The sequence below is a fragment of the Channa argus genome, chromosome 18, assembly GCF_033026475.1.
Source record: "Channa argus isolate prfri chromosome 18, Channa argus male v1.0, whole genome shotgun sequence".
NCBI lineage: Eukaryota > Metazoa > Chordata > Actinopteri > Anabantiformes > Channidae > Channa > Channa argus.
In genome coordinates this window covers 19,398,080-19,542,258 of record NC_090214.1, presented here as the reverse complement: position 1 = coordinate 19,542,258, position 144,179 = coordinate 19,398,080, and the positions used below count along the sequence as shown (strand labels likewise).

General features: G+C 38.8%; 5 protein-coding genes and 1 long non-coding RNA gene across 12 annotated transcripts; 2 read left to right on the top strand and 4 right to left on the bottom strand.

Annotated features, from left to right (window-relative positions):
* The first annotated feature begins 12,625 nt into the window (after nucleotides 1-12,625).
* Nucleotides 12,626-33,116, top strand: st8sia3 (ST8 alpha-N-acetyl-neuraminide alpha-2,8-sialyltransferase 3). Of its 2 annotated transcripts, XM_067485221.1 has the most exons (5): nucleotides 12,626-13,557; nucleotides 17,826-17,855; nucleotides 20,452-20,571; nucleotides 23,054-23,611; nucleotides 27,741-33,116. In XM_067485221.1, exons 1-5 carry the CDS (start codon nucleotides 13,307-13,309, stop codon nucleotides 28,021-28,023), a joined length of 1,242 nt encoding a protein of 413 aa, XP_067341322.1. In that variant the 5' UTR covers nucleotides 12,626-13,306; the 3' UTR covers nucleotides 28,024-33,116. The 2 variants fall into 2 exon arrangements, with proteins under 2 accessions (XP_067341322.1, XP_067341323.1); XM_067485222.1 differs by lacking the exon at nucleotides 17,826-17,855 and having other exon boundaries at nucleotides 12,663-13,557; nucleotides 27,741-33,115.
* Nucleotides 33,117-35,897: 2,781 nt separating this feature from the next.
* Nucleotides 35,898-38,114, bottom strand: LOC137104269 (uncharacterized). Its single transcript, XR_010911654.1, has 3 exons — nucleotides 37,891-38,114; nucleotides 36,763-36,877; nucleotides 35,898-36,297 (listed from the first exon to the last, which is right to left on the bottom strand). It is a non-coding gene; the product is annotated as an uncharacterized lncRNA (long non-coding RNA).
* A 6,633-nt stretch (nucleotides 38,115-44,747) lies between these two features.
* onecut2 (one cut homeobox 2) lies at nucleotides 44,748-97,225 on the top strand. Of its 4 annotated transcripts, XM_067485220.1 has the most exons (3): nucleotides 44,751-46,667; nucleotides 68,116-68,225; nucleotides 73,467-73,606. In XM_067485220.1, the coding sequence occupies exons 1-2, from the start codon at nucleotides 45,431-45,433 to the stop codon at nucleotides 68,199-68,201; spliced, it is 1,323 nt and encodes a 440-aa protein (XP_067341321.1). In that variant the 5' UTR covers nucleotides 44,751-45,430; the 3' UTR covers nucleotides 68,202-68,225; nucleotides 73,467-73,606. The 4 variants fall into 4 exon arrangements, with proteins under 4 accessions (XP_067341320.1, XP_067341319.1, XP_067341321.1 ...); XM_067485219.1 differs by lacking the exons at nucleotides 68,116-68,225; nucleotides 73,467-73,606 and adding an exon at nucleotides 96,896-97,225 and having other exon boundaries at nucleotides 44,748-46,667; XM_067485218.1 differs by lacking the exons at nucleotides 68,116-68,225; nucleotides 73,467-73,606 and adding an exon at nucleotides 96,893-97,225 and having other exon boundaries at nucleotides 44,749-46,667.
* fech (ferrochelatase) lies at nucleotides 92,537-112,913 on the bottom strand. 2 transcript variants are annotated; one of them, XM_067485224.1, is made up of 11 exons: nucleotides 112,624-112,913; nucleotides 111,450-111,704; nucleotides 110,270-110,360; nucleotides 109,579-109,698; nucleotides 106,707-106,855; nucleotides 106,031-106,165; nucleotides 105,234-105,340; nucleotides 103,837-103,944; nucleotides 99,364-99,528; nucleotides 97,565-97,624; nucleotides 92,537-96,032 (listed from the first exon to the last, which is right to left on the bottom strand). In XM_067485224.1, exons 2-11 carry the CDS (start codon nucleotides 111,487-111,489, stop codon nucleotides 95,883-95,885), a joined length of 1,125 nt encoding a protein of 374 aa, XP_067341325.1. In that variant the 5' UTR covers nucleotides 111,490-111,704; nucleotides 112,624-112,913; the 3' UTR covers nucleotides 92,537-95,882. The 2 variants fall into 2 exon arrangements, with proteins under 2 accessions (XP_067341325.1, XP_067341324.1); XM_067485223.1 differs by lacking the exon at nucleotides 112,624-112,913 and adding an exon at nucleotides 104,826-104,924 and having other exon boundaries at nucleotides 111,450-111,695.
* A 1,699-nt stretch (nucleotides 112,914-114,612) lies between these two features.
* On the bottom strand, nucleotides 114,613-127,746 carry nars1 (asparaginyl-tRNA synthetase 1). 2 transcript variants are annotated; one of them, XM_067484408.1, is made up of 15 exons: nucleotides 127,587-127,746; nucleotides 124,712-124,794; nucleotides 124,223-124,288; nucleotides 123,848-123,940; nucleotides 123,604-123,693; nucleotides 122,576-122,654; nucleotides 122,322-122,392; nucleotides 121,881-121,967; nucleotides 121,311-121,532; nucleotides 120,848-121,047; nucleotides 120,156-120,291; nucleotides 119,911-120,024; nucleotides 117,890-118,021; nucleotides 116,708-116,839; nucleotides 114,613-115,406 (listed from the first exon to the last, which is right to left on the bottom strand). In XM_067484408.1, the coding sequence occupies exons 1-15, from the start codon at nucleotides 127,627-127,629 to the stop codon at nucleotides 115,275-115,277; spliced, it is 1,680 nt and encodes a 559-aa protein (XP_067340509.1). In that variant the 5' UTR covers nucleotides 127,630-127,746; the 3' UTR covers nucleotides 114,613-115,274. The 2 variants fall into 2 exon arrangements, with proteins under 2 accessions (XP_067340509.1, XP_067340508.1); XM_067484407.1 differs by lacking the exon at nucleotides 127,587-127,746 and adding an exon at nucleotides 126,194-126,365.
* A 4,286-nt stretch (nucleotides 127,747-132,032) lies between these two features.
* Nucleotides 132,033-140,300, bottom strand: LOC137104050 (uncharacterized). Its single transcript, XM_067484856.1, has 3 exons — nucleotides 138,080-140,300; nucleotides 135,285-136,964; nucleotides 132,033-134,166 (listed from the first exon to the last, which is right to left on the bottom strand). The coding sequence occupies exons 1-3, from the start codon at nucleotides 139,759-139,761 to the stop codon at nucleotides 132,522-132,524; spliced, it is 5,007 nt and encodes a 1,668-aa protein (XP_067340957.1). The 5' UTR covers nucleotides 139,762-140,300; the 3' UTR covers nucleotides 132,033-132,521.
* Nucleotides 140,301-144,179: the final 3,879 nt, after the last annotated feature.

Below are 144,179 nucleotides of genomic sequence, written 5' to 3'. Positions count from 1 at the left end.
ACTTTTATAATGTCGCTTTAAATGTGTCCGATCATTCACATATTAGTAGACAAAACTGGGTTTTAACAAAACAGTCAGTTGCTTCCAGTGCCAGGGACCAAAACGTCAGTCACCAGAGGGAGTGCTGCACTTTCGGAGTAATGCTGAAACTGGACCTCAAAGTGTAAAAAAATATAAGAAAATATCAACAATTGGCCATTGTTCAAAAAGAGACAGCGGTAGCGGTAATCGCTCTGTACACAGTCAAGATATCAGTGTTTAATTTGAGAAAGGACAAAGCAGCTAGACAAGAGTGTATGTGATACACTCTTAACTTAAACAGTGCCACAGAGACACAGTAAATAATTAAACAGCTCAGCCTGAGAGTTCGGGCAGCAAAGGGGTGGGTGAGTTAATATTTGGAAATAAATTGTAATTTTTAGAGATCATTTCTTTTTAAATATGAGTAATATGTTTGTCTTTCAATAGCCCTTTGGTCCACAGTTTCTGATGTCATGAAAGTGTAGTAATGGCTGGCCTTTTTGTACATGTATCATTGTTGAACCAAATTAGAAATAAAAAGTGTTACCTGATCTGCAATAGCTAATTTTCTGTTCCGTACACCACCGCATTATGCTCTTTTATTAATGCAACAGTGTTCAACTTAACCTGACCCTTCCATGAGACTTCCATGAGAATCAGTCCTCTCTGCTCTGCCCAGTCCTCCCTCTCCCTGCTCTGATACAGCTTTTCTTTGCTTCTTGCAATCCTCCACAGCTGTTCAAATCAAAGGTTATCAAATTACAATCATTAAGAATGCTAATAAACTTACCAACCAAGCAGAAAGTGTTGCTTTTCTCTCATTGGTCAGTAGGGTGAGCCTCACTTAAAATGCTTTTAGAAGTGATTAGTGTTGTTGAAAGAGTCTGTGTCATCAAAGGCTTCAACTGCACCTGTTGGAGCAAATTACCTAGGTGAATGTTGTTACACACTGTAACTTTAAACAAGAGCAAACGCATCATTCAGCTTTTTTACCATAATGGTCATCAAATAAAGGCATGATGCCATTAGGTCAGGAGGTGTTTATCATGGTGTAAGCCTGAGGCTGCCAGGTTTTCCTCAGTGCAACATCAGCTTTCACCCTTCAAGATGTTCTCTTGAGTCAGGTTTCTTCAACTTCACAGTTTCACTTGTGAAAAGCTCAGCTGCTGACTTTTAGGTGTTCGGGTACAGAAAGGATGTAGATTTCCTTTTGTAGGAGCCAGGAGTGGAGCCAGAGAGGGGGCCTGGGGGGAGGCCTTTGGTGAGAAGCTGCTGTAAAAACTTCTACAACAAGAAAACCCACCCACATTTAAGGCTGACATAAATCACGTTATAATACTTTTTATAATACTTTTTTTTTACTTTGTCACATTAGAATTCTGTACTTAATGCAGGGATGCAGATTATCCCTGCAAGGGATGGACACCCAGCTTTACCTTCCAAGCCGTTACTATGACTATTTGGAGTTATACGGAGAAGACTTACATATTTAGCATTTCTTACTGACTAATAAAGCACTTAAATATTAATACAAATTGTATTGGGTCTAAAGAAGTTTTTCAATTTGAGTTTAAAAACCTTTAAAACATGTTTGCCCCAGTCTGGGCACCCCAGCTTCCTAGATCTGCTAAACATGTCCATCCTCATTTTGTACTTATATTGAGTCTTAACTAACCTCACTGTGAGGAAGTTTTTTTGTAGGATTGATTGATTTCTAGTACTTCTAAAGATGTACAAAGCACTGCTGACTGGTTACTTGGTATCTAACCTTTAGCTTTCTACAATCATAGAAATACAGCAATACATTTAGATGGTTAATGTTTTTTTAATGGTTAAGGTGAGAAGAAGCATTGATATATTTGTAATTTATTGTTTTTTTATTATGTGATTAAAAGTTGGGCAATAGCAAGCAGGGAAGCATTTGTTTTTAAAAAAGCTCTAGTTCAAATCAGATGCAATTCAAAGCGCGTACATGTGATTTGTTTTGCTGACAGTTCGATTTGGTTTGTAAATTAGCTTTAGTTCTATAGTAACATGCAAAGCAGCTGTGATTGGAGTCTTCTTACTGAAAACGTTAATGTCAGTTTTAATGTACTCGGGCTTGAAGTTTGGACTATTCTTCATGTTTTGTATGATTGAACGATGGCAATCTGTGCCTTACGACGCCCTTTTCTGTAAGACCATCTGCTCCTGAGGACAGATATGAGAAGGCTGGCAGGCAGCTTCTGTACTGCTTTCACATTAATGACAGTCATTACTGACTGTTGGACCACTGTATTTAAGGCAGTAAAATTATTGGTTGTGGCTTGTCACATTTTACAGATTTCATCTCATGGGGTAAAATCATCCTAACGGATCAGATCAATGGCAGCTCATGTAAGGACAGATCAATGCTGAGACAGACTGATCAGTGCAACTGGTGAATTCTGATGTCTGGGAGCCTCAAGTTAAATGAAGTAGACAGACAGAGAAAGGTAAGAAAGGAGGGGGACAAAGGAAGAGAGGGGTGTTATCTACAACTCTGCTACCTCCACTGGAACTGCAAATGTCGTTACTTACTTTGTTGTATTTTGTTTGTAAGGGAACTACTTTATGATAAATGATCCGTGATACATTTAAAATGTAATGTGCCATTTATTATTACAATTTAATGTTGTATTGGTAGATGTAGCTCTACCAATAGAGTTCACACGAAGTCGTGTGAACCCTGTCTAGAAAACAACCTAGTAATACCAAGTAATATCAGTGCTCCAAAGGTGTGTACAGCCTCTAAAATAAGCTTCATACTGATATTGAAAAATACTTTATATGCTTATAAAGCCATCTTTGGATGAACCTGTTTGTCTCTTAGTTATTATATCTAAATGTAAAAATATTTTTGTGTGGTATATCTGGCCCACACTTGGTGCTTTCATCTGGCCTATGTATTATGTGGAATGATGATACTTGGCCAGTTTGCTCTACTTTGCCAGATCTGGACCACACATGGGCCACAGTATGGCAGAAATTAATCCTGAACAAAACCAAATAAAAAACCTAATGACAATTTCATGTGGCTGAGGTGACCTAACTATTGTCATGTAGTATTTAAACCCACAAAAGGTTTTAAAGAGACAACTGGGGTGAACGGACGTGTCAAAAAACACAGGAATATACCATTGAGAACTGGAGTTTGAGAACAGCTATTGCTGCTGTTTTGCTGCTATTACAGTGGTGAATCATTGCCTGTAGCCAAAGTTTGTTCACCATGCGCAATGTCAATGTTAAAAACAAGTATATAGTATTTACATGACCTACAATACTTCTCTTACAGCTGCTACAGATGATACAAATTTTGTTCTTCGTAATAAATAATTAACATCAATATTGTGGCAAAGAATAAATAAACATAAGTTTGTGATGTTCTGCTCGGTGACAGCTGTAAAATTTAATAAATACAAAAAATTATTTTTTACCTCAACACCCAACTTTCCTTCTTTTTCCTCCTCTGCTGCATTCTCCTCCTCTCTGTTACACACTGATACTCTGTAACGGTGCTCTCTAATGAATGAGTGTGTGTGTGTGTGTGTGTGTGTGTGTGTGTGTGTGTGTGGGTGAGTGATTGATGCTGGACAGCTCTGGTCACGCACGTGGTGAAATTGATTGGCCGTAGCGACTCCTGCAATCAGTGGGCAGTGACCACCAACTTACTCCCCCACCCATCCCCCACCCCTTTTGTCCTCCTCCTCCTCCCCTTCCTTCCTTTTTTCGCCCCCCTAACCAACCTCTCATCTCTTTCTCTATCCTCCTCTTTCACCTTTACCCCCTTCACTGCTCCACACCATGTCGGTTAGCTGTGTTGCCTGGCAACAGCTGCTCTCTCCTGGCTAAGCATCATGGATGTGTGAGCGGAGAAAGAGGAGAAAAAAGATGACCAATAGTGGGAAAGAAGCGAGAGGGGACAGGATAAGAAGGAAAATGGACTGCGTGAGAAGAAAAAAGAAACAGGGAAAAATTAAAACAGTACAGAGAGTGAAAAATTAAAAAATGGAATGACAGGGAAGGAGAGAATAAAACTTTGCAAAAGAAGGCAAAACAATGTGTGACAAAAGACAAAAATAAAGAAAAATCTGGGAAGACTAGAAATGATGAAGCGATGGAGGGATTAATGAGAAGCAGAAGGAGAGAGATTGGAGAGTATGTTGGGCCGTGCAGAAACCATCTCCTCTCACCTAATACTCCCATTTATCTTTTTTCTGCTCTGAAATAGACAGAAATTGACCTTTCGGCCTTTGCACATGTGGAGCTACTGGACACAGACAGGAACATGTGGAGATCAGAGTTTTGCCAGTGGACTCAAACCAGAGCCACAACAAGGGAGAGTTCAACAGCAGAACCTGACAGCATCTGCAGCTACTGTACAGAGTCGCCAGTCTGAGAAAGCATCTTAATTTGCAGCCCAAACGATCACAGCTGTGTGTAGTTGTACGTAACACATGAAGTTTGCTCTACTTGACCGTTTCATCTGAGGTTAGAAGTCGAAAGTTAGAGGATATTGAAGCCTTTTAGGTCTGCTTGAGGTTCCCTCCCTCTTGCCCAATGACAACTTGGATAGGCTCCAGCCCCCCCATGACCCAAACTGGATAAGCAGTGACAGATAATGGATGGTGTCAAATGCAGCACTAAGATTTACTTTAAAAGTATTGTTTAAAGACAATGTACAGTCCCTAACAAAAGTATTCCTACCCCTTGAAATCTGCCACATTTTGTCACGTTACAACCATAAACAGAAATGTATTTTATTGGGATTTTATGTGACCTGCACAAAGTGGCACATCATTGTGAAGTGAAAGGGAAATGATAAATGGTTTTCAATGTTTTTTACAAATAAATATAAGTATGATTTGCATTTATATCAAACCCCTTTACTCTGAGGTTTGTGCCAGAACTTAGGTTTTTCATTCCTTTGGTCAGATTTAGTTTGTTCTTGTGTATTTTTATTCTTTCATCTTCTGTTTGTACGTGTCCCCACAGTTCTCCTCCCCCCCCAGCTGAGGCTGAGTGTGGCACAACTGCAAACCTACCAAAACATGGCCGTCCACCTAACCTGACATTAGAGAGCATTAATCATAGAAGCAACCAAGAGGCCCATGGTAACTCTGGAGGAGCCGCAGAGATCCACAGCTCAGGTGGGAGAATCTCCCCACAGGACAACTATTAGTCGAGTACTCCACAAATCTGGCCTTTATAGAAGAGTGGCAAGAAGCAAGCCATAGTTGAAAGAAAGACATAAGAAGTCCTCACAAGCCATGTTGGGGACACATAGAAGGTGCTCTGGTTACATGAGAGCATAATTTAACCTTTTGGCCTAAATGCAAAACTCTATGTGCAGCTGAATCCTAACACTGCACATAACCTTGAACACACCATCCCCACTGTGAAACATGGTGGTGGCAGCATCATGTTGTGGGGATGCTTTTATTCAGCAGAGTTGATGGGAAGATGGAGGGAGCCAAGTACATGGCGATCTTAGAAGAAAACCTGTTAGAGTCTGCAAAAGACTTGAGGCTGGGATGGAGGTTCACCTTCCAACAGGACAACAACCATAAACCTACAACCAGAGCTACAATGAAATGGTTTAGATCAAAGCATATTCATGTGTTAGAATGATCCAGTGAAATTCCAGACCTAAATCCAGATGAGAATCTGTAGCAAGACTTAAACTGCTGTTCACAGATGCTCTCAATCCAATCTGACTGAGCTTGAGCTATTTTGAAAAGAAGAATGGGCAAAAATGTCCCTCTCTAGATGTGCAAAACTGGTAGAGACATACTCCAAAAGACTTGCAGCAGTAATTGCTGCGAAAGGATGTTTTACAAAGTATTGAGTCAGGGGGACTGAATACAAATGCACCTCACACTATTCAGATATTTATTTGAAAAAAAATTTGAAAACCATTTATCATTTTCCTTTCACTTCACAATTATGTACCGCTTTGTATCCATCACATAAAATCCCAACAAAATACATTTACATTTGTGGTTGTAACATGACTGTAGATGCGATCTTACTCGAATCTGATGGTCCAAGAAGTTCTTCACTCCGGAGATCGTGGTATGAAGAACATTAAACTTCTTCTTCTTTTCCTTTCAGCTGTTCCCTTTCAGGAGTCGCCACAGCAAATCATCTGCCTCCATCTAACCCTGTCCTCTGCATCCTCTTCTCTCACATCAACTAACTTCATGTCCTCTCTCACTACATCCATAAATCTCCTCTTGGGTCTTCCTCTAGATCTCCTGCCTGGCAGCTCCAACCTCAGCATCCTTCTACCGATATATTCACAGTTTCTCCTCTGAACATGTCCAAACCACCTCAATCTGGCTTCTCTGACTTTATCTCCAACATCTAACATGAGCTGTCCCTCTGATGTCCTCATTCCTGATCCTGTCCATCCTTGTCACTCCCAAAGAGAACCTCAACATTTTAAGCTCTGCTACCTCCAGCTCTGCCTCCTGTCTTTTCCTCAGTGCCAATGTCTCTAAGCCGAACAACATCTCTGGTCTCACCACCGTCTTGAACATCTTTCCTTTCATTCTTGCTGATACTCTTTTATCACACAACACACCTGACACTTTTCTCCACCCGTTTCAACCTGCTTGCACTCGCCAGAGCAGACCTCCACTTCTCTAGATTTTCTTTCACCTGCTCCCTGCTCTCACTACAAATCACATTGTCATCTGCAAACATCATAGTCCATGGAGATTCCTGTCTGACCTCATCTGTCAGTCTGTCCATCACCAGAGCAAACAAGAAGGGGCTCAGAGCCGATCCTTGATGCAGACTCACCTCCACCTTGAACTCCTCTGTCACACCTACAGCTCACCTCACCTCGGTCTTACAGCTCTCATACATGTCCTGCACCACTCTAACATACTTCTCTGCCACTCCAGACGTCCTCATACAATACCACAGCTCCTCTCTCTGCACCCTGTCATACACTTTCTCTAAATCTACGAAGACACAATGCAACTCCCAACATTCAAAGTCCTTACTGTCAGTCCTACATTCTTAGCTTTCCTCTTCTCTCTCTGCCTACGAACACACCTTCCTCCTCTCCTTCTTCGACCAAACGTAGTACAATTTCCACTGGCACCCTGTAGGTCAACAGCACCGTTGGCGATCGTTGTTAACCCGGGCCCCGACCGATCCGTTATGGAAGTCAAATTCAGTGTAGAAGACATGATTTGCATGTTTGATTTGGAATGTGTTTTATGCCAGATGCCCTTCCTGACACAACCTTATGCATTTAACCAGACTTGGGACTGGCACAAGAAGACACTGGCTTGTGTCCCCTTGCGATTGCATTGTATGACGAACATTGAACATTTATTGTACTTGCTTCTCAACTTGCCGATGACGGATGACGTTTCTGAAAGTAGAGCTAAACCCGTTTCCCAAAGTATGGCTGAACCCACAGAACTCAGTAAGAAACCGTGTGCCTCCACAGCTAAACACTGAACCTTTCGCTTCTACCTTGTTGTGGTCCCCACCACCTTGTAGTCAGTTCCTCTGTTCCAGTTATGTGTCACATTTGCTCCCTTCAGTAGCTGAGCTGAACTGCATCTCTTGTAAAAAACGCTTGCTATGCATTGTTCCATTGACCACTGGACAAATAAATTAAAAGGTAAACCACAAAGGCAACTATCAAAGCTATATGGCATCACTAACGACATCATCAGTACACATAAACATAACACAACACACAATACAGTACAGTTCACAATACACAATACATATTACATAAGCAAAAAATAAAAATTAAAAAATAAACAGAGGAAACCCAGATTGATTTTTTACAGGGAAAATAAAAGAGTCTTTAGCACCAATGAGTATCCCAAGAGATACAGTGTGTTTCATCTGGTCACATTCTAAATTTGTGACTATGTTCCAGCTAATGGGAAAAGTCTGTGACACCATTAAGTACCAAAAAAAAAAAAAACAACCCTATGTGGTATTTAGTTTTACATTGCTTTCACATGTGTTGTCTTAAATTTTTCTGTATCTTATATTAAATGTTAAAAATGTGTCTTGTCAAAATATGAAGTGTTATTTACACAATAAATAACAAAAAAGGCATTTTTTTTTGTATTATGGCAGGTGAATTATTAACATTTTGTAAGTATCTACGTCATTTTCATAGACACAACTTAGTTTAAGCTTATGGTGAAAGACAAGAACACGAGAGAAAACTAAACAAACCTTTCACCTTTGGCCAATTCATGGTAGGTTAAAGTCCAGTGGTAATGGATCTTGTTATGAGCTTTTGTTTCAGTGTGTACAAACAATCTATTTTGCAGTGTGTGTGTGTGTGTGTGTGTGACAGAGAGAGAGAGAGAGAGAGAGTATCTGAGTGTCTGTACATGGAGTGCAGTAATTTCATGCTCTTTTGGCTCAGGCGGAGCTACAGCCTCTGATCGTCCACCCTCCTCACTGTTCTAATGACTATTGATTATTAATTGATTCTTTTATGAGATATGAGCTCCTCTAGTTGGTTTCATTTCACAGAGTTCACATGAAAATCTGATCAGCCTGATTCATAAGTTCACTCTGGTGTTATTGAAGTGCTCAGTGGACTGCTGCAGCTGAGCCAGAACTAAAGAAAACACAAACTAATTATTTCTTTGATTAAAAAAAAAATAAAAATCATTCTGGCATCTGTCCATCCCATTCATCAGTCTCTTTTTTTATTTTCATTTCATCTTTTACCTGCTATCAGCATCTCCTTACCAAGTGCCCCTGAGCAGGGCACTGCCATTATAACTGGCCAAGGCCCAGTTTCAGTTGGTTTCACTGCATGGATAAATATTGATGCCAGCAGTGTAAGAAATCATTAATCTTTGGAAAAAAAAAACAACACAGAAATGATGAAGGCCATTATTTTAAATCCTGTTCTTAGTTTTGCCCCCAAAATGCTTGATGGGTCGGACTCCCCTTATTCTGAATCAGCAGCTTCTACTTTCTTCCCTCCACCTTTAAAAATGCAGTTCAGCCTGTTATGTGTTTCATGTAGCAGTCAGATCCAACAGTTAATCCATCTCTGCAGACATGCCATAATATGACAATAGTGATATCTAGGTTGGCAGACCGATTGTTTAAAATAGTGATGGCAAGTGAATCTTCTATTCTGAAGAATAGAAAATCACAGTGGCCTGTTTTATCTTTCGGAAGCTGATACCCCAATATCTTAATCCTGGATCTGTCCTCATCTCCTCCCTCCATCCTCTCCTCTCCGTATCATTTTACTTCTTGTCTATCTGTTACACTCATATGTCCCGACCTCATTCACTTTCTTTTGTTCACTCTCTTGTTCTATTTCCTCAGCTCTATTTGTTTTTTAATCTCTCCTAATCTATTTTCCTCCAAAGATCATTTCCTCACCATCACTACTATATATTAGTCAAAGAAAAGACATCAGCTAATACAGAAACTATGACTGTGTACCTAGGCTCTGCTGTCCATCCACGTGTGCTTTATTTCTTTAAAAAATGCTTATTAATATATATTCGCGGTAGTGATAATGCTTTTTGCTAAATGTATTTGTTGTCCCAGTTTCATTTGTAGGAGACACTTTTCTTTTCCACGAGTGCCCTGATCACACTCATACCTTGAAGCTGCCCAGTACAACTGCAGTTCTTTTTTTCATCAACTCGAAACGCTGTGGAGATAAACTGACTTGGAAGAATACTGCTGCTGTGTGTGTGTGTGTGTGTGTGTGTGTCGGTTTGTGGTAACAAGAGCAACGTGATTGATTTGAAGCCTTAGGATCTTAATCTGTGTGTCTGTCAGCCTTTACAAGGCCTTTAGACCTCTGTCTGTGTCTGCATGGCTGTGTGTTAGGTTGAGGCTTTAAGACTAGTAGAAAGGTCACTAAATGCCAGCAGCCATGGCAGCCTGTCTGATATCTGTTTGTGTTTTATTGAAAAAATGTGAAAGAACTGTATCAAATGATCAAATTTAAGACAATGTGTATTTCTCTGTTGCTGACTGGAGCAACTTTAATCCCATAGGCGCCCTAACAACAAATTCACAATTAAAGCGGGAGTGCAGCTTCAGTGCTGGGATAAATTTTTGATCATAAGCTAAGATTTGAATTTGAACTATACCTGAAAGGTTAGGCTCCTAAAACAACAGGTCAAGTGCTCATGTGTCAAGTGCCCACCACTGTATGACATTGACCTTGTGTCTTCTCTCGTCCGTAGTTTATCCCTCTCTGTCTCCCTCTCTCTGTCCCTTTCTGCAGGTGTCCACAGCATGGGAGCTGTGTGTTTTCCAGTTTGCAGCTACTGGTCCTACCAACATGCCCAGTGTTTTGTTGTTGCTCTTTGTTGCTCTTTTCTTTTCTCTCTCCACTGTTGCCAGGGCTTGCTCAAAGGGGATTTGTTTGACTTTATTCTGTAAAGTGCCTTGAGATGACTCATAAATAAAGTTGAATTGAAGTCCTTATATGCGCCATCAGAAAATAATGAGGTGTTTCATTTGCAGAGGAGTTACTGAGATGATTAAACACAGGGACAGCGCAGAAGCAACTAGTGGTGGAAAGTAACAAAACATTTGTCAGATACAGATATGTATCTGTATTTTACTGAAGCAGATTTAATTATGGTTACTTTGACTTTATTACAGTCAAGACCAAATATCTCTACTTTTAAATTACCTACATTTCTAATCAAGTTTGTGTTACACATTACAATCAAATTACTTTACATATAATTAAACACTTTTTCCCTTTTTTAGGAAAATTAATCACTAATAAGACAAGAATCCCTTCACTAAACCACAGGTATACAATGAATCCAGAAAGAATTCACAGCACTTTTTCAAAATTCATTATTTGTACTTACAAATCTATAAACAATACTCCACAATGACAACATGAAAGAAGTTTGTTTGAACTCTTTGCAAATTTACAAACAAAAAAAAGTATTCATGGCCTTTGCTTAATACTTTGTTGAAGCAACTTTAGCACCAATTACAGCCTAAAGTCTTTTTGAGTATGATGCTATTTTTGGGCAGTTTCTCCAATTTTTCTTTGCAGTACCTCTCAAATTCCATTAGATCATTTTCAGATCTCTCCAGAGACATTCAATCAGGTTCAAGTCTCGGCTCTGGCTAGGCCACTGAAGGACATTCACAGAATTGTCCCGTAGCCACTCCTTCGTTATCTTGGCTGTGTGCTTAGGGTCGTTGTCCTGTTGAAAGATGAACTGTTGCCCCAGTCTGAGGTCCAGAGCGCTCTGGAACAGATTTTTATCAAAGATGTCTGTACATTGCTGCATTCATCTTTCCCTCCATCCTGACTAGTCTCCCAATTCCTGCTGCTAAAAACATCCCCACAGCATGATGCTGCCACCACCAAGCTTTACTGTAGGGATGGTATTGGCCAGGTGGTGAGCGGTGCCTGGTTTCCTCCAGACATGATAGTGTGTGACCTTATATAAACACGTATATGCTTTTCCAAATCATGGCTAATCAGCTGAATTACCCACAGGTAGACTCCAATCAAGTTGTAGAAAACACCTTAAAGATGATCAGTGGAAACAAGATGCACCAGAGCTTGATTTTGAGTGTCATAATACTTGTACATGTATGTACTTATGTACATATGATTTTTTTTTGTTTTTCTTTTTTAATAAATTTGCAAAGATTTAAAACAAACTTCTTTCATGTTGTCATTATGGGGTACTGTTTGTAGAACTTTGAGGAAAATAATGAATTTGATTCAGTTTGGAATAAGGCAGTTTGGAATAATATGTTGAAAAAGTTTAGCTCTGTGAATAGTTTCTGGATGCACTGTAGTGTCATTCCCTCCTTTTTTAACAGACTGATGTGACATATTAGCAGTGCTACACAGGAAGTTTACTTCTGCCTGCCAGAATAAATCCCAGTGATTTGAAGTTAAAATGTAGCTTTAAATGAGGTCATTGAATGTGGTGTGGACAGCAGGGTGGTGGAGTAGTTAGCTAGAAGGCTGCGCAGTCCAAAGACCCTGAGAAAGACTGGAGACCTGTCCAGGGTGCATCTTGCCTCTCACCTTATGACAGCTGTGATAGGCTCCAGCCCCCATGACCCTACACAGAATACAGTAAGTGGTTACAGATAATGGATGGATGTCCTTCAAATCACAATTTAAGCCATCGATTGAATAATTAGACGACTACCTTGAAATACTTTTGCTGGACCATAACTTTGCCTCCATTACGTTCCAGACTGAGATACAACTGCTGCATGAACTGCCATTAAATTTGATGCCCACATTAATGTCCTCATTAAGATAAATGATAATAACTTTTGTAACGCTGGACTTTTTGTCGTACTCCATCAGATCAAATTTTTGATTTGTTTTTTTAGCCCAAATGACCAAAGACATTTTCAAGAATTCATTTGGCCAGATGCTTTTATCACTGACATGACATATAGTCTCAGCAATAATTCATGTTTTGTGATGAAGGCTACTGTAATTGTGCATATAATAACACTGAGAGTGTGACAAAATGCTGACTAATGACTCTGACTCTGTTTCTAGGGTTAGGGACCAAAAGTAAAAAGTTCCAGATGCTAACTTTGAAATATTTCTTCGTATAAAAGACATTTTCAAGCTTTTTATACTCAAAATCAGGTGTGTTGAAATATTTCCCGTAGCCTTTAATGAGCTTACAGAGTGGCACTGAAGTGTGAGCAGAGGGCACGCTGTCTTTCTGCATCCGTGCCTCCATCAGGGCGCAGCTCCACCTCGGATGCTGCCTCTGTTTATCTGATAACCACGATACCAGAGCTGCGTCTCCTTAAAGCGATGCTCCGGTAATTAATTAAACAACGATGAGAGGAGGAGAAGAGACGTTCCTGGGATGCAGATAAAAAGAATCGCCGCCTCATTTTTACTGCTCCGAGGTTAGGAAAGCGGCTGTAATCTGATTCTGTGTACCTGCAGGGAAACCTCCAAGACCTCCACCCCCCCCCCCCTCACTCATAGGCTGTCAACGCGTCACGCTTGTTCTTCCGGCATCTTGTTGCGGAAGCTGCCTCGCTATCATTGTACCTCGTATTTAGGTTATAAGATCGATTGCTCCACGTATGGATTCTGTAGCCTTCATCACGTTTGTTAAAAGCGTCGATAAATCCGCGGCCCGTCGCATTTCTGCGCTCCTGTTTGCCGCCCGTGCGGTGCCGCTGACGCGCCGCCGCCCAGTCAGTCGATGAAACCCGCTGTGAGGTAAACGCCACAGTCTCCGCTTTCGCTCTGCCGCTCATGCGGTGCGCCTGGGTACTCGCTGCTTCCTCCTGGCCGGCCAGTAGTCCTCTGATGCGGGGGGGCTGCATCCCGCAGAGAGGCAGGATGGTTCGTATCGCCAGTGCGCTGGGGCTTATCATGTTCAGCGTTGCACTGCTTATTCTATCGCTCATCAGCTACGTATCGATAAAAAAGGACTTCCTGCTCAGCACCCCCAGATATGGACCAAACGGAGGACCCAGGATGTACATGTTCCACGCAGGGTTTCGGTGAGTCCAGGCCAGGCTATTGAGCTGAGATTCAAATGCTCCCTGTTTGTTTGAATCAGATCAGCTAAATGCGTGGGTTTTATTTCATATTCATTTCAGGTGGAGCTAAATATCCTGACTGGCAAAAAAAAAAAAAAAAAAAACCCAAACTGTTACTGTTGAACTAGACATATCGGAACAGAATGTGTTTTTCAGCTCCTTCTTCAGTAACCACTCAGTGATGATAACAGTCATAACACCCATTTCAGATAGACTCCATGCTACAGTCGATCATCTGTGAGTTTGTGCTCACTATATGGAGCCATAAGACATTTTGTGCTATGACATATCTTTATAAGTTGCTCCGTAGGATTTTGCACTGTCCTGATTGGACTCAGATTAAGGCCTCAGTGAGGCCTGACAGCAAACTGTGTAGCTACGGTCACATGCATTATTCTCAGACCAGTCAATCACAGTAAAAACAGTTTGTTTGGTTTTCACACCGTACCTAACTAAAGCGCACATTCTCATTACTTATGCTTACATGGCCAAAAGTGGGGATCATGGTGGTGGGGTCGTTAGCGCATCCACCTCCCACCTCTAAAAGGTCCTCGATTACTTGGTGACTCTAATTGCCTGCAGGTGTGAATGTGAGTGTAAATAGTTGTCTGTCTCTCTGTGATGGCCATGAGATAGACTGTAGACCTGTCCAGGGTGGACCCCGCCTCTCACTCAATGACAGGTGGGATAAGGCCCCAGCTCCCCACATCTCTGAACAGGATAAGGTAAAAGAGAATGGATGGATGGTCAAACGTACTAGCCAGCACAAAGCCAGTTCCCTAAAGAAATGAGTTTTTCCAGTTTTTTACAGTGTGGAAAAGCTTCACTGGTCCACACAGAGCCCAGACCATCACCTTGGGATAAACTGTAATGCTGACTGTGAGCCTGGGCTTTGAATCTAACAATCAGGTTGGACTACACTAATGCTGTGGACCAAGTACCTGAAGCCAAGTTCCAGTGTCCGTAAGAAAGCCTTCCAGCATGCGGACGCTCTTATAGAAACACATTAATCCCCATGGTTTTAGAATGAGATGCTCTTCTAACATGAATAGCTAGTAGATTAATATGGTAAATACCAATAAACAGCTTTAATTTAAAAAAAACCTAATCGCAGTCCAGCAATTCGTACCTGGTTACAGAAATGACAAAGTACTTGAACTTTGACTTTCCTGTATACAGTAAGTGGTTTGGTGTTTGATGTTTGTAGACACAAGCTTTGGACAGACATTAAACGTATTTGAATCTTTTCACGTAAAATAGAACTGCTAACCGTGAATTTGTGAGAAACTACTACTTAACAACTTTGACATATTGCTTTCTTTTGAAGAGTAAATTGGGATGAATGGCACCAGTTTTCCGGCTTTAAAAAGGTTAAAAAATACAAAAACACAACCATATCCTCTAAAGTTTATGGAAAGTTATCGAGCTGAGAGTCAAATGCTCCTTTTTTGTTAGAATCCGATTAGTTAAATGTGTGGATTTTATTTCATAGACGGTTTCATTTTTTTTAAAGGAATTGATATAAAAAATGCAAAGACAGAAGGGTGTGGAGGCACAGGATTAATAAGACTCTGTAATCAAGGTACACAGTGCATAGACCAATGTAACTTCAGTGCATTCTCTGGACAGAACAATCTGATGCACTTGTAAATACCCCTAAAGCTGGACCTGGCAGCTATTTTAACACCAGAGTGATGTGGGAAAGTGGTGGCATCTGGGGAGCGCTGTGTAGCTACATTGTATAATAATTTAACCACTATATTAAAACATTAACAAAATTTTGCGGAACAGCTAATAGCTTATATTAATTGTTGATCAATAGCAAAATCGCAATTTTATTACACAAACTTTGGAGCGTCAGGCATTAGATGTGATCTACGGGGGTCGAGAGAGTAATTTGCATTGGAACAGATTTAGTTTTCCTCAGAAATTAGTGTTATTACTCAGTATTATGAGAAAAATAGGTTGTCATCTCAAGATAACACAATAACTATCCCATTAATTATCCCAAAATCAGCATCCATTGCCATTCTCAGCTAAACAAGAAGATATTTGTACAGTGGAGTGCATATTGTGTGTAAAATTAGTACTAGCAACTTATCCCCACCCATAAAGAGACCGAAGAGACAGGTTAAAATTAGGTTAATGTTCTCATGTTGAATAACTCTGGCTGCTTTTTGTTAAATTAAAAGACAGCTTTCCCCTAATAATCGTGTCTAAATTTGGTACATATCAGTGTATCTATGTGTATCAGCCTAAGGAAAACAGGGCATCTGTCACCTAATCTCACAGCTGTGAACTAGTTCACTCAAAGCACTTCTGTCCCTCCTTCAGTCACTTTACTGCCAAGTAAATTCTTAATGTGAAGTATTGTGTTGGAAACAGTTTAAACAATTCATAAAAAAGTTATCATTCAAGTAGCTTTTATATACTGTATAATCTAAATGAGTGAGGGGGAATTTCCATCCATCGATTAAACTGCTTATTCTGTTAAAGGTTGTGGGCTGGAAATAGTTTTTATGAATAAATTGCGCAGAGAAAAATGTATTTTGAGTTTAAAATAGATGTACTTTGGGATAATGCATGTATCATTTACATTATTCTGCAAGAATGTATATATATATATATATACTTTAAACCTGTGTCCTTGTTTTAGGTCTGTACTAATCTTAAGCAGGTTCTGAGTGTGCAGTGTGTCCACAGTGGACAAGTGACAAGCTCTTTCTACTCTATTGTAGCTTTTGTAAGAAATTCAGTATAATGCACATTTCCACATTAATTCCATCAGTACAGTCAAAACATATCATCACACCACTGTTCTCAGTTTCTCTTCTAATTTGATAACTACTTTTTATTCTTCTTTGCCGTTCTTTTGACCTGTGTTGAGCTACTGCAAGTGAAATGTAGCACGTCCTTCAAACGTTTCTGGTGCCATTTGTGTCACCAGGAAACCTTTCATTTGAAACATGCAGAAAATCTTAGCTTGTGATGGTGGCAAAAGTGGAAGCATATAGAATTACAGGTGACGCTATTTGTGTTGAGAAGAGATTATATTTTTTATCCTCTGTGAAGCTGCAGTGACATCCCAACGTCATAGTTGAATTGATATGTACCACTATCACCAAACGATGCATTTCATAGTTAGTTTAAACACTTTCTCCAAAGGAAGTACATTAGGATACAGTGGATTTCATATCTCATCTTTCAGTTCAACAGCAGATGACCAATTATCTTCAGATGTTTACAGAAAGCCTCAAGAGCTCCTTTTGCTCCATCTGATTCTAATTCAAACAGCAGAGTTCTCACTACTTTTTTAACAGGCTTTCATGGTGCCACTGCAGTACAGCCCAATGGAAAATCATTCTGTAAATCTTGGCTGTCCAACATGTTCTGTTATGTCCAGATTGTGATGCTAAAATAGGGTTGGTCTGATGGAGGTTCTGGAGGCCAGCGAGCCGTCCTTGGCTCTGATTTACAGCACGACAGCCGCATACATTTTCCTTCTGCCTGTAATCATTTTCCCCCCTCGCTTGCTGTCACTGCAGGCCAAGGTTATGCTCAGAGTGAGTTAGATGAGAAGGAGAGCAGCATTTTGAAGAGAAAACACTCTACTAGTGAACAAATCTATAAAAGTTTCCCGCTGTGTTGTTGTAGGTGGAAAATTTATCATCAAGTATATGGTGATTCCGGAAAACTTTTGGTTTTCATCTGTGTGAAGTGTAGCCATTGGATGTCAAAGCTCCATCTAATAGTTTTTCACCAATCGTGAAAAATTAAACAGAGGCTATACCAGATGGGGATCTACTAATTTTTTTTTACGAATGAGGCAATATTTATCTTGAAGTTTAGTTTATGCTTAAGCGAATTTCCTCGGCTTTACAAAATGTGGCAGGGCATTTTCATGCCCCTTGCAAATTAGACACCTGTTGCACATGCACAGCCTTCATTGAAGATTCTGGTTTGGACCTTTTGACTTTTCATTTTAGTCTGAATCTGAATAACAGGTGTGAAAGGTGCCTTAGACCCCAGTCCAGACCATAGAAGCAGCATTTGATTCACTATAAACAAATAGTGCACAGTAAGTATTTCATATGCCTTTCGTCCTTGCATGCTGGTCTTCACGAAGTCTATTTTTGGTATTTTTTACAGTCACTTAAATGTCATATTAGCTGATGAAGATGCAAATGAGTGAGTTTATTTTTTGTTTTTGTGTCACATCCTCAATGCAGCGAGAGGCCGCCTATCAAACCTGACCTGAGGTGAATGCTTGAATGCGAATGCTTGGTTAATTACAAATACAACTACAATTCCAAAAAAGTTGGGAAAATGTGAAAACGTAAATATAAACAGAATGCAATGATTTGCAAATCTCATCAACACATATTTTATTCACAATAGGACGTAAACAACATGCCAGATCTTGAAAGTGACAAATTTTACCAATTCATGGAATTCATCTCCTTTTGAATTTGATGGCAGCAGCACATCTCATAAAAGTTGAAACAGGGGCAACAAAAAGCTGGAAAAGTAATTTCCACAAATAATAACAAATGGAGGAGCATCTGACAACTATTTAGGTTAATTGGCAACAGGTCAGTAATATGACTGGGTATAAAAGGAGCATTTCTGAGAGACAGAGGCTATCAAATGTAAAGATGGGCAGAAGTTCACCAATCTGTGACAAACTGTGTTAAAACATTGTGGAACAATTTCAGAAAAAAATGTTTCTTTGAAGAACCCACCATCTACACTATATAATGTCATCAAAAGATTCAGAGAATCAGGAGAAATTTCAAAAGACAAGGCCACAAGTCAAAACTGGACAGCACAGGTATGATTCTGTACCGGACATCACTGCATGGGCTCAGGAACACTTCCAGAAATCACTGTTAACACAGTTCACTGTGCAATCCACAAATGTAAGTTAAAGCTGTATCATGCAGAGAAGAAGCCATATGTGAACATGATCCAGAAACACCACCGTGTTCTCTAGGCCTAATCTCATTTAAAATGGTCTGAGGCAAAAAACGTTTGTGTTCAGATTAATCCAAATTAAGCAGCAGCTTGAGCAGCTTAAATTTGTGGAAAGGCACCATCAATGCTGAAAAGTACATAGAGCTTTTAGAGCAACATATGCTCCCATCCAGACAACGTCTCTTTCAGGAAAGACCTTGCATATTTCAGCAAGACAATGCTAAACCACATACTGCATCCATCACAACAGCATGGCTTCACAGGAGAAGAGTCTGGATGATGAACTGGCTTGTTTGCAGTCCAGACCTTTCACCAATAGAAAATTTGGCATCATAAAACACAAAATCCGGCAACAAAGGTCCAGGACTGTTAAGCAGCTAGAATCCTGCATCAGACAACAATGGGACAAAATTACTCTCATAAAACTCCAGCAACTGGTCCCCTCACTTCCCAGACATTTACAGAGTTGTTAAAAGAAGAGGGGATGTTACATAATGGTAAACATCAACCCTTTTCCAAATTTTTTGAGATGTGTTTCTGCCATCAAATTCAAAATGAGCTTATATTTTCCATGAAATGTTACAATTTCTCATTTTCAAAATATGATATGTTATGAAAAAAAATATGGATGGATGAGATTTGCAAATTATTGCATTCTGTTTTTATTTTTTGGAATTGGGGTTGTACAAGGATGTGCTAAGATTTCTTTATTCACTATTTAGTTTTATACTGCACATTGTTACCGATGGAGACCCTATAGCCCAAGACCTTTTCAGATGCTGCATGCTGTCACTGCACCAAACAACCCAACGGATGAGCTATAACATGTCAGGCTAGGCAACCAAGCTGCCTCCAATCTTTGTCGTAAGATTGGCCCAACATGTGCTGGACATTGGTTTTGATGCAAAATCCAAACATAAAGAACTGGTTGAAAAGTGAATACATGGGTAATGTACTGGTAAAATATTTGCTTGGAATTCTCACTCGCGAGGATTTTCATTGAAAGGAAATAAGGTTGAGGCTTCTTGCACTGCAAAAATGTGTTCATCGTAACAAGCACTCTGACTTCATGTTCAATATGAGAATGAAAAAACTCCACAAAAAATAAAAAATCAAATTTCACAACGCCCTGAAATGTAAACAAGGCATCATTTTAAGATATAAACAAACCTATAAATAAAACAGATGAAGGCCAAAGGTCTCAACATACCTACTTTCACATTAACAGAGTAACTTGCTAAGATGATCAGAATTGCTGCAACAGTCTGGCCTTATTTCCCACTGTGCACAGAAATGATTTATTCTTACACTAAATTAGATTTATACATAGAAAAGAGGCTGAAATTCTGCATTTACACTGAGCTGACAGTGTAAATGAAACTGTTGAAACTGAATGGCTCCTCGAACACTTGCACACTTCTTTCAGCTTTGTTTGCAGGCACCAAAGCTTGGCAAAGAGGGTGGCACTGTAATCATTAATTCTCTGCAGAGCCCAAATGAATCTCTGATCATTTCATTGCTACAACGCAGTTTGACATGTCAAGAAACATGAGCAACCAGTGTAGTTATTATCCAGTATCCCCACAGAAAATCTCTGTTGATCATTTTTAATACTTTCTTGTTATTTTGAGACAAGGTGAGAACTATTGTACGACTGTTACTTAGGATGTTAAGATGCCTCACCTTGATATTATATATCATATTAAGCTGATTGTCTCATTGTTCTTGTTCCAAAATATTCTTAATGGTTTTTCAAAGCTGCTAAAGGAGAATGTTTCTCCTTTTTTTTTTTTACATTTTAAAGTGCATGTGAATGAGACTTTCTTCTAACACAGGAAGCCAACGGTTAATCTCCATGTTTCCTCTTCCTCTTGTGTTTAGCTCCCAGCTGGCAATGAAGTTTTTGGATCCAGCTTTCACTTCTCTGACCAATGTGCTAAGTGAAGACCTGCAGAACTCCTCTAAATGGATGTACAACAGCACAGCTTTTGTTCAGCAAAGGTAGGTCTCTCTCTCTCTCTCTCTCTCTCTCTCTCTCTCTCTCTCTCTCTCTCTCTCTCTCTCTCTCTCTCTCTCTCTCTCACAGACACACACTCACTCTCACATACTCTCTCTCTCTCACACACACACACACTCCCTCTCACATACTCTCTCTCTCTCACACACACACTCATACACTCACTCACTCACACACACACTCACTCACTCTCTCACACACACACACTCTCTCACACACACACACACTCACTCACTTACACACTCACTCTCTCTCTCACACACACACACTCTCTCTCACTCTCTCTAACACACTCTCTCTCCCTCACACTCACTCACTCATTCACTCACTCACTCACTCTCTCACACACACACACACTCACTCACTCACTCTCTCACACACACACACTCACACACTCACTCATTCTCTCTCACACACACACACACACTCTCTCTCTCTCACACACACTCACTATCTCACTCACCCACACACTCTCTCTCTCTCACACACACACTCACTATCTCACTCACTCACAAACTCTCTCTATATCATGTTTTTTCCCCATTTACTTTTAAAAACAATCTAAAGTTTAGAAATACAAATCTAAGCTGTAGATAAAGTCTAGTTCGGTTATCCCTGAGTCCTGAAAGATTTTTTTTTGCGGAAAGGTTTATTATCAGTGTAGACGGCTAGTTTTGGGTTATTCAATTAGAATTTGCCTATTGAATCCAAATGTCTGAGAAGAATCTCAGTCATTAAGGTTATGGTTGTCGCAAAGGTGTTATTTAGTGGGTTTAGGATACTAAATATGAAACCCTTTCCAATTTCATCATTCAACATTTTTATAGTGAGTCATTTTACTTATAAGTGAATAAAATAAAAAGGGTAAATTGAAACTTTTTATAATATATAATAAAATCTGAATAAATTGAGTTTGAGTTTGAATAAATTCAGATTGTTACACAAAAACAATTATATTAAAATTGAGTCTTCATCATTGCGATTCCACCCCAGGTATTGTAACGGAACTCTGTAGTTGCAGACACTATACCATAGACTGACATGATGGATCTAAATCTAAATGGTAAGTCAATGGGTGGAGCAGCAGGATCAAATCTCAGCCTCCCCAAAATGAGACAGTAAGTGCTGGTTCCCCGGGTGCCCCCCCCCCCCATGGCAGAGGGATGTGTTAAATGTGTAGGAAGAATTTCATTGTGACATGTATGTACAATATGTATACGTGCTCACACACAATAAATATTCTTACATTTTTTAATTCTAACTGAACAGACTAACACACTGGGGATCATCAACTTATAACAGCTGATCAGACAATTAAGAAACACAGGGATAACTGAAAAACGAATACAACAAATAACCCACCTCACTTAGTCTACTCAATGGGGATTAGCAGCATCCACAGTCGTAACCGAAACAAATCCATGTTAATAAAACTTAGCAAGAACTCAAACTAGGCTTGACTGTACATACATTAACTAAATGTGCACACTACAAATAGATAGTGGTGGAGAGACTGAAACTTTCTGAAACACTGAGTCAATATGAAGCCGCTGTGTTAAAAATGGTTCAGCAACACAGTTAAAATGGCAACATCTGCTGCCATATCATTGGTATTGCATGTAAATGAGCAACATAAACGATGAAACAGTTAATCGCAATACAAGATGCTTTTATGCTGCTTTTTTAAAATTTTGTTTAATAAAGTCTCTATCATGAAATCTGATCACTTTTAAATAGACTGCAAATCTGAATGAGCACTATAAGAAGTATATTTAATGTTCAAACATTTTTTTTGTATGAGTGTCATGTGATGAAGCCAGGCTTTGGAATATCTTGTTGTAATACTAGGGTTTCCAACATTCAGTTCATCTGTGTGGTAGCAGGTACGGCCATCACATTGCAGAACACCAAAAAACCGCACCACATTGGCAAAGAACGCCCACTACCCATTAGCATTTCAGCAGAGCGACACAGACACACCAACACACAAATACAAATGTCAGAGCAGCGCGGGCCACTTGCGTATTAAATGGCATAGGCTCTGCGTAGATTCAGTGCAGAACCATAATTCAGTCTTTATTTGGACTAGTTTGAAATCAAGCCGAGATACTGTAGGTATCACGTCAGCGGAGGTGAGTCCAAGGGAAGTCTCGAGTACTTTGTCTTACAGCAGACAACTGTACATCATGTTCATAATTTAACAAAATGTGTCAAATTCAATCGTATATTTATATGCATCTAGTCATTGAAGCTGTGAAATAAGCTTGAATCCACCGATTGGCAACATTACAACTTCCACCCACACCTTAAAGACCGTCTTCGTGGCTCAGTACAAACTTTTTTACTCTTTATTATATTTACAAAAATGCTTTTGTAAATTTGTTGCCATAGACTTTTTGGTTGTTTAGTTGGCCTTGGAGCTTACAGTTAGGACACAGTAACAAACTAAATCTTTTCATCTTGCAGAAACGAGATCACACAGTACATTGACATCCCCCACAACTTCACGCTAACTCGGAACTCAGTCCGTATTGGACAGCTGATGCATTACGACTATTCCAGCCACAAGTACGTGTTCTCCATAGGTGAGAACTTTCGTTCACTCCTCCCTGAGGTTTCTCCAATCCTTAACAAACATTACAATGTCTGTGCTGTGGTTGGCAACAGTGGCATTCTCACCGGCTCCCGCTGCGGACCTCAGATTGACAAGTTTGACTTCGTCTTCCGGTGCAACTTTGCGCCAACTGAGATCTTTAAGAAGGATGTTGGGCGGCAGACCAACCTGACAACGTTCAACCCCAGTATCCTGGAAAAATACTACAATAATTTACTGACTGTGCAAGACAGGAACAACTTCTTTCTAAGCTTGAAGAAACTGGATGGCGCCATCCTTTGGATCCCAGCATTTTTCTTCCACACATCCGCCACAGTGACGAGAACGTTGGTAGATTTCTTCGTGGAGCACCAAGGTCAGCTGAAGGTCCAGCTGGCCTGGCCTGGAAACATCATGCAGTACATCAACAAGTAAGATACATCAGACAATCACAGTACATGCAGAATACATCATCATTATGCAGTACAGTACATCAACAATTAGTAACAGACAGTTACGCCCACCCCCATCAACTGACCTGTGGTTTCTTTCTGGATATTGACATCTAATCAGTTTTTACTCTCATGTCTCTATTTTGTATTCCTTATCCTAACTGTCTCGATTCTGGTGCCATGTGACTACATCATATGCAAAGTTTGCAGACACGTCAACAAACTTATCTAATCTCCAACCCTAGACCTTAACCCTGTGAGCTTGGCTAGAACGAATTAGGTTTCCTTCCAACTTGATTGTTTGCAAAGCCTTCTTCACACAATGAATGCTTTCATGATTAAATATAACACTGGTTTTATTCTATATGTTCTTGTTGTCAGTAAATTCTGTAAAAAGATTAAAATTGTAGATTGTTAATTTTAAAAAGCTGACATTTTTAGGAAACAAGATGTATCACATGCAGCCTTACTCATTCTTCAATAGTGGAGTGGGTGTTAAATACTATGGGGACCAGCACCTCAGGGGCCTTCATCAAAATGATGCAGTCTTGTGTGGAGAAAAGGTGGATCTGGTTCAACTTTTGCTGCAGTGCAACTCACCATTATGTCAAAGCCCAGCATTGACCAGTCACATGCATGCAAGTGCAAGCAGAGTTTTGCAACTACCATATTTCTGCTTTTAAAAAAGGCAGATATTTAAACACATACTTTGTGCTTCCAACTGGAAGCCTTATTGTAGTTGGCGTTGTTATAGAGATGGTATCCATACTTCCACATTTTGTCACATCACAAATGTAAATGTATTTTATTGGGATTTTATGTGATGGATCAACACAAAGTGGCACATAATTGTGAAGTGAAAGGAAAATAATAACTGGTTTTCAAAATGTTTTATAAAATAAATATCTGAAAAGTGTGATTTGCATTTGTAATCAGCACCACTAACTAAAATCTAGTGGAACCAATTGTCCAAAAGTCCCCTAATTAGTTATGTTAATTAATTGTCCACCTTTGTAACAGACTCCACCTGTGTGTAAGTTAATCTTAATCTTTGAAGTTCTCATAGGTTTGTTAGAGAACATTAGTGAACAAACAGAATCATGAAGTCAAAGAAATGCATCTGACAAGTAAGTGATACAGTTGTGGAGTAGTTGAAACTAGGTTTAGGTTATGAAAACATATTCCAAGCTTTGAACATCTCATGGAGCACTGTACAATCTATCATCAGCAAATGGAAAGAGTGTAGCACAACTGCAAACCTACCAAGACATGGCCGTCCACCTAAACTGACTGATTGACTGACTGACTGATTAATCAGAGAAGACACCAAGAGGCTTATGGTAACTCTGGAGGGCCTGCAGAGATCCACAGCTTGGGCTGGAGAATCTGTCCACAGGACAACTATTAGTCGCGAACTCGAAAAATCTGAACTTAACACTGTTTGAAAGAAAGACATAAGAAATCCCCACAAGCCATGAGGGGGACACAGCAAACCTGTGGAAGAAGGCACTCTGATGAGACCAAATGTGAACTATTTTTGGCTAAATGCAAAATGCTGTGTGTCGCTGAAACCTAACACTGAACCCTGAACACACCATCCCCACTGTGAAACATGGAGGTGGCAGCAGCATGTTGTGGGGATGCTTTTCTTCAGCAGGGACAGGGAAGCTGGTCAGAGTTGATGGGAAGATGGAGGGAGCCAAGTACAGGGCCATCTTAGAAGAAAACCTGTTAGAGTCTGCAAAAGAGTTGAGGCTGGGGTGGAGGTTCACCTTCCAACAGGACAACAACCATAAACCTACAACCAGAGCTACAATGAAATGGTTTAGATCAAAGCATATTCATGTGTTAGAATGATCCAGTGAAATTCCAGACCTAAATCCAGATGAGAATCTGTAGCAAGACTTAAACTGCTGTTCACAGACTCTTTAAATCCAATCTGACTGAGCTTGAGCTATTTTGCAAAGAAGAATGGGCAAAAAAATTTCTCTCTAGATGTGCAAAGCTGGTAGAGACATACTCCAAAAGACTTGCAGCTGTAATTGCAGCAAAAGGTGGTTTCGAATTATTTTGGATATTTTAAAATATTTTTAAAAACCATTTATCATTTTCCGTTCACTTCATAATTATGTGAAATAATATTGTGAATTATGTATTGGTCCATCACATTAAAATCCTAATAAAATACATTTACATTTGTGGTTATAATGTGACAAAATGTGGACAATTTCAAGGGCTGTAAATACTTTTGCATGGCACTATATATACAGTCTTTAGACACACACACACACACGCAAACACACACACACACACAATACTAACTGGTAATATCCGTATTCGTTTTGTTTTTGTTATTCTGATGATATGTAAATAAAATATGACGTGATAAAAATTAAATGATTTTCACCATTTTAACACAATTTTCTAACATTCAAGTTGGATAATTATTCAGCAGTTTTGTCAGATTTGTCTTAGATTATGTGTGATTGCAGTCTGAGTTAGGATCACTGGTAATTGTTGTTCTGCATTTGTTGTCTTGCACATGTACATGTACTGTGTACTACTAATTGTTGATGTACTGGTAGAAAGTCAGAATTGTCTCATAACAATTAGTTATTACTTAGAATATGCTAACTGTTTTTTTACTGTAAAATGTGCTACAATCTGTCCATTTTTCTACCTTTCCTACCTTTGTCTTATAGCTGTATTTCACTAAGAGGAGGTTTAGGCTTCAAAGCCAAATTATTCAAAAAAAAGTTATTTAGTGAAAGGTAAGGTGGAAAGTTAAAGGTAACGTGCTTTGTTTGTCATTATACATAAAAGGTGTAAAATGGATTTGCATCAAATGGGACGTCACATTAGGTCCTGAGTTTTCCGCTACTCTGGGCCAACCTGACCTGGTCCCTAACACACATGGTTTTAGCAGTAGGGGAACCAGAGGAAACCTATGCAGACAATGCGAGAACATGCAAACTCGAAATACAGAAAGGCCCTGTATGATCCGAGGATCAAACCCAGGTCCCTTCTTGCTGTGAGGCAAGAGTGCTAACCGCTCTGCGACCGTGCTAGTTGTCATTGTGTGTGGAGAGGGATTTAAGTCTGGTGCTTAGCAGCAGTGTGTTGTAGCAGCAGAACAGCCCAGTCTTTGACAATTCCATTAAATCTACCTGCTCTAGAAGAATTACTACATTTAAGGAGCTCAGTCGACTTTAAACACCCCAGCAACTGTTGAAAACGCTTTTGTTGAGGCCAGTTTGGAGGGTTTCCCTTCTGCTGATGCTGCAAGCTGGGCTGTCTGATGTAACCATCAGCTTTGGTCAGATTTCCTTTGTAACACTTTGAAGACTCATCTTTCAGTTACAGTGTCAGAATGTATGTGAAGATAGAAAACCTGATACAAGCACAGATTCTGCCCTTTAAATTGTTGAAACTGAACTGTTATTGCTCCACTTTTGATATGACTGAAATTCATGTTTTGTGGTTTTTATTAGGTATTTCATGTATAGTAATAGATCAGAGGGTAATCCAGTAAAATATGCATTTACACAGCAACATTAGAAGTCATTTACTGAGTTATGCTGATCTTTTTCTCCTTTTTTAAATAATTGTTTGGACATTGTTATAACATATAATTAGACAGTAGTCATTTAGGAAATTACACTATGAAACTGATCACACTGCAAGACAACTGACTAAAACTTCTTACATGCCAGAAACCGAGCCAATAGACAAATAGAGGAGAATTGTTGGTCATTCAGGTGAAAAATTGGTCCTCAGGACCCTGCTCACATTCCACATCGAAGGACAACCCATCAGACAAATGTTTGGCCCAATTCTAGAATCAGTTGGGTGTGAATCGATCGGGACTAAAAACAGCTTCTGCCCAGTTTAAAGTATAGCGAACATCTCTATAGTCAAACAAAATGGCAGTTCAGGTACATTCAGGAATTAATGGCATGTAAGGAAATAATGAACCTATACATATTTTTCTTCAATTGTTTTGAAAGAAGTTCATTTTCAGTTTATTTGTCAAACAAATTCTGATTATGTGCTTTATTTAAATAATTTATGTCACGATTGTTGTTTCTTGTTCATGTGTTGCTAACAGCTACTGGAAAACCAAGCAACTGTCTCCAAAGCGTCTCAGCACTGGCATCCTAATGTATACGCTGGCATCCTCCATGTGTGACCAGATCCATCTCTATGGCTTCTGGCCCTTTGGCTGGGACCCCAACACAGGTAAAGAGCTGCCATACCACTACTACGACAAGAAGGGCACCAAGTTCACAACCAAATGGCAGGAGTCCCATCAGCTGCCCGCTGAGTTCAAGCTACTCTACAAGATGCACATGGAGGGACTGTTGAAGCTCACTCTCTCACACTGTGCTTAGGGCTAAAACTGCAGCACTTCTTCAGACACCTCTCTCATTACATCCACAGACCAGAGGTGGCAAAATGACAACACAGCGGAGAGCAAAAGTCATGCGATTGGGTCATTACAAAAGTCCATGAGCGGAAGTTGGTTCGACAGCTTTTTAAATGTTTTCTGTCAGAGATCTCTGGGCCCAGAATCAGAACCACAACAGCTCAGTTAACATGGAGGGCGTTATTTTTATGTAGAGGTTAAGAATCTGCTCAAGACTCTGCAGCTGCAGCCTACAATGCAACATCGTCCAGTAACACATCATGTAGACTAAACATCTGTGGAGAATGAATGTGTAAGCACACATTTCAGAGATACAATCACTGAGAAAATTATGATTTTCTTGATTGGAAATCTGAAAATTCTTCAAACTTTTTCCAAGATGGACATCATAGATCTCATTTCATTGTCTTAACAACAGTGGATGCAACACATCCGCCAACGCAGGCCCTCGTCTAGTTTAAATGCAGTGCTGTTTGAGTTTCAATACCTTGCAATTATTGTCTTAAAATGTTGGACTCTAGTAGAATAGGACAAAGTTATATAAAGCAGTTTTTATGCTGGGATTAACAATATTTTCTCTTTTGGAGATGAACTGGTGCGTGACATTTAGCATTCACAGTCCAAAATCTTGTCATGACTTGACTTAGAAATTGGTGGGGGGAGTAACGATTCTCTCTTTTTTTCCACTTCACATTTGAGGGCCCTGTGGTCCTAAGCCTCAAACATATCATAATTTTAGAAAACACATCCAGGAAATAAGAATCTGATAAAGTGTCAGTATGGGACAGTGCCTGATAGCACATTAGCTTATAACATCACAGGAATGAAGTCTTAATTAATCATATGCTCTTTTAAGAAAAGAAGCACCAATTTATTCTTTAAAATTAGATTTCAGTCTTCAGTTTGTTGTTGTTCATATGACATATCAGTTTGAATGCACTCTAATGGGAATTTTAAGCAAACAGGGAAACTTTAAAATGAATAAATACATTACACATTGATAATTATTGATATTGACTTGGATTTTTTTTTTTTTTTAATCTCTGGCCATATTGCCCAACTGCCCACGCATACTTGGTTACTTGGCTAGAACAACAGGCAAAAAAATGGAAACACACACACACACACACACGTTCTTTTTATTGTGATGCTGATATGTGTCTTAAATCCTGCGTTATCAGTCAAATCCGTGGAGCAGTTTGTAAAACTAGTTTGTTTTAGTTACTCTGGTTTCTTTTCACACAAAAAAGTCTAAACTTAAAAAAGAAACCAAACATATCACTATAAGTCATGACAAGTCAGAATAGTTTGCCTTGTCTTATTGGTTTAACGGGCCAGGGGTGGGAAGACAAAAGTAAACAGGAAACAGATCCTGTTCTGTAAATTCTTTTCTGTTCGGTGACTATTCAGGAACATTCAGGGTTCCTCTTTTTGGTGAAAGTCATCATCGCAAGCAAAAGCAAAACTCCGCAGCCGATGCTCAGCGCACTTAAAAAGCATCTAATAAATAACATGTTTCATGCTAACAATTTGTATAGCTATAGACATTTCTCTTTAACTAACTCAAGCAGCACAATAAAATTATAAACTGGATGGTTTTGTTATTATGAAAGTATTGTGGTTGGGTGATGTTTCTTTAAGTTAAATAGGATAATTCTCCCTGACTTGACCTGACTACATGGGTTTTGTTTCTCTCTCTGTTGAGTACTATCTTAATGTTCAGCTTGTAGGTTTATCCGGCATTTGTTATTAGCAAGTCAGTGATGTTTGCTTTCTTTTGGCTTTCACCTGGGAACAGCTGGATATTATTACTAGAATGTTTCTGTCATATCCTCTAAAGATGTGATTGTTCCATCTGTCAGGAATTTGAGAGACACGTTGTCTGGAGATGAGTTCTTCAACAAGCCTAATAATAAATAATATAGAAACTAAAAAATGTATATGTTTGATGTGCTTTTTGCAAAGGGGTGACTTTGCTTTTCAGTGTTTATTCGACCTATGTTCATATTTGCTTCATCGTGTTAATAAGACACCAGAATGGACTATTTTTGTAATCTGCAGCTGAATTTCAGTTGCATTTTTTGCATCCTAATAGTTTATCAATTTCCTACAGTTTCATTCCAAGATCATAAATCGATTACTTGAAATATTATATTTTCAGGACTTTGACAAGAAGATTGTTAGCATGAAGTTTTACTAAAATGTTTAAGATGTTTAAGGTTTAGGATTAAATAAGAAGAATCATGTTATTTTCTGACTTGAGTACATTAAGTACATTACAAATATGCTAAATATATGAACAGTTATGTCTAGAACCATCAGGTGACATTTGTTAAGAATGTATTTTTTGCATTTTGAAAGCCGGCTTCATCAATGTTCATTAGTCTTGAGTGATCCCTCTGTTATCAGTAATATATCTTAAAAACACATTCAATACGCTCTAGATTGTATTTTATCCATTTAGTACTTGAATGAAGATCAAGTACTGTATATATTTAATCATTCAATCAATAAAATTAATGAAATTATCAATTTAAAAAGGTGATGCTTGTATTTTTTTAAGTGGTCTGTATCTGACCTTTTTTCAAGTATGTTCTTTGTAATGGTCTGTATGGATCTGTATGTTGCCACCCTTAGCCTGCACTGAACACATCGTCCAGACTGCACAAGTGGCTGGGATGTGTGATGCAGAGCAAAACATGTTTTATGCACTGAAGCTGAGGCCTAGCTTGAATGTCGTCTTTTCATCAGGCCAATCTTCATATTAATATTGGTTTGGTAAGCTGGATCCATTTCTTTAAAAATACATTACTTTGCTTTATTGTACTGTGCTTTTGCTGCAGTGCTGCTGAGTTAATTGAAAGTTACTTGTGTTCATTTTTTAGAATAAACTTTAAAAAGCCAATGTAGTAGTTAGCACTGTGTTGCTGCACACGGGAAAAGTCTGTGTTTAAATGCACATTTCTATGAAATAACAGTAGATGGAAGGAATTGAACAGCATGGATGTTAGATGCCTGAACAGACACACCTATCTTTGGGCAGTTTCTCCCATTCTTCTTTGCAGTACCTCTTTAAGCTCCATCAGGTTGGATGGGGAGAGTGGGTGCACTGCCATTTTCAGATCTCTCCAGAGACGTTCAATCAGGTAGAAGTCTGGTCTCTGGCTGGGCCACTCAAGGACATTCACAGAGTTGTCCGGTAGTTACTCCTTTGTTAGCTTGGCTCTGTGCTTAGGGTCGTTGTTCTGTTGAAGGATGAACCTTCGGCCCAAGTCTGAGGTCCAGAGCACTCTGAAACAGGTTCTCATCAAGAATGTCTTTCATTCATTTTTCCCTCTTGATCCTGACTAGTATCCCAGTTCCTGTCGCTGAAAAACATCCACACAGCATGATGCTGCCACCACCATGCTCTAGGATTATCAGTGGAAACAGGATGCACCAGAGCTCCGTTTTCAGTGTCATGGCAAAGGCAATGAATATTTATGTACATGTGATTCTTTTGGTTTTTATTTTTAATACATTTACAAACATTTAAAAAAATCTTCTTTCACGTAGTCATTATGGGGGATTGCTTGTAGAACTTTGAGGAAACTAATATGGATGAAATCATCCATTTTGGAATAAGGCTCTAACATCACAAAATGTGGAAAAAGTTAAGAAAGTACTTTCTGGATCCACTGTACTTCACTGGATACATGGATGGATTTAAATGGACCTAGTTGCCACAGGCCCGAGGGCCCACATGACAAACACAACATGACCACAAAAGATGAAACATTAACAAGAAGGCTGCATGGCAACCCAAAATAAACACTGTCAGAGCAGCAGTAAGAGACAAGAATGACCATGAAGATGCAAAATTACCAGAAGGAGTTGAAAAGTGACCAAAAAGAGTCACAGACACAAAATGACCACAGATAGATAGAACTATAATGGTGATGGACAAAAAGTTATGTAAAGAAGCTACATCACCATTATAAATGACATCATGCCTCATTTGTAGTCACGTGTCTTTATCAGTCAGTTTTTGTGTTTTCATGTTTTCTTGGTGGTAACTCTGATTAAGTGCATGTGTGTCACATTATCAACAGTAAATAACGATTTGTCCATGTTGCACAAGGGTCAGACTGCATTCTGTGAACTTTAACCTTTGTGTGGTAAGCAGACAGTGTTCCATAGAAGATAGTGAAAACAGAACAGAACACAAACAGAGACACAACCACGCACACGCACACGCACACGCACACTCACACAGACACACACACACACACTATGCAGTTTGCAGTTGACAAAATATCTATTAAAAAATATATCCTCACTTTTCAAACATTCCCCGCCTCACTGTACTAAAGGTGATTTTCTTTCAAAAATATCTTTACCTTCTAACTCCTACACTTTCACAGTGTCCTCACTATAATAAAAGGCCATAATTTCTGAAGATGTTCTCATTTTCAAATGTCCTCACTTTCAAGGTTTACAACCTCACAACAAAATTGAACAAGGCCATACCTGCATGGCCAAATACACCATATTTTCAGAAATGTGAACAGTGATGAAGTCAGGCACCATGAGCCTACAGGTCGATACTGTGCTGCGGGTTTTTAGTAAGGGGCAGTGGGGTGAATTGTCCAACGTCAGATGTCAGAAGCCATGGAGCATCTTCTGCACCACTGTGATGATGTTGAGAGGGGGAGTGGAGCTGCAGCAACAGTCATCAAGAAAGTTGTCTTTTTTTCAATATCAGGAACAAATTCCAAATTTTGTCACAAAATAACTTAAAGAACAAATCAAGGAAAAATTAATATTGTTGCACTTCAAACCAAAATAGTCACAGAAACACTGACATTGTATTATATTGTGACCACAACAGAAAAATCTATATGTGTGTGTGGTTGTGTGCATGTGTGTGTGTGTTTAAATTTAATTGCTTCTCACTTAAAGGTAAACAACACTGAATACTATCAATGCAAAATTATAATAACTAAACACATTTGTTGGTAAAAAAAATATTTTTTAGTATTCATTTTTTAGTTACATTTATTTATTTTTATATACTATATATTATTTTATTTTATATTATATTATGTATTTTTATATTATAAATTTTTAACAATCAAACAGAAACTACTGCCATAAGAATGTAGGTCAGTGTATATGTAAATGAGAAAGGTCAGATGGCATGCGCTGGTGTGGTTGACCTCTGACCTTTGACCCTTTCATTGCTACTTTTTTATGTCAACAGCTGTTGACTCCTGCAGGAGTCAACAGCTGGATTTAAAACCTTGTATTGTTGTTAGATTAAACAACCTTCATATTTTAGAGCACAGTAGTTTGAAACATGATGGAAACTGAGTTTTACCACATGTTAAATCTTTTCTTTTCACATTAAGAACAAGAATGTTAACCATGGTAAAGGTACAGTAAGACACCTGGAATTTAAAAAGCTTGCGTGAGAGCAGCTTTAGATGTTATCTTTGTACAGATTTCTAGAAAAAAAATGACTTCAACAGCTGCAGCTGTAGGTTCTTCTTGTTGAATAAACTCTTTAAACATAGAAATGTGAAAGGAAAGAAAAGCTACTCATTTTTAACACCAGTGAAACACTACAACTTTTAACTTGATTTTTCCAGTGCATGAATTTAAAGTTTTATCTTAATACATGGTGCTTAATAAATTTTTTACTATGGCAAATATAAAGAAAGCTCTGGAACAAAAACATGACCACGTGTCTGAGAACCACCACAAAAACAAACCTTTACAAAGACATGTAGAAATCAAAATTATGCACATGGTGCTTCTCTACCTTGAGTTTCTTTGAGGAAAATCCTAACCACAAGATGCTCTTTCAATCTGTTTTGGCAAATACATCAGCTCTATAATAATCCTCTGTCATCTCCACTTCAACCGTGTGGAGACGTGAAATATTAATGCAGCTCTTCCTCATCTTCCTCATCTTCCCTTTCTTCTGGTCTTTGATCAGAGGTGTGAGCACTGTGAAACCCTCGGCCTCAGTCTGCAGCCGTCGCATCGAGATAGTTGGAACCATTTTCATGCCGAGAGGAAATCAATAAATCAAATGTTATGATTAAAAGAGCAGCACAGCCAAGAACATGAAATAATCATGCAGGGAAGAGGAGGAGGAGGCGCAAAAGGAGGAGGTGAACCCCCTCCTTTAGTGGGGTAGTTAATAAATGACCACTGTGTGCTGTCTGTGTGCTCCACTAACCTGCTGCTCCACATAATTCCTCTTCAGAAGTTGTAATTTGAGGGATTATTTTGACAATACGATGGTATAAAAAAATATTTTAAAATAGGCTGTTGTGTGTAAAATAATATCCTTGAAAAATAGGTGACTTAGTTGAATAAATGTGTGTTTGTATGCAGAAATGGTGGCAGATTAAAATAATGAAGGTTTTACTAACATTGTAAAGTGCTTTGACCTGTTGGGACTGTACCAAAAACCTGAAGTGGGGGTTGAGGGAAAATGCACTTATCTATAATGAAATTAATTAATTAAGTACAGTTATTTTGTTGATTGCATTGTTTAATATTAAATTGGCACCAGATTATTATGTATCTATTGTTTCTGTTGTTGTTTAGGTAATTTAGTCATTGTGTTCTGTGTACTCTGTGTGTTGCCATGGTTTTCAGCCCCTCACAGTTAGATTTGTATGTTTGTACAGTTCATGTTAAATATCATTTCAGGATCTAATGTGGTCTACAGGGGTTTTTTATTAAAGTACGTCGATGACACACAGAAGATATTCTACATAGAAAAACAGGTATATATATTAAAGGCAATGCAAAGGAAGTTAGTTTAAAGCGTCACATTCTCATTCAAATAGGGAGCCTGTTAAAATATGGAGTTCTGCCTGTAAGTACTGATTAGAAGTTTGTTTTATAAATGCTCGCATTTATCGAAATATGACACACTGAAAGCATCTTAAAAAAATTGATGCTTTAAGAGAGAATTTCCAATTGTGGAGAAAATTAAAGATCCCAAGATGTAAATCACTCCGAATAATTTAAAGGTCTTTTATATAGGAAGATATACACTCTAAATGTTTCTAATGCTGTTGAAGTAACAACAGGAACACAGGCTGAATCATCGGGCAAATGCACAAAATAACAATTCGCCAGCTGTACCTGTAAATTTTCTTAACACCAGCTCAGTTGTTAGGTAATGAATTAAGTAGAGTAGCAGGTTTGGAAGTTTATGCTGCTGATTTAACTAATCGAAATGGTTTGATGCCTTTTTGCTTTTTTTTTTTTAAACTGGCAGCAATGTTGCACAGTTTAACTTGTGGCTTGTAGAGTCTTTTTATACAGTCGAGCCAAAAAATCTGTAAATTATGCAATATTTTATTTATGTTTCCTTAATTTTATATTTAAAAAAACACAAATCATTAACATGAATACATTTTTAAAGTTGTCTTTAGGGGTGTCCATGTGTGCTCCACAGTATTATGGAGCACGCACACACACACGAACACACACACACACACACACAAACACACAGTAGCGTAATGTGCATGATGAGAAGTGAAGCTGCCCTCAGATCACTGGGAGGAAACTGAGCTCACATGGAAATTTATCACTAATATTGATTTGAATTAGCATGAACTGCCTCTGCCTGTGGCCATGTTCTCTCTCTTTCTCGTCATTATATATATATACATACATACACATACTTCATATATATATACACACACACACACATACATACACACATATATATAAGTGTGTGTAAACAGACACACACACACATATACATATATAAATAAATATATATATATATATATATATATATATATATATATATACACACACACACACACACACATACACACACACACACATATATATATATATATATATATATATATATATATACCACCACCTGGTTTAATCTGTTATCTTAACTAAAACATTCATCCTGTATATTTTGTGAACAGACTTTTCACAGAATTTTTGCTATAAGTTTTCTATATTGCAAACTCATGTCATCTGTTTTTTCTGGCTTAAACATATTGAGGATTTCATAGTTTATTTATTTTAGTTAAGACATTTAAAGTGGACTTTTTTATGGTCAAGAAATCAAGAACAAGAAATTGTTTTTGCTTCAATTTTTGAACTGAATGAATAACTTCAAAAGTTAAAATACGAAAAATGAAAAAGATTATTTTTGGGGTCTGATCCAAAACAAGGGTGGCAGGTTGAGAGTGGGAGGTTAGGTTACCTGAAAAACAAGATTTAAAGGTAACATTATTTAAATTCACAAATTTGAAAACCAATTGCTTTTCTTGTTCCAAATTATACATACACACACTTCCAGTAATAATATTAAAGGATTTGTACATTACATGTTTAAATTTTTACAGCTTTGAACCTTTTTCTATGAACATAGTGACATTTGCGATATGTATTGTTATTTGCTTGTGTCTTATACTGTTGTGCATGTCTAATGTGTTCTGCTATTCTGTATGCTGCCTGTATTGATTAGTGAATGTGGACATTAGATTATTTTTTAAATGTTTTGCTCCTTTATGACTCTGCATGATTTATGTTTTGTAGGATTTTATTGTTTCAGCTGTAGTTGACAAATTCAATCATAATATGCAAATTCGCAAATGCTTGACATGAAAGGCTGCAGAGTGAGTGTTTATTTAGAGCTGTAAACGCAGCGATTATGGCGTGTGCTCACATTTGAATACAGCGGGTCCCCTCCACACGCGGCCATTGTGTTCCCATTACAAGCTGATTTCACGGCCAACAGAACTGCAACAAAAGAGGCAGCAGGTCCAAAAAGTTTCAAAAGACTTGAAGAGAATAAAGGAGGAAGAGAGGAGGAGGACGAGGAGGAGGAGGAGGAGGATGCAAAAAGGGGGGGGGGGGGGGGGGGGGTAAAAGAAGAATAGAAGAAAGATGATGAAGCCTTCTGCACTTTTTAAAAAAACAGGCTCTATAGGTTTTATCTTATCAAATTCAGCTACGTTCATAAATAACATGTATACATATGTATATACGCTATCTCCTGCAAATATCTCAGCATATTTGCTCTAACTCTAAAAATACTAGAAATATATCATTCTTCATATTACAATCAAAATGCACATCTAAAATATTAACATGTTTATGCTAACGTGTTTACGTGTTTCTGTTCCTTTACATTTCTGCATATTATACACATCTGTAATATTCCCCAGTATTTTTTTTACTGTACTTGATTATTGATTGCTATATATATATTTTATTATAATAAAGTTTTAATACTGTTTTATCCTTATGTGTGTCTGCTTGCTTACAAAACACAATTTCATCTAAACATATTTATACAAATAAATATTTCGTCACACAAATATCTCTATAATTCTGTTTTCGATGCATTATATTGTTCATCAAATTCCAGAATCTCTCTTTCATTTTTCTATGGGTAAATTCATGCTTAATATACAATATTTTTGATTCTATCAACATTTATTTATAGCAGTTTCTCCTGTAGACAATGTAATAAATCTCCTTTATCAACTCAAACCACATGTAGTTTCATATATGATCTCTACATACAGTGTGTATGTGTGTAAGACTCTACAGTACTTTAGTATATTGGTGTAAATCTCAATAATATATTTTAGTTTATGTTTACTTATCAAAAATCTAAATTCATTGAAATTTAGCTCTTTAAAGTCTATATGGTATCTGTTTAATTCATGTATAACAACAGGATTCTCTCTATTTCTGCATCTCCCTTTCTTTCAACTCACTGTGGCTTTTATATTTAACACCAAACATGGCTGCCATGAAACACCAAAACACAGTGAACACAACTCACCAGCAGCCAACCACTGCAGGAGAATGGAGGAGGAGGAGGAAGAGTTTGCAGCCGGACAGATGGACCCCCATCCAAAAACTGCTGGGTCATTTAGAGAGAGGGAGATAGAGGATGACACTGGTTATATTGAGAGAGAGCGAGAGAGAGAGAGAGAGAGAGAGAGTCAGCGGGACATATGTGAGGCAAAGCGGAGCAGGGTTTGTCACTAACGCGACAGATTAGCATGTGGTCTCCAGCACAAAGCTGCAGATCAATACTGCTGCTCTGTACACAGCAGATGGCCCAGGAGAGAGAGAGAGAGAGCGCAACAGAAGTGAGAGGAGGAAGCAGGAGGAGGAAATGTCTTGAACAACCTGCAGATCTGCAGCTTTAGTCCCATTTGCTGCTGCTGTTGGATCACACAAACAACAAATACAATCTACGGCCACACAGCACAAGGACCCACTGTCTCTAACTTCTGTTTCGCTTTCTTTTCATTTTTAATGTTTTCAATGGTGCACGAGTTGCTTTTTTTTTTTTTTTTTTTTTTTTCTGTTAGGTTTTATGAAACTTTTGGCCTCTTAAAAATAAATGAGGTGGCCAATTCATTAGAACCACCTCTTCATATAAATTCAATTCAATTCAATTCAACTTTATTATATATATTATAACACCAATTCCCGTACACAGTACAACACAATGAAGCATTCCAGTATCATAACCTTAGAAAAGTAAAATTCATGTTGTATTGAATTCTATTGTGAGTATACAGGTGTGCCTAATAAAGTGGCCAGTGAGTGTCTGGAAGTCTGGTTTAAAAAGCACCCTAATAAACAATTACTGCCAGCACAATGCTTTAATGTTTAAACTATAGCTTCAAAACATTTTAAGTGTTAAAACACACATTTTATTTATGAACAACACCTGAAATCTTGAAATGACAAATTAAGTATAATGTTGCCAATTATATTTACATGCCAATATTGTATTGTTTATTATGTGTTATTATTTTAAATGTTATTTATGTACAAAGCTTAAACCTAAAACAACAGCAGTATCTAAACAGCAACTAAGCAACAAGAGGAAATGAAAAATACTGGAGCTCATAGCAAATTTCATTACTACTTTTATTACAAACATACTATACAGTACGATATAGGACAAACAACTTGGATTAAATTCTTGGTGCTCTTCCACAAACAAAACAAAACAAAAAACAAACAAAAAAAATCCCACCCTACAATAAAAGATAAAAAACAAGAACCGAAAATAAATAAATAAATAAATAAAGCAGACAATGATTATGATGTTTGATGTAATAGAACTTTTAGTTTATTTAAAATAATATAATAACAATAGCAAACAATAGAGTAACTAGTTTATCACTATATTGCAATTGTTAATTAACTTTTCTAACAAATCTGTTTTTCATTTCTTGTTTGAAATATTCCATAGACTCAAAAATCCAAAGCAAAGTCTGATTTTTAGTCCTATTATTTCTTAACTTTTTCCTGTTATTAGCTTTGTTAATTCCAGGTTACTTTAAAGAAAAATGGGGGGTTTTTTTTCAGAAAGAAGGAAGAGAGTAAAAAGCCAACACATACTTTTTAAAAATCATTTTTCTTTCTTTACCATTAGAAACTGAAGAGCATAACTGTCCACCGAGTGTGTAACGGGCTAATGATTAGTCAGTCACAGTTAATCTGCAACTGCAGTGTCTGCATATCAAACATTTAGCCTCACGTTTCTTCAATTTCCAGGTCCATACAATGACATTCTGCTCAAATTAGATAATTCCTTACATTTTGCCAAAAAATAAACATTGTGAATAATTTATGTATTTTACTTTTGGTTTTGTGTTATTTTTTTCAATTATTACCTAAATGTTTTAGGACTTAGACAAAGCTGGTGATATTCCATGTTAATCCCATTACAAAACCTAAACCAACCGTGAGCACATCCCACTAACAAGTATCCAAAGCTGGATATATGTTGTTAATCTCCTGTTGTCCAAAGACTATAAAAATCAATAATCTGCACTGTTATACACTGGGTGGGTCTTTCCATTACTAAGAGCACCAAATGTGAATGAATGTTTCCTTAAATAAATACAAAGTTGTATTAAGTTGAAAATAGTTTATAAAAGTTTAGAAAAAAAGCTAATTTCAAATTGTGTGTTTACAATAAATACATATTAAAAAACCAATGAGATGAAGTTGTAAGTTATGATTCATTTAAGCAGGGAAATTTTGTGTGTGTGTGTCAGTGCAGTATTGATTTGTTTACAGCCTACCACTCATGTCTCTCTCACTATTTGCAGCCAGTGGACAGTTGACCTGTTATAACACTGAGGACAGTCGCTGTGAAACTTTTAGGCCACAGTTGCAACTTTGCGGCTGAGACTCATGGGAGATGTAATTAATTTAAAATCCGAATTATGAAATTAATTGTCTTAGTCGATGCCTGTCAGCACTTTGTTTACACCACCATATTGACTTGATCACTTCTCTTTGAGTCCACCCAGTCCGCCCCCCAGCTTCCTCCATTTTCCACATTTTCTACCACACAGGTCTTCACTGACATCTGGTACGCTCTCCAATCCCTCCCTCTCTACCTCCACCTCCACCACATCTTCTTCTCCCCTTCATCATCACTGTCCTCCAGCTCCTCGGCCCATTGCCTCTCCTCTTTCTCCTCATCATAGTCTTTCACTTCTTATTATTTTTCTTCAACTCCCTCATACTTTCTCTCTCCATCACTTCTTCCTTTTCTCCTCTCTCTACATTGTGGCACATAATATAACAGCCCCCAATTTGAAGAATGATCGCACACAGACAGACTGACAGAAAGAAAGACATAGAGACAGGTTGTCCCTAAGCAGACCCCCTGCCTGTCTTTCTGACAGCTGATCAAAAGGAGAAATTGGGTCAGGCTTCTGTTCATCTCTCCTTAATTACACAACAGTCTTTAAACAAAGCAACATCTGCCCAATTACCCATCCTCCTCCTCCTCTTCCCCACTTCCTCCTCCATAATCTCTCCTCCTTTATCCCAACAATCTCCAACTCATCATTCAGGCACAGTGAATTTGGAAACAATTGGTTTCTATAATTCAATAATAATAATTCAAAAGTTTGTAAAATTTGGTAGTGATTCCACAGCTGGTCTTGGGGCTGCAGGAGGTTATACAGTGAGGAGTTTCCTGCAGTTAAAAAATGAATTAATTAACGATGTCCTGACGCTGATGCCTGTATCGGATATCGGGTCTAGTACTAGCCGTGCGCACTCATGCTCATTAAACTTCTACAATCTGATGCCACATTAACCTTTGAAGTAAAGGTAGGTAGGTAACTGATGACAACAAAATTAAAGTTGACTGCAAAGCTCAGTTCTTCTAGTTTTAAGATCCAGTTAATTTTTTGTACCTCAAAATTATTGTAGAAATGTTTAATATTTAGGGACATTGGTGACAACCTACAGCAACTACAGCTTTACCTGAAGTTCACTTTGTTTTGCAAATTATTTTACCTCCATTTTCCTTTGTAGAATCTACAGTCTGTGTTGTCTGCACCTCTCCAGCCAGTAGCCCACCTCAAATCTGTTGCTTGTTTGCCTTTTTTTTTTTCCTTTTGCTCTTTTCAGCAAAAGTTTCTCCATTTTCAAAACCCTGTTTCGATAAAGGAACTCGTCCTATTCTCACAGGATTTGAGGATTTGTTTATATCAGAGCTTCCGGTCATCATCTGTGTGCTCCTTCCAAATTGTCAGGCACTAGAAATCTGTGGCAGTTGGTAGAAACATTGTTTAAGTGTGAACTCTTCAGTCTTTGCAAATCGTTGGTGTTTCCCCACTGCAATGTAGACCAGCAGTGTCTGCCAGTGTCTCTCATCAGCCTCGTGAATCCATGAGGTTTGTACTGTCCAACACGTCTGTACAACCCACCTCCAGGAAGGACAATCAGATATGTTCCATCTCTCTCGTCTAAATCGTTTCACCACCGCGACTGTCTAGACCTCAAGAGAATATTCCTGCCTCTTATTTTCACTCGCCTATTTGTTTTGTAGCTGCACTCATAAAAGTTCTTGCACACTCTCTATATTATAAAAACGCTAACTGGTTTATTACTCTATATTTGGCTCTCAGAATATTATATTTTAGCAGTAAATATACCACAATGTTTTTAAAATTATGATGCATCTGTTTTAGTTGATGGAAATCAACAATAAGTTACTGTCAAAAGCCAACAGGGCAGTATTCGTAAAACAGTCTTGATTGTGCTACTTTCCAATCTTTTTTTCGTTAACTGAACTAGTTGGCTGGTAAGGATATTTACTTTACTTTTTACTGTAGGTAAAACACAAATAAATAGGCCTCTTTCATGAAATAAGAATTATAAAGTGAAACAAAATGACAAAATGACAAACATAAATCACATTCTATTCATTACAGAAAATATTATGATTTAATAGCATACTAAAAGGTGCACATGGTTACAATTGAAAAAGACCTGCTCGTATTTTTGTATGGATGGGGAAGAGGGTCTTTTATTTTGAAATTACAACCAGCCCTGATGTCACTATGATGGTCACTTGTGTGTGCAGCACATTGTACAGGATGTAGAAATATCACTAATTTAATTGTATCTGATTGTTTTTGTTGTCGTCTTTATTTCTGTTATTTTATGATGATGGATCAGAGAGAGAGGCAGACACACAGAGTTTAGCAGTCATTTGTCCTTGGAAGTGTAATGATTTGTGAAGTGAACAGGCTACAGGCCATAATGCTCTTTCACTGCTGCTCCCACACTCACCACTCCACCCAGAGCCTGTCGATAACGTCCCAACACACACAAGCAGGACATTTCCACTGCAGCAATCTGCACTCAACACTCTGGGTTACACAGCTGCAAACATCTGCCCAAACATCACACACAGTTCAAACTAAAATCTGATGTAGTTTTTACGGCGGATTCTCGATGGCCTCGTTTCATGTAATGGTGACACATTCTGTCATGTCATGACATGTTATATAAAGTCACATCCAATGATGTCCTACCCCATCATGGCAATTCACAACGTGACAAACTTCTATGGGAAGTCACACTGTGTCACGCCCTAACATGTTGTGGTATGTTGTGTCATGTAGTGTCAATGTAAATGATCTGAATTTTAAGTCTTCAGGCGAGATAAAGGGATTCCAATTAAACAAATGAAAAGAAAACGTGAACATTATTTATTGTAGTTAATCAGTCAATCGTAATTATACAGTGTGTGTGGCAGAAAACTATATACGTTTTAAATTATTAAATCCATTTGAAGGGGGAAATAGAGTGAGGTGGTTCAAACAATAGGGTCATTGGAGGAGAAGTGTTATGTCTCGCGATGATTAAACAAAGTCATTTTCATCATAATCTTTAATGCATATTCAGCAAGTACTTCTTTAGAAATTGTTTTATTTTTATATTATTAATTAATGTTATTGAATGTAATTTAATTTTTCATTTATTTTATAATATCTCTTTGTTTGCACTCCTTGACCATTGTTATTCTAATGATAAAGGTACATTTGTACTGGCTGAATTTGAATTAAATATTATGTTGATGAAAACAAAATTGTTTCTGCCAATTCAAAATAAGGGAATGCAAACCTTCGCAACCAAATATTTCAAGTTGGATAATTTTCCACAATATATTGTTTTGTTGGAGGTTTATGGCATCATTATACATCATGTCATGTTGCTTCATCTCACGTCATAATGTGTCATTCGGTGGGTTTTAATACGCCATGATTGGACCGTGTGTTTTATTTGTGTAGGTTGTATTATGGTAACACTGTGACTATGTCATATTACATCACATTTATTCAATTTAAACCCCCAGTTGACCTTGCTGTGTTCATTCACACATTCCCTGTAAAGTGAGAAAAATGTGTAAATTCAGCTAAAACAGCACGGTTGCCTCACAATGTTTCCTTTTTGAACTTGTACCTGCATTCACATGCTGAGAGAAAAACTTACAGTCAGGACTTAACCTGTGTCAGAATCCCAAGGGAAGATTCAGTTTTTATAGGCTGTTTGTAAGGAAAAGAGTTGTACATGGAGTCAGTTATGCTTTTATCATGTGTTATGTCCTGTCACCTTACGTAATCTCAACATTCAGAGGCGGTAGGTGATGAGACAGGACCTGAGATGAGATCAAATTTTAATGATCCCTGTGGGCAAATTGCTTCTTTGCTGCAGCGGCAGAGAAGAAGCAGCAGCATCCTGACTTTGTAACAAAAGGCTTCGCTGATGAAATCAGTGAATGGATGTTTTGCTTTTGTCTGTTTCACTGGAAGTACAGTCCGTGTGAATCTGCAGGATGTAACTTGCTGGATGCTTCCATTAACCTGGACTTTTTTTCTTAAAACCTTTTTTACAAAAAAAATATGTGGAGTGATTTGACAACAATCCAAGAACACAAGTAACTGTCAATTTGCTGTAGATTTAGTGCCTTGGAGATTTTATAACATCAGATTCCAACAGCGTGGTCAATTTAGTGGCTGTTCTGGTGCTTTCATTTGTGTCATATGAACTTCATGGAGTCTGCTTATGTGTTAAATGTGTTAAAAGGTTAATGTTAAAAATCCTACAATGAACTTTTTTTGTTTTTTTTCTTTAAACTAATTAAGCAACTTTCATCTGCTGATGAAGATGTGGTCTAACCCTTATAGATTTGTTATTACATGGTCAGGTAGTTTAAATGAACTTTAGATTGTAGATTTTCCAATTATCATAACACCATTATTAAATCATAAATAGCATAGAGACACAATGCATTCAAACGCATGGAGCCATAAACACACAGTATTTCCAAACTGATATCGCAAAAATAAAGTTTAATATGTGCATTTCTATGTGAAGGTATAAACTGGTATGAAATAGAAATGTTATATGATAAGACAAGAGAAAATGGACATATCACATTCGCTGTTTAAGTCCTTCACTTAAGTCACCACAGTAATACTGAAAAATAATAACACAAAAATACCATATGTTATCTTCAACTCCATCCCAGGGCAGTTTTACGGTCCTCCCTTTGCAACCATGCATGTCTCTGATTGGACGATGGCTCCATGCAACCCGCCCTCTTCATCCTAGCCCGTCGCTCTGATTGATCCGCTGCTACGTCAATCAGAACGATGACGCCCATCGTTCCCAGCGCGTGCCTGCCCCTCCTCCCCATCTCAGCAAGTTGGGTTGAGGGGTCGGCTAGGGGACCGTGGACAGCTCCCGTCTGAGGAGCAGAGCAACGCAGGAGGAGGAGAAGGCTTGACATGGGAGAGTCACCGCACAGGCCCGTATGGTCGAGATAAAAACACTTTTTATGCTCATACACCGGGGACAGTACACAAAGACGAGGAGCTGGAGAGGCCTTTGGGGGACGAGGAAACAACCGAGGGAGTGAAGGAAAAGGGGGAATACGGCTACTGACCCATCCCGGCGCATCAGGGAGAAGCAGCGAGAGAAAGGAGGAGAAGAAGGAGAGACAATTCCGCTCGACCTGATGGACTGAGGACAGATGAATGAAGACTGCCTACACTAACGCCTATAGATGCCTGGCCAAGGACCTGGACGCTTACGCCATGAACACGGACATGACAATGGACGGCATTGGCAGCCTGCATGGCGGGGTCGCGGTGAGCTCCGTGGCCCCTGATGTGGAGCTGATGAGCGGCCACAGCCCGCACCACGACCGCGGGGGCTCATCAGCGGGGGGACACGGGGCGGCGGCGGCGGCAGCGGCGGCGGCGGCGTCCACTCTGCGGATACACCAGGACCTGGCCGCCGCTGCCGCGTCGTCCCGCTCGGCCATGGTGTCCGGCATGGCCACGATACTGGACGGCAGTGGGGAGTATCGGCCGGAGCTGTCCCTGCCTCTGCACCACGCTATGAGCGTGCCCTGCGACACGTCCTCTACCGGGATGGGGATGAGCGGCACTTACACCACCTTAACCCCGCTGCAGCCGCTGCCCCCCATCTCTACCGTGTCGGACAAGTTTCACCATCATCACCATCACCATCACCACCAGCGGCTCTCCGGGAACGTGAGCGGGAGCTTTACTCTGATGCGGGACGAGCGGGGGCTACCGGGCATGAACAACCTCTACAGCCCCTACCACAAGGACCACATGTCCGGGATGGGTCAGAGCCTGTCCCCGGTGCTGGGCAACGGCCTGGGCTCTATACACAACACCCAACAGGGTCTCCACAATTACGGGACGACGACGCACGGGGGACACGACAAGATGCTGAACTTCGACGCGCACCACACCGCCTCCATGCTGGCCAGAGGGGACCACCACCAGCACCGAGGCCTCGGTGGCCCGGCTGTCGGGATGATGCCGCACTTGAACGGAATGCACCACCCGGGGCACCCGTCTGCCTCCGCGGCGGGTCATCACCCCCACCCCCACCCCCACTCCCACCTCCAGTCTCCATCCCACGGGCCCGTGTTGGCTTCCACCCGGGACAGACCGCCCTCCTCCTCGGGGACGCAGGGGGTGAACAGTTCGGGACAGCTGGAGGAAATCAACACCAAAGAGGTTGCGCAGAGGATCACGGCAGAGCTGAAGAGATACAGCATCCCTCAGGCCATCTTCGCCCAGAGGGTGCTATGCCGCTCCCAGGGGACCCTCTCGGACCTGCTGAGAAACCCCAAACCCTGGAGTAAACTAAAGTCAGGACGGGAGACCTTCAGGAGGATGTGGAAATGGCTGCAGGAGCCCGAGTTTCAGAGGATGTCGGCCCTCAGACTGGCAGGTAGGAGCAGAGAAAACACAACCTGCGGTGCCATGCTGATGGTGTTAGGGCTTTTCGTGCGTCAGGGTAAAGAAGATCAATTTTACTATTCTCATACAAAACCCACAACTAGTTTCCCGCCATCTCTTAAATAGTTTTGACTTTTTAGTTTTTGTTGGCTGTAGTGTTGACGTTCCCTCGCGTCTCCGCTTCAGCACAGCGCTTCATATTATATATTTAGAGTCAGTGTTGTTCTGATTACCATTATTGATCAATAACAAAAAGAGATCAATGGGAAATGACAAGGTCATGGGATTTCCCTCCACTGGTCCTTCCCCCCACCCTCTTTTTGTGTGCAGGTTTATTTTCCTGTCCCTGCATGTTTGAAAACACCGAACTTTTACTAAATATTCTTATACGGATCCACATTTCACCCAAAATTATGGCGCACAAATAAAACGACAAATATATAGGAAAACAGTATGATAATGGAGTGATTTTTAAATGTGTGTGTGTGTGTGGTGGGGGGGTTGCACAAAATGTTGGGAATCGTTTAGTTTAGGCTTAATAAAGATTTGAAATGTTTCTAGGCGTTTGCTTTAATCATAGGGATTAAATTATTCAGCTGGTGTTATCACTGTTATTATCCTCTTAAAGGCTCATTGTGTTCTTATTGTATTAACTGAGGGAGAGGGGTGAGAAAGCGTCAAGAGCAGACAGAAAGAGGGCCCGAGGAGGATTTCTGTCTGATTGTGAGGAGCTTGAAGCTATCGGGAGGCAGCGACATAAACACCAGGGTTTTTGAAATCAGTGGATCTGGTGCCCCCTCTAGTGAGGAACCAGGTTTCTGTCCCAGCAGCAAATCTCCATTGTCTGCAGGGGGACAGCAGCAGCCCAAAGGATGGAACAAAATAAGAAGAAGAATACAAATAGGATCGTGTGGCCTTTATACAGATCATGTTGGGACCACGTTGGGCTTTAGTTTGTTTGTGGTGAGTTTATAGGGACATTGTATAATTTGTAATGCACTTAACAGAGGTGTGTTGTTTGCCATTATGTAGGAAATGTTTCAGATTTAATTGCATACTTTAAAGTGAAAAAAAGGGCTTTAACGTTTCTTTTAAAAAAGGTGAAAGAAAAACATAACAAATATAAAACAATATGGTCAAAATGACGTGGGCTTGTGAGAGAAATCATGGATTTTGTATTAAACCGGCCTTCCACCTTTTTTAATCTGTTAATTTTAAAACGTTGGCTTTTTTTTTCAAAGTAACAATAACATATGATATTTGTTTATTTCAATTAAAGTTACTGCTAAACCTTTTAGATCTATATGTGGTGAAAGGTTAACTAAAATACATTTTATGTCCCTTTAGTACTGCAAGATTGAATATTGAATAGATGCAATTATTGCAACAGGAGTAACATTTAGACATTATGATCTGTACAAGTGTTAAACATTAAAAAAAAACAAAAAACAACTACAACAAGTACTACACTAGTAGTGCCTGACTGAGTTGTACAAAACTCTACAGGTTTAACTACAGTAAGAAAATTGGCATAATGTAAAATGAGAATCACCTTTGAAAATGTTAATTATATTTGATGCTGTTACCTGAAAACCATGTTTGTATATAAGGTTATTTTTATTGTGATCTTGGTGATGTGGGCAAAGTTAATTCCCCTCTGCTTATAAACAACCTTTGAAAATCCATCAAATTACCTCAAAAAAATGATTGTCACAAATCTCCAATACCCAGCATAACTAAAAGACGACAGTTTACTTCTAATTTGATGAAACGTTAACACTGAGAAAATTAATGAATTAATAATTAATGCTCTTAGAGCATGAAAAGGACTCAAATAGTGTATTATTCCACTGTGACTTTTTACTATAAATTCAAACACCTTTTCAACAAGCATTGATCAGTTTTAGTATGATGTGTTTATTCATTATAATATATTCAACAATTAACCTTTAAGACAAATAGTTTTTTTATATTTGATATGATAATTTATGACCCATTTTCAGGCCTTCCATGCAGGAAAACAGTAAAGGAAGTACACTTGTGCTTTAAAAACAGTTTAACAGTTTATCACAACCAAAAACTCCTCTTTTATCATATCTGTGTGTATTATAGCTCATATTTCATTAAGTAATTTGCTTTTTAAACAAAATCTTCATGCCAAAAACAACAAAAAAAATCTAAGTAACTGCAAAAAAAGTAATGTACTGTCAATGTAATGGGCACAACCCATAAGAAGGTTACTATGTGCAGTACCAAACTATTTTTAATAAACAAAATAATAATTATTTAATAATCTTAGAAATTACTTGACTCATAAAGTATCGACAATTTTTGTATTTTAAAGATAGAAATGTTATTGATCTAGGAGCAACAACAATAAAAGCACAAGCTACACTTTAGAGATTGCAGAAGAGTGTAAATACCTGTATATTTAAGAGTTTATTTTTAGTTGTAAAGATATTCTACAAAATACATACCAATGATAATCTAATAATAATCCTAAAATCACACACTTTATACAATCAGTATTTTTGCTTGTATTCAGAATGAATTGCATGTGCCTCATTTATTTCCATAACTTTTCTAAATTATGTTTTAATTCCTTCTGGATCGACATTATCACAATTCATTTATTTATATTTATCTCTATAATATTCCTGTATTATGCCACAATGTCTCAGTGTGTTTGTGGTGTTTGAATAGCACGTTTCTGCAAATGGAATCTAAATATCTGACTTTTTAAAATATCTTCCACGATTTTATCAGAAGTGTTTTGCACAGTATTTAGTAGCTGCATGATGTCACAGCATTTGTATATATTCTCTGTTTTGTATCCTTTGTTCAGATATGTATTATATTTGGTTTTGAATGAGGTCGAAGAGGCAGGATTTGTGGTGTAAATGTTTGCTGACGCTTACATAGAATAGTAAGTGGTGTTTTTTTTCTCTTGTTTAGTGGAGATCAAACATCTGATTCTTAAAAACAAATTGCTCTTGCAACAGCTTAGATCGTTTTCTAAATGTGATCCAGCTCAGACCTTCATATTTTTACCTTTGTGCACATTCTGACATGGATGAGATTGTCTCAGCAGAAACTGACTGTTGTTTCATTATTGAAACTTTGATTTTCGGGGGTTGGTATTTGACGATATAGGTTAATAGGAAAGGACGCGGGTGACGATGGATGGAGGGTGGAGCTGGAGGAGAGCAGGGGAGCGTTCATGTGATCTGTATTCCCCTGTGTATTGTAAAATGTCAGCACACAGATACACATTAAACTGCCTCGTACTCACACTGCTGCTGCATGGAACTGCATGAATCTGCTTTCCCCGATAACAGAACACAGAATAGAGGCTGGATGCAATGTGTGTTTTCTTTTTTAACATGTCCAGTTTCCAACAAATCAAACCTCGAATCATAATTCGATATGGATATTGAATGACATTTTGTAACACTAGTAGCAATACAATACTACAATTTTGCTTTAAAAACCCCTTTTTGGCAAATTTGCCTTTTTTGACACACTTATAGGCCGAAAACAAATCACGTACGCATCTCTAGGACATTTGTCATGCAGTTTCTGACCAATCACAAAGAAGTGGGGTAGCAGCTTCAACTTTGCTGCTCAGGTGTCAGACATCCATACCGATAGACCTTCAGCTTCGATGTGGCTATCTGTAGCTGCAAAACAGTTTGCTGCCTTGAAAAAAGAAAACAGCAGCAACAACATTGAAAATGAAGGACACGAACACAAATCGCAATATAGTTTCTTTGTAATGTAATAAATTACTGTATAAAATAACTATAGGATTATTACTAAACCTAAGGACATAAGATGATATATTAACATGTTTCCCCTGACAAAGCTGATCAGATGCGTGGCTAAAGGCACCGTGATATCAGTTAGCTCTCATAAAATTTTAAATCCAGGAAGTTATATCAATCCAGCAGCTTTTATTGTGCTGAGTGTTTGTTGCTGTTGCTATCAATAGCCTATACATCTACAGAGACGGGCTCAAAAGCTGCATCAGAGGCTTCTACAGGCAGCTGTGGAGCACGGTGTAGGTGTGCTCTAAGCTGACATGTTTGAATTCAGTCAAACGCTGTTGACTGCTGATTGAACCGAAAGCTGAGTGAAAAATGTAGTTGTCGTGTAGAAGTATCTGCCCAGCAAAATATCATTGGTAATGTCGCTGAAAGCTCCTGTGTAGTTAATACTGTGTCGACCGATGCACAATAAAAAGTGTGAGACCTCTGATTTTACACTGTAATTTCTCCTATTGGTAATCTTGCTTTATAAGCATGTTTCCAGGCATTTTTGTTTCATGTTGTTCTGCCAGAAATTACATTTGGCTCATCTCACTATGGGGACATTAAATTGACCATAGAAACAGAGGGAGCTGCACCAATAGAGGTGGGGTCAAAGGTCAGATGTGCAACATTCTAGACAATAGACGGAGCAAATATTCCCCTGACCCTGAGATGAGCAGGAGGAGAGATAGGAGCAGCATGCAGGGGGAAGAAAGGGTTGGGAGAGGTGGGAGAGACGGCTTTTTCAGGGTTTTGTTCTTGCTGAGTCTGCTGTTGTTATCCACAATCATGTTCTGTGTAAAGGATAAAACAGAGCCCTGAAAATGCTAGAAAAAACTCTATGCCTCCGTCTTTAGGACATTTGACATGTAATATCAAGTAATCCACCTAGAATTCATTTGTCACATTTGATTTAATTACTTTTGTGTGTGATTTTCAAATGCTTTTGTGCTCCCTCAAGCCTGGTCCTACACTGCGAAATTCTGGCCTCTGAATTCTGGGCCACATCTTACGGTTCAAATAAATTTGGTGCTGTGTGCATTGGCAACTGTAGCCGCAGATTGAAGAAAAAATTAACCAGTTCTTTACTGACATAAACATTTATTTTTTCACCTACATAGCTTAGTACCTACACTCAAACATGAGATCCAAACACAATAGCTCAATAAATTAATACATTTCTCGGTTTTGTTAAGAACAACTTGAATAGCTTCCAATGAGCTTTGACTTCGACTCCATCCAACACTATTGGGATGATTGTTGACTGTGAACCAGGCTTTCCCAGACCTTAACATTCAACAACCTTCGACAATGGTTTCAGAACGATATTTGCAACCATTAAATATGGTATTATGGTCAGGTCACAACTATGTACAATACTTTAAATGCAGCATTTATAAGGTTTATGATGTAGGTGTAATTATTTCGATGAGAATTTTAATGAGAAGGACAACAAATACACAATAATCCATCCTACTAAATGATAGGAAAACAAATCTTTGAAAAACTATCTGTCTAAATGCTTCGCGGGAGCTTTTCCTCTGTTTCATTTTGAATCAGTTTCTTTCTCTCGCCATCTTTCTCCTCCCTTGGACCCATCTTCCTCTCTCTTACGCTCTTTTGGGGGGAGGTATTATGTGATCGTCAGGGGAATTGAACACAAGAGCAGAGGCAGCAGCGGCCCGATGAATTATTGATGGGAATCTCGGCGTGACCCGCCTCGGTCTGCTCACTTCACTTCTTCTTCACCTCACAGTCGGGTTAACCAGGCAAAATGGTGGGAGGAGGAGAGAGAGAGAGAGAGAGAGAGAGAAAGAATGGAGGACTCCATTGTTTGCTGGAGGATACTGCCTGGCAGTGAATTATGGATGAAAAGAAAACAATGCTCAAATCAGCGTTAGAATAGAATAGCTCACCTGAAAACTGAGTTCAAACAGAAGCCATTTGGAGCAGCAGTAAAGCTTACATGGTAAATTCACAACAGTAATGTCACATTATTCCTTTTTCTAATCACAAACCTTGTTCTTTTTTGACACATTCATTCAAAATCACTTGTACTTTGCAGTACAAGTGATTTTCTCAACAATTCCTACAGATATTTCACGATAAAAATGCAGAAGCATGAGCACCAATAGAACATAAGCTGGTATATGTGTTCACTAATTGTTAGAAGGATCAATTCATTTTAGGTTTTGTTCTTTCCATGGTATGTGTGTTGGCACAAAGAAACAGTGAATCACAAGCTATACTGTATCTTTAATGTCCACTTAGAGTCAAATTGTGCTGAAAATCGGAATGACTGGGCCTAAATATTTTCCACTTTACACATCCTGCTGCAAGCAGACATAGAGTGCATTATTAATGAGCCGGACCCTGCCTTATGACACAGATTACCAGCAGTTAACAGCAGTTGTGTAGATGTGTGTGTGTGTGTATTTGGTCTTAGAGTTTCAGAGTGTGGGAATACAGTTCATGTTGGTTTTCAGAGTTTGTGTTCTGGCCCCCTGCATATTCACAGGCCGCTATCGATCTGTAATAATGGATTTTAGGCTGCTGAGAGGAGACTTTTGATGTTTGTTTGTGTGTCAGCGTGAGAAGATTTGACAGAAACTGTTATCTCTGTCTGGAAGGCTGGAAGGTGAGACAGATGTTGGGAAGTGCTTCTGCATATGTTTGACTCCAGAGGGAGTTGTGTAAAGTCTGCCTATTTGCCTCAGGTGAGTCAGAATCCATGTGGGGCTGGGGGTTTTGAAAGAACTTAGCTGACCACACTTCTGTAGACAAGTACACTCTCAGCCTTCCAGCCTCTCCCAGAAGTCCTCCGCATATCAATCGTATCTTCGTGATGCCCATTTCCTCTCCTCTTGTCATAAGTGTACTTATCACCTGCTTTTGTTTGTGGGCTTAAAGGGAAAGTACCTTAATGTGTATGTAACAGCTGATTCAAGCAAAATGTATCATGCCATTAAAGATCATTATCAGCCCATAGTAATGTTTTGATTGCTATTGTGTAGTACGTATATAGGCAAGACATGTTGGGAATTTGTTAAATCTTTGTTGGTTAGAGGTCAGGGTGGCTGGGTGACAAAACAGAGGACAAAGAGACAAAATTAAATTTTTTGTTAGTCGGTGTTGTTTCTATATTTTAACCAACACAATCTTTCACTAACCCTAACCCTACCCTTTGTGCGTCCAAAACAAACAGATTTGGTGCTCCTAATATTGCCCGATGACCTGTTAGCATGTTGAGTGGGGACCTACTGCTCCATATTTTTTGGGGTGATAACAGCCTTTGAATAGTGTGATAATATCTCAAGCGGGTGACATAGGAAGCACAGTTTGAGCAGCTGGTCAGCAGTAGCTCTGGTGCGCTGTGGGTGCGTGGTGTTCAGGGACAGTACAGAATGTGGGGTATCAATGTTTTGGAAGCACTCAGATCTCAATAGAATACTCAATCTAATGCCCCACCCCACCCCCAGCTCTCCTGTCAGATCAGAAACCTGTTGCATCGTAGGTAAAGAAGATGCTACGTTTTGACGAGTGATGTATCCTCTCCAAGTGAATACCATGAGGAAACTAGAGTTTCGAGTTTTGGTGGGACCCCAAATTTACATGGGCAGGTTTTTCCCATTTTATTAATTTAGAGACATCACATTTATCCTGCAAAGCACCGGCCTCTTTATCAATTCTGTGAACTCCAAACATCAGCTGTGTGTGTTTAGAGTCTCTGCAACCTTCGCTGTAGCCCCCTATAAGAATATCAGAGGACTAGCCTAGTGATTTCTTGTTAAGACTGTCCACACCAATTATAGTGCCCCGGTGTTGTTGAAGCAGTAGAAGTGTTGCCTGGGCCGACTGAGCGGCTCGGGTTCAGAGGAGAAAATAGTCCTGTCGCCGCTTTATTGTGGTGGTCAAATCAAACTTGACACCTGGGCTCTGAGCTCGTTGAGGCAGAGCACTCAGAGAATACACACCACAGACTCAGTCGGAGTTACACACACACACAGAAGGAGCTGTAGGAAGGACACAAACACGGTCATGCTTATAGGATCGTTTCGTTTTTTTCATATCTTCCTTTAATAACTTGTAAACAAAGAAATTTGTGCTATTTTCACATAGCTGCGTATTGCGTCTCATTTCTAATAAATATTAGAGGTCTATAGAACTTTTGAGAATGGAAGTGGACAGAAAAAGTCTAGATCTAAGACGTATTTTGAGTCATGTTGGTTTTGAGACTGAGGAGTAGATCAGATAATATGTAGGATCTATATCTTGCTGTTTATATGAGGCATATAGAGCACCTTTAAATAAAATGAGACCACCGGAAATCACTGCCCAAAATGCCCAAACCTGTTCATCTGTGATGTCTTCAGTCAGTGTTTCATGCCTTTTACCTTTAAAATTCCTTTTCTCACTCTTTTTATGTGCCGTCTTTTGTCTCCTTCCTCTTATTGTCCATCCCACCCTCCAGGTTAATTAGTATTGGTGTCACAGTGCAGCTGAAATAACTCTGTCCGGAGGCATAATGAACAATGTCGGGGGGGGGGGGGGGGGGTAACGGAGCCGTCAGACAGCATTTATGGGGAAAGACAAACAGAGGTGGAAAACAGAAAAATAAACGCAAGGTCAGATTTGTTATGACCGAAATTATTGTTCCGCCTGTAAGAATGATAACAAATTAAAAAAATTAAAATGTATGATTATGTGTAATTATTGATCAATATATTACATTCAACAAAAAATAAAAATTAAAATAGCAGTAATAAAGTAAATTATATTTATTTAATTTGTACATTTAGTATAATGTGTGCTATCTTATGGATATAGAACTTAATGAAAATAAAATATTATTACTAAATTTGGAAGATAATATATTATTCTACATTATTTTTTATTATTAATGTTTTAAATAAAAGCATTACAAATTGATTAATGTCCATAGGGGAGGAAAATAAAAACTTACAAAAGTGTTTGCTACTTAAGCTGACAGTTGACTCTATGTAAATTTGCTGACGTGTATCTATAACCACTCAATACACTGATGGTCAGATACTGAGGCTGAACACAAACATGGAAGTGGACACACATTCTGTTTACTGTCCGTCCTGTCCCTGTCCTCCACTCATGTTGTTGTTTTTTCATAGTTCGGTTTCTCTCTCTCTTTCTCTCTGTCGGTGAGTCAGTGTGTTATCTGAAATGTGTGTGTGTGTGTGTGTGTGTGTGTGTGTGTGTGCGTGTGAAGCAGCAGTTTGGGCTCGGCCATGCGTGTGGATGGATGATGTGGATCGATGGCTGTAATCCCGAGCAGATTAAAAGAGCATTAATACTGGCAACGATAACGTAAACGGTGTGGACCCAGATCTCCATTGATCTGCAGGAACCTGATCCAGACCAGTTCCTGGAAGAGCAGGAGGAGGGAGGTGTAGACAGTGAGAGAGAGAGACACACACACACCCAAGCTGTATCACAGTGGGTCACCATGGAAAATAAAAATAACGGATCATTTAATTGATGATATTACATAAAAATGACTAATGAACATACAGTGGATGGCCCCTAAAGGATCCACCTCCCTACAGAGTTCACTGACTAACAGTCATTTACAGTAGACAGTAGACTATAAGCCTTTGGTGAGAGGTCTAAGATTTGATTGTTTATATGCTTCTATATGTACATTTTCTCTGGCTTTGCAGTCACATGGTTTTCTAGCCAATAAGCTGGTTGGTTTGTCTGCCCTAAAAATATGGAGTTTCAAAATCAATTCAATTCAACTTTATTTATATAGCGGCAATTCACAACAAAGTCATCTCAGGGCACTTTCAGGGCAAAATCATATTCATCTGTTTCGGTTTTTAAACTATAAACTGCTGTTTATAATTGGGTGGATGGAAACATGCTAGTGGTAGCGAATTAAAATTCTTTCACAAGTAACCGACAGTTGGTAGTTATGTTTCAGTTGACCAAATCTCGATGAACGAATCTTTAAATCTGAGTCCTTACTGTGAGAAAGTCTTTCTATTGGCTCCTACTTTTTAACCAGCACAGCATGCTGAAAGTATGACAGGCTCCTTTGGCTCTTTTATCCCTTCGTTCACCAAAATGTTGGGACTGGCTGACTGACTGAACCACAGTGCTTCCATAAATAGAAGGTTACACTGTTACAGGCCCATTCATGCTTCTCGCTCCCCCTCTGAGAGACATGAACTTACAGTATGGACATGCATACATGAACATGTTTCAGACAATCACGCTGCATGTTTTGCAACAGCAAGAAGAACCCTAGTTTATTTTTTGTATTTGACTAGAAAACATGAACTATGGACAGGCGGTGCGGACATACATTTTTTACAGAGTCCCTCCAAAAGTTTGCAGAATTGAGAAGGGACCACATTTATGTTAAAGTTGTGGAAAGTATGAATGCTCTTCCCAATCAGCTAGAGACTCAGATTTTTTGCTCACACAGCTCAGTCTATTGGCAACAATTAAAAACTCAAACTGAATGAGCCTCTAATTGCACCTGTTCAGTCACACTTTCACAATTTTAATAAAGTTTCATCAAACAGGATGGCTGTATCCTCAGTATTGACAAAGAGAGAGGTATGACCTTTCTTTTTTAAATTCTACAATCAAAGAACAGAATAATATCCAGCACAGACATGATTTTATGTCACATTCTCTAAAGTTCACCTTTAGCCAAAACATGTATAATGTCCACCTCTAGTAATATTAAAACAAAGTCATTCCCATAATAAAGAATGTGTTGGGTTCTACAAATGTTAATATTCAAGTGGGTAGATTGTAACATTTCTATAAAAACCACCAGATATCAATAGAAATTCTGTTGTTTTAATAGGACTAAATATCCTCCTGTTTTTGATTCTTTTTCTTTTTCCTCCAATCTTCCACTCATCTGTTTGACATCAGTGTTTTTTTTCCCCTTTTTTACACCACCACCATACATGGATTTCTCAACCACTTTGTTTAGTTGACCTTTTGTGTTATCAAATTTGCTGTTTGTGCTATTAAAGTTGCAACAAAATTTACCAAGAAAACAAAACCAATTTTAAAGGTCAGATTCTTATATTCCACTGTGCACAGCTTGTGCAGATTTGGTGAGAAAAGCATTAAAAGCAGCTAGTTTGATGTGTGTCAGACAGATGGGTTTGAAGGGAATCCACTTCCATTTGATTGGGCCACATAACTTGATTCATTAAGCTGAAACTGTCTGTTATTGGATTATGTTTCATATTGGATTGATGAGATCCAATTGTAGATATTACAGGCTTTTATGGAGACAGGTTTAGCAGGAGTGAGAGGGTATAGAACACGGGATAAAAAACAGAATGAACTATGAAAATGAAGGAAAAAATAAAGTATAATTATGGAATATAAATATGGAGCTACCACAGAATCTACACAATTAAGCAGATGAAAGAAAATACATTTTCCAGCCAAAAGTATATAGACACATTTCTACGCTTCATGCTGTGTTTTTCAACTCCAATCTTCTCTTCTTCTGGGAGAGCAGGAAACCTGATCAACTCGTATCGCTTGCCGCCGATCGTTCGGAGACAAACAAGCGGTGAGCGGTTTGCCAGGATGTCCGTTTATAGCTGCCCAACCTCCTTTTGATCAATCACCGATTACAATACAAGCTATTGATCAGAAAATATTATCTTTCCGCCTGTGTTTGCTCTCTTTTGGAGCTGTGTGATGTGTGACAGAGCACTGGCTCCAAGCCACCAAAAAACATTGCTGATAAGAAAAGGTACTGAGAGGCCAGTTAACTCATCATCTATTATTCTGTGTGTGTGTGTGTGTGTGTGTGTGTGTGTGATGTCCAAGCTTCCCTCTGAGTCAACATTTAGCAGGTTAAAGGTTTGTGAATGTTTTCTCTGGGGCTTTTCCAACTTTTACAAACTTTACACTTTTCTTTCCATTAATTCTTTCACCTAGTGGCATTTTATTTTCGTGTTAGGATCATCTTTTATTCAGTCATAGCAGATTCACTACCTATCATAGCAGGAGATGCCATTTTTTGGTAGTTTGAAAATAGGAACACAAATGTAAAAAAAAAAAACACATGTTTTTTGCCGGTGTTTGCAGGTTTTCAACATATCACACATTCAGTGTCTGTATCTCCAACTGGATCGAAGAGAGTATTGCTGTTTCAGACATATTAGTAAAATAATGGGACAATACAAGCACCAAGGTGAAACGGAAACTATTTGAACTAGTATTTTATTAAAAGCAATGTAACCTCCTCAGTTATCTAATATTTAGATTCGTAGCTGCCTCTAAAAAACACCAGTGCTCACGAGGGGTTTGAGGACTAAAAGTCACCAATCAAATGAGACACGTTCAGATGCAATAGTTTTCAAAAACTTTAGATTACAGCCAGAACTTTAGACCAATTACTATAAGAGAGAGCGTTATTGACTTAAACATGTGTAAAATGTATAGAATGATTTACACTGTAGAAAAAGCTCCAGTTTTCATCATAAAATAACAGTTATTAACAGCTTAGGTTGTAGCTGCTGGTGACTTGTCTTGGAATATTATTGTTTCATGAAAAAGCATAAAAGAAATAATTAGTGGGGGAAAACCGAATTGCTGATGCCAATGGAGATGCCAGCCTGTACATGACGTTGTGACTTTGCCCATCTATATGTAGGCTTATGTTTGTGGTTTGAGATTGTAAATGCATTACAGTGAACACAATAATGGATTACAAGATGGCTCCCAGTTCAGTCCTTAAGAAGTTGCTCAGTAGAACAAACAATTGTCTATTTCCAAAAAGGGTGTGACTGTGTGTAAAATGTAAGCACCTGGACTAATGGGAAGTGAGATGGCCCCACTCCTCTTTGGAATGGATGGCACAGCATCCAAGATCTCCCCCACCGAGAATTCAAATTCACACAGAACAGCATTTGACTCCCAAAGTCAGGTTTGCTTGATTAGACAGCTTTCGGTCATTTTTGCTCAGGCACGGTAAAAGGCTGCCATGCCTACTGTGAGTATGACCTTAAATGAGTGGGCAGCTGTAGTAGGAAGAACAGTCTGTCTAAAGTGTCCTTGGATAAGACACTAAACCCCAAGTTGATCTGGGTGGTTCAGGCAAGCACCTTGCTTTGCAGCCACTGTGGCTGCTGTGTAAGTGTGTGAATGTAAGGCAGTATTATGAACCACATTGGATAAAAGAGCTAAATAAGCACACAGATTAAATGAGCTCAGGCTCAGAGGACAAACTGTGTTCACTGGCAGTGGTTTTAGAGGTGGCTTCCACTACAGAATTACATCTGTCTGCAAAGCAGGTTTATGAGGACTGTTTTTTTTTTTCTGGCCATGATTCCTTGTGTGTAGTGATTTCTCTGAATGTTTCAATGACATTATCTACAGTAGATGATGAAATCCCCAAATCTCTAACATACTGAAAAAGACCTAGCTTCATAACTTCAGCTTAATTCAAGAATACACTGGTGTTCGTATTGTTGTGTGTTTTTTTTTAACACACCTTCTTAATTCCAAATCAAGTAGCAGATAAATATTTAACACAGCTGAATGAGACAAAATGGAAAACAAGTTAGTTACACAAAGAGGTAGATGACATCAAACTCCACTGAGGCCATTTCCTCATCAGATCAGTGACATCATTAAGCCACCAGAAGCTGTGATTGGTGAACTGGTTCCTCCTGATGAACAAGTGGAGATACATTACAGTGTTTATCAGTGTGTGTGTGCGTGTGCTTGTGTGTGTGTGTGTGTGTGTGTGTGTGTGTCAGTGGGAACAGAGACCTTTGTCCAGTGATGTCATCACAGACCTTGTGGACATACAGATTATGCACTGATAAACCATCCTTCTGCACACACACACACACATGCATCCACACACACACACACGCACACACACACACACACACACACACACATATGCATGCACAAGCACTCTCACACACACACACACAAACACACACACACACAGAGAGATGTAGTAACATCAATCTGAGGACTCCCTCTATCTGCCCCTCTACAATCAATCATAGAAACACATTTATTGACTGTGGATGTATATTTGGTGTAGCACCTTGTCCACACACACATGTTCTTCATTTTACACTATAAAACACTGCATCAGATCATAAATAGACCAAATCTTAACTTTACAAATATATTGGTTTATTTAATTAAAATAAAGCTCAATAACCTCCCATGGCAGAAGGAAATACGCAGGATAGGATAAACCAAACATTACTCAGACAGTAAGAAACAGAGCATTTGTTGGGAAATGTTTTCAGCAGAGAATTAATACACATTTGGTGCTTTGGGAGACTTCCCAGCAGCAGGACAGAGGATGTAAATTGAGTAAATAATCTATGATATGCAACATGTCACCAGTGCTACAGTATGATTTATGTGGTTTTAATAGTATTCAGACAACAATGGAGCTCTATGGAACAGAGGGATACAGTAAATATATCTCCCATCCATCCATTGTTTTAACCACTTATCCTGTGAAGGGTCATGGGGGCTGGAGCCTATTCCAGCTGTCCTTAAGTGAGAGGCATGGTCCACCCTGGACAGGTCTCCCATCTATCTCAGGGCCAACACAGAGAGACATACACAGACAGACACACTCACATTTACACCTATGGGCAATTTGGAGTCACCAATTAATCTAACAAGCCTGTGTTTGGACTGTGGGAGGAAGCCAGATGAAACCCACGCAAGCACGGGGAGAACATGCAACTGTCAGGTAGATTTGAACCAGGGACATTCTAGCTGTGAGCTGCAGCCATAACCACTCCACCACTGTGCTTCCCAATAAATATACCAGGTTTTATGAATAACTTTTAGTGGATCATAATGAATTGTTGACAGTTCGGACAATGGATATCATTTATACAAATCACGGCCATGCTATCAGGCTATGTAACATGTTACATAGATTGAACGTACACGATATTTGTCATTTTAATGTAGCATGTTATCACATGTTATCTACTACTTATTCTTACTCACTACACAAGACATACACAAATAGACATACATACGTTTTGCAGGTATTTGGCTATAAAAATTTGGTGAAATGCAGATTTTGTGCATTTCTGTCATACGCATCTAGTCAGAGAAACTGCCACTGAAACATTTCTGATGATAAACCATTAATTGGTTAATTGAAAAAACAAGACCAAGTCATCTTTTGTAAAGTAAAAGTTAGTGAGTGAGTTAACATCCGCACAACACTGTCATTATTGTGACATTATCAATATTCTTCTAAATTCTCTCATGTGCTCAGTTACTATTGTACTGTACATGTGTGAGAGAGACAAAGAGTGTCTTTACTCCATTTCCGGTTATCCTATCAAAAAGGAAGATGGAACGTATCATGGTGCATTAAGCACAACCACACACACACACTCAAGCTCATAGTGGCCTGCTGATTGCTAAGTGCTGTGCTATGTGTCTGCATATATACTCTGTGTGCCTGAGTTTAAGTGCTGAGATACAGTACGATGCATCAAGTTTGTTTGCCCGACTGCTATGCTGAGCATCAGCAGACTGCAGGCTCTGTAATATCGCCTACTGCAATATTTCAAATGGGTTATTTTGAATGTTGCTATTGTTTTCATACTTTCTAACATCATTCTACTCAGTCCTGATGTTTCTATAGCTCTGGCTAGTTCTTTTCATATGATGCTGCTGTATAACGTGCATCATTTTGCACCTTTGTGACCAGTGAGCAGAAACTAACACAAAATAACTCAACCTGAAGTCACAGGAAAGTGTGAAAGAACACACCCTGTCCACTAGACCTTTCTAAACCTGATTCACCTTATCATCATAAAACTCAGCGACTCAAATTAAGTGGAAGGTGTATTGACTTGTAGTGAACAGCAACACCAGTCAACACAGTCAGACGCCACCTGTGCTGAGGGAGCCCATAAATGGTAAAACACTGTAATTTACTGACCTAATCTAAAATGTTTTGTAAAATTCAAGTTACTGCAACACTAGTTTTAATGTTCAGACTAGCTGTTCTCAGTTGAGTTTTTTCCACTTGAAATTATTACTGCAATAAATGAACTGCTCAGAGTGAACACAAGAAATGCAGGCTGTTTTTAAATAAAACTAGCAGGCTTCCCAGCACGTCGATATGTTCACTTAACTTAAAACTGACCTAAAATTATGTTGGTCTTTGTGCAGTTTTGGTTTTCAGCACGCTGCAGCTATTTTTCCTATCTGATTATAGATAACAATATGAATGGGTGTTCATAATGAATATGTGGGACAGTTGTTAAATTAGTCTGTCAAATTATTCATGAATTAACCACAAAGTAGTGAATGTTGGAATTTGCGCCTTAGCTAAACCAAAAGGTTCCCTTAAGCTGCAAATTAAAGGATAAATGTATGGTATTTTGTAAATGCAGTTTTTAATATAATAAAATCTTGTGATATACATACAGAGAACTGATTAAAATCCTAAAAAACATTACATTACAATCTAGTAATTTACCCCTGATACACCTAAGGTAAACCTTTGAATGTAAAAAAGAAAACGTCGTGCACCCCGTAGGGTTTATTTAATTTTGCTGATTTGGGGTTTTTATAATTAAGTTGTTAAGGGGTTAGTGTTTAGCCTTTATTAAACTGGAGTTTCAAATGTTTTTATTTGTTGTTGGGTGTATTTGTAGAAGAAAATTAAGGATATGTTGTATTTATTGGATTCAAGTCAAGTCAAGTCAAGTCAAGTCTGCTTTATTGTCAGTTCTTCCACATTTATAGAGAATTGAAATTGTGTTACTCTTGGATCCATGGATACAAATATAAAATATAAAATACAACAATACAATAAGGGCATGTAAAGAGTAATAATAATAAAAATAAAGTAAAATAAAGTAAATGAAGCAGCGCAAGGCACATGGCAGATGGAGTTTAAACCAGTGAAGTGAACAACAGTGCAGGTAAAAAGAATCTAGTGCAAAAAAGGTTAAAGAGTCTGATTAAAGTGGCTCAAGAGCAGTTCTTTTATTTAAATTGACTAAATAGGTAGTAGGGGTTATAGTTCTGTGCCTGGGGCAGAAGAGGGGAGTGGGGGAGGAAGTTTAGGAGTTCGAGAGCGAGAGAAGCCACTGCGTGCGGATGCGCCGCCATCTTATCTTTTTTTTTTTTTTTTAAAGTCTTACAGTGAATCAGTCAATCAATTTCCAAACATTGTTTTCATGCAAGATTAGAATAAAAGATACAGAAAATATGGACAGCAATTCTGGAGAGATCCTGCCACTGTCAGCAACCGTAGACTGCAATACTCCAACAAGTACTGTTCAGAACCTGAAATACCAGTTCTGATTATTTAGGTGAAAAAGTCACCTAAACCTTCTGGGTCACGACAGTATCGAAGCACCCGAATGTGGCGCCACACACAAGCACTGAAGTACATGTTGAAGGGCGACTTTACTACTTACCCTGCACTTATATGCCCTCTGTGTAATGGATACCAAGTCTTTAAGTGGTAATGGTGCAATAAAAAAAAAGATAGAGAGAAAGAAGCAGGGAGACTTGGAGAAAAAGTGAAGGCGCGAGACAGAAAGGTAGGAGGAGAGAGACGGTGAAGTAGAGGCAGAGGAAAGGAGACAGGAAGGAAGTGAACATACAGTTTGGAGGAGAATAAGAGGAAAGAAAAGACAATGGAGGAGAGCATTAAAGGGCTAATGGAGACAAAAGGAAGAGCAGAAAGAAGATGAGACTAAAGATGGATGGCAACTGACAGAAGAAAAGGGAAGAAAATATGATGGAACAGCGAGCCAAAGGAAGAAGGAGAAGACGATGATGAAGGAAATGGAGATAAAGGACCTGAGGGAAAAAAAGATACCAGTTGCACACAAAGAAAGTTGGACACATTAGACACGGTTAATAAAGAGATAGCTGGAACTCACTGTGGAACTCCAGCTGATGGCAACTGTGCTTTTAATCTTTTTTCTTACGGAGTGAAGCCTGTCTGTCTAGGTCTGCGAGGCCTGACAGACATCTGTGGCTTTTTATTCAGCCATATCGATCCCCAAACTCTCTGTTTTTTAAAAATCTCTCGCTGTGTCGCTCTGTCGTTACTCTGGATCTATACCTCTTCATCCCAGTCTCCCTCCTTTATCTCAGTCTGTGCCTGTACAGCACTGACACAGACAAAGAGAAAATGGTCAAAAGTGGAAAATGGTAAATATCCCAAAAAGGAAAACGCCGTGTTAAATGGTCCGCACTTTTATAACACTTGTTTTTTGTTTAAACTTTATTTTACCAGATAAGACCCTTTGAGATCGAGATTTCAATGACAAGGTCGACCGGACCAAGAGGTCAGCAGCACACCTCATAATAAATTAATACAATTTTAAATAAACCAATAGTTTAGGTGTGACATACAGTTTAGCATTAGAAAATGCAGTATGATGAGGACAACGTAGCAATTTGTTTGGTGATTAGGAAAGAAATGAAGGCTTCAACTAAAATGAGTTCTGTTATCTTCAGCACTGTTTGGAGAGGATTCCAAGCAGAGGGGGTGGTAAAACTGAATGCCCGCTTCCCCATTTCAGTCCGAACACGAGGAATATTGAGTTGATAAATCACACTCCAAAAAAACCATAATGGCTTTTGTTTCGTTGTAGACGAGAGCGAAAATATAACGGGACCAAGCCAAGCAGAGCCTTATAAATCTGCATCAGCCAGTGAGTATGTGGTGATTACAACCCGCAATAAACCTCAAGGCATTGTGATAGACTGTATTCAGACACTGGAGACATTTGGTTGAGGCACTCATGTTTACCACATCTCCATAATCGAGCAAAAATAAAAAAGTTGCCAATGCAAGACATTTATGAACTCAACCTCTCTTACTACCTGCAGGACCTGTATTAACTTTGCTGGGCGTACACATCGGTGCTGTAAAAGCAATGTTGCAAATGAATGAGCTGCATGCTACATAATGCAGACCTCTAGACAATCATTTTACATTATTGGACATCATTCAAATAATGTACATGCATGCTATTATATTATATTATATATTGTATCCTGATTATTGTAAACCTGTCAATATCCAGGGCAACACGTTTCTGTTGTTTGAGCTTTTGACTCCAAATTAGACCAACTTACTTGTGTGGTGTACTCCATTTACTTAAACAGGGGCATATATACAAAGTGGCAAAGGGAGGCAGCTTCCCCCCCCCAATGTTTTCACTTCCTATAACAGTTATTGTTCAAATACAGTGCACTGTAGCTGCTAAATTCCAGCTGGTCCTCCTGGTTTTTATTCTCTACTCATATATGTTCCATTGTAAGTTTCTGTTTCGGACACACCTTGTCTCTTCTTCAGAAACAGAAGTGCACAGAGCAACCACAGTCTGACCTGTGGCCTCTGAGCAGCTCCAGCAGAGCCTTGCTCAAGAGCAACACAGTAGTGTTGATCAGCGAGGGGACAAGTGCCATTTTATCACTCGTCCCACACAGATTTCAGCCAGAACCAGTGACCAATGGGTTACAACCTCACTTATCTAACTTTTAGAGAATGCCACATCAATTAGAATAACGAGTATATGTTATTGTCTATTTAATTTTGTATATCAGTAATAAAATAAATTAGGGATATATTTCTCTTAATAAAAGATGAAGCCTGTCATAAAGCCATTAACCACCAGATATTACCATACATATAACATTTTCTAAGTCTGCCACTGGATGGATGGTAATATTACCTATTCAATATTTCTCGTTTAGTAGCTTTTAACGATCACTATTTCCCACAAGATCAGGATGATCAAACAACGTATGTTCTTTAAAGAACAGGAATTACAGACTAACGGGATGCTGAGAGAGTGGATAGGAGAGGAGATACTGTTAGGATTGTTTACAGGACAAACACTGAAAACACTTCACCTGGACCTGTAGTTTCTTGGGAATGGACGTGAAGTGAGAAGTGGATTTAGCAGCCCTGTGTCAGAGTGTGGTCCTGTGGACACTTGAGCTGTGACCGTAAAGCTGCATGGCAAGCTGTGATCTATCCGTGTACGAAGGATGAAGACGCTCTGTCGTGACCCCACTGAGCTCCACTTTCTCCTCTGTCTGAAAAAGGAAACCAAAGCTTGCTGGCTCATGCATTTCCTCTCTTTAAACTTTTACCTTAAATAAACAGACTGTTGCATGTTAAATAAAATGCTTGACATAAATTTGAATGCAAAAAACTTGCTTATATGAATATGAATAAGTATTTTGAGAGAGTGGCTGTCCATGGCCACAATGAACTGTCATCTAATGAAGGGAGACCTGGGATTCATTTGTCAAAATAGTAATTGCACCTGTGAATGCCCTTTTTTTGATTGGCATTTATCAGCCATACTGGACAAGGATCCTAATTTAGTAAGCTTTTATTTTAAGGAACTTGACTAAAGTAAATTCAAATTTGTGGAAAGGTCAACCTTGCTGTTTCCCTGTTCTTCTTATGTTAGAGTATTGCAGTTCACATCTCAGTGTGGAGAGGTGCTGGGACCTACCGTAGACTCGTTAAACAACATCGGTAGCAGTGCAGAGAGCAATGCTCACCCTACTGATGAGCAAAGTCCAGTTCGTTCTGTTTGATTACTCTTTGTTTAGAGTATTTACTTATTTATGGTAGTTTTATAATGTGTACCTGGATTGAGCAGAGCTTGGCTGAGTGTAGCAAAGCAGGACGAGGAAAACCTGGGCAGAGCCACGTGGATTGAAGCATATTGTTCAGTAGTTAGTCTTGTTTCAACAGTGTAGCTATACTTCACTCAAAACAGGTCAACACCACACAAGCTACTGTTGATAAAAAGACAGCTTTTAAAACTGTTTTCGACGTGGAGTCTTATTATACATGATGTTGATAAAGGTGGTTTCACATACAGATTTTATACTGTGTATAAATGTCCTTTTCTTCTCAAATGTAGCTTTATTTGACAGTCAAAAGTTCGTACTTGTGCAAACATTTGTGACAGCAGTGGCTGTACAAAGTATAAAACAGCTACTGTGACTAACTGTAGCTTCAGTTTATGCCCCTGGCATAAAGTTGCTGCGAATTTAGCAAAGTTGCATATGAACGGCATTTATACGTCCACTGAGGCAATTAACACAACACGTGGGCTCACTGATAGATTTGCTGTATTCAGCATGTAACAAGTTATTTGTAGCTAATTTTCTAATACAGAAATATTCAAAAGGAGCAGCTATAAAATTAAGAATAATTGTTTTATGAGCAATAAAACTCAGTATAGTTTGAAAGGTTTTAATTTATCATCTGGGCAATTTTAAAGACTGGAATAAGGAAGAATGAGGCCTTTTTTCGCCTAACTATGTGCCAATAATCAGCTTTCATAAGAATGAATGGGAGGGGAGTAGTAAGGAAGTTTCCATCCAGTATCTGGTTTTTATAGTACATCAGTATTAGACAGTTACATACAATGTCTCTAAAAAGCCTGTAAACATGATAAACATTGTTGAAGCAGATTATATTAACAGTTAGTAATGATCCCATGTCTGTGTGTTACCAGCACCACAATTTATTAAAGGAAATCATGTATCTTATTTGTTTAGTCTGTACAGAAATGTACATGTCATTTTTAATTATAGGGAGGTTTACAGTTTCCTCTGGAAGTTCCAGTTCAGCCCACAGAAGAAAAGATTTGGGTTTAAGATCAGAAAACAATACGAGATGAAAGGTCGACTTTGTTGAATTGATGGTGAGTTTGGACCATTGTCTTCATACGTGAAACCTCTCACTGCATTTCTTCGTAAAATGTTTCTGTACACATCTGAATTTGCTCTGCTGCTGTTTCCATTATGAGTTATCTCATCAATCTTTTTTTTATTTTTTTATTTTTTACACTTGTAATATTTTCCCACCTCCTCTGTGGAGGTTGTTGATGTCACTGTCTGTTGTTTGGGGCTTTTTCTTCACAGCTCTCACACCGATTCTGTCATCAGCTGATGTTGCTGATGTTTTTTTTTTTTCCTTTCCTGACCTGCTGTGTTTGTTGCTCACTGCAGTAGGGCTTTCTTTGTACTTCAGGACCTTGTTGTATTAGCCCATATTTTTTAAAAGGAACTGAATGTGTAAAAGTATTTCTTTAAAAAAAATCAAGCACATCCACCCCCATGACTTCTGAGCCAGATCTTGGGCTAAATGAATGAGTTGCCAGAAATGGGCCACATGCAAAGGTTTTTGGTCTCAGTATTGGCATAGTGCTACAAAACCTGGCAACTGTGTGAGGGAAATAATTTGAGAAGGGTCATAGGCTTCACAAATATCCATATTTCCTAATTGGTTATTTACTGTATTATCTGATTCTAAAGCTACTGGGTGTCGTTTGAAAACTGTCTGAAATTTTGTATAAAACATATAAAATTAGCATTTGATTCAGAAACTGACTGGGGCGATAAGTAAAAAATACATAACGAATCCGACCAGAGATTTAACTGCAGTTCTACTTTTTCTTACTCAGTGGCATGGGCAACTTTTAGTTTATTTACCAAGGAGGAAAAAAGACTTAAGGATCATAATAATTACATAGATCATTTTATTTATGAAAGAGAACTTTTAGTATTAAGATCCTGGTGATCTAATGTGCATCATAAAAGGCGAAAAAAGAAACATATCGCATGAATCGCGCAAAGACAAAAAAAAAAACAAAAAGAAAGGCACATTTTTTCTGCTGATGTCATTTGCTGTTCGAGACACATTTAGCAACAGACTGACTGTCTTGGAAAGCGACTGAAAGAGCTGATGAAAGACAGAGAAACCCTGGCTTATTGATCCCATTGATCCGCCCTTACCTTTAAAGAATACCCATCCCTCCCCCACTCCAAGTGTCACCCCCTTTTCGCTCTAACCCCTCCTCAAACCAGTAAGCCCCTCTAAATAATATAATTGCATATTTGGCGCTCACTGTAACTTCAACCAGAGGGGGGAAAAAAAGTCTGATTGAATCACTCGAGCGTGCTCGTTCTCTATTGACAGCAGACTCTGTGTGTTTGTGTGGGCGGGCGATTTTGATTGCTCCCTTTTTACACGTAGATGTGTCTGCACTTAAAAAAATTGTCTGGGGTGAAATGATGCTGAGTTGCGTTTCGCTGGGCTACAGTAAGCAGAAAGCAGGAGAGAGGAGGGTTATGGGTGGAGGGGTGGATCTGTTCACAACATTAGAAATACTATTTTATTGAGTTACAATATTTTATTCAGCTATTGTAGCATTTGATTAAAATAGTCTTTTGTTGATCGGTGTATTAAACAAATTATCTTTAATAAATAATATCCAAATAAAGTGATAATAGAACATTTAGCAGTGTCTGAACACTAATGACAAAAAGACACTAAGCACATATTGTTCATGAAGCCAGCAGTTACACTTCTAAAAATTAATATTGCTGTATTCCAAAGCTGGTGATTCTAAAATCAGACAGTGTTCTGTAATTTTACAAAACTTGTTGTTTATTACAAATCACATCCAAACGTAAGCAGCAATATAGGAACAGTGTCTAAACAAAATAGGATAATATGGGGAAAATTGAATTGAAATATTATATATTTTCTCTGATTTTCTTTTTAAATTCTATTTTTGATTTCTTTTTTTGCTTTCACTTTAGTATTATTTTGAACGTGTAATTGAATTATTTTACTCAAAAGCCCAAAACTAAAGCAGCACATTGGTCACTGGACCTTAAATATTTTTGTAAAAGCCAAGTAGATGGATTGTTTTCGGACTGGCTGACTGGGCCTCTACATGGCCCTGGGAGTAGAATACAATATTGTTATATTTGGAAAACAAGATTGATGCATAGTACAAACATGTTATTTCATACCTGGAATCAAGCAAAGGTATTTGACTAGAACACATTATCATTATGAAGCTGTTCTTCACTATTTCACTTTGTTGCTTTCACCTCTTTCCTTGTATAAATAAAGTGTTAACACTTTTACAGAGAGCAGAATGGAAAGGCTGTGACTAACAGCCTATTACATTAGAATTTACTTATTAGCCCATACATCAGTTTGGTAGCTCACAGTCAGTTGTTTTATCATAAGACCATTCAGTAAATAGTCAGGTCCAAAGTCCAAGATTTGTGTCTAGTTTAGACTTTGAATAAACAAGCACACATTCCTGAGCTCATGTCACCTGAGTATAATATTACTACTAATAAATATAAGCTGAACAGCAACCTTTACAGTAATGAAAAATATTAATAATAGTAAAACAACAATGTTTAGACATTACAAGAATATTAACAAATTATAACAATGGTTGATTGAGCACAGGTTTAAAATAATAACTGGTGTCGCGTGCTGAAAAATGTGAATTAAATAGATTTTTATATTGGTTTCAAAGATAAGGCGGATTCTGATGCCTTTGTCTAGTTTTGATTCATTTTAAACAATTTTCTCATGTATTTTTCTTTTAATCATATTCAAACACACACACTCTCTCTCTCTCTCACACACACACACACACACACACACACAGTGTTTGTGAACCACATTGAGAGATCAATAGTGCCACCTGTCAATGACCAGTAGTATTACAGTAGTTTGACTCCTGGGAATTTCTTAATTTGATCATTGTTCTCTTCAATAACAGTATAAGATGATAAATATAAAAAATAGAGGGGAATCTATTTAATTCATTAATTTCTTTCTGTGCTTTTATGTAACATAAAAGTACATCAGATTTCAGAAGTGAATTTTTCTAATAAAGCACTAAAGTGAAACTGTGACGTTGTAGGTTGTGTTTTTGGCAGGTTCACACTGAAATTATTTAAAATTTTAGTGAAGACTGCCATGTTTCTAAGCATAACAAACTGTGTGGAAACATGTCTATGATTTATAAGATGTAGAATTTAATTGAATATTTCATTACCTGTTAACACCCCGTTTTTAAAATATGGATTCTTTAAAACTACATGACCATGAGACAAGAGAATGGGACACAATATTTTCACTGGCATCTATCATCATGTGTCACTAGAGGCTGTAAGAGGTAGAAACAATAGGAAAGCAGTTCGCTCTTCAGGCATGTGTGTGTTTATATGTGTGTGTGTGTGTGTGTGTGTGTGTGTGTGTGTGTGTGTGTGTGTGTGTGTGTGTGTGTGTGTGTGTGTGTGTGTGTTTACAGTGAGGATCGTTTCCCCTTACATAATAGTTTCGTTACTGAATTGAGTCCTCAACCTGATTTGTATTGATCAGCTGAGCTCTGAATCGTGCATACTTAATTCAGGGAGGTAATCAAATCAAACGTGATACCTCCTCCTCCTCCTCACTGACTGACAGAGATAGAACAGCAGGCACATTATTATCATTGTTTTGTTTGTTTTTTAATTTATTTTTGTAATGTTTATTTGATCAATAAAATCAAATCAAATTTTACATCTTCCAATTCTGGCAGTGTATTGTACAATTAAATAGGCCTAAATAGAGAGGTGTAATTTAGCCTCCATTTAAATTAGCATTTACTGTATTTTTACATTTGCTTTAAAGGGTCAGTTTGCATATTTTTGATTACGCGATTGTAGGATTGTTCATTACAACTTTATCATGAATATTTAAATTAAATTACAAAGTTTATTGAAGTACACTGAGGAGGGGCGGCTGTAGCTCAGTTGGTAAAGGCCACAGGGTCAGTGGTTCAACCCACGGCCCTGGCTATGTGTCGAAGTGTCTCTGGGCAAGATACTGAACCCCTAACAGCCCATTCTCATCCCCAGCAGGGCAGTGCTTGTCCAAGCCCGGTAGAAATTGGGGAGGGAGGGTTGCGTCAGGAAGAGCATCCGGCATAAAAATTGTGCCAAATCAACATGCCGACAATGATCCACTGTGGTGACCCTGAATTCACGGGATAAGCCGAAAGGATTAAAAAAAATTAATAATTAAAGTACACTGAGGCAGTAAAAAACATTAATGGCATCACAATGGCACAATTTTTATGGAATTAGTTAGGTTTGTCCAATGAAGCTTTTCCTTTCAGAAAAGAAAGACAATAAGTTCACGTATGTATAACTATATGTATAGTAATACTCAATCAAAACTCAACAGACAGTGAATAAACAGATATCAGGAATATGAATGTCTATTAACAAGACAAGTGAAGCTCGAGAAGATTAACTGAAAATAACAAGATCTTCAACTTCAACAGCCAGATAAGTGAACCGTTTGATATAGTGCCACCACGTACAGAGGCCAACGTCTCTCGTTATTGCACCTTATGACAAAATGGCAGTTGCCGTTTTTTACAGTGGAACCAAAATGCTGCCAGTTTCACACGCGATGTTGGCTCTAAACACTCAAATAGGAGGGATTTTAAATGTGCAAGCACAGCAGTTAGTTTAGGGTTAGGCACTATTTAAAGATGTTAGAGTCAGTGAAAAAGTCGAAGTCTGCCGCACTTCCATTACATTACATAAGGAATTACTGATTTAACATAACTGTTGCAAGTGATCCGGGACCAGAAACCTTTTTGAAGAATTCCCTCTACCTGTGTTTTTACTGGAAAAGTGAAAATTGTCTAAATTAGATCCCATAGTTTTAACCACCCCCCCCAAAGAAAAAACACACACAAAAAAAACAATTTCCACCAAAGGGACTTTACCACAGGGTCAGGAACCTTTTGTTTGACTAAGTTACACTAAGTGTCAGGAGTGTTAGAAAAAAGTAATTGAGCAATAAGGGACAGTAACTCTGTTTGATCTTCCAGCGGCTTCGGCCTTCTTCCAAGAACTATATGGCGGAAACACAGCTTTACTAAATTTACGCCCTGGCTAGACAAGAGTGACTGGGTACTGCTAAATTGATAACTATTGTTCAAAAAATACAAACACTAACACTTTTTTCTTGACTTTTCTCTTCTTTCCCACCTCCTCATCACTTCCTGTCCTATTCTTTTGTTTTCCTTATTGTTCTCTCTCCCCCAACATTCCTCCTTCCCTCCTTCCAGCTTGCAAACGGAAGGAGCAGGACACGGCGAAGGAGCGCAACAACACACCAAAGAAGTCGCGGCTGGTCTTTACTGACCTGCAGCGGCGCACCCTGCTGGCCATCTTCAAGGAGAATAAGCGGCCTTCCAAGGAGATGCAGCTCACCATTTCGCAACAGCTGGGCCTCGAACTCACCACCGTCAGCAATTTCTTCATGAACGCCCGGCGCCGAAGCCTGGACAAATGGACAGATGATGGAGGCAGCCCCGGTGCCCAATCTTCGGCGTCCAGCACTTGTACCAAAGCGTGATAATAGATAGCGACGAGGGCTAAGGGGGAGGGATGGGACAGGGCAGGGTGGGGCATGGGCGATGAACATAAGAGGAGGGATTGAGGGGTTGAGGGTGGGGGTCGAGGTTTCGTCCAGTTGAAGCGAGGAGAAAAACCAAACTTTTTACAGATTTTTTTTTTTGTCTGTTTCTCTTTTGTCAACGGTGACAAATTAAGAGAGGGGCTGCTCACTGCAATGACTCATTCGTAGCCAAACCGCCTTTTTCAAATTCATCATAAATCCATGAAGAAGCATTAGGGTAAACTCACCTAAAAACCATTTACACCTCACTGGGAAAAAAGCTTTTGAATCATAGACTTTCACTGCTGATGTCTCCTGTAGAAGATAAGCTTACACAATAGCCCAAATACCAAAGACTGGAAGACAATATATGTTTTCTATTATGCAATATATAACTTATATACCAAACCAAACCCACCAAACAAGAAACTAACGAAAGCTTTATGACTGCAGAATGTGCTAGAAGCTCTGGGATAAAACTAAACTGCAGAAGTTTGTGGTAGACCGAACCCCAAATGTAAAGAGGACCATTGTGCATTAATTGTGGGTTAGGTAGAGCCTAGGGCATATGGTGGGCTGTAGATTCACTAGTTTTATTTTTTATTTTTTTCAAACACAGACAAGATGGCAAATTCTGGGAAAGAGAAATTGCATTACATAAAGGAGATGATCTTCTTGACCTTGAAATTAGGGAATTAACTTTAATGTGGCCTCACCAGAGAAACCAGTCGACCCTGTGTCAAGATTTATTTGTCAAATGTTTAACGTCTACCTGCTAATTAATAACAGCTGGGTCAGAAAAATTCCAAACAGTACAAAGACATTTAAAAGAGGAAATACGTATCTGATGTTAACCTTTGGCAAATATATACAATATCAGTGATTCAACTGGTGGGCTGGTAAATCAAGTTCCATCCATAAACCAATGCGATTTCTGTCAGTTGTTGGATAAAACACTTTAATTTTACCAATGCAAATGGTAACATGAAGTGTTTGACTCTTTAAAGTGGGCAGTGAGCTTGTAAAGTTAGGAAATACTAAAATATGCAAGCACAAACACACACATACACACACTGATACACACAAATATCCATCAAGGCACATGCAACTTTCCTCATAATTTGAGCCGACAAGTAGAATTACAAGCTTCCTCTGCATACTGTAATGTTCCGTGGAGTGTTTGACTGTATATATGACTATAGAAAACATATATGAGCACAATCTTGAAGCACATTTTCTTTGCAATAGAACTGGTACTCTCCGCCGAGCCGAGTGGTCTTCACATCTTAGAAAACTCAGGATGCCATTTTTTTCTAAACCGTGGCTGAAATCCATTCGGCATCTGTCATTACACGTTGTAATATAGGAACACGCAAAAGACACACACACACACACACACACACACTGTCACTGACAAGCAAACACGCTTGCTTTACAACAAAGCACGCGGAACTTTAAAGAGTCATTTCCCTGACATTTTCGTGTGCTCCCCACCCTGATCCACACACTGTCAGTCAGACCGAAGCTAAGCTCCAGTTTACCCTGGCTTCATCCGCTCATCATTTGTGTTATCGTAGTAACTCATCCATCAAGTGTGCGCTCTCCACTTAGCATATTAGCCTCAGCACAACCTTTTCCTCAGAACAGACACTAGTTTCCCTGCTAAATAAACCTGCACTGCTCATGATCAATTTCAGCCAAACCTCCGGTACTAAAGCAAGATTTGATACATGAAGGCATAATTTGCGATGCTTATTTAATGCATATTTTTTTACAAAGAAGAAGGCAACTCGTTTAGAGGCAAAACAACTAATGCGGCCTGGATTTACAAAAAACAAAAGGCTTTATCTCTGCCTTCTCCCCAACATCGAAAGTGTTTGTTTTGCTTCTTATTCCCACTTACACATAACCTCTTTTTAATTAAGAGTGCTGGGCTTGAAGAGCTTTTGGGCTTTCAATAAATCAGCAGAAGCCACAAAACACTGTAGCACACATACTTGTTTCTTGAGCTGCTTCTGCCAAAATGCTGTGATTTGAGCACGAAACATACAAAGCGAAAGATACTTCGATACTTAAAAACTCAGTATCCCTTAGACATGTTGTCTAAAATGCATTGTCCATGTCCAGGTTTCGTGCTTCTTTCACAAACATTTTGACTGTGTTGGCTTATTACTCGTGAAGAGGTTCTTTCTTAATACTGGCTCAGGTTTGACCTTTTGGTGTAAATCCAGGTGTAGAACTAAGATGCTTTTTGGAGACGTGCAGCTGCCGTTAGAGAAACGCCAATACACAAACCATAAATTCCAACCACATTAACTGACAAGACACAACAACAGAACCAGCAAACCATCTGAACCTGTGGAGGACGAACTGTCCAGGCGGATCAGGGCCTTTGTAATAATTAAAGAGGACAATCTAAAGACGATGTCTGGCAGGCTCGTCACTTCCAGTTCTGTGGCCTGGGAAACAAAAGGACAGGTCGCTGCAAACAACTAATTTCTGTTTTCAGTCACATTTACATTATTAAAGTGAAACGTTTGGCCCAATTCATCAGCTGTGAAAACCAATGTACCACAAATAGGTTTTCGAGAGAAAAACTGAATTTGAGGACAAAACTTGATTTGAAGCTCAAGATGGAATTTTTCTGCATCGTAGGGGAGTTTGAATGCTTGGGAAAGAGGATGGGCAGCAAACAGACAGGGGGACAGAGATTCAGAGACAAGATTTCTGTCTCTCAACACTGTCTTTATGTCTGTGTAAACTCTACCAAGCATGGCTCTGAACCAGATCCATCTTAACCTATTGATTTTAGTTTGAAACCATCACACTGTACAGCCTTTACTGTAAATACTAACACCACCTTCTACTCCGGTTTAACAGCCTCCACCACACAAACCGGAACATACATCGCTCACCAAAGCTATCAAACCAAAAAAAAAAGAAAAAAAAAAAAGAAGCAAACCAAAACCAAAGGAAAGGCGTCAGTCAGCAGCCCCTGCTCTTTAACAAATCCCGGGCTGAGTCTCGGCCTGGTTAGAGGCAAGCCAAAGGCTTTACGAACGATTTAAAATAAAAAATGGACACTTGAGACTTTTTATATTTATTGACAAATCGAAACCAAAGAAAACCTTTTTTCTGCACCTAACTGTTCCAACAAACAGAAAAAACTAACTGAAGATGGAAGATTATTACCAAAAAAAAAAAGAACAAAAACAACAAAAAAACAACAAAAAAAGAGTGGTGGCGACAATGTTGAGGACGGAGGATGACAACGAGGAGGAGGAAGAGGAGGGAGGACAGATAGACAGATGGAGTACATCACGGGAGTGAAGAAGTAGCTTTGTTCTTTCTGATGCCGCGTCAGGCCGTCTTTAAAGGGGGGAAAGCAAGTTGGGGACTGAAATGGGTTAAACAACACGGAAAAGGAGAGAAGCAACAGGTGGAGGACACCGTCAAGCAAATTCTTCCCTCCGACCGCCGAAAAAGGCAGAACATTAATGTGTCTCTCACAGTTGAAGAGTGTCTTTAACGTGTGCCTATGCAGTTTTTCAAAGTAAAAAAATGGTTAAAAGAACAACAGAAACCTCATCAGCTAACGAACCAAAGATTCACCGTTAACTTCAGTAACAGTTTTCCTCCCCCCAGGAAGAACAGTTCAACATTTCTTATAGATATAAAGTGTTCTCGTCCCTTAACTCGCAAGCTAGTAGCTAGTTTCTTTCATCCTCTAAGTGACATTACCCTTCAGCTTACTGTCCCTCCACAGTTGTAAATAACAGTCAAACCCCAGTATTTCCATCGGTTTTCCCTCCAGCTTGGCCCTAACACACGCATTTCTTCATAGCCACCAATCTGACTGTGACCACACCTTTCCACGAGCTTCTTTTGCCCTTTTTATTTTTTTTTTTAATTGCAAATCATGACCTGCTCACAGTACAAAGTCTACCTCCAAACAATCTCCAGCAGTCGTAACAAAGCTGCCAGACAGCAGTAAAGAGACGGGTCTGTATTTGTTTCTCTGCTTCACAATCAAGCCGACAGCTAAAACGTCAAATAGTCGTTGACTGTTAGTCCGCGTCCATCTTTTATTTTAGCTTCAACCCAGTGTGGTGATTCAAACCGGCCTCCTTTTTATGTTAATATTTTGCTGTTGTCTGGAAAGCTTCCTGCTGCGGAGAGAGTGACAATGTAACGCTGTGTGAAATGTACAGTACATACCAAAGATTTTCTGCTGTACAAACAGCACACTGACACCTATTCTGTTCTCCGTAACATCCGTGGATCTCGATTAATACATTTCTTTTACACTAAACCTTTCACAGCTTTTTTCACTCCACCTTTCACCCTAAACCAAGCAGAAAGCAGCCCAACCAAATTGGCTTTTTTTCATTTGGATCTACAAATGACTAAATTGAAAAATGAACTAACTGGAAAATAAGGCCTATTCTGAACATTTCAACAGGGCATCAAACAGACTTCTTGACATACGTCCTACTTTTTGACTTATTAATGTCAACCAAACTGCAGTTTCAAAGCTAAAACGGTACAGGCTGAACTGAGTTTTCACCAACAGAAAAAAAAAGCACTGGTTCTTTAGGTGAAAAAGTGGAGAACATGCTTACACCACAGTTCTTTACACCCAAGCTGGAGGGAGGTCTGACATAGACTCATGAGTGGACTTGGCAAGTATTAAGAGCTTAACAAGCCCACGTTATTTTGTTCTCTGGGGGAAGGAGACTGTTCTGCTGTTCCATATTTACAACACCAATAAATAAAACCAAAAAACGCAGAGTCAACACCTGCTGAGAGAAACTGCTAAAATATCGGTCAAATAGCTTTATCCTTAGTTTTCTCTCTTTTTATCTTTCTGTATGTAAAGCTTCTAGTCCAAAGACAACCTCCACCCACCTGAATCACCCATCCTGCTCACCGCGCCCGGTAGATTGGGGTGTGGGTTTTGGTTCAGGGGGTGGCGGCCATTTTCCATTCCCACTTGCAGTTCTGTCTGGATGTAACACAGACTAAGTCTGAAAAAAACAAAAACAAAGAAAAAGGGGTATGAAACCAAAAACTATCCCAAAGAGGTTTTCATTGCTTGTTTGTTTTTAAGTACTTAAGAATTATTTGCCAATACGTATGTGACCACTACTACTACTATATTCCCTCCTAGGTTTTTGCAATACGTGATTTTTTAATTTAATTTATGCTCTTGTTTAAAATGTGAATTAATTTAAACGAACAAAATTTTGTTGCCAAATCTTCCTCTGACCTTTTCCCTTGATGATGATTAGCTTTGCCAAAGTTTACATTGTATGTTCTTTTTCCTTTCTGTTCAATGCTGTATTTATTTATGAGGTGTTTTAGAACACACTAGTTTTCTACTTATTAATAATTTGCTATTTAATTTGAAATAATTTTTTTCGATGAATATTTATGTGTATTTAAGAATGTTAGTCGCATCAAAGATGCAGTGCTTAAGCCAGGCCTGTTAATTTATTCTTAGTTAGCTTTACTTTAAAAAGCAAATGAAATGTTGTGGTATGAATGTTTAGACCTGATGACAGAACAATGTAGGAACGTCAGATTAGAATTGTGTACTTCTGAATGTCGATGGTTGCTCTCACTCTTTAGCTAATCTAGTTTTTTTTTCTTTTGTTCGTCCCAGAAATGAAAACAATCCTTCTAACAGATAATAGCCAGACAAACAATGAGCACTGCGTCTGTTTTTCTTTTCCTCCTTGTGATTTTTATGGCTATTTTAAATGTTTTGTTTACTTTTATTTTTTGCATCCTACTGACCAATGTTGAACAAGCAATGAATTTCAGACTGATGTTCTAGTGACACTTGATCAGGTGACGTAAGAGCCACACGTTGATATAAACTGATTCACCAAAGATAACTGGAAACCTTGAGAGGCCAATAATCTGTGTGTGTTTACATCCACGCAGCTTATACCCTGGTTAAAGTCTTATTCATGGACTTACATTGTAAACTTATGAACCGTATACATCCATGAAAGTATTACATTCTGCCCACCGAAGACCCTTACATCTAAAGTGAACTCTCTGTGGTTTGTTAAATATCTTAGTGTGTTTTTTCAGAACATCTTTTTTTTTTTAATTCCTTTTTAGAATCAAACAGATTTGAGTTACATGTCATGTCTCAAACATTTGAACTAAATTGAAAAATATCAGACATGTGCTTAAAGAAGAAGACATGGGAACACGAAGGGGGGGAAAGGGTTTCTGGTGCCCACCAGAAACTTCAGAGAGTAACTTAACACGTTATGAGTTAATAAATTACATTTTGTTGGCCAAAGCAAACTAGAGGCAGCATAAAATCAAACTGCTCTTCTCCACCTACCCTGCCTCTCCCTGCTCTGCTCTGCTATGCTTTGCCAAGGCCTTCGGGTATTACGTTAGTAAAATTACTTTAAATAAGAAGCTACAAAACTCACCAGAGAAGCAGAAATTACGGATATTCTCTGATTGGTTAGAGGCTCAAATCCCAAAACTCTCTTCAAAAAATAGTCAAAGTTGCTCTTTGAGTTTCTGGTGCACACTTCAGCCCTAGACAACCCAGTAAATTGTCATAAATATTTTCATGATGATTGAAGTTGATAGTCCTATTATTATCGCGAAAAAAATTCTTATTTTCCTTTTTTCTATTTCCGTATTAGAGTATAAACTGTGCCCTATGCTATATATATAAAAATATATACCAGAGAGAAACATTTCCAAAGATTTCCTGTGTCAGGATAAGAGTTTAAGCAGGTTATTTTGAACAGGATGTGATGTTAACACACACACACGCCACCTTTACAGTTAAATAGGTGCTGTGTTGCCCATTTGCTATCAAGATTTCAGTGAGTGTTTGTCTGCGTGAATGCAAGCACACCAACTTGTTCGCTCCTTGGGAAGGAAAATCGAGGAGTTGTTTAGAGCTAGCTGATTCCAAGACTGACTTTGTGTGTTTGTAAAAAGAAGAAAACCCTTTCTATGTCGATAGTGAGAACCAAGAGAGGCTACCTCACTGACTTTCCATTTGTCCTTTTAATCGTGTTGATGAAACCAAAGAAACCAAAGATTTTTTTCCTCTTCAGTACGGTCTGCGCTCAGCTCCATGCTTTCTCTTCTTCATGGTGATACCACAGTTTGCCCTCGTTTCTATGTTTTCCTTTTCTCTCTCTCTCTCTCTCTCTCTCGTTCCTTTTAATTTTCCCCTCAAAAAACAAGTGTGAAGGCAGAAGAAGCAAGTGTTAGTGAATGAGCCGGGTTGGATGGTAGAAGAACACATAGGTTACATAGCTTATAGATAGATATATCTAGTAGAGTGTTTAATTGATAGTAGGGACATTTGCTTTGACGTGTGACCCTGTCACTTTGGGAAATGTGTATTTAAATTCTATTTATTTAAATTCAAGTTCAGCAACATGTCAGACATTTGTCAACCAGAAAGATTTTTTGTTGGCTCTAATGTGTGGGTCCCACCACGCCCCCCAAAACACCGATAACACATCACTTAGATAGATGATGACATTACAATTGACCAAGGAACAGCCACCGATCACACGCACTTGGTGAGAAAACTAAGGCTCACTGAATTAGTATATTGGCTGAAATTGTAGCATGGAGTTACAGGATGGATACTCACACCAAACCCCATGGAAATCAGAAATTCTGAAATCAGGTTCATTTAGGGTTTGATACATAGGCATTGCTCAGTGTCAAGCATGACAACCATATAATATAACCTGATTTCGAACTGCCCTGGACTTGTAGACACATAATCGTCTATGAAGTCTTTTGTTTCGGATGTAAAATAAAAAGTATTTGTTGGGTTTGGGTCGGGTTCATCCATTACACTCTTGGGCTGGGATCGCATTCGGACAGAAATACGCAATCCAATTCATGCTCCACGTAGACTTTGAAGATGTCACATTAATTGTGCACGTGGACAAGCCCATGTTTCAATGAATAAAAAGTCAAAAGACGGATATAGTTTTCTATGTAGTCAGTTTGATACAAATAATTAAACAGCATTTTTAGAACCTACCTACATAATACACATGAGTATTATGTAGGTATTGGATTAGACTTGGACATTTTCAGCTAACTGTGCCATGCGCATCCCTTCTTACAGTTATTTGGCTTAAAATTCAAACGAGGATGCCAAATAATTGGGAACAAATCTTTATCTTCGAGTGGTGGCTTAAGCCAGATTTCAGACTTTTCAAACTTTTTCCAGACCGGGCTGCTCCAAAAACAAAGCGCTTTTGTTGCAAAGTATGAGATGACCTTGGATGAGTGCCTTGCTTGAACCAAAGCGAAGTCTAGACCTCTCTGTTGTGCTGTACACTTTCTATTCCTGTGAGAAATAAATACCTCAGCGCCAAGTGCCGCTGTCACTCAGATCAAGCACCTGAGTTTCCTCTCTGTTCTCTGGTGCTTTGCAAAACAATCATTGCAAAGAAATCCAGAGTAAATACCAAAGGCTTGTTCTGTTCGACTCTTTTTCTGCCCCCTTTTCGTTATTTCTCTCCTCCGAGCTCAGTCTCTTTCCACAAGAAAGACTAGTTTTTCAGCTCTATGTGGACCAAATCTAATTATCTTGTCACAGTTTTCCACATAAGAAACAAAGCGTAGAGCTCTAGAAACTGATTTAAAAGCATTTGAAATACTTTTGTTTGTTTCAAGGTGGTCTAAGGTGGTCAGCCAATGAGCAAGAATTAACACGTGAAATTATTCAAAAGGATGTAGGATAAATATTACTGACTTTTCATAGCTTAGTATTTTATTTGCAAATCCTTCCCAAGAATTTTAATTTTAAACTCTGAATTCTGACATGATAAGGTTAAGTATGTATTAAACGTTAAGGTTTTGATTCTTTAAAGTCAGAACTGTAAGGAAAAAAATGTTTGACTTTAAAATTTAATTTTTAATTTTTTCTTTCCAAAATACAAGTTTAAAGTCAAACTTCAAAGAAAAAAAGTCTGAACAAAGTTTAAAGTCAGACAGAGATGTAGGCCACATTGACTTTAATGTCCGAATTTACATTTTAAAGTCAGTATTTGGAGAAAAGGGTGAGAATTCGAAAGAGAAAATCACTTTTTTGTTACCATATTTCTTTACTGTACTATGAAAAACCAAATTTACAGAAATTTAACGCATTTGTTTTCTTGATATTTCTATTTACTTATTTTTGCATAAATTGAGTGTATTTTTTATAATCACAAAATATCTCAAAATTTTTCAATTCAATAAAACACCAGAATGATCATGGCAATCACAAATGATATGTAATCTTTATTTCCATAACTATAGTATTTTATAGTCTCAACAAAAGAACATTTTTCTGAGATTATTGTCTGAATTTTTATGATTAAAAAGAACTCAAACCTGTATTAAAACTAAGTTCAATACATAATTCAGCCAAATGTCATTTCCTTCACGTCATGAAATATGTTTTCCGAAGAAAACAAAGATTGTTTATTTGACATTCAGCATTTGAATGAATAATTGTGTGATCTCAGGCTTTAGATTTCATCTTTATCTGGTACTGCAAAACCATCAAAACAAACAAAGTATTTTAATTAAAATTGTATAAAATGTGAATGAAGTTTGGTGGAAAAAGCAGCTTATTCCCTTTCATCAACCTATTTCTTCTCTTTCTTTGAATGGTCTCAAAGCTTTAAACGATGAAAAAACATGGAGAAACACTTGTGAGCATTGTGCGCAGACCGTGCTCTCTTTACCAAACTGTTGCAGATATACCTCATAGACACTAGTGGTAGGACAATGTTATAATAGCGTATGTCATAAATTATTCACTTGCTCTTCTTTCTTTCTTTCTTTCTTTTTTCGTAACTGTAACTTTAAAATGAAACAAATGTGGGGAAAAAAGCTTTATACAATTTTAAGTTGTGATTTGTTTTGTAACAGTTCCAAAAAAATTGTGCTAAAACCAAAAACGAAAAATGCTTGTCTTCTCCTATGCTCTTTCTTGATGATGTATTACTGTTTGCTCTCCGTCCAAACTGCCAAGGACTGAGGGATTTGTTTTATTTCATTGGTCTCTGCATTTTTTGAAGGGGTCATTCTCCCCTAATGTGGATAGTTTTGGGATTGAGAACATACCTTGGAATGATACCAGAATTTACTTGTTTCAGCCCAAAATAATACCAGCTGTCGTTGATCGATCGATCATGTTTTATCCAACGTGGTTTCCTTTCATTTCAAGCATCAGTTTTTAAAACCCATACTCTCCTTCCTTTCCTCGTTTGTTAGCATTACCATTACATTATCCATACAGCAGTGCTATAGCCCAGATTTTGTGCATGAGTATATTGTGTAATGCATTGTGATTATTATTCTTATTATTGTCATCCTCTCATTTCATTTCACATACTGTGTGCGATACCTTAGAACTTTGTGTTGGAGCTCACATTGATATGACCTTTGACCTGCTAATATAAAACTCATTATCTGTCTTTAGTTAAAATTAGTTCAAGAGGATGAAGCATTGGTGTCTCGGTGATAAAGGAACATGCCCTTTCTTCTTAAATTTTTAGTTAGCTAATAAATGTGTCCGCTAATTAGTGCACCAGCCATTCTTTTGATGGTGACAGGTGAAATGCGACATGATGAATGCGAAATTTGGATTTTAAACTGACACTGTGTTTGCTTGGTAACCAGCATGACCAACTTGACACCTGCTTTGGATGTTAGCACCACCATTGTTATCTGTTGTTATCAGCACCATGGAAATAGGCCAGTTTGCTGCTTTTGCCCCCCTCAACCCACAATTGGCCCCGACTTCCTCCCTATAAGGACTGTGTTCCTTTAAAATGACCTCATCCACTGCCACCCGTGCTCCTCTACAACCATATTCACTACAACCACTAGATGTTGCCAATTTTCCTCATGGCTCACCGAGAATAACAACGCTGAGGTAGTAGGCCACCTCCTGAACAAAGAATATGGGCTGATAATGACTAATAACTCACAGTTGAATGGAATGATAACACCAAATGTAGCTGAACCTGAAAATCCCAAACAGACAGTTTTATTATCCTATTTATTTATCCGCATACATTTTCTACTAGTATAGCAGAATAATATGCTTGATTTGAAATTTTCCAAATACAAAAGTCCTTTCTTTTAATACGACGAACCTTAGATTAATGAGAGGGTAGTTGTCCGGTAGATTCCAACCAACATGGGCTAATACTTTGTATTTTTCTTTGGGTTTAATCATCTTTGAGCACAACATTATATAATTTTTGTCACCGAAGGACATAAAGTAACATTTAGGGCAGCTTACTTCCATCAGAGCTAAAATAGGCTGATGAAATCAGCTCAGACCTCCTCAAACAGCACAAAACAATTGAGAACGAATGGGCTAATGAACAAAATGAACGTGAAAACGTTCTTATCTAGTTTTAAGTTACTTCAGTGTCGAACCAAATGATGAGACTAGATCAATTTCCAGAGAAAAATCACAGCTGATGAATTTCAGAAAACAATTTTGACCGAAGGCTAAAATAAATCCCTCAGTATTTTGTTTGTATGTAAAGTTTATGCAGTGTTAGTGAAAGGACAACAGAGCATTACTAGTCTTCCATCCCCACGTTACTCCAAATAACATCTGAACCACCATCTGAACAAATGCAGTAAAACATAAAGATGAAACCCTCTAAACAATAGTTTCTTCCAAGAGCCTCATGGTATCAAAGGTTTGTAGCCTTAAATCTAAATGTAAATGTAAGTTAGATCATCAACAGGGCCACAGCTATAATATATCTGGTGGGATCTCAGTCATATATAAACAAGCATTTGAAATGGCTCAATACAGAACCTCTAAAGCTTTATAAGAGGATTATTTTTTCTTGTGTGCACATGTTATTAACATTCGCAAATAATTATAACAAACTTACTAACACGACTTTTGCAAAGAGATAATTTGACACGATAAAACAATATAATCTTTCAGAACCTTGGGGGAACTGTACAAACCGAATCAGATTAAATCAACAAGTTGATTCCAACGTTAGCAAGAGGAAGGGGTCAAAGGTCAAAGTGGCAGGTTTATGACGTTAATGTCTGAACAAAATTACAATCTACTTTTTATTTACTCTCCTGCCAAAAGTTTGTTTAACCTAATATTTCATCCCGTTCTGTTTGCTCAGCCTTATTCTCTTCCTCTTCTTTTTTTTTTTTTTTTAAATCATTTTCTGTCATAGTTGTCATTCTATAATCAATAATAAAATCATGCATCTTTATTTTTTACATTTGGTTGGAACAGAAAAAGAGAAGTGACTGAAAACTTGTGGTGTGGAATAAAATGATGATCAAACATGACGGAGATATCTGGAGAATTAATGTTGTTCCACTCTATGTACAAAAGAAGAAAAAAAAATCAATAAAGAAATCACAATGGTCTTATCCATGTACAGCAGATCCTTCTGTTATTTTTTTTCCTTACTACAAATTCGCTGATGAGAAACACAATTGCAGGTTCATGGGCTTTCTTTTTTGGACACTTGTACAGAGGAGAGAGAAAGTAAAGTTATTCCCTCAGACAATCTTGAAGTATATGAATAAAATAACCAAAGTACCTCAATATTTTACTATTGGAAGTTGCTGGTGTAGTAAGACAGACTACAGTCTTTCTCTAATCTTAACCAAGCGCTGTGAGTGTTAGGTGATGACACTTAGTGGATGTTGATTAGTCAGTTTGGCTTGTAGAAATAAGTTGTCTGTGAACATTCTCCCGATAGGTCCAGTACTGTATGTCTCAGTTAGCATTATATTTTAAACTAAGAAATAATATTTCGGTTGTAGTTTAGATTAGGGGACAGGGTTGTTCCTATTAAAGGTTTTTGAATGAGTCCACCATCAGGGGTTAGTGTCAATCAGCTGTCAATCACCTGCTTGTTTAGTACTGGGGATTCAACTCAATCTAAACATTACATTTCCTGTGAACCTAATGACAATATGTTACGTAAATGGTGATTTGCAAATATGTTGATACTGAACATATCAATGAAATGTTACCAGACAATGTTGTTTTTTTTTTCGCCTGCTAAAATATCTGATATCTGATAATATTTAGGCCGGCGAGCAGTAGTACAAACAGGAAGAAGGTGGTTGTCTAAAAGACTGTTTAGAGCCTCTTTACTAAACTCTTTAACTCATCATTTATATAGATGTTTCATTGTAAAACATATCCAACCAGCAGTGCTCTGTAAGGTAGCAGAAGCTGGCAGTGAACACTTCCGAATAGAAGAGCACAGCCAGCATGGCAGCTTCAATGGCTTCTTTTCATTAGGAAGTTGGCCTGGAAATCCATTGGTCAAGGTGATACGCCCTTCTGTCAGCAGGCAGACCCCCCCCTCTAAAGCACCTACATGCAAAATGTTTTATAGACTTTACTTATTTTTACAGTAAACGTATGTTTTTGCAACACTTGCACTTGCATGTGTCCAAAATTAAGCACAACGAAGTGCTTTAACTTTGCATTTGCAACAGTTTTACAGTAGATTAGAGGTGATTTTTTTACCAGCTGGCCACTTCTCAAGGGGCCACGTCTCTGCTTATCCTCTGTTTTGCCTTGTTTTCCTCAGTTTACTGCTGCAAACTAATTTCCCTGCAGAGATATTTAAAGTTTCATCTCATCCAATATTTTCTTGTCAGTCATTTCAGTGTTTTTGCTTCCCCCCTTCTTATTTGCCCTGCCTTATTTTACCCATTCTATCCATCAGCTCATCTATTTTTTTCTCTCTCTGTCGTTGAAGACTTTCTTTCTACATTTCTTGTCCCTTTGTTCTTTTCTTCTCCCTGTGTCTCTCTTCTGTCATCTCTGTTTTCTCTCAGTGTAATCATCCCAGCATCCATCACCTCAGCACTTCTAAACTCCCCCTCCTCCTCCTCTTCATCCTCTTCTTTTTAATCACTTCATCCCACCCTCCATCTCCTCTTGCTCCCCCCGTTGCCAGGGAAACAGTGGTTCATTCTTTAGCTGTTAATCTAGTGACATTGTCTTTCTATTACCTGTGGGTCAGATTACTGATAAGGAGGACAAAGTGTGGGAAACTAAAAAATGACCGTCTCTAAGTATTTGTAAAATGTTTTTCTTCATTAACAGAGTTGTGTTTCTGAAGCTTATAATGTTTAATTTGTGTTACTAGGCCTTTATAATAAATGTCATGGAATACGTTCAGTTGAGATATGAAAATCTCCTGGCAAATGACAAACTGACAATAACAAATCACGTTCCCTCATGAAACAGCAGAACAAAGTAGCAGGAGTTGCAAGGAAAAATATCACTTTCAAAGCAAAATTCTACGCAAAATACTACTACAGCAATGCAAAAAACAAAGGTAAAAGATAAGTCTGCAAATGATGCAAAGCCACCAGCAGCAAATGTTCATTAAATTCATAAATAAGCAGCAAGTAGGCAAACAGTGGTAAATGGTGTCTCATATGCGATTTCTCTACTCACACATTAGTGCTGGTGGAGCTGCTATGCAAGGTGCTGGCCCAGCACATTGGGAGCAACCTGCGATCCAGGAGGAGCTTGGGGATTTAACCAGGGACTGTAAAAAAGACCTGCTGTACCTTCTTATCCACGTGACACAAAGTACTGGAAGTAGTTTGCCATTAACTCTGTGAGGTAACATGAGTGGGTCTAAAAAAAATTAAATAATAAATTGAACTACTTTATATTCAATTTATACGATATATCATTTCTAAAAACAAACTAGGAAGCACCGTGGTGGGTCAATCAGTGCTGCTGCCTCATCCTAGAAAGTCCAGGTTTCTAATCCTTGTGCTGGCTTTGGCCTTTCTCCCACAGGCAAATGAAATGCATGTTACCTTCATTGATGACTCTACATTGCCTGTAAATATGAATAGTTGTCTGTTTGTGTCAGTGTTGAGATAGACTGGAGACCTGTCCAGGGTGGACAGGTCTCCAGCCATATTCCCATATGACAGCTGGGATAGACTCCAGCCACCTATGACTCTGCAGATGATATATGGTTAAGGTGGTAGAGGTTTAGATAAAAACAAAGTATTCTGAGGTTTAAGTGGCCTAGTTGGCACAATCATTTAGCTGGCTGGTGAAAAAAGGAAGTAAAACAACCTTTTTTCCTGGCGGCAGCCCATGTGGGACAACTTGACTGTTATCATGCTAATTAGTGGTTAGTTGTCAGCATGGATGAGGGGTTCGCTGGGCACAGGTCCTGATCCCCAAGAGGTCAGGGCCTCAGTTAAAGATGCAAATTTACCACAAAGAGATTAGGAGTTATCCCAAAAAGACAAAAACAACAGCTGCTAAGAGGCGGAAAATAACTGGAAAGAAATACAAAATGATGCAAAAAAGAAAAAGATGATCAAATATTTACACAAGAGATGACAATTTAAAACAGACAGCTAAAAGTGGCTAAAAAGACAACACACAATAGCCAGAAATAGACAGAGACCAAGAGACCAAATTGGCATGACAACAAAATAGATGCAAGTTACAACAAAAAAAAAAAAGACAGAGTGGCTTTTTAGACATGTGACACACAGCGGAACATCACCTGAGGGAGAAGAATCCACTCGATTTCCACGTGCAATCAGCGAGCAAAGGAGGCAATACATGATATGAAACCTAAGTTGTGTGTGTTGTTTACAGCACATTAGAGCTGTGCATCTTAAATAATAAAGGTTCTATAGAAACGTCATCAACATGCACACTTTCTCACTTTTTATCCTCTGAAGAATTCGAGATAGAGCAGCGTGCTACACGAACAAGCTCTGGATAAAGTCCGGATGATGTCGGAATTCCAGTGCATGTGAAAGGGGCTTAAGAGCCAGGAAACAACCAGTCCATTTTCTCATAATCTATCCACGGTCATGTTGTTATCATGCCTGTGGTTATGGTCCATCAGAGATCTTTTTTACCTACCATCAGGTCAGTAGGTTTTTTTTAATCATCAATACACGGTAAGTTGGTGACATCCAGCCATAGAAAATGGTCAGAAATCTGAACCACGGGTTTCAATCAAAGGTGTCCAACAGAACTGCTGAGAAACTGCCCACTTGTACTTTAGCCAAAGTTTTTTTTTTTAGATTTGAAATTTCTTGCTATAGACTGAAATGAGTCTCGTTCTTTCATGTTTTCATCTACCTTTTCTTTTTCTTCCCTCCTTTTTAAAAATTCCTCTTTCACTTTATCCTTCACTCTCTCCCTCTCTTGCTTTCTCTATAGAAATCAATGGTCGTTCTCTCAATAGGAGGTCACGGGGTTGCAGGAGCTGGCGTCCCGGCTTTTCAATTACTTGCAGCCTGCAGTTACCACAACACATAACACACACACACACACACACACACACCTTTCGTCCTGAACGCCCCCTCCCCCCACCCCCCTGAGCTCATGGGCCAACACAAAAACAGAACACAGTAAAAAGAAATTTTTCAAAATAAAAGGAAAATGGTTCGGTCGTTGAAAAGAGGTCAGAATGAAAGGTGGTGAAGAGAAAACAGATCTTCAGAGAGAAGATGAAAAAGAGAGAATACAGGGCCACGAGAAGAGGAAAGTGAGGATCAGAGGTTGGAGGAAAGGTGATGAGAAAGGAGGCATAAGGAGTAAAATGACTCAGGCCTTGGAGGTGACAAGTATCCCAGTTGGCTTTTTGCATCCGCAGATGAGACAAAATGAGTCAACAAGGCACAAGAGTACAGAGAAATGAGAAATGGAAGAGGAGAAAGAAAGGAGATCTAAGTACAGGTGGTGAGAAAAGATGTAATGTTTTTAAGGTAAGAAGAGAAAATGATGAAGACAGAAGAGAATGGGAGAAAGGAGGCATGATGCCAAAAGGGAAAAGATATGACAAGGAGGAAAGGGAGGAGGACAGGAGAAAAGGTGAAGAGAAAAAAAGAGCAAAGTGAGGCGAAAGGAGAGACTGTCGCTGGCTCAGATGATGGGGAGGAGAGGGGAAGAGAAGAGGAGGAAGGGAGGGGGGCAGCCTGGCACCCTCAGGGGTTATTGGGTCGTGGACAGCCAATCTCTCTCAGCTTAATCAACAGCAGCAGAGGTGATTGCAACACCACAGGGGACTGCTGGGAAAAAAAGAGGAGGGGGAGGAGGAGAGGTGGAGAGAGAAAAAGAACAAGATAGAAATGAATGGGAAGGTGTGTGGGGGGGTGGGGGGTGGGGGGGTGCTGGAAGATGAAGAGAAGATTGGAATAGGGGGGAGGACAGGGGTGAGGGAGAGTTGGTGGAGGAAGGGGAAGGACAAAAGACTATAGGGAGAGGAGGGTGGCAGGGGGAGGTAAAGAGAGATGCGAGAGGAAAGAAGGTAAAAGGAAAATGGGTGAGAAAATGGGATGAGATGACGGGAAATGGGTGAGGAAAGAAAGGAGGAAGAGACGAAGAGCAAATGACGCGAGAAACAGGTGGGAAGGAAAAAAAGAACTGTAGAAGGATGGAAAGTAGGATGAAGACGGGATGGTGAGATGGAAAAGGAGGAGGAATCCGAAATGCAAAGATTAAATTAAACTAGGAAACAAGGAGACAAGACTTCGAGGAAGCATTTCACTCATAGCCCTGCTTTAGGCTAAATGCTACTAACATGCTAGTGCTAAGGAGGTAACATGTTGAACATGGCTACATCCCAACATTGTCATTTCCATGACTTGCATCTCTTCTTTGCCTTGTCCCCCCCACTGAAGACACAAGGAGAGATGTAAGAAAAAGAAGCAAGGAGAGAGGAACCAAGGGACTGAGGAAATGTTTTGCGTGATACATGAGATGTCCATTCTCTGGACGTCTGCAGTGACATCAGCTTCTGATCACAGTGGAAGGCTGGAGTTTCTATTACACACCAAGACCCAACAGTTGGTAGAAAGGGGCCCACTTTGGTCTTTATGGGGGGTTTATGAGGCTGTGGGAGAATTTTGGGGGGGTGGGGGGGGGGGACTCCTGAAATTTCCCATAATTAGGATGCACAGTTACTTTTGTCTTTCCAAACTATCTGCTTTTAAGAGTCTGACAAAGATCTGTGTTTTTGCGGTGCAACGATAAGAGTCTGAATGTTCTAATGTTTTCTGCTCGGATGATTTCAGGTTATTTGCATCTGCATGTTTTGGTAAATCGTCTGCTTACGTAGCAGATTTCATCTAAAGCGTTTCGTACAGCTTCATCACATTCACCTGTTGGAAGGTGCTGTGCCAGGTGTTTGCCTGAGCCACCAGAAGCAACTTAGGCTTCAGCGTCTTGACCAAGGACACTTCAACATGTAGCCAGAAGCTAAAGACATATTACTGTTCTGGTTGTAAATTAAACTTTACAATAGTTTTAAATAGTTTCAGTAGTTTTAACAGTTTTGATAACAATCATAGTAATGTTTTGTAGCTCAGTATTTGTAGAAACTATTTACTGAACCAAATATTTTAAGCAAATGTAAAATCATGTAAATATATTGCATCAAGCCCTCTTTCTACCAGACTAATTGGCCTGATGACAGACAATTAAAATGTTATACTGAACAAAATTACCCCTAAAGGAAGGTGTGTCTGTCTTAACCAAAGGACGGTCTCATGTATTTATGCCTAATAATAACTGCTTAAACTGGCCTGCTAGTGTTAATCCTAAGACTACGATTGAGCAAGGGAATAAAATTAATTTAATTATTTTAATTTGGTGTACACAGACATGAAGAACCCACACAGACGCTCTGACCAGTAGCCTTTTTTTTTATTATTATTGTATTTTAATTTGAAGGAAGACTCGTCATTATAATTGGTTGTAATCGCATTATTAATACCAGGTCTCTCAAATACGTAACATTGCAAATAAATACATCCAAACACTAAAGCTACAACAGAGACGTAGCGTCTTTGTCGTACGTCCCACACAAAGTCTGCAAAATGTTTGTGCTAATAAGACGCACACAGACACACACACACAGCAGAAATCAAAACAAACACACAGAAGACAGTAAAAAATAATTTAGAAAACAATGTTTGTGGAGGAAAAACCCACCCATTACAAACTTTAGCATGTGTCCTTTTTGTGACCTTACCTTTTCGCAATTTCTGTGTAAATGCTGTAAATACATGGTGCCTACAGGAATTAAATATAAGCTAATTACCTGGTTTAGCTCATTTACTAAATGCTGCACAAATACATATTCAAACTTGTTTCAAGAGCTGGTAAATGAATGTATTTTTAAAAATGTTTAAATATTAATGAGAAAATTCTCTGTAAATCTATCTTTACAAATAGTCAAGGTTCCACTCTGTTCTCCAGCAGCCAGTTTCAGAAGCGTTTCACAAAGAAACTGCATTAGTCATGAGCACCTACTCTGATTGGACAGAGGCCAACACTCTCTTACACCACTGCTTAATGAAACTAAAGGCAGTTGTCGGAGACATAGAGTGAAGCCGGATTCACATTTGTATGGCCTAAAGTTTTTACAGGATCTGCAACATTTGATTTGTTCTTCTAGGGCAGCCTCCTGTATGCTGCATGATTCCAGCTCGTCAAAACTTTGCTATAATAATAAGCTAAGTTAAGCCATTGGCACCATTTAACATGCCATTGAGACTAACTTCAGTTATGAATGTAGACTTAAATGAAAGGAGAGCCAGCTGTTTATTTGTCAGCTGTGGGTAAAACACTTCCTCAAAACCCATGGAAGAGCACTGAATGGCAAAGTAATCCTGTTTGTACTGGATGAGAATTAATGTTGTAAACTGCAGTTCTGTACGTATTACATAGTTAAAGCAGAAAATTGTACTAATTAAAAAAAAAAAAAAAACTTTTCCTGAAACATCTTTCTTCCAAAATGGGAAGTTCTCATTGGAAACCAGGAAGTTACCATGCCCCAAAGCACCAATGTCAAGCTATAAGTATTGTATAGTGTTAGCAATGAGTAAAAAAGCCAGACAGTGACGTGCTTTTTCTTAAATGAAGCCAATTAGTCAGTGAGTGAACACCAACTAACTTAATGCTTGTGTTGTTGCAGTAGAGCAACAACAGCTCCTGTTACTTTGACTAGGTGGTTGCGCATTATTCCAAAATGTTTACCCCATAGTGACCCTCACAGTCACGGCATTTAAATGACTCATTACTTAGATTAGCTGTTTTTTAATCATGTTGATTTACAGCAGTTGGGAATATGAAACATCTCACTCAGATGGACGCTCACTTTTTCCCTAAATTGAAACATAATTTTATCACAGCAGAACCATGTAAAGTCAGATTTCGTGGTGGATTTTACCAGTCAGCATTTTGGTTAAGCACACATATATTTTACATAAAGCACAAGTCCAGAATGTTTTAGTTAGCCACTGTAAAAGGCACATTATAGTAAATCAAAATGAAGAGTGGGAGTAGGGTCAGAGGGCAAAGATCAAGTTAGAATCCACACAAAGTTCAAAGGATTATTTTTTTGACATTTCCACACTAAGGAAACGCCTCCCAACTAATTGGGACAGCAGGTGGAATCGAATTAGAGACACTGAAGACATTTTCTGGAGTTGCAACAGTAAAATAAACTGCATCGAGTCTTCAGCAGACAAAACTCAGGCATTCGAAACTAACTGAAACTAAAATCTCGCCCTACACTCGTATGCAGTGTTTGTTTGACACATGAATGCTACTTCTCTACGTTTTTTTTGTTTGTTTGTTTGTTTGTGTTAAGGTCATACTGCATTTGCTGTAGTAGTTATGGTCTTTTACGCTTTTCCTGCAGTTGGCCACTAAGTGTGCTTTCACAGTAATGGAACAGAAAAAGCCTCTTTATCTAAATGCTGAATGTGTTATAAAATAAAAGCTTGTTTCATTTTCCCTTTTAGTTTTAGGATTTCTCATCAGTCGATGCAGAGGCTCAAAAAGCTCAATAGTTTAGATGAAGTAAAAAAAATTATCATAAATACCTTTTTGTAGCAATAACACATTTCTCCTTGCTTGGAAACCATCTTAAACAGTCCCCAATATAATGTCATGGCATCCTGAGAGGTCCCAACTCATGACGCTTCATTATTTTTAATCTGGGGGGGGGGACTACAGCCGTATTCTGCATTCTTGCAGAAATCATGTGGTGCTCAATGTTACCGGCAAATTAACTTGAACACACTTGCTGTGACTTCTAAAGTGAAAACATAATCTCTTTATTCCCTGAAGTAACAGAACAGTTCAATCAAACTCTTTTAAACTCACTGGTATCTATCATGCAGCAGTATTTTGTGCGGGATGCACCTCCACCAATCACATTGCAAGGGATTGCAGCAGGATACGCAGGGATCATTGGCTGCTGGGGACAACAGCGTGAAGGGACTTGGTCGTGTCACTTAGCACCAGCAAGAAGAAGAAACAGGGTCTCTGATAGTGGTGTGCAGGGGTTGAGCATATGGAATGAAAGCAAGGGATCTGTAATTATAAATCATAAAAAACTAGTGCAAGGCTTTTTCCTGTAGCTTTGATGTGATATGAGCAGTTTCTGCAGAGTGTCAGTTCTTTCATCTGCACAGAGGTTTATGAAATAGTTTCTGCAAATCCTTACCATGGCATTTGTCGTCATCCATGTGGTGGGCTGCTGCGAGGGGTTTAGCCAGTCAAGAACATTTAGGTGATCTGAGTCAAGGAGATTTTAGATTTCATGACCCATTTATGGTTCACCTGATACTATTTACACACTTCTAATTCATACAGCATCTTTTAGCACTCGCTAAATTAAATGTGTATTCAAAAATGTCCTTCTGTCCCAAATTGAAATTCATATTGGACCATTTGGAAAATAAACCTTTTCATTATTTAGTTTCTTTCTTGATGACAAAGTCAATGAAGACTAAAACCCACCACTCTTCCAGCCCAGCACGCAAGAAACAAAAAGAAAACAAAGAACTATGTAGATTTGCAGAAACCATTTCTTCAGGTTACATTTTAACGTGCAACTGACACTGTGAATTGAGAATCGGCAGCGGTTTATGTGCGTGTATGAAGCTTCTGTGGACTGAAGAAGGCCTTAGGTTTCTTCACAGGTTGCCCGGCTGCAGGGCTCAGAATCGCTGCATCAAAGTGTGCGCATGACTATGTGGGTTTCTGTGGCAGTTTCTGGTTTGCAAAGAAGGCCTTGGTCTCTCCACAGGTGGGGTTGGTGCACAGCGGACAGCGAAGGGTCAGCTGGCGGGAACACGGCTCGTTTGACTTCAGGTGGGACTGGACCAAGTCTGCCAGCGCCTGGACAGGATGGAGAACACACATTTAATATTGACAGAAAGATAAAAACAGTCATTCGGTTGTGCCCACAGCTGGCTGTCTTCAGTCAGAAAGAGGGTTTATGAAATCTTAGAATTAAAAGAGTTTACAATTACAATTTTCTTCTTGACACTCTAATAGCTGGTTTTAAAGTGAAGTAAATCTACCAAAAGCAATAATACACAACAGTTGCAAACATTTCGCATAAGAAGCCGACTAGCAGAATCACTTGGTTTCCGTCAGGCTTTTCAGACCCTCCAGGATTTTACAATGCTGCAACAATTAAAATAAATCCAACAAATCCCTTTGAATTCTGCACAGTCTTGCAATGTTTTCCCAGTTTGACCAACACTCTGTGCTGAACGGCACATCACGTGCTGATGAGAGCTCGCTTACACTACGTAGTGTTAGTTAAGACACGCAAAAATACTGATGATAGGCCTAATTATGACTGTAAAAGTATATATATATATATATATATATATATATATATATAGTTATATAGTTATATAGTTATATAGTTATATATATAGTTATATATATATATATAGTTATAGATATAGATAGTAGTGTCCCGTTCGGTATGGACATGTTGTGCGGACTGTTGGTTACTGTAATGTGATGTTATTTTGGGTCATTGTACTAGGAGCTGTACATTTTCTACTGTTTCCACTTAATTTTCTTAAGCCTTAACCTTAGTGAAATTCAAAAGTAGAAATATCTACATGAACGAGTGCATTGAATGCATGCATACATGTAAAAATATAAAATATAACTCCCCGGACAACAGCGAGGCTCTCAAGTGAAAATTGTGATTAATGTATTTTTCCATTCTTTTCCAGTAGCTGCCGCTTGCAGTTGGCAGCAGACCGAAGCAGCTCACCGAGAAACTAAAAACGCACCAAGGAAACCATCCTTCAGTAACTACCAACTAATCATCCCCTGGATATTGATTTACACACTCACACACTCAGAGACTTGGCGAGGGGTCTCTGAGCATGGCAGGTTTGACCAGCCAGCCAGCCGGGCGGTTCAGTTCTACTGTAGTCAGCTCTAAAGGTTCCCATTGATCTGCCCCCTTCCTTTAATAAACCTTGAGCGCGCGCATGCACACACGCACGCACACAGAAGGCTGCTACAGCTGGAGCAGTTGCCTCTTGTGAGAAAGGTTGCAGGGTTGAGGATGGAGGGAGGGAGGGGACTTAGATGGGGAAGGGAGACAGGACGGAAGGAAGAAAGGAGACGAGGGGGAAGGGAGAAGGAAGGAAGGAGGAATCCATTTATTGACCATCTCCTGCCTAGAGTTCACTTACTTCACACAACCTTCTGCTGCTGTCTCCCTTTCTATTATTAGAGCGCTGCCTGTCTTCCTACTGTCTCCCCCATTTTATTTCTGCCTTCTTTCAGTCTGTTACAAAATATACTCACATTTACTCTGTTTCGAATGGAATTCAAAAGGCTCGTTTAAATGAGAGCTACAGTACGTTAGTTTGTAGACATGAGCGGAAACTTGCCTTCATAAAAAGAGGGTTCCCATTCAGCGACTCCGCTCTCCTGATGTTCTCCACCCCACACTGAAGACCAAGAGACACAGAAAAAGTTAGTACACTAGTTTCTACAAACCAATCATGCCACCAATCAGACACACCACAGGTAAAAAAAAAGGAAGCTATCATGAAATAAAGTTCAACATTGAATCTGAACACGTGGAAAAAATGTTATTATTTTGTCAGCTGAGGACGTAGAACAAATCTATATAGTTTCCAATTATTTTTAACAGCAGCTTTCATTTTGTAGATAACTCCTCTGGACTTGGGTATTCCAGACTCTGTGTGTGTGTGTGTGTGTGTGTGTGTGTGTGTGTGTGTGTGTGTGTGTGTGTGTGTGTGTGTGTGTGTATTGTCTGAATTTGCTAATAAGGAGATTTTTACAAAGTGACAGCAAATAGAGTGAGAATGTTTGGACAGTGAGGACATGTTTCTCACATAGAAAGAAGATTGTTGATCACAACACTGGTGACTACACACACACAAAGCTTTTTGCTCACCAAATCACACAAAACATCAAGTTTAAAATGATTCTATTACTTGAACCCAGAACAAATTATAATCTTAGTCATTAACATAATTCACAGGTTTTTCATCATGTTTCTAATCTTGTGTGGTTAGGCGATATGACATAAAAGAAAACCTTATTTTCAGTGTTTTGGATGATTCACTATATATTTTTTCCGTCTACATGAACTCAAGACAAAACGTTAAAATGTAGACTTTTTTTAAAAACTATGTGCTGTTCTTAAGTAAGTAGGGCCATTTATTCCGTATTGATAAAGAAAAAAACATTACTGGAAATGCTGTTCATTTATTTATTGATTGATTGATTGATTGATTGATTGATTGATTGATTGATTGAGAGAGAGAGAGAGAGAGAGAGAGAGAGAGAGAGAGAGAGAGAGAGAGAGAGAGAGAGAGAGAGAGAGTGTAAATTTCACATAATAAAATAAATAGCACTCAGCCATAGTAATTGCATATTGGGCTATGAATGCTTTCAAAACACAGGTGACCTGCACTCTGTACTGTTCCTGAATGCAACAGTGTTTTACGTCCATGTAATGTGAAGCGCTCGCACAAAGACAAGCAGAACACAGAGGTGGTCGGATGTCTGACACTTTCATATCAATGAAGTAACATGGCCTTTCTTTGGCTTTATTTTGTTGCTCTCTTCACCTGTGGCCACCATCACTCCAGCTCCAAGTCAACACATTTACAGGCGTCTCCATTAAAGCAATGTCAGTGGACATCAGTGTAACATCATAACTCTAGAGAACTGCTGATGCTAAGGGATCGAGTGATAAAAGAGAAAGCATCAATCTAGATTTTTAGATTTTAATTCAATATAGACTCACCCTATTGTGAGGACAATCACCCACTACTCACTCATTCCCTGCTCCTTATGTAACGTACACCAACTAGCTCGCTCTACACTGAGATGTCAATCGACACTTCAGACACATACTAATCATTGTCACAATGCATCAACAGCTGTTTGGAGTCTTTCAACTGTAATTTTGTCATCTCTAAAGAGGGAGCATTGCAATTGCATTGTGGAATTTTTATGAGAAAGTAGGTTAAATGCTATGCACTGTACTTTTAGTGTTGCATTGTGAGATACTTTGAGTAAATAGACTCAAATATTCACCCTACTCCTACTACTCCTACTACTACAAAATGACAAATCCACTATGTGCACTGGGAAGCTGGGTGAACCACCTCAGATTGCTGGTAACATGAAGATGAAGTTTTCTCTGTCTTACCTCCTCTCCCAGCACCTGTCCATACTCAATGTCCAGCTCATGTAAAGTCTCTATATGGTCTGATGTGAAGGCGATTGGCACCAGCAAGATGTTCTTCTTCCCCCGTTCACACAGTCCTTTGATGACTTCATCTGTCTGGGGGCCAAGCCACGGCATGGGCCCCACCTGAGAGACCAAACACAACACGTACACACACAGTTTTTAGTCAGTCCAGTGCTTTGATAGAGGACCAAAACCTGCCAACTACTCCTCACTTTCCTATACAAATCCTGTAGACCTTTGCCAGTTTTCTACACAATCGACAAACGCAATTTCAAGTCTTCTTAAGATTGTTCTAGTTTATGTGAGTTTGTTTAGAGAGCCTCTGCACAAAGCCTGTGTAGATGCCCGGTAGAAATTGGGGAGGGTTGCACCAGGAAGGGCATGCATCTTGGATCTGTCAAACCATCTTGGTTTACCCTATACCTAAAACCAGACGTGAGTTCCGCTGGTTTCTGCGCATGGCTGGATACTATAGAGGATTCTGTAGAAACTTTGCTGATATTGTTGCTCCCCTCACTAGTGCCACCAAAGCTTTTTTCTGGTCTTCTGCATGTGTAAAGGCTTTTCAGTATATCAAAGCTCTCCTCTGCAGCACCTAATTTTGCCTGCCCCTTTAAACTGTAAGTAGATGCAGGTGCCAGTGGTGCCTGTGCACTACTGCTGCAAGAGGATGAGCAGGGGGTTGATCATCCCTTCTGTTACTTCTCCAAGAAATTCAACCAACACCAGTTAAACTACAGCACCATTATTGTATAGTCTATAAATAGTGTTAGTCCCACTTTCGCTGCCTTGTACAGAACTGTAAATAGTATTGGAGCTGTAGGGGTGAACTGCCATTTTCTTTTGACTTTTTTCTCTTGTTCTCACATTAGGGAGATCCTAGAGGCTAGCTAGCACTTTCTTTGGTAAATAGCTTATTTTGTTTGTTGTTTTGGCCTTGGTTCACTCCAAGTTACAGTGCTTCATCATTATAAGACATTTTCTTAGATGTAGAAAATAAATTACGCATTTAATTGCAAACATTTGTATTCTGGACTTTGGTTTGGGGACCAGGAGATGACAAGAAACTCAAGCTAACTCGACCTGTTTGAATTGCCCGACTGCCTCATTGATGGCGGTTTTAGAAGTCAGGTGACATATTTGCACAACGTTGAGCCCTTATAAACCTATAAACTGTCTGAGGGTGTTTGGGTTGGTCTCATTCTTTTGTGCATGGCACTGAGTAGCCTTATATGAGCTGCTGCTGGCTCAGAGTTTTGGATCTGTATGTGTGTATTACCAGTAACTGGCTGTAGTGCAACAGGACTTGGACTGGATCAGTCTATAGATACAGTAACTGACATGTACAGAGTAGATTTCCTTAACCTCAGAGAGCATAAGAATTTAACTTATTTTACCCTTGTTCAGATTTTTTTTAAAGAAATATTTAGGCCAATTATGACTTTGCTGCTCATATTGATATTTTATATATTCTAATAAATAAAACCAGTGACAGACAACGTGAAAAAGAGCAATGCAGTACAAATAATTGTCATTCATTACAGTTAATAAACTTTAATTGTCAAATGAAGCTACAGAAATTTAAAAACGTTGTGAAGGCCAAACATCAAATCCTGCCGCCTTAGATCTGGCACTGCTGGATGTCGTTTGGCTCGCGTGACTAAATGATTGTCTTGGCAAAGAAGATGCCAGGTTTAACTGTGGTTTAGCAGGAGCAGAATCAAGAATCAAGAAACGTGGCTTTTTTAAAGCTTTTCAATTCATAAAGTCCATAAAATCCCTATGTCCTGTTATGTTTGATGAAATAATATTATACCGTGTATGATTTGATGTATGATATCCACATCACCCTCCTCTGGTTGGTTACCACTCAACCAGCAGCCAACAACACCTCACAGGCCTACGTTGTTTTATGTGACCAATTATTGACGTGTGTGAAGTTTGTAATGTGTTTGGCACCCTGACATAATGAACCAGAGCTTTAAAGTACCTGCAGTATAAGACAGGCAAGTGGCTCCACCTTGTGGCCACAAAAGTGAAACACCAACACTGGTACTGAGCTACAGATTTCCTATGATCGTCTAAATTGCTTTATTTGTAAAGCATATATCTACACTCAATAGCCAATAGTGAAAAAGTGCAAGCTTATAGTAAAACTTTGGTAATTTTTGCACATAAATCAATAAATAAATCAAAAACTCAAATCTCTCATTTGCAAATGCATCTAAACCAAACCAAATTAATTTCCAAAGAGAATCCCCTTTGACTGTAGTTAGAGCTTTAAATGTTCTTGGCTAAGTCTCTTCAGCCTTCTCACACCTGGATTTGGGCAGGTTACCTCATTCTTCTATTCTGACTGATCCTCCTAAGCTCCATCACACTGGAAGATGAGCGTCACTAAACTGCCATCTTTAAGTCTCTGCACAGACATTCCACTGTATGGTGTTTACGTCTGGGCTTTGACTGAGCCACTCAAGACAGTGGATCCCTAAAAATCACCATACATACATATATATATATATACATATACACACACACACACACACACACACACATTATTGTGCTAAAATGCACTTTGGAGGTTGAAACTAACAAAAGTCAATAGATTAAAATTGGACAAAAACTAAATTACATTTTACATGAAAAGACTTTATCATAATCAGTTTGTGTGCAGTTTTCTTTAGGTCACGATCGTGTCGAAAGATGAACCGCTGCCCTAGTTTTTCCTTTAAGGACATATTGTATGCATGTTCAGCATCCCTTGCAAGCCTCCTTGCTCTTGCCACTGAGATGCCCCCCAGTAGCATAATATTGCCCTTAGCATTCTTTACTATAGAGATGGTTACTACTGCCTGCACCAACAACAGTGAGTGAAGTTCTGCCCAAATGGTTTTCCGGACTTGCAGTGTGTAAACAATTGGGATGTTATATAGAAAGGTCTGAGGTGGACTCCAGTCAAGTTCTACAAAACTTAAAGAAAACTTCATGGAAAAAATAAATACAAAATGCACCTGAGAAAAATTTGGAGTCAAATTTCAAAGAGGCTGTATACTTTGGAAAATGAGAGACAGTTTGAATGACAGGGGTTATTTTATAATACCTGAACAATGAAAATACACTGCAAAGATCTGGCTATGCTACAAAGTGTAACCAAATGTGGTTGGTAATAAATGGCCTGATCCAGCAATAATACTCACATGGTTTGTAAAATGTACTGTTAACAATACTGCTGGTTATCTGCAAGACTGCTGTTCAATTTCAGCTAAGAACCACTAGATGGTGCCACTGTTTTTTTTATAGGTTGTCTACAGGTATAAATAGTCAACTGAACACTTTTTCTGAAATATTCTGTTGTGATGTTTTTAATGTAATTCTTACTCTGCTGCTATGGCAACTAAATTTTGACCTCAGGGCATCAACAAAGTGTTACCTTACCTTAAAATGAACAGCATTTCTTTTTCCAGCAGCTGTGCTGTTGTACACGATTATGAGCATGAACTGTGAGAACTATGAGTACATACTTTAGTCAATGCGGTCTCTTCTATTCTTTATAATAATGTTGAGTATAATATCCTACACGATTGGTGTATACAATACTATGCTTATAGCTATGGTGAATTATCAACAGATCAATCTGATCATGGAGCCAAAGCTTGTTACTTGACAGTTCTCAACTCTCAAGCAGCCTCTGTCTCTGGATAAGCGAGCAGCTCTTACAGCTGACACCCAGTATCTCAAGTAGGAGAATTTGTTCAGAAACTTCAGCCCTGATTTGATTTATAGTTTTTCTCAGCTGATCAGAACTACAACTGACAATTTTACTGAATGGTTGAAATGTAATAAAAGACTACTTTGGACTTACTTAAGGATTAAGAACCACTTACTTACTGTGTTTTTCATTTGACAGGTCACTATTTTTAATTAAGCTTTCAATTCTTTCCAGTTAACTCTGATCCCCCTTGTGCTCCATGCCATGTTCACAGCCTTCTATTTTGTGTGAAAAGGATGCGTTTGTTTGAAATATAGTGTAGCACGAGTGGGCGCTGAATTGATAGTGTTAACAGAACACTGGCTCTGAAGCGAAGATGAAACAACAACAACAACAAAAAAAAAAAAAAAAAGAGTGCTTCTACAATCTGCTGGTGGTCTCAGGTCTCATGTACTGTGCCCCCTGCTTTGCATGTGTGAGCTGAGATACTTTCCATGTAGTGACTAAAAATATTTAAAACCCATCTGATCTGAATTTAGGACTTTTTAGGGGCATTTAATTAATAAATATGTGTTAAACACTTTTTAAGGACCAATGCCACCGTGTGTGTGTGTGTGTGTGTGTGTGTATGTGTATGTGTATGTGTATGTGTATGTGTATGTGTATGTGTATGTGTATGTGTGTGTGTGTGTGTGTGTGTGTGTGTGTGTGTGTGTACTGACCCTGGACTGCCACACCAGTCTGTAAGGGTTACAGTGTCCCAGTCTCTCCATGACTCTCTGAACTGTGGCACCCACTTCCTGAGGGTATGGGTCACCTCTGTTTACAACCTGCACCCAAAACATAACAGCAGTATTGTCAGGTAAAGGTATTAACTGTATGCACAATGTATTTTTTCACACACACACACACACACACACAGTTCCATTTGCTGGTATAACTTGCCACAAACTGGATATGTTTTCTGCATCTGCTATGTATTCATTTTTCATCTGATTTCAAATCATTTTAAACTTCTACCTATATGTAAGTTGTCAAACTAAGATATAGGTAGCGTGTATTTGAGACAAAATGTATATATTTTAAACTGCAACATGTAAAACTATATGTGTAAAAGCCTGCAGGCATTATGCTATGTTTAAACCAACTGTCTGGTGTCAGCCATTCTAAAATCTAACCTGAGATACTCTAGTTCTGTCCTTTATGGTTTAAAGTAGAGAGTTGCCAGATCAGAGTTGAGTATCCCCCAATCCCAATTTGTCTTTTCTTTCTTTATTTATTTTTTTTAATCATAAAAAAAAAAAAAAAAAAAACATTTTGCAGGAAATGCACAAACATGGCTCTGCACAGATGTTACCAAGTAGACTGCGGAGTTAATTCGACCCGATTGTTTACCCTATCGCCAATAATGACTGTCCCAAATACCGACTTTTGGGTGCCAGAGGTTTTCTCATTATTGTCAGTGACTATTTGGGGGGCAGGGGCCGATGGGTCCATGCCGAACAGACATTTACTAACACATATTTGAAAACAACTTCAAACCCTTTCCGATCATCATTTTTACTAATAAGAACATGACAGTGAGCACGAGATGCCAGTGTTTCTACACATTATAGTATTAGTGGGATGTGAATCAGAAAATCAATATCACCAGCCAGTAGTAGTTTCAGCAGTAATAGTAGCTTCAGCAGTAGCACTTTGCTGTACTTACAGCCAGAGGGAGCGAATGGGCTGAGAACAGAATGACGACGTCGTCTCTCTTCTCTTGGGGGAACTTCATCAGCTCATTGGTGACGTGCTCAGCAAAACACTAAAACACACACCAACACATTTTCTGATGTTGTCTGCCAAATCTTTATTTGAGTTGTAATGTGAGTTGTAATAGAATATAATCTTTCTCAACTGATAAAGTTATAGACAGAGTATTGCTTCTTTCTATGGAAGCAACGTGTACATGCTGACATCTAAAAATAAATCAGGCTTGTTAGTTGCTATGACTACCAGCCACTTCAGCTCATTAACCTAACTTCCTGCCAACTTAGTTTATTTTCTAGTATCTGACTTTTTGTTTTCAGAGGACGAGGGGCCTGGTGGGCTATGATGTGTGCATGTGTCAAACCTCTACTAGCAGCGGGTGTGTGGGCCACCGATCGATGACGCTCCAGCGCATTTTTGACCTGTCGCCACCATTTCTGTAGTAACGGTAGATGGCGTTGAGACTACTGCCTGAAAACAAACAATCAAAACAAGATTTTGTAGCACAATCACACAACTTACAGAACTTTAAGTCTTGTTGCCACATTTAAATGCCTCCGTTTGGTCTGTGTTTTTGCTTCCCAGAAAGATTGTTATAAGGTATCTGAATCACACATGTATAATCAGAATTTACACACAGATCAAATTTCTAGGAATTGAGGCACACTAGCCTAAACCCACGCCACTGACCCTACATCTTTAACTGAGGATTGTTTTTGCCAGGCAGTGTGACTGTCTGAGAAACAGGGATTGTGTGTTCATCAGAGGGTGTGGTGACACCAACGGCCACAAACGTCTTTTTGCTATCATATTTTTCCTTGTATCTTTGTTTTTTTTTAAATTTTCACAACACATGTGATCTTTAGAAAACTTGATTTACATCTGACCAACCTTAGTAACAAGTTACGACATTTCTACAACTGCGACTACAAGGCAGATATACTGAGGACATAAGTTATATGCGTTTCAAATTATATTAGTTGCTGCTTTTAGTTTTTATAGTCACTGTAATCTAATATCAGCCTGGAGGAACATTTCATTGGCAATTTTCTCTTTTTATTTTACAATTTTTGACCATTTGCAGTCAAACCAAAAAGTAATCAGCACATTAATTATTAATTTAATCATCTTCAGCAGCAGCCCTAAACCCCTGTATGTTACCTGTGGTTGAGCAGCTGTACTGAGGATACTGTGTAAATGCAACAGCTCTCTCCACTCCATCTTTCTCCATCTCTTTAATGGCTTCCTCTGTCAGTGGGTGAACGTAGCGGAAACCAATGTAGAACTTGTGAGGAGCTGATAACACAGAGACAGAAACAGTCAATAGCTGTCAACCACTGGTCACTAACAGCCTTAATGGTTGACTAAATCTGGCTGTGAAAATCATTCATCGGGTCTTTACAGATTAATCTGAAGAGAAGAATAAACTAATTCATACTGTCTGGAGAATGAACAGAAGGTTTTATGGAGATCATAGTCGTGATCTCCAATGTTATTTTACATCAATTTAATTTAATTTTTAAATGAGGTTTGTACTCCTCTATAGACATGGTCGCATTTCAGACCACTGTTTACTGTTTGTGTTCTTATCAGTGGAGGAGTGTCGCAGGCGTGTGGAGACACTCCTTCAATGTGTCATTATCTCCACTTTTCAAGCACACAACACACACACACACACAGCTACTGGCAACTGAGTGCACCAGCAGGAAGCACAGCAGTTCTGCTGAGTTTTCAAATTAAATGGCTTCTAAAATTGACAAAAAAATAAAAATACCCAGACGTTTTCCATGCAGTCATTAAACTATTACATCATTTTACAAATATTGAGGGCTCTAACCTGTTTCAGGACTCATCTCATCCAGCAGCTTCACCATGCCCTCTCCCTGCATGGATGTCCAGTGTTTAATTGGCGAGCCTCCTCCGATCTTACTGTACTGCTCCTGGATCTTTGGCGTGCGCCGCTTTGCGATGAATGGACCAAGCTTGCTGCACAGGAGAGGACAGGATGACAAGTTATAACAGCAACACTCTGATTTATTTACAGTCCATTTATAGACAGAAAATGTGATTTGAATTAAGTAATTTTGCCAACATGAATCAGTATTTCTCAACTGTGTTAAAACAGCAGTTCCTCGTAATAGAAATACTAGTAATCAGAAAGATTAACTGGACACACACACAAAATCAAAAGGACATTTTTATTTTTCAATGAGGTGAAACTTTATTAGTGGCACCATATGAGGCAATGATCTTCCCAGCTACTGGCACATCCTAGCAACAATGTTGCTACACATCTGATGGCGCTGACTGACTTGCTGCCTCAAAAGCCTGATTTTGCAACAACCAAAAAAAAAAAAAAAAAAAAAAAAAAAAACCTTTTGCCATGTTTTTATCTTTTAAATAACAAGGACACATCGGGAATTGCTGGAATTAATTTTAGCAATTCCAACATCGCAACTTAATGCAGGGATAACATCTCCTAACAACCAGCAACCACATAAAGTTGCAGTTAAGTTGCAGCTCTAACACCAGGATGGTTACCATGTGAGCATTAAGCTTAAACACCTACAAATGAGACAGACAATTCACTCATGCATTTTAGTTTAAGTGTTTCGGTATGAACTCAAACGTTGATCTGTGCAGAGGAAAAAGTCAGCAGATGATTACATTTGCCCGACACAATGAATGTATCAAATTTCATGGGACTCCTCTGCCACTTCCTTACCTGAGAAATTATTAAGTGTAAAACATTGTAGCAACTTTAAACACTTAGGAATAGTCGTCTCTGACATGACTACAGGTAACAAATATGTAAGAGGCCAAGCAAAAAAATTTCTCTCTCAGTTTTTTATTTTTAATTTCTGAACCAATATTACTGCTGTGGCTGATGGAAATATAAACCTCCTTTGGAAGTTTTCCCCTTTTGTTTTATTACAAAACTGAATCACATAATTTACAACAATATACTCTTTTGTGTAAAGGGGGAAAAGAGATCTCTACACATTAAACCAAATTAATTTTAAAAAGATTGTAAAAGTATTTAACCTCTTTAGAGTAACTCACTGAAATCACGCACTTACTGAGGGGATATGTTTAAAAAAAAAAAAAAAAAAAAATGCTTTCACTGAAAAAAAAATGCCTCCAGTTGACATCACTTAGTGGAACTAAGACATTTATAATCAGACAACCCGCGTTTCCAGAGCTTCCCCAGATGTCATCATCTTAACTCTTAATGATGAAAAACTCCACCAGGTGATGTCATCTGGAGGATTTCAAAAGCATTATTTAATTTACAACCTAAACTAAAGCCATAGAAAGTAAGTTGAAAATTGGGGAAGTCACCCTTTAAAAGGATTGTAGTACAAATACACATGTATGTGGAAAGTCCAGGACTGAGTGAATCAGTATCCTGGGACTCCAATCAACTCAACATAGTGGTTATTAAAAGGAGAAGTCAGGGGATGGATATAAGAACATTTTCAAATCAATGAATCTCTCTTGGAGTACAGTTAAATCCATTCTCAAATATTGACTGACTGATGCTCAAATGAGACTACAGTGAGGCCACCAAGACACCTGTGACTCCTCTGAAGGAGTTAAAAGCTTCAGTAGCTGGAATGTGAGAGATGGTTTATACAGTAACTGTTGCCTGGCTAAATATTATTTATAGGCACTGTAATTAGTTTTTGGCCGATGCTAGATAAAGAGTCATGGGATCAGAGTTAATACTGTTTATCCTGAGGGGGACATGACCGCCTCAATCAAATTTCTTAAAACATCATGACTGTTGGTGAGAAAAGGGCAAGTCTGGTAAACCAGAACAACAATTTCTTTGCATGAGTGGCTTCAGCCACAGAGAGGAATTCTACACACAAACAGATTGGAAAGCAACAACAAAAACAGACTGAATTAAAAGAAATGTACTATTTCAACATTTAAGTCATACAAAAAAAATAACGGATGCCAAGAAAGAATCCCAGCTTTGGCACATAATGCAAGTCACAGTAAGAGTATCATGTAACAAAAAACTGTTCAGTAAAGAAACCTAAAACCCCTCATGGGGTCCCAGTCTGAAGGGGGTCATAAAATCATTGTTACCATTATACCACCCACTCTTGGCCACAACCTGTAATGTTGAAGTAGCAGTTGTGCTCATTTTAGGCATCACAGTAAACACAAGATCAAATACTTTGATGTAGTGTTGAAAATACAGGTAAAAATAAAGAACCAACAAGTTTTTCACTCCACAGCATTAAAAAAGAAAGAAAAAGCCTGGTTTACTGTTACTTATTATGAAAGACTTAGCAGAGTCCTACCACCTTCCCCATTTTATCTCTTCAGTTCGAGTGTGTGTCACGTTCACCAATATACATAAATCCTATTACATTATACGCAATATGTATATGTTTATCTTATCGCATTATACATTCAAACAAAAGGTTACCCATTGTTTGAACTGATGGTGTTTGTAGTTGTGAAGTGCAAGTCTCAGGTTAGACTTTGTATCTCTGAAAAACCCCACACTTCATTACACTTGTTTACTGACCAACTGATGACAAGTGTTCATTTTTGTGTCCATGACATTCTAGTCAAGGGAAAGATGTAAACACCTACTGATTTGAGTTTTGACACTCAAATTTCAAAAAGTAGATTTTACTCAGACAAAAACAACTTATGTGACTGTGTGTCTGAGTGTCCACACTACATACTTCTGTACAGGAAGTTTCATCAGGTCTGTGTCCATGAAGAGTCGCAGCAGAAAGTCGTGAACATCTTCTAGCTTCTCTGGTCCTCCCATATTTAGCATTAGGATGCCCGTCTTAGGTTTCCTGCAGAGGCAAGATATTCAGAACCAAGAATTGATATTCATAAAAAAAATATAAGACAATATGTCTTAATGTCATACTTAAAAAAAATACTGAGAATATGTAAAGTTCTCCTTTACAATGTCATCTAAAAGACTGCTAATTTAGCTGTGTTGACTAAAGATTATTTCTTATCTCTTTTCTTATTATTTCCCTTGTCTGGAGATGGACTTAATGCACATGCTCCCATTAATACTACAATCAGGACTGACATCTGCAGAGAATCGGCCCAGACGCTAGCGGACTGGGAGAATTTAAATCGTGGACTTCTGAACAGAAGGAAACTAAAAGTATGACAAAGTCTTAAACCCAGCGTTAAATGAACAGCAGCAGATGTCGTGCAGATGCTCGAGTGCAGCCAAATACGGCCCAAGAGCACACAGATGTGGACTGTAGTCCAGTTTGTCAGGTTTCTCTGGAAGTGCATGTTTTGCAACAGTAATGCTAAAGATGTACATACTCTAGGTTCCTTTAAGGTTCACTCACCATTCACTTAGTGTCACTGTATGTATGAGTGCATGTGCAGATTTATCACCTGTTCTCTTGTGTATCTGGAGTCACAGTCTGGGCCAAAGCAGCGGCAGTGGAGCGACTTCTCATGCTCAGACTGACACTGCTCCTTGCAACTAGTGGACAAAAGAAAGCATTCATTTATGACACACATCTTTATCTGATTTGTCTTGGAGTTCAATAAGAGGTAGGAATTTAAGGGTCATTTACTTTTACTAGTACTTGACCATTAAACCAATAGATGTTAAAGACTGTGGGGACCCTCTGCTGTTTAATGACCTCTCGTTTGAGGTCATTATAAGTGACCCTGAACAAACTAACACAACTGGGAACGACAGCAGCAGGTGAAATAAAGAAAAGCTACGGATTTTATGTGAACAACACTGCGGAAACTAGACACTAACAGAGAGTTTAAAGCGACACATGCACGTCTTCACGGTGACATGTCCTTTCATAACGCAGGCTGCAGTTCCCCGACGCGCCGCCAGGAGGCTAGTTCAGATTATGCAAGTTCACAACGCTGGAATTGTGTAACTCCGTGAAAATGTTTAGCTCTTTATTGTCTTCAAAACACGAACCGCTAACGGCCGCGTCTAGCATTTACGGAACCTCTAGTTGTTACTAAATGTAGCACAAGTACGGGATAAGTCCATTATGTAACATTAACATTTGACAGTAGCCTACAGTAATGTTGGACTGCGTCAAAGCGCCGCTATTCAGCGGCTTTCCGACCGGAAACCCTGGCGTTTGGCTTTAAAATAAAAGCACACAAATGTTTACATGGCTGAAATATAATCATTTAAAAGCAACCAAACTGCAAAAGTGGACAAACGCTCAGAAATGAAGCCGTCAACACATTTCTCATGAGAAGTCAGTGCTATGTGAATCATTAATTTGGAGGAATGCACGCTAAGTTACAGGGAGTTGTACGCGGTGGTGGTCGTAGCAGGAACATGTGCTTCCATTCGCTTCCTAGCTTCACGAAATGTTGACGCCAATGTCAGCGGCGTGTTGTTAACTTTGCACCACGTTACACCACACAACAACGCTCCGTCACTGGAAATCGCAAAATAAACTTCACCGGAGACGTAGCGGCACACTTTCTTCTGTCACGCTAAAGTATCGGCTCAATGGTTAAACGCGCCACTTTCCCTGCTCACCTTCTCATCGGGCCAACGTTAACTTAGTTGCACAGTCACACTCACATTGAATCAAGCGACCAGCGCTGCCCATGATTGCCATCATGGTACTTCCCTGTTTTCACGGCTCGGAAAGGTTTGTATTCCTGCTGAAATGAAGTCTGAATAGTTCTGCTCCCAGCGGCTGGACCACCAGTACCTGAGCAACCTGAGTGACTCGCTGACCAGTCCGATGTGTCGACCAGATTCCTTTAACTACCGCCGGCTGCCTGTGTCGTCCGCTGTCAAGTTTTCAACAATAACAGCACTGCTTCCGGTGTTCTGTTTCAAAATAAAAGCACTGCTGCTGAAGTTGGAATGATACAACATTTTAGAACAATTTATTATTACGCCAGTGATTTTTAACCTCTATTGTCACATTTTATATATATATATTTTTATTGGCATTTATATTTTAAATATCCCCGCAATCACACATAATTGTTGTAGTTTTTTCAATTTGTCAAATATTTCAACATAGAAAAACAGAAATAAACTACATGCTCTGAATAAAAATACACACTTACAGATATCAGCGATGAATATATCAGCATGTGAAAGGAAGGAAAATAAAAAGATGTAATACAATAATATCAAAATTAGGACATAATGAAAATTAAAACAAAATGACAAGAAACATACCTCTAATCTGAAAGTTACAGGACTGAAAATGAACTGTTTATAAATAGTAGTTCGGGATAAAATAACAAACTACATAAACATATTGATCTTATTGATTGTGTTGAAAATATATGTGGAATATATATTTATAACCACATTGATCTTTGCTTCTATACATCTATTGCCACAGACTTTGTCATGATTTTATTAGTGCAAGAAATATTAGTAGAATTATTCTCTCTTCCGGTCTTGTTCTTGCTTAGTCTGGTTAACTTGACACAGAACTGCTATCTTAGCATGGCGTCACAGCAACGTTTGTCTAAATTACAAGTGACTCCTCCCAAACTCGTGCCTGTCACGCCCACAGGGACTTGATGTGTGTGTGTGTGTGTGTGTTCAGAGAGATAATCAGTTCTAACTGTCAGGTCTAATCTAGTTTCTGCACGGAAAGGAAGGAAAGGACAAAGGGAAAGATTCAGAGGGAGATAAGACAAAAACGTGGGTGACATGAAGAAAGAAAAACACTACACGAGTTACTAAAATAAAGATCATAAAAAGACAAACGTGTTAGCGGTTTTACGTTTTTCTCGGCAAACTCCACTACACCAGGTGGACAAAAGTGTTGGGACGTGTGTAGTTTTCACCCGGCTTCGATTGGAGCGTGCTCTTCTTTCAAAATTGGACTTCATCTAAAATAAAATAATGTTTTAAATAAACTAATCTAGCTACGTTAACACACTCTGCAGCTTGTTAGATGGAAACGCCGATCAGATAAACTAGAATTCATAATGTGGTGGCAACAAACGAAGGATACTGATTTTAACTTGCTCAGATTCCTTTTTATAGACCAGCTGCGCTTCCGTCTTCCTCTGTGAAATCGTGTTTGTGTTGTGAGAATATGGCAAAGCGCTAATGACCAAACCAGGAAGTGAATTAGAAGCAAACACACACCCACCGAGTCACCACATGTACCAACTCGTCTCTGTCTGTCTTTCTGTCTGACACTACAGCGCTGATGTGGCTCCGCAGCATCTCCACCTCAGTACCTGCGCTTCCTGACAGGTTGTGCCTTTTCCCCCCTCGGGCCGCGTCAGTGAACAGTAAATGTTCTTGCAGCAGCATCTAGTGGTCATTAGTGGAACTGCAGTTCACTGCTTTGGTCCTATGTCTTCTAGTACCCACGTGAAACACTTGTACAGTCTGTATACTTTTATAAAAGCGCATCATTTTCACTAATAGTCATAATCTCTATAGTCATAATCTATATGTCTCGTCAAAAGCCGAAAGGACAAAAAAAACAAACAACAAAAACATTCTTATTCACTTAATATGAAGTTGACAGTTTTGAATAGTTACATTTTATATGTTACATTGAATTAATATATTTTAAGTGCTACTTCAGAGAACACTAAATACAACAATAACACCACCTGTGGGTTTTCATACATAAAGGTTTTTTTAATGAAATTATTTATGAAAAAATGCTGATGTATCATACGAGTCAGCACATAAAGTGTTTAAAATGAGCTGCACTTTTACCAACGGTGACTTTGGACTCTTAGTTTTTATTAATTACTGAACATAAATAAATCTGACACTGAACCCCCAGTTGCTCCCGGTGGGTCAGGTGAGAACCTTGCATGGCAGCCACTGCCATTGGTGTGTGGAAATGGGAATCAACATTGTAAAGTGATATATAGGTGCCCATTTAGCATTTACCAGGTTTGTGTACTCATCACCTCTGCTATTACTATTTTTATGCAGTTTCTTAAAAATACAGTATAAATTATAAGAAAATATCTTGAAAGTTCTATAGATTGATTATAGCAATTTAAGAGAGATATTTTGAGTCATTATGTTTCAGTTACGTTGATACCTGAATTACAGTACAATTATACTACCCATTTTTCATTTTTGGTGTTCAATAGGTCATATTTTCGTAAAAATGTGTTATTCTTTAGTGGAGTTTACCCATGTCTGTATTATATTTCTGGCACAATATAACTTAATTTTATCGGATAGAATCACAACTTTTAAAGTCTGTCTTAAAACAACACTGAGGTGGCCGTATGAAGGCTGAAAGGTCCTGATGAAAGATGTAAATTACGGTGGATTATACATGTGGCACGTTTAGAACAAAAAGAATGGCAGAGAAATTAAAACTAAAATGATGCAAAAAAATTGTTAACACAATCAAACTGAAAAAAAAACCCTCACTCAACCATTGATTTAAATCATATTTTATTTAAGTGCATTTTATTGAGCATTTTCCAATGAAGACAGATGAGACCCCCCCCCCCCCGAAAACCTGAAAGCCTATGTCACATTTCTACACCAGCAACGACAATAATTCAACCATTACAGGACCCAGTTCTAAGTCTTTTAAGACATAAGTAAAATGTTCATTTTCATTAAAGTACATGAAAATTGCGCAAGAACATCGCTGCTTTTTTTTTCATTTAAGATTGAGAAAACCACAAAGACTCAGGATTGTAGTCCAGTATTGTCACGATAACAATAGCAGCAAGTGTGGCAGCAGTGTGCAATTTTATTTATTTATTTTTTTTAAATGAGAAAATGGCTAAGTTTGTCTCACATTTTTAGAAAATGTGAGAAATATGGTGCTGATACACATTTGGCATCAAATTTATTTTGACTTTGTTTTACTTCCTCAGTCTAATGACTTATTTTTTAAAGGTGACCGTTTAATTTTTAAATCAACATCAGGGGCTAGAAGTCCAACCTACTAAAATTTATGAGTTTGTAAGATATTTTTATAGAAATGAATACATACCAGGAAATAAAAAAAAGTGTAGACATATGAAACGTAGTAAAAAATAAAATAAAATTTAGTTTACACTGGATTTTCCTTCATAAAAAAAGCAAATGGAAGAAGAACAAGTTAATTTAAGGTGGACATAATTTAGCATTAGCACAATTTTTTCCACTTATTCCAGGTCTTGCGTACACTGTGCAATCACATGAAACTAGTGTTTATTACTGATTAAATAATTAGCCATCAATCATCAGCAGAGGCAAAAATGATCAGTATTACGATTAAGGTCTGGGCTGATGAGAATGTACTGGGACATACGATTTCTGTTTTGTTTTGAAATTTGACATGAACTCTGCAGGCAGTAAATATTGAATTCTTTGTTATTTGATTTACCAGATGATTTTATTGCCATATGCTAACAGAACATGTGTGTGTATAAGTGTGTGTCTGTCTGTTCAGGGCCGGCAGCGCTGGATGAATCGAGGGTACAGGCAGACATCTCTGATGTGGTGTCGGTTCAGCAGCCAGGTGAGGAAACGCTCTAGACCCAGGCCGTAGCCACCATGAGGACACGTGCCATATTTTCTCTGCAATACAAACAGACAGCAGCCAGTTAACACTTTGAAACAAATACAATAAGACCAAATGGACACAACCGGGTGACTTCTTGACAGATGTGAAGAATCCACACATGTTGATTATTGCTCTCCCATTTCAGACATAATGTGTAGACATCTGAAAACATGCATTAGCAGACCTTCATCTTGTTTGTAGCAACTACAACGTTATTCCTCTCATGACTGGGGAAAAGAAACACTGATCCCTAGGGCTGGGTGATATATTGAATTCATTTTATTAATTTGAATTGTGAAAAATGAAAAAAACAACCATTACTGTTGGTTTCACAGATGCTCCTGGTGTTATACTCTATAATACTTATGGTATGTAAAAGGAGAACCAGTCTAGTTAGTAAGGTTTTTTCCTATGGCCCAAATTACTAAAGGAACGTTTATGTATGTCTTGAGTTCATATAGACAGAAAAAGACATTTATTAAGATTGTGAATCTTTCTTAACACTGAAAACATATACATAATAAAATATTTTATTTTTTTGGACATATCACCCAGCCCTACATCCGAGTCGCTCTGTGCCAGCAGGCGAGGCAGCTGCTTGGGGCCCCAGGCATGTAGGGACCCCCCCCCGAGAGCTGACAAAATTAAATCTACTTACACACAGTCAATACAACAACTTTGACTGTGTGCAAAGTTTGCCATGTCACTACCAGTTGCAGACCTCCCTAAGAGGACCCCTACTCTCACTCCATTGCAAGGTAGTGTATGATTCAGTGTAAACAACCAGGTCTAATGACCAGCTGATGAAAATGAAGAGAAGTTTTTATTCTGAGAGTGAAAAAACGAAGAACAGGAGAAAAAGCAAGATAGTGGTAAATGGAGCAGTGGACACAATAAAGAATTAATATAATAAACTAAATAGCGTTAGCTTCATGCTGCTAGTGTATCAAAATGAAGAGACAGTGGAATAACAGATCTTTCAATAGTATCAGATTATTTATCTTGTTTACTTTGACATTTAAAGATGAGCTAAGTTAACTAACTAAGTTAGCAGAGCAGCCTAATGTGTCCAGCTTTGCTGGAGTCACCAGAAGTCCACTTGTTAGCTTAGCTAGCAGGCTGCAACTAATCAGCTAACTCGGACAATACGTTTTCTGTATGCAACTGATGAAAGCTGTGTCTAACTGTCATGTGCTATGGGCAGTGTGGTGTGTGTTTTATTGTATTTTCTATATCTTAAGCATATTGGTTTTACATCGCATACATTTTTGCCTAGGACCCCAACAGAGTTCAGGATCAGTCAATTCTGTCTTACCTGGTCAGTGTACCAGTAGTATGGGGTTGAGTCAATTCCCTCCCTCTTGTATCCCTCCAGCAGCTCGTCAGCATCCCAGATACGCATCGAGCCTCCAACAATCTCACCAACATTTGGCATTAACACATCAACCTGTCAGATGAAGCAGTCAGTGAACGTTAGCAGTCAACGCATAGTAATTCTTGCACTTGTTTTCGATTAGACTACTTATAAACAGACGGAGCATAAATTACATTTATAAATTAACATAAATGGATGTTGTAATTTCAGAAGCATTAGTGGGTGAGACAGCCGCTTGTATGAAGTGGGGGTGGTAAAACTCATCCATCTCGATCGATGCACACATTTAAAAAAGTCACAGATGCAAATGGAGGGACATTTATATGGACATTTATATTTCCAAAATTGGACAAGTGCAACCCAACCTCTACAACTGAAATCAGGAAAAAAAAAAAAAAAAAAACAATGAACAGATGGACAAGTGTTATTTGCAAAGAATGCCAATAAGAATTGAAATACTGAGTGTTGAGTCTAGTTACAGTCACATGGCTGGACATCATGCACTGCAGAAGCCAACGTAACTGATGTGCCATTTTATTGACACTGACTGCAAAATGAAGAATCGCATTTAAAATGATGCACACAGACACACTGAAGGAAATCTAGGGACTTTCTGTAGCAAAACATGTAAGGAGTAGAATATTTGTGACAAAAAGCTTTTTCTCTCGACTGACGACGGCAGCAAGTTGTGTTAAAAAGTATATTGTTAATGAGGCATAATGTAAGAACGTGAAGTTTTACATGAACTCCTACTGTAATGTAGGAATGATAAAGGTTTTTGTACAGGGCATGACAGTGTAGGCGCTTACTTTCAAAGGTGGGTTCTTATTTGTAGTAAGTAGCAGTTTATTTGGAACACAGGGGCTTAAAGCTGTATAACATTTGATAAAATTGTAACCTTTTAATTTTGTACAAATCTCATGTTGCTCGCTGTCTCTCTCTCTCGACTGAGAGCACAGATACATAGTTATATTGTGATGAAACCTGGGATTTACAGCCATGATAGGAAGGAATTCATTTAACGTGATGGACATTATGGCTGCTCAGGCTGTCATAAGACCAGTTCTGACATATTTTCTGTTTATTTGCTCAGTCACTGATCCAAATAATCGAGTTTCGTACCGACTCAGTGAGGCGTCTGTCTTCAGGACAGCGCTGCATGTAGAAGGATTTGATCTGAGCTGGGAAACGACAGAGCAGGATGGTCTCATTGATGGCATCTGTCATGAGCCTCTCTGGAGCCTCAGGGATGTCCTAGGAGAGACAGGCGGAGACAAATGACAAAGAAGGAACCAGACAAGTGAAAACATGGAATTAAACATCATATTGAGGGCACTATTAGAGCTCCAAATTAATGACGTCCTGTTGTCCCAGGAACAGTAAAAACAGTGCCTGGGACACAATTATTCAGGATCTGGGAAACTTTCAAAATAAAGAAAATTACTGCTCAGTGCCTGCACCTTGTTGTTAATGGTTAACTAGAGCACAAAAATATAAATATCTTTACTTTGACTTGGGATATTAATTCGCTGACATCGCTGAGATTAAATATGAAAATATAGCTTCTTCTCTCTGAGTTATGAGTGGGGGTTAAGGTTAGACAAGTGTCCCTGCGGCAGAAAGGGCGCAGAGAGACCAGGTAAAGTCATACTCCTCAACTACACCGTAAATTATTAAAAACCTCCTTAAACAATCATAAACACTGTCTTGTCCACAACAACCACAAGCGTATTGGCGAATCCCCATCTCCAACAAACATGTTAGTTTACAAAGTTAGGTGAATGTATGTGCTGTACTTTGCCAACTATTCAATCTAATGTGCCACAAACTCTGGTGGACACACACACAGCAGCCCCCACACTCATAAACCAGGCAGGATCCATCAGCAGCAGACAGAGGAGGACCCGGATCAGTGATAGTGACTGATTTCATGTTCATTCTTCTTAAACTTCACCTAGTTTCCATTTAACTAAAGGAGATATTGAGTCCACGTGTTTTTTGTGCTGCTTTTGAACTGTAGTGCAGACAGAAGATTTTATTTATCAGTCCTTACTGACATACTAAATGTGTTGGACAAAATTAAAAAAAAAAAAAAACATGAAGTTGCTGGCTAATTAATCATTCCTAATATAAAGTTCTACTCTAGCCAGTTTATTACACATACATAAAGCTAATCTTTGAGCTTTTAACGGCTATACCCCAAAAACAGAGCTGAATAGACTAAAGATTACGATATAATTGTGACTATGAAGTGATTAAGAAACCTGCTGGTAACGAATTAAAAATAAATCAAACTAAATTTTTAGCTGTTACAGTGTTAAAACTATCAAATTCTCTAACGTGTATTCAAATTCTATATACACAATAAATTTCCATCACAAATGTCAATCAGACGTGTACTTTTCAGGTGATGTGTTGATTAACCAAACATTGATAACTAAACAAAGCAGGCTCTATAGTAAGGAAAACTGATGATACTGATACACATTAACATATACAACATATTGAACGTTTTCATTCATAAAAGAAAAAGTGAATAACTAGCAGAACACTGATGGTGTGAGCCACTGAAACAAGATACTGTATTAGACTATTTTTAATGTCAAAGGTACTTAATTTGGAACCTTGGTTAGTAGGTCTGGGACATTTAAAAGTAGGATTTGGGACACTTGCGGGATAAAAGTTTGCGTTTCTTTTTATAGAACAGAATACAGAATAGAATGTTGTCCACTTTAACAGTGAAAATGCCATAATGTTACTTTTCCATTCTCTGAACGACGTACTCTGAATTACTATATAATAAATGTGGGGACAAACAGCCTATGACAGTTGTATAATGCCTTGAGTTATAAACAGAAAGTCTGATGGTCCAATGGTAAATTTGTGTGTCCACATGCTTGTAGTTACTACCTAGTTATGGCCAAAACCAAGTTAAGCCCTTGGGTGAAGTGAGGACATTTTGCCAGCTGTAACAAGTTTGAAGTCCTGTATGAATGTTACAATTAGGTTTTAGGGTTAGAACTGGATTTAGGTTAGGGTTAGGCATTTTGTTGTAATGTTTAGGGAATACATCATGGCAATGAGACCTACAAACCTGTGTGTGTGTGTGTGTGTGTGTGTGCACGTGTGTAAATGATCCTTACCTCTCCAAACTCATAGTAGGAGCCATCATCCTTCTTGACGTCGTGCTCTCTGAGCCACTCAATAGCGTCAGTGTAGTTCATCCTCCTGAACGGCTTCTTGGGGGGTTTGAAGTTCTGGGAAAAATATCAACATTTTATTATCAAGTTGTTTCAGAACTAATTAACTGATCAAAATGATAAGATGGAAACTGAAACAACAGACACACAAAAAGGTTTGTTCCATAAACAAATTCATTGCGAAGTACCGGATTGATGTCATAGAGCAACTGGGCGGCAGGAGATTTGAGCACTCTGTCCACTACATCACACACCAGGTCCTCCAGCCTGTTCAGCAGATCCTCAAATGTTATGAAGGGACATTCAGCTTCAATATGAGTATACCTGAAAACAGAAAAATCAATAGAAGTGGACCTTTTTAATGTACTTTTATAGTTGGCATTTCACTTTTCAATACGTATCAAAAACTGATGCATATTGTCGATGCACACACAACAAAGTGCTGCATACAATGACGTTTATATGCAGCCCAACTGCCTGTCATCATACAACTATATAACATCCACAGAGTTTAGTTATGCTCAATCACTTGATGTTACTACGAAGACCATTTTACTCTACTGTCACGTGACAGATGTAGGGCTGAGTGAGAAGAAGGTCGACAATTATTTTGATGAACAACAGACAACCATACTGTAGGTAAATCGTTTTACCTAAAAGTATTTGATCAGACCAGATCATCACAATTCCCTCCTAGACTTTACTTTTTTTTCATTAAATAACCTCCACTGATGCCCAGAGTGCATTTTTCTGCTGCTTCACCAGCTTTTAATAATACTAAAACAATTTCTATCTTGTTTTTTTTTAACACAAATACTACTACTTAAATGTTGAACTTGTGTGTTTTAGTACTTTTGAACACATTGGACAGTGTACTCACTCGGACAGGTGTCTGCGGGTGCGGGACTGCTCAGCCCGGTATGACTGGGCGATGCAAAAGGTGTCGCCCAATGCGGGTATGCAGGTTTCCAGGTAGAGCTGGGAGGACTGCGTGAGGTACGCCTCCTCTCCAAAGTAGTTGAGGTTAAAGAGTGTGGAGCCGCCCTCCACCTGAGTCTGCACCAGAGTTGGGGGAGTGATCTACACCCAATTTAACACAAGCAATAAACCCACCAATGGTTACACAGCCACCGATCCTGAGGTTCGAGCTTTCTGATCTGCAAAAAATGTCTGTCTCTGCTGTGAGGCTCCACCTGAATATGTTCTGAGCACCTCTGAATTCGTACATGCAAAGTTTCAGAAAGTCTGTACTGTACTGAAGATTAGGATAATGAAAGTGAAAATCAGACAGCAATCAGTCATGAGTTATTAGTTGGGATAAAATATCAGTGAGGACACCTCACCTCATAGTAGCCGCGATTGAAGAAGTGGTCCCTGAAGCACTGCATGACAGTTGATCGGACCCGCAGGATCTTGGAGACGTTCTCTCCTCTGATCAGCATGTGTCTGTTGTTCAGCTGGACATCCACGTCTGACTCCTCGTTCAACAGGTTGTCAGCCCCACCTGCCGGAGCCAGGCCAATCAGCTCCCAGAAGTCACAGTGCAGCTCATGGCCTCCAGGTGCCTGGGAGAAAATGACAAGTAGATGATCTTTTTTACGGGCCCAACTTGCCTAGGATTTAATGGTTATAAGTCTAGTAAGTCATCTAAAAAGGGAATGCTATTGTGAAGAGGAAAATGGAAATGGGACTTTAGCCTTGTCCCAAACTTAACTGAAACTGGTTTTGTAGCTTCTGCCAACTTCAGCTAAATTTTAAACAGCTTTTCAAATTATTTAGGGCTAAATTTAGCCAAGATAACTGAAAAGTCCAGGCTCAATTCGTTTTCTTGGTTTCGTGTGATTCCTTCCTGCTTTCCTTTGCACATGCACACATGTACTGCATGTGATGATAAGTACAGCAGGTGTGTTTACCTGTTTCCCTTCGGGAACAGCAGTCACGGTCCCATACAGAGCCACAGTGCTCTCTGTGGACAACACCAAGGCATTGTAGCATTGGCACTGAAGACAAGAAGAAAACACATTAGTGACACTTAGTTGCAAATACAACCTCACTCAAGAGACAAATGTCACTTGAATGTATGAAACCTTAAAACTACTTAGAATAAATATAAAATATGCCTATCTCAAATGCATTTAATTCTCCTTTAGGTTTTGTAGTTAAATGCTTCATATTCCCTGCTTTAATGTCTGTCAGTGTTGTGGTTTTACTCTGGTAATTTTTTAAATGAAACTGAAGTATGAACATGTTATCTTAGCTTTTATTGTTACATGGCCAAAAAAAAAACAACGACAAAAAGACAGCACAGACTAGTAACTCAATGTAAAATGGGCAAGTAATGTATAAAGCTTTACCAGTTTGTCAGACAGGACACACTGGAGGAAACCTGTTCCATCTCTTAGCACAATGAACATCAGGTTCTTCCCTACAGCAGACAAAAGAAAAACAAAAACAAAAAAATTAGAAATAAATATACAGAAACCATATATAAAGAGACAAATCTTTTGCAGATATAAAGATGTAAAGATCTGATCCCATTATTTTTTTTAAAATGCATAGTTAAGAACAACATTTTCAACCCAAATACTTTTACTTTCATGCTTCTTACCTTGTCTCCTGAGACGATGGACCCATCCAAACACTTTGACCCTTTGACCTCTCTTTTGCTCCAGATGATGAATTTTAACCTGCAAAACGCAGTCACCACTAGTCCTTAGATCACATTAATTCAGGTTTAGATCACATGTATTCAGGTTTGGGTACAGACAAAAATATGCAAGTTGTTAACAACTAGTATATAACAATATAAACAGCCCTAACTGTAATGATAAAGTTTTCTTATTATTCATTAATACAGTATGAATATGCTCTATGACCATAGACCCATAAAAAGGAAGAAAGGAAGATAAAAAAACAATTTCAAAATTAACTTATGTATATTACTTACACTATAAAATTAACTGGTTGTTTGAGTGTTTTAGTGTGACCACGCATACGTTAGCTTTTTTAATTAATAACACATGCTTTATGAGGAAATGTACACTAGGGTGTCCACAGGTATAAACTAGTTTAAAGGCACTTTAAATTAGTTTAAGACCAAATATGCGATGCAAATGTACACCAAAAAAATAAAAATAGGCTACTTCCCAGAAATGGCTGACGGCAGACATCACAAGTAATGGAATTTGTTCATGGATATGAGTTACACCGACTGCTCCATTTGATTTATAGTTGTGTTTCTGCTGATGACAACTGCAACTACCTGACAATTTTACTGTTGTTTAAACAAAAAAACTCAGCTGTTTTTGTCTATTTATTCAATAAAAGCAGTCCTAGCCTGCTAATTTAAGCACAAAGGGCATTTTTTTAAATTTTTTTTAATTTCCTTGTAGTGTAAAAGGGTGGTGAATTGACAGCTCATGTTAACATGACACATGGTTCTGACGCAGGGACATATTTCCACAATCTGCTAGTGGTCCTATATTATGTACTTCCTGCTTTGCATGTGCAAGCTGAAACTCTTGCAGTGATGTGATGTTGTGTGATTAAGGGTTACGATAAAAATCACTAAATTTAAAATTTCTGTGATTGCCTGGCAGTGAGAATATCAAAAAGCTTATTAAGAGAGAGACTCACCACTTCAGGCTCTGGCAGGCTGGGGTCTTTCTCAATGACAATCTTCTTGGCTTCTTCCAGGTTCTTCTCTCTCCTCTCGCTGTCCTCTGCCTTAACAACAAACACGGAGCATTTACAGACACTACAGCTTAAACTGCTGTGAAAAAAAAACATCTTGAACAAAGTTGCTCAAAAAAAAAAAAAAAAAATCAAGACTTTCAGGTTTTTAGCAGGGGTAAGATGAAGCAAACTGTGGAAGACCCACCTCCTTCTTATCTTTGGTATCATTCTTCATCTGCTCACGGTTAAAAGCCTTCTTTGCGTTCTTCATCTGTGTCTTGGAGATCACTGCCCAACGCTAAGAAAGGTGATAAACGTACATGTTGAGAGAATTATTATGAATTACTGTTAAATAAAACCAATATGTAGTGTGTCTTTCAGCTTCAGTTTTTCCATTAAGAGATGGCAGGTAACTGCAGATGCATTTTTGGATGAATAAAAAATGTCTAGTGCATTTTTATGTAACATATTAAAAGGATTTTTTCACATATTTTTCCAATGTTTGTAGCAAGAGGATATGATAAAGTCTAAAGTCAATAATAATAATAATAATAATAATAATAATAATAATAATACTGACCTCTCCCTCCTTTTGTGACTCTACGTAAATGGTCGGGAATGGCTCCTTACCAGCAAACAGCAAAGCCTGCAAGGAAATACAATTAGTTGGTGACAGGGATATAAACGCAATTGTATCAACCCATAGAATATATATTATTATTATAATACCACCTAGTATCCCAAAAAATAACAACAACAGTGATAAACTGATGAGTAATTTACAGTCGATAACTGCATCGGTTTTAAATATGGGTCAATTCTGCTGCATAATCATCCTAGTAGACCACAGAGGTCACAAAGCACTAATGATTGTGAAATGGCTTGAATTCCTAAAGCTGGATAAAAGGCAGTGTGATGCCAGGTCACCCAGTTGTAATAGGCACCATTTCTGCTGTTAGCAATAAGTTGTGTATAATTATATCCATAAACTTAAATCTAAAAATGCCTGAAAACAGTTTCTATTTAAAATCAAATCAAAAGCAGTATGTTAGGCCTCATGGCAGCTTACCTTTAGAGGGGTTTTGAAAGGTTTCTGCTCTGTGCCATCTCCGTCCTGGTCATTGCCACATTTATCTGACACATACACCTCACCTGACAAACAGAAGCAGAGCGAGTCTCAGGAGAGTTACTTACAAAATACACCAAAAATAACATTACCATGTTCTTTAATGGAAACTTTTGGAAAATATAACAATGGAAAATATTTTAAAATAGGTTTTAAAAGAAGATTGATAATATAATCATATTAGCATGATGTGAAAGATTAACTTCCTTCATTGTGATTTTTTATCTGCATAACACCCCCTTTCTGTTCTTTCCCTCTACTGCGTGCAAATTTAATCTCATTTAAATAAAACTTCAAATCTGTTCTACAAAATAAAATGTCAGAGTCCGAGTCAGAAAAAAGGCTGAAAATCTCGCTTTTCAAAAGGACATATCATGTGATCACCAAACACTTGTATCTGTTTAAGTTATGTTCTCTGAATATAAAAAACGAATTTGGTTGTGTTGGTTTCAACTTGGGCAGCTGCAGCAAATATTCCAAGGGTGGAGCAGAATCGGTGAAGACAGCGAAAGTCTCAGAGCAGAGAGAAAATGTGTAGTGAAAGCCCTACAACCCTTTTACCTCCATGGTTTAGATTTGATACTGAAGTTTCTATTAGGGTCAGTGTCCAGAATGGTGATTGATCCTAAAATCAGAATTCTGATGATTAACTGCAGTATTAAAGTAATTACAAAAAGTTAGATGCATAAATATCAAGTCTTTTGTTACCCATCACAGTTGAAATGCGTTTTGGTTAAACAGAGAGTACGCACTTTTAACTAGCAAGATACTTAGCATACTAACCATTACTCAGCAGCACGAATTTATGAATATAAAACTGTAGCTGTGGGCACTGAATCATCCATATGGCCTCACAGTCAATACATCAGTGTACAGCTAAGACGCTGGTAGACTTGTGAAACCACACATGAATTTATATATAGTCAAAAATATGGACCTTAAAAATATGGACCTAACTAAATACAGCACGTCTATAGGTGTAACCAGACCAACTTGGTTCGTTGTGGCCGGTTAACGGCGAAACTGAAACAAAATGCAGTGTTACAGACTAAAGTATAGTACATGGCGTACTGACTATCTTACGTGGTCAGTTTGTCAGTAAAATTACAAAGCAAAGTTGATCAGAGAAGCCAGGGAATAGACTGACGCAGCCCCTTAGACGCTGCACTATATACTGACAGATGTCAGGGCTAAATATTAGCCTGTCTCACATTGAGTTTATCTGTGAATTTTATTTACTTAAATAGGTTTCGTAATTTCTTTATACTTGCTTGTTAGAATGAATATTGAACAATACTCGCAACATCAGAAATATACGCTAGGTGCTAACTGCTAACATCACTGAATATGATGCTACATTCAGGACACGTGTCTTTGGGAGCTCCCATAGCTAACTAGCTTTGAATACGCTGATTTTGACCTTACCCACTGAGACTCCATCAACACCTTTTGTTATTTCCGTCGCCATGTCAGCTTATGTGCCGAAACAGTCCGATTAGGAGGAAAAACAATATTTTTTTTTCAAAAAATGAAAATAAAAACCAAACACTACTACAGATCTGACGTATCTGTTCGACAGCGGAAATGCAACCTTGCGTCAGCCCTGCCGCAGCTCGGTGGGCGTGGACGTTCCGGTACTTTCGCCAGCAGTGATTGGCGAGCGTGGAAACGTCACTTCTACAACAAAAAATGTGATTGGTGGTGTTTGTTGTCAGTTTATTCGGTTACTCACCGGCTAATCCGCACTTTTTACACATTTGTTTTGGGCAAAATACAAAATTACATAAAGTAAATACTTTAATAAAATGTACAAAAGGGTATAAAAAAATATGACCCAATAATTTCAGAAAATAAATCCAAATCGGGGAAAATTGGGCAGCTGCAGCAAATATTCCAAGGGTGGAGCAGAATCGGTGAGGACAGCGTTAATGAAAGTCTCAGAGCAGAGAGAAAATGTGTAGTGAAAGCCCTACAACCTTTTTACCTCCATGGTTTAGATTTGATACTGAAGTTTCTATTAGGGTCAGTGTCCAGAATGGTGATTGATCCTAAAATCAGAATTCTGATGATTAACTGCAGTATAAATGTAATTACAAAAAGCTAGATGCATAAATATCAAGTCTTTTGTTACCCATCACAGTTGAAATGCGTTTTGGTTAAACAGAGAGTACGCACTTTTAACTAGCAAGATACTTAGCATAGTAACCATTACTCAGCAGCACGAATTTATGAATATAAAACTGTAGCTGGTGGGAATCATCCATATGGCCTCACAGTCAATACATCAGTGTACAGCTAAGACGCTGGTAGACTTGTGAAACTACACAGCCATGATTTAATACATAGTTAAAAATATGGACCTAACTAAATACAGCACATGTCTCTGGGTGGATCCAGACCATCTCGGTTCGTCGTGGCAGGTTAACGGCAAAACTGAAATCACATCCAGTTTTATAGACTAAAGTATAGTACTTGCGTACTGACTGTCTTATGTGGTCTGTTTGTCGGTAAAATTACCAAGCAAAGTGGATCAGAGAAGCCAGGGAATAGACTGACGCAGCCCCTTAGTCGCTGCAATATGAACTGACAGCTGTCAGGGCTAAATATTAGTCTGTCTCACATTGAGTTTATCTGTGAACTTTATTAACTTAAATAGGTTTCGTAATTTCTTTATACTTGCTTGTAAGAATGAATATTGAACAATACTCGCAACATCAGAAATCTTCACTAGGTGCTAATTGCTAACATCACTGAATGTGATGCTATATTCAGGACACACGTCTTTGGGAATTACCATAACTAGCTGATTTGACCTTACCCACTGAGACTCCATCAACACCTTTTGTTATCTCCGTCGCCATGTCAGCCTATGTGCTGAAACAGTCCCCTTGGGAGGCAAAACAATACAATTTTTATTTAAAAAATGGAAATTAAATTCAAACGCTACTGCCAGCCTCACGTATCTGTTCAACAGCTGACGTGCAACTTTGCGTCAGCCCCGCTGCATTCGGTGGGGTGGACGTTTCGGTACTTTCGCCAGCACTGATTGGCGCGCGTGGAAATGTCATTTCTACAATAGTGAATCTGATTGGTGGTGTTTGTTGTCAGTCTATTCGGTTACGCCCCGGCTAATCCGCACTTTTGACAAATCTGTTTTGGGAAAATAAAAAAATTAAATAAAGTGAATGTTTTACTAACATTTACAAAAGGGTATAAAAATGTGACGCAATAATTTAATTGCTTTGAATATGAGTCGAATGGAGCAGTGCGGAGATTATTGAAAAAACTCAATTATAATTAATTATAATTATATTTGGTCTTACTATTTATTAGATGCAATTTATTAAAATGCTACACTGCTAGTCATGAACATAATATTGAAAACCATGGGACAGAAAGTGAAACAGATGCAGTATTACAACAACAATAGGCTGTAAACATATTTTAGAGGCGGGCTGGTTCAAGAAGTATCCACTCCAGAGGTCATTGTATGATAAAACACTTAATTCCAGGTTCCACAATTGACCTGATAAAAAATTAAGTCCACAGAATAGGGTAAGAAACTGTGTACCTCCACAGATACACACACTTTCCGCACACACTTTTGCCCACGTCGGTCCATTCGCTAAAAAACAAAATATCGAATTATGCCAACCGACAAAGGAAGATGCACAGTTGTCCTGAATGCTGAGAATTACCACAATAAAGTAACCACGCTCTTAGACGACCATCCCACGTGCTGTATGAGAAGCTGAAAAGAGATCCCACAAGCAATTACAAGAAAAAGCTTATAGGCTGCTCAAAAAAGCTGGAAAGAGACCAAATTGCGAAATACTTGGCCACCATCCTATCACCATTAGTTGGACACACTGATCACAACACACTGAACTCAGAGAATTTTGCAGCCAGGCTCAGAGAGCTGAAACTGGATACTGATGACCTCTTTACCACCATCCCCACCATCGATGCCCTTACAGTCGCTAGGAAAAGACTAGAAGAGGACAAGACCCTCCACAGCAGAAGCAACATCAACCCAGATCAGATCTTCTCCCTCCTGGACTTGTGTCACAACACCACATACTTCAATTCAATTCAATTCAATTCAACTTTATTTATATAGCGCCAATTTACAACAAAGTCATCTCAAGGCACTTTACAGAATAAAGTCCAGACTACACAAGTATGTAGAAGCAACCCAACAAATCCCCCTTGAGCAAGCCCTAGGCAACAGTGGAGAGGAAAAACTCCCTTTAATGGGAGAAACCTCCAGCAGAACCAGGCTCAGGGTGGGCGGCCATCTGCCTTGACCAGTTGGGGTGAGTGGAAAGTAGAGAAAGAAAAGAAAAGAGCAACGAAAAGCAACAACAAAACAACAACAAAAAGCAACAACAAGAAAAGCATTAACAAAACAACAAAAAAGCAACAACAAAGCATTGTACAGGTTGTAGGACACAGAATTAATGGCATACAGTGGTGACAAATAAATGTATAGAGAAAAGCTAGTTCAGGTTGAGCGAGCAGTTTTAACTATAGGCTTTATCAAAAAGGAAAGTTTTAAGCCTAGTCTTAAAAGTAGAGAGGGTGTCTGATCCCCGAATTTGGATTGGAAGCTAGTTTCAAAGAAGAGGGGCTTGATAGCTAAAGGCTCTGCCTCCCATTCTACTTTTGCAAACTCTGGGAACCACAAGTAGGCCTGTATTCTGAGATCGAAGTGGTCTAATCGGGCGATACAGAACTATGAGATCTTTTAAATATGATGGAGCTTGACCACTAAGAGCTTTGTATGTAAGGAGGAGGGTTTTGAACTCTATTCTAGATTTTATGGGAAGCCAATGAAGAGAAGCTAGTGAAGGTGAAATATGATCTCTCTTTCCTAATCCAGTCAGCACTGTTGCTGGAGCATTTTGGATTAATTGAAGGCTTTTTAGAGAGTTATTAGGACACCCCAGAAGTAGGGAATTACAGTAGTCCAACCTAGAAGTAACAAATGCATGGACCAGTTTTTCGGCATCACTTTGAGACAGGATGCTTCTAATTTTAGCAATGTTCCGTAGGTGGAAGAAGGCTGTTCTAGAGATTTGTCTTATATGTGACGTAAACGCCAAATCCTGGCCAAAAATAACTCCAAGGTTCCTCACCGCAGTACTGGAGGCCAAAGTTATGTCATCTAAAGTAACTATATTGTTAGACAGCATATTTCTCATATTTTTAGGCCCAAAGAAGATGATTTCAGTTTTGTCTGAATTTAGAAGTAGGAAATTGTAGGACATCCAGGTCTTTATGTCTTTTAGACATGCTTCAAGTTTGACTAATTGGTTAGTATCTTCTGGTTTCACAGATAAATAGAGCTGGGTATCATCTGCATAGCAGTGGAAGTTTATGGAATGTTTCCTAATAATTTTGCCTAAAGGTGACATGTACATATTAAAAAGTATTGGTTCTAACACAGAGCCCTGTGGAACTCCATAACTAACTTTGGTGCATAAAGAAGAGTCATCATTAACATGAACAAGTTGGAATCTGTCTGACAGATAAGATTTAAACCAATGTAATGCGGTTCCTTTAATCCCAAATCCATGTTCTAGTCTCTGTAATAAAATACAAAAAAATACAAAAACGTAAAAAAATACTAGGCTCTACTAAGAACAGCTTTAATGGTTCTCATCTCTGAACACCTGTTTTGTTGGATTTATTCACATAAAATGATCTCAAAATTGTACAGAAATAAATTTACTGTTAATTTATCCTTCTGTTAATTTATTGCTAGATCTTGACCCTGGAAAACCTTACCATACATGGTCTCCAGTTAACACAGATTAGAAAAAGATAATCTTCTTTTAAACGATGAGAAGATAATTTAGGAAGATAAGACTAAAACCAATATTACTCTTATGTTTTTGATTAACTTTTATTGCCTGTTTAAATTGCATGTGATTGTTTTAGTAGTTTGGTTTGGATCAGTGCGTCTCAGCTCTCAGGTTGTTGTTTATACCTACCATATGAGGAACTCTGAGGTACATGGTCTTCTGTGTTTTTCAGCAATTTGGAACTTTACTGCCGCTTTACTGCAGATCTGAGGATTTGAATTCCACTGGAAAGAAAATATTAGTTATGGATATCTCACCATTTCACAACTGAGTGTGATGTTTCCAAAAACACTACACAAATACACCTACACCATTTCCTACAGATTTACTTTTCCTGCAAAAAACTACCAGCCCATCTTGCAAGCTGCAGATACCTAAAAGCAGATATTAATTTTCCTATGGGATAAGGATGTTTTCCATCCATGAATAATTTAAACGTTATAGCTGAGACTGGATATAGGGTCAGTGATTTTTCATCAATGGTTTTCTTCAGTTTAGTAAATACCTTACATATACTTGGCAGCATAGCATTGGCTTTCCTTGATTTTTTTCTAGTTGCAGCATAACTATTATACCTGAAGTCAAAGTTATTGTCCTCTGTCACCGGGTGTGTGTCAGTTTACACTAGCTTTTCCACATGTGCCGCCACATCCTTATCAAATTTCAATACTTAGTAACGCCATTAACTTTAGGGTTACTATCTGGTGTTGCTGAAACTCTGACTACCTCTGTCCACTGAGGTGCTGTTGCTAACTGCTAACTTCTAACATTTGTAGCACTGAGCTTTGGGACACAACAGCTGTCAGTGACTGACAATGTCCCCAGGAACAAAATTTCGGCTTGCATGTGTCCATTTTTGCCGCCTTTGGAGCTCAGGTAGATATTCCTTAGTTCGACATTCCCAAAAGAGGCCCGCCATATACTTGACTTGTCTCCTTCTTCGGTGGGCATAGAGATCCTTTTGCTGAAAATTTTGGGAGGAGGAAATGATTTGGTGTCAATGCCCTAAAGCCATTGGATCATTGGTCTAGTTATTGGCTTCCACATCACTCCATGTTGAGAGCTAGATGGATGATTAAACATCCAATTGATGTAATGCTAGATCAGCATATTTTCTGTTTTGGACATGTTTCATCCTTCCAGAAGCTTTTTGAGCTCTCACTAAGCCCACAAAAGTTTGTATTTTGAAAACCTGAACTCTCTATGTGGACATTTCAGGTAGCCAAACATGTAAATATGACACCAGGTAAGGTTCTATTAAGTGGGAGATCTGACATTTGTTGCCACCCTGTTGCTCCATGTGATTGTTAACCTGAGAATAAATGATTTTTAAAGGGTGGCGCATTTTTTTTTTGTTTTCATTGTCATTTGCTAAATTACAAGTATAAAAAGGAAAAAATAAAAACTCTTTAAATCAGTAAAGATCCCCAAAGCATGCATTTTTATTGTTTTCACAAATTTATATCAGAAATTGCAGGTTAGCAATTTGTTTTTTTATAATTTGACATTTACATCTCAGTTTTCATGCATTCTTTTTCAGGTTATGTAGTTTTCTTTACAATAATTTACGTATGGTAATAATACAGTCTTACAAGTATTCAAAGGAATCATAATGATAAAAATACAACATAAAGTACAACATAAAAACACTATATGGAAAGTGTACTGTCCCTAGATCAGGGGTCACCAACCTTTTTGAAACTGAGAGCTACTTCTTGGGTACCAATTAATGTGAAGAGCTACTGGTTGAATACGCACTTTTAAAATAAAAAAATTTGCTCAATTTACTGTTAATTATATGGTATTATTAATAATTAATTAAATTAATGATATTCATCTATGTGAAGACCACGGGCACCATGTTGGTGACCCCTGCTCTAGATGTTTTAGTCTTCTGTGTTTAAAGAAGTAGAGATTTCAGCAGAGACTCCATCATAAAATATTCCAAGTCCTGGACAGAGAGGCTGGGTAAAATTGGTCCGCAGTGTGTAGAGAAGAGTCTTGGTTACAAATATGCTGTAGAAAGATAGTGTACCAGCACTGTAATCCAGGTACACTCCTATTTTGAAAGCCTGAGAGCCTGGGATGGAAGTTCTAATGTTGTTATGTCTGAATTCATAACCAGCATTAGAACACTGTAATGCCCAAGACTTGTCATTGTTCCCAAATGCACTTTCTCTTCCTGCTCTGCTCATATCCTTGTATGCAACTGCTACAAACACTTCACGGCCACTCCACTTCACCTCCCAGTAACACTTCCCAGTCACAGTTTCGCTACACAAAACCTGACACCATTCAGTAAACCTATCTGGGTGGCTATAATATGGTAAATTGTTACGTGAGTATACTGCTTTTGCGGTACCATCAAGCCTGATCCATATATGTGCTGTGTTTGGATCCAGTGTGAAATGATATGGATATTTGAAGAAGTCACCTCTGGTTATGGGCTCTAAGGCATCTATTTCAGTCTTTGAGGTTTTGGTCCATTCTTCACTAAGAATGTCCTGTAGTTTATCTCTGACTGTAGACACAACTGCCATTACATCCTCAGGCTCACGGTACCTCAGATGGCACATACTGCTTGATGTAGTTTCAGTAAAATGGGACAGCAAGGTATATTTATGTAGAAACTGGATGTGATCCTCTGTGTGTGAGAGCTGCTCCAGCTCAGTGTCTTTCCTCTTCAGCTCAGCAATCTCCAGCTGCAGCTTCTCCTGGAGATCACCAATGAGAGTAATTTTATTCTTCTGATGAGATCTAATCTGCTGCTTCACTTCTATGAAGATCTTCTCACTGTCCCTCACCGCTTTATCAGCTGAGCGGTTCATATCCTCGGCCTCCTGCTGAAGTTGCTTCACTTCTTTCTCTCTGTCCTGCACTCTCTGTTGGATATCTCGTCGACTCAGCCCAAGCTCTCCCAGCTTCTCAGTCATTTCTGCTGCAGCTGAAACCATATTGTGACCCTTGTGTTCGTCCATGGAGCAGAGGTAACAGATGCACTGCTGATCAGTGCGGCAGAAAATCTTCATCACCTCATTGTGGCGGGTACAGATGTTCTCCTGGAGCTTCTTTGTGGGGTCGACCAACTTGTGTTTTTCAAAGGCTGCAGATTTATAGTGAGGCTGGAGGTGTTGGTCACAGTACGAGACCAGACACTGCAGACAGGACTTGCTGGCTTTCATTTTTGTCCCAGTGCAGAAATCACAGGCCACATCTTCAGCTCCAGCATAGCAGTGATCAGCTGGAGCAGCTTGAAGTCCTGTCTTCTTCAGATCCTCCACTAAGTCTGCTAACATAGTATTTTTCACCAGGACGGGCGTCGGTCTGAAGAACTGTGTGCACTGAGGACAGCTGCAGGTTTTTTCCTGATCATCTTCATCCCAGTAATTTTTCACACAGCTCATACAGTAGCTGTGCCCACAGGGAAGAGTCACTGGATCCCTCAGTAGATCCAAACAGATCGAACAGCAGAATTTTTCCCTATCCAAACGAATTCCTGGCTGCGCCATTTTACCTTCCACGAGAGTGAAATAATGTTACTTCCAGATAACCACTGCCCTCTACAACATAAGACCATTTGATTTCCTCCTACACTGTATGCGACCCAGCAGTGAATAGGGCATGTCAGCTATTGCACTTGCCATCATGTTGGTTACACCCATCTGTACACTGGCAGATCTTTAGAGGAAGCAGGAAGCAGCAATCATGTGGTCTGAGGGGGCTGGCTTTGTTTGAGAGCAGGATGGGAGGAGTATGTGAATGGCATACAGATTTGATCATTCAAAACAACCCAGAATCACTGTCCATGTGGACTAAATCCAGGGGCCTGATCATTTAAAAACATTACAAAAAAAAAAGACTGACAAGTCTACAGTTTTCTGTACAAACTGATACACACATGTTTTATGAGTTATCCCCAGTATGAGAAAGATCAGTGTAGAGAATCTCAGGTCATTTTTTTATGCAGCGGCACCACCTGCTGCTTCAATGAAGGAACCACCAGCTTAAGTTATTTATCTAGTTTTAATTTAAATATCAGACCCTCTTTATAATATTTGCAGGTGGGTTTATTAAAAAAAAAAAGAAGGAAAAAAATGTACATGACAATTTGAAATCTTTATTTAAAGCACAAAAAGAGAGAAATAACAAATTTGGGGACTAGGCTGACAGACTCAGAGCACAAACACAATACATAAACCAAGGAACTAAAAATAAAAAAAATAAAACTAGGACTGAGGGACAAAAGTATCAGAATATACACAGGATTGGAAAACCAAAGAGAAGGGGGCGTGAGACCTACACTGGCTTATTATCGAACACAGGGTATCAAAAAGGGTAAACTAAAAACCACTCTGAAGAGGAGGACAAACGCTGATTCAGCCCTAAAGAGTTAATACAAATTGCAAAGGAAACACAAACCAGATGAAAATTGCATTTATCATTAACATTCATGCCACCAAACATTTATTTTTTAAAAGAAACAGTGTAAAATATAAGGACATGAAGTGTCTATAATAGGTTCTTCAAAATGCAGTTTACTACAACGCTGTCCATGTTGGAAAAAAAAAAAACACAGTTGAAGGAATAAAAATCAATTTTAAACGCAAAAGGACAATCTCATTCATCTCCTGTTTAATATTCAAGTCCACTTGAGCTGACAAATTTGAGCTGTGGATCCCAAATCAAGCCCAAGTCCAGCATAGAGCGGCTGAGTAAATGTGGTCTGGACTCTGTGGAGCAGGGTCATGGTTTCAGAGACACTGTAGAAGGACAGTGTACCGGCAATATGATCCAAGTACACTCCTACTCTGGAGAGCTGATACAGTGAAGTACTTCTTTTGTTGTGTATGAATTCATTTCCTTTGTTGACACATTGTAACACCCAAGACTTGTCGTTTTGACCAAATTTACTTTTATGTTGTGTTTTGCTAATGTCCTCGTATGTGACCGCTACTGAGACTCCTGCTCCACTCCACTCCACCTCCCAGTAACACCGTCCAGTCAGACTCTCTTTACTCAGAACCTGAAGCTTCGTAGTGAAACTGGGTGACTCTGGGTCTCTGGCATATAACCCTATCGCCAACTGCACTGCTGATAACAATGTGGGTTCCATCACAGTTGCTTTTCTGTTCCCTTCAGATAACACCATTAATGTGTTTGCTGTCTTTGGATCCAGTGTGATTTCACATGAATATTTCAAGAATTCAGCTCTGGTCTTGGGCTCCGCTTGTGGCAAGAGGACATCAAGTTTACTCTCTCTCAGTGAGATCTTGGTCCATTCCTCACTAAGAATGTGCCGTAGTTTGTCTCTGACTGCTGACAAAGCTGCTGCTATATTCTCAAAGTAGCTGACAGGTTGTATGGTGATGCTGGGTGAGTGTGTAGACTGATGAAGATGTGACAGTGAGGCATAATTCTGGAGAAACTGGATGTGATCCTCTGTGTGTGAGAGCTGCTCCAGCTCAGTGTCTTTCCTCTTCAGCTCAGCAATCTCCAGCTGCAGCTTCTCCTGGAGATCACCAATGAGAGTAATTTTATTCTTCTGATGAGATCTAATCTGCTGCTTCACTTCTATGAAGATCTTCTCACTGTCCCTCACCGCTTTATCAGCTGAGCGGTTCATATCCTCGGCCTCCTGCTGAAGTTGCTTCACTTCTTTCTCTCTGTCCTGCACTCTCTGTTGGATATCTCGTCGACTCAGCCCAAGCTCTCCCAGCTTCTCAGTCATTTCTGCTGCAGCTGAAACCATATTGTGACCCTTGTGTTCGTCCATGGAGCAGAGGTAACAGATGCACTGCTGATCAGTGCGGCAGAAAATCTTCATCACCTCATTGTGGCGGGTACAGATGTTCTCCTGGAGCTTCTTTGTGGGGTCGACCAACTTGTGTTTTTCAAAGGCTGCAGATTTATAGTGAGGCTGGAGGTGTTGGTCACAGTACGAGACCAGACACTGCAGACAGGACTTGCTGGCTTTCATTTTTGTCCCAGTGCAGAAATCACAGGCCACATCTTCAGCTCCAGCATAGCAGTGATCAGCTGGAGCAGCTTGAAGTCCTGTCTTCTTCAGATCCTCCACTAAGTCTGCTAACATAGTATTTTTCACCAGGACGGGCGTCGGTCTGAAGAACTGTGTGCACTGAGGACAGCTGCAGGTTTTTTCCTGATCATCTTCATCCCAGTAATTTTTCACACAGCTCATACAGTAGCTGTGCCCACAGGGAAGAGTCACTGGATCCCTCAGTAGATCCAAACAGATCGAACAGCAGAATTTTTCCCTATCCAAACGAATTCCTGGCTGCGCCATTTTACCTTCCACGAGAGTGAAATAATGTTACTTCCAGATAACCACTGCCCTCTACAACATAAGACCATTTGATTTCCTCCTACACTGTATGCGACCCAGCAGTGAATAGGGCATGTCAGCTATTGCACTTGCCATCATGTTGGTTACACCCATCTGTACACTGGCAGATCTTTAGAGGAAGCAGGAAGCAGCAATCATGTGGTCTGAGGGGGCTGGCTTTGTTTGAGAGCAGGATGGGAGGAGTATGTGAATGGCATACAGATTTGATCATTCAAAACAACCCAGAATCACTGTCCATGTGGACTAAATCCAGGGGCCTGATCATTTAAAAACATTACAAAAAAAAAAGACTGACAAGTCTACAGTTTTCTGTACAAACTGATACACACATGTTTTATGAGTTATCCCCAGTATGAGAAAGATCAGTGTAGAGAATCTCAGGTCATTTTTTTATGCAGCGGCACCACCTGCTGCTTCAATGAAGGAACCACCAGCTTAAGTTATTTATCTAGTTTTAATTTAAATATCAGACCCTCTTTATAATATTTGCAGGTGGGTTTATTAAAAAAAAAAAGAAGGAAAAAAATGTACATGACAATTTGAAATCTTTATTTAAAGCACAAAAAGAGAGAAATAACAAATTTGGGGACTAGGCTGACAGACTCAGAGCACAAACACAATACATAAACCAAGGAACTAAAAATAAAAAAAATAAAACTAGGACTGAGGGACAAAAGTATCAGAATATACACAGGATTGGAAAACCAAAGAGAAGGGGGCGTGAGACCTACACTGGCTTATTATCGAACACAGGGTATCAAAAAGGGTAAACTAAAAACCACTCTGAAGAGGAGGACAAACGCTGATTCAGCCCTAAAGAGTTAATACAAATTGCAAAGGAAACACAAACCAGATGAAAATTGCATTTATCATTAACATTCATGCCACCAAACATTTATTTTTTAAAAGAAACAATGTAAAATATAAGGACATGAAGTGTCTATAATAGGTTCTTCAAAATGCAGTTTACTACAACGCTGTCCATGTTGGAAAAAAAAAAAACACAGTTGAAGGAATAAAAATCAATTTTAAACGCAAAAGGACAATCTCATTCATCTCCTGTTTAATATTCAAGTCCACTTGAGCTGACAAATTTGAGCTGTGGATCCCAAATCAAGCCCAAGTCCAGCATAGAGCGGCTGAGTAAATGTGGTCTGGACTCTGTGGAGCAGGGTCATGGTTTCAGAGACACTGTAGAAGGACAGTGTACCGGCAATATGATCCAAGTACACTCCTACTCTGGAGAGCTGATACAGTGAAGTACTTCTTTTGTCGTGTATGAATTCATTTCCTTTGTTGACACATTGTAACACCCAAGACTTGTCGTTTTGACCAAATTTACTTTCATCTTGTGTTTTGCTAATGTCCTCGTATGTGACCGCTACTGAGACTCCTGCTCCACTCCACTCCACCTCCCAGTAACACCGTCCAGTCAGACTCTCTTTACTCAGAACCTGAAGCTTCGTAGTGAAACTGGGTGACTCTGGGTCTCTGGCATATAACCCTATCGCCAACTGCACTGCTGATAACAATGTGGGTTCCATCACAGTTGCTTTTCTGTTCCCTTCAGATAACACCATTAATGTGTTTGCTGTCTTTGGATCCAGTGTGATTTCACATGAATATTTCAAGAATTCAGCTCTGGTCTTGGGCTCCGCTTGTGGCAAGAGGACATCAAGTTTACTCTCTCTCAGTGAGATCTTGGTCCATTCCTCACTAAGAATGTGCCGTAGTTTGTCTCTGACTGCTGACAAAGCTGCTGCTATATTCTCAAAGTAGCTGACAGGTTGTATGGTGATGCTGGGTGAGTGTGTAGACTGATGAAGATGTGACAGTGAGGCATAATTCTGGAGAAACTGGATGTCATCCTCTGTGTGTGAGAGCTGCTTCAGCTCAACATCTTTACTCTTTAGCTCAGAGATCTCCTGCTGCAGCTTCTCCTGAAGCTCTTTGAATTGACAGACTTTGGTTTCCTGCTGGGATCTGATCTGCTGTTTCACATCAGAGTTTATTTTCCCAATGAGATGCAGCAGCTCATTGAAGATCTTCTCACTGTTCCTCACTGCTTTATCAGCAGAGCAGTTGACATCCTCCACATTCTGCTGAAATAGTTTCACTTCTGTCTCTCTATCCTGGATTTTCTGCTGGATTGTTTGCTGAATTTCTCCAAGCGCTCTTTGCCTTTGAGTTCTTTCTTCTTTTGCCAAAACAACGTTGTGGCCTTTATGTTTCTTCATGTAGCAGAGGTGACAGATGCACTGCTGATCAGTGCGGCAGAAAACTGTTAACATCTCATTATGATGAAAGCAGATGTTGTGTTTCTTTGTGGGGTCGACCAACTTGTGTTTTTCAAAGGCTGCAGATTCATAGTGAGGCTGGAGGTGTTGGTCACAGTACGAGACCAGACACTTCTGACATGACTTGATGGCTTTCAGTTTTGTCCCAGTGCAAAAATCACAGGCCACATCTTCAGCTCCAGCATAGCAGGGATAAGCTGGAGAAGCTTGAAGTCCTCTCTTGTTCAGATCCTCCACTAAATCTGCTAACATGGTATTTTTCATGAGGACAGGCCTCGGCACAAAGATCTGTCTGCACTGAGGACAGCTTTGGATTCCTTTCTGATCATCCATGTCCCAGAAGCTTTTAATACAGCTCATACAGTAGTTGTGTCCACAGGGAATAGTCACTGGATCCGTCAGTAGGTCCAGACAGACAGAACAGCAGAGTTTCTCCTGGTCCAGCTGACTTCCTTGCTGCGCCATGTCCACGTCTCAGAGACAGAAAATATCAAATGCTTTACTTCTTGATAAAAGCTGTTCTCAAGCCAAAAAAACTCAGTTTGTTTTCTTTATTTTCACGGATCTGCACAAAATAGGTCTTGTCGCTTCACGGAACGTGACACATGCACAGAGGTATTTGTACAGTGGCAGATATGTGAAATAAACAGAAAACAGGAAATATCCTGAGGATATCCTGCTTTAGGAAGGAGGGAGAAAGAGGGGAACATGGTTTTATTGTGTATTGTAAGTTTCATTTCACGAAAATGAAACTATAAATACAGTGTGTGCACAAAATGAAAGGTAAAACTATAATCCTACAAAGTTCCATGTCCCATCTTAATTTATCACATTATATACTCCATGTACAGTATATTTAGATACATACACTGTATACGCTATATGTACTGTATGCATACATATGCCAAAATAATACTGTACACATAGCACACTAGAGCCTAATCAGAATAGATTAGTCCACTGATGTAACACGAGCCACAGAGACTAATCTCTGTGGGAAGTAATCATTTTCAACCATCCCTTTGTACAAATTCTGATTTGTTAGCCACAAAGCTCACTCAAGAAAAAGAAAACTGTTTCTGTTTATCACAGTTACACTTATTTAAACTAATGATGTATTATTCTATTTTTATGGATGAAGCATATCACCTTATTCAACAGTCATCATTGCTTTCTTTTACATCGATATAGTAATTATTTCAAGAATTGGTCTTCTTAATAAAGAAAAGTTTGTCAAGCCAATCTGGACTAGATTTGTACATTTGTGTTATTGACAGCATCAATTCATCTATTATCTGTAACTGCTTATATTGTTTATGATTGCGGGGGAGCTGGAGCCTATTCCAGCTGGCATAGGGCGAGAGGCAGGGCGCACCCTCGACAGGTCGCCAGCCCATCTCAGTGCCAACACAGAGAGACATGCACAGACGGACAATTGTTCACAACCACATTCACACCTACAGGCAATTTCGAGTGAGCACTTAATCTTACATGCATGTATTTGGAATGTGGGAGGTGTCCTGGATAAACTCAGAGCACAACAAGTCCATACAGTAAGAAAATACAGTTATTGTATAATGGTACAGGGAGGTTACAATATGCGTCAGAGAGGATTAAAAACTCACTCATTTAAGAAAGCATCAGCAAAAGCAGAAGCCAAAAGCCAAGAGCCAAAAGTAAAAATGCAAAAGCAATAAGAAGCAGCAGCAGCAGCAGCCCGGGTGTCTCCAAAGACCCTTATACTCTCCCAACTTTCTCCTCCTTAGCAACAGTTTTCAGGGACGAACACCATATCCGATTTTTCTCCTATTCCTTGGCAAATATTCTATCCCCCTACTGTTTTCCGGATAGTTACTGGAACTGTTTAATTCTGGGACATACGCCAGGTCATCCTGACCCAATGTGTTATTATTGACGCACACAAATTTCCCATGTACTGAAGAAACACCATATGTAGTAATACAATACTGTTGCCTAATGCTAAAATATATGTAATCTATTACTAACCACTACAGTCCCACTACAGAACCGCTCAAAGCAAACAAGCAAACAGATCAGAAACAGAAACATGTTTACAGAACATAAACCTCTGTCTCATATTAGAAACTCACAATCTGACAATCAACCCTGTCAGATTAATAACAGTCTAGACCTTTACAGTGTACTTGTAAGCCAAATTAATAACTTAATTAGAGTCAACAAATGCCATGTTCATTGATATCACACTAAAAAATAAATGAAAGCTTGAAAAATAAAAGATAACAAATCACCTTAAAGTCTCAAGAAGTGACCCTCTCGCCATACAACAATTTTCAATAAGCTTCAGTGCATCATTTCTTTGCATTACGGTTCAATTCAGATAATTTCATTTTATTCACTTTATTTTTAATTTCACTTCACTGCAAGTTTAGGCGAAAAACCCTGTTTTAGGGGAAATTCCTGAACGAGTCACCCAGAGAACACAGAGACGGAAAAAAACCCAATGACGCCAATTGAGGGGAAAAACATCTCAATGGACTCCATGTGAACCATCACCACTCATGGCTTGCAGTGAACCTGATTTCAAAACAAAAACAGACATGAGAACCATAAAAACTCAGAATGCGATGTAATGTACCAGAGAAATGAGATGCTCATTACTGTATCCAGTAAATTTATATCAAGGTTCCCCAAAAAGGTCATTATTTCTTTCACTGTGGTCAGTTAAGAAGCTTTGGCTAATCTAAAACATTCACTGTTGTCTGTTTTCTTTAAATGCAAGATTAGCATATAACTACATGGGATGGGTTAAATTACAGAGCTCATTCCGACCTTTTATTCTGAGATTGATGCATCTGGCAGAGTAGCTGTAAAAAGTCCACATCTGAGCTGAGTTTAAAAAAGATGTCATCTTGGTCCTCAGTCAATTTTTGCTTACAGTCACAGGCGGTTTGCACACAGCACCTCCTCCAAGCAAATTCACAGGTACTTAATCAAATGTCCACACCAGCAGTATGGATCCAAAACTGCAGGTGAATGTCGTTTGAGGTGAGGCTGAGTGAATGATATGGAATGAACATGGAATGATAGTGTGCATACCTGTGCAGCATGTCAGCAGTGGTTTTTCATCTGGGCCTTAAAACAGTGTTCACTCTCGAGATTGAACAGAGCAGGGAAGGAAGAAAAAATGTCTATGGGAACTGGAGAACCTGGGGGAAACCCAGCCAAGCAAAGGAACAACATGCAACCTTACCAATAAAAGGCCACAATCGACTGACGACGCAAACCTGCAAACCTCTAGCTGTGAGGCAACCTGTCATACCTGTGTGACTGACACTTTTTGTGCACCGTCCCTTTAATTTGCAGGTGTGGCTTCTGTTCCGCGAGAGACGAACTTGTCTTGACAAAAATGACAATATCTGGTCTTAGACACCTCAAGTGTAATCATTAAAGATGCTTCAACATCCAACAACACCTGTAAAATTTAAAAGTTGCAAGCACAGAGTGTGGTGAACTGCTGTTGGTTATAATATAAGTAATTCATCCAATCAACATTTTTATTAAAGGCACAAAGAAGACTCAAATCCTGCAACTATTTGGTTTCTAATTTTCCATCAAATTATCTTTTATGGGCACTGCACTTCCCCTTCCTGGAGAGAGTGGGGAGATGTCATGTTCAATTCCTACCTTCGATTCCAAACATCACCTGTGTACACGTTCCTGTCCAGTTCTGGGACAGAGTCTGTTGTGGTTTTCCTCTGCAGATTCACCACGTGTCTTTCAAAGCATGTGTTTTACTCGACCAGTGTATTGTGGCGCAAGGAGTCTCTTTCTGTCTGGTGTTGTTCTCACTGCTTTCCTTCTTCACGGCTTGTGGACTCAGAGTGCAGGCACATCCACTTGCACTTGTCCTCTTTGTCACTTAAGTGTGAGTGAATTAGTGAGTGTTCTCCTCCATCAGTGTTATCACACAAACATTTATATGCAGCAAAATTATTATGTTAAAAAAATATGATTGTTATCAGATTCCTTTTTCCAGATTGTTCCAGATTTGTGAACCAAATTGTCTTGGCAAAAATGACAATATCTGGATTTAGACAACTCAAGTTTAATCAGTAAAGAAGCTTCAACATCGAGATTATTCAACCAAGAATGGCAACTTGAGCTCAACAGAATAAATTTAGGAACTTCTTTACAACTCACCCGGTATCCATGTTGACCAGTTTTAATTTTTAGTTTGTGAATCTGGCGGCAGTCACCATACAAGCTGCTGTGTTCAGTTCTCCTTCTCTACACTGATTCTTTCAGCGGAGGTTGAGACTGGAATTTGTTTTCTTTTCCATGGTGCATGCAAACCACTGTTCACTCTGGCTCCTCTGGTTACCACTCACAGATTCTGCCTACGACACCAAATTGTCTTGTCAAAAATGACAATATCTGGTATTAGACACCTCAAGTGAAATCAGTAAAGAAGCTTCAACATCCAGGACGTCTTTTAGGGTTTTATTATCTTGCAAGAGAGAAGTACATCGACAGAGTTTCAAGCCTCCATCCTATGCAGTTCTAAACTTGATACATCACACATTAGTTTCCGCGGGAGTTCACTTCGAACATTATAACGGCAGCCTATGTTCCCCAGGATGCTGATGCCAAGCTTGCTATGAAAGAACTTCACGCAGCCATCAGTAAACAACAGACAGCTCACCCAGATGCTGCGTTTATTGTTGCGGGTGATTTTAATCACTCAAACCTAAAAGCAGTGCTTCCCAAATTTCACCAGCATGTTTCCTGCCACACCAGAGGAAACAAAACCCTTGACCATGTTTACACAAACATGGCTGGAGCGTATGTTGCAACCCCCCTCCCCCACCTAGGAGAGTCGGATCACCTTTCTTTGTTCCTCA

Excerpts from the sequence above, each read along its gene's own strand:
- st8sia3 (XM_067485221.1), top strand. The coding sequence starts at position 13,307 with ATGCGGTGCGCCTGGGTACTCGCTGCTTCCTCCTGGCCGGCCAGTAGT. Across the intron at positions 13,558-17,825 it reads ATGTTCCACGCAGGGTTTCG|CGAGAGGCCGCCTATCAAAC; the intron begins GTGAGTCCAGGC and ends TCCTCAATGCAG. Across the intron at positions 23,612-27,740 it reads ATCATGCAGTACATCAACAA|CTACTGGAAAACCAAGCAAC; the intron begins GTAAGATACATC and ends TGTTGCTAACAG.
- onecut2 (XM_067485217.1), top strand. The coding sequence starts at position 45,431 with ATGAAGACTGCCTACACTAACGCCTATAGATGCCTGGCCAAGGACCTG. Across the intron at positions 46,668-73,466 it reads GTCGGCCCTCAGACTGGCAG|CTTGCAAACGGAAGGAGCAG; the intron begins GTAGGAGCAGAG and ends CCCTCCTTCCAG.
- fech (XM_067485223.1), bottom strand. The coding sequence starts at position 111,489 with ATGATGGCAATCATGGGCAGCGCTGGTCGCTTGATTCAAT. Across the intron at positions 106,856-109,578 it reads ATGAAACTTCCTGTACAGAA|CAAGCTTGGTCCATTCATCG; the intron begins GTATGTAGTGTG and ends TCTCCTGTGCAG. Across the intron at positions 96,033-97,564 it reads GGAACCCTCTTTTTATGAAG|GCGCTGGCAGACTTGGTCCA; the intron begins GCAAGTTTCCGC and ends CATCCTGTCCAG.
- nars1 (XM_067484408.1), bottom strand. The coding sequence starts at position 127,629 with ATGGCGACGGAGATAACAAAAGGTGTTGATGGAGTCTCAGTGG. Across the intron at positions 123,941-124,222 it reads AGTCACAAAAGGAGGGAGAG|CGTTGGGCAGTGATCTCCAA; the intron begins GTCAGTATTATT and ends CACCTTTCTTAG. Across the intron at positions 121,968-122,321 it reads GTGTCCTGTCTGACAAACTG|TGCCAATGCTACAATGCCTT; the intron begins GTAAAGCTTTAT and ends TCTTGTCTTCAG.
- LOC137104050 (XM_067484856.1), bottom strand. The coding sequence starts at position 139,761 with ATGGCGCAGCAAGGAAGTCAGCTGGACCAGGAGAAACTCTGCTGTTCT. Across the intron at positions 136,965-138,079 it reads GCTCAAATTTGTCAGCTCAA|TTATTTCACTCTCGTGGAAG; the intron begins GTGGACTTGAAT and ends CTGGAAGTAACA. Across the intron at positions 134,167-135,284 it reads GCTCAAATTTGTCAGCTCAA|TTTCACTCTCGTGGAAGGTA; the intron begins GTGGACTTGAAT and ends GAAGTAACATTA.